At 36.3% G+C, this 144,179-nt stretch overlaps 1 pseudogene; it reads right to left on the reverse strand.

The window, feature by feature from the left end:
- Positions 1-23,696: 23,696 nt before the first annotated feature.
- LOC101426462 (small ribosomal subunit protein eS8-like) lies at positions 23,697-98,600 on the reverse strand (annotated as a pseudogene).
- Between the last annotated feature and the right edge of the window lie 45,579 nt (positions 98,601-144,179).

A 144,179-nucleotide genomic window follows, 5' to 3' on the forward strand; every position in this document is an offset into this window, starting at 1 on the left:
GCTTACATTATCATTTACACTCTGTCCTTACAATTTCATAAGTTATGACAAAATACATAATGGCCTGTTGAAATCCTCTTTTTTCTTGGTCTCTGTGATAGTGCATTCTTGTTTCCTCTTTTATATTGGCTAATATCCTCTTCAAATGTCTCCTCTACAAGTGCCTCCTGAGTCACCAGGTCCAAGACTGTTTCCCCTTGTATTCTAAGAACAGAATGATCAACCACCTACTGTATGGTGTCCACTAGATGTACTGCTGGCACTTCAAAATCAACATCTCAATAACTGCACTTAACATCTTTGTCTACAAACCAAATTTTCTTGACTGGTAAGCCTTTGAGCAGCATTTGTAGCACCTCAGACAGAATTGCATCATCTTTTATTTCTGTTTTTTGTTTTTTAATCCCTCCATCTTTTACACTCCTCTGTTATACCCCTTTGGCTGCATTTCAACAGCAGTTAGTACAAACAGAACTGAGCTAAAGACAGGTATTACACTCTGAAAAACATTCAAAATTTCCAATGGGTTCTTTTATTTTAGATGCAAATTTCTTATGACTAGGGTATTTCCTGTGAGCATGGGATTTGAGTTCCTTTGCTTAGACATATTTCAGTTTAGTTCATCTACATGTATGACAGATAATCTCATGGATTTCCATTCAGAGAATGTTTGGGGGGGGGTGGGGGGGTGTTTCTGTGTGTAAACCACATTATTCTATTGAAATTTTTGGATTCTAGAGATGTACAAATTTGTGTTATTTCCTAATTTTCTGGGAACTCTTTGATGTCTCAGGAAGAAAATACACCTAGCATCTTATTCTCAGGATTTCAGTGCATTCATTACTGCATCTCTAGAGGTCAGAACTCTTATCTTCAACCCCACAGTCACTATGTGAGCCACAAAGTAAAATGTTCTATTTTGTCTGGGAGTGTTGATCCTGAAGACCTGTAGTCCTAAAAGCAATTCCCATTCTGAGTAATCTCAAACGAGTTAGGCATTATCATTGTCTCAATTCCATTAACTTAAATAATTCTCACCGGGGTTAATAATAGGTACCTTATAAGCAAATGCTAAGGAAAATAAGGCACAAGATAGAAAGTTTCTAGTTTCTAGTTACTAGGACATATTAGGCATTGGATAAGCACTGTGGGTGGTGATTGTCACCACTGCTGGTGCTATCTTAAGTATATTTTAGGGAAAATAGATGCACTTTATAAAGGAAATGGATTGGGAAATACTACTAAATGGAGGAATATTGTTATCAGTAAGCAAAACCTATTGGAAAGCGGTAGAGCCAAAAATGTAGCAAAGGATTTTTGTTATTATAAAACAAAGGTTAAGGGCTCATAAGACACAAGCCCGTGACCACTTAACACAGGCAAAACTTATTTTTATATCCATTAATATCTACCAATGGGACTTATTTCATTATAGCATAATTATGGATATAATAAGGTCTGGATCATTTACCAAAAAAATGTAAATTTATCTTAATTTTACTTAGTTCAAGAAGACAACGAAGCATGCCATGTTATTTAGAAAGGTTTTTGCTTAAAACATTTTAAAAAGAAGAAATGCATTTAAATGTAGTACTTTAGAATAATGGTGTGAGGGGGGCACCCTAGATAAATATAAATGCCCTAAGGAAATGGTATATCCAAAAAGAGAAAAAAAATATATTTTTACTAAAATTTGGCAGCCTATATTTCTCCCTACTTTGCATGACTGCTTGATATGTTGGTACGAGGTCACAGGTGGGAGATGTTAAGGACCATTATACAACTTAAATGTTTATAATACATCATAATTACCAGCACACCTGTGGTAAATAACTTCATGAGAATCTGTTGCAAAGAGGTTGAAAATGCTCAAAAATGAGAGCAAGAAATGAAACTCTTTCTCCTTCTTTCTCATTTTTTAAATTACCATTGGATGGGAACCAATTTCATGTTTTTTAAGTTGGACTAACCACTTGCAAGATGTGAACACATGTTTGTCTTTAATGTATTCTATTTCCCCCAGCCACCTCTCCAGCTCCCTATACCAGGAACTCAGTAGCCTCAAAGATCATATCTTCTTTTATCACTTTGTCTTCTTTTCTTAGAAAGGCCTGCATTTAGGTTTCTTTTATAGAACAAGTCAATTAGCTATTGACTTGTCATGTCAAATCCTACAACCAATAGTAAAAACTACAATAAATTACTGTAAAATCTCAATCAATAATTTTGTAAAGTATCTCAATATTAAACTGACATATTACTACTGATTAATAATGAGTTAGTTCATTTGTATACTGTGGTGGTTTAGAACTGTATATACTCTATAAAACCATGTTCTTAAAGTTAATCCATTCCTTTTGGTATAAACCCATTGTCAGTAGGACCTTTCAATGAGGCTACTTCATTTAAGGTCTGACCCACTTCATTCAGAATGGCTCTTAATCCTCTTACTAGAGTCCTTTATAAACAGAATGAATACAGAGAGAGAGAGAGAGAAAGGCAAGAAGCTGAAAGCAAAGAGGTCCAGAAGAGAAGGAAGAGCCCAGCAGATGCTGCCATGTACCTTGCCATCTGGCAGATAAAGGATCACTGATAGCCGACGGTCTTCCAGAAGAAAGCATCACCTTGATGATTCTTTGGTTTGGACATTTTTCTTAGCTGTGAAACTGTAAGCAAATAAATTCCTATGTTAAGACAATCCATTTCAAGGTTTCTGTGTTCAGCAGCACAGGAAACTAAAACATTTACTTAGCTGAATGTTTTGCATCCAACTTACCTTGGTGGTACATCAGAAAGAAATTTGGCCCAAGACTAAAGGTTCCAACAGATATGGGGGTGGCCCTGGCCATGCACTTGGACGCTGGTCTGGAGGACATCATCTGAGTTTATGAACATCTGTTTTGAAACCTATTCTTGGATTATGCAAGATAAATAGAAAGCTACCAATTGAAAGTCTTCCTTTCTCTACTCGACCTCATAACATTTATGTAATTTAAAGATATTTTGAACTTGGCTAAAATTGAGAAACAGTCTCTGAAATGGTAGCCGTACTACAAGGATATAGTTGAAAAATTGTTTTGATTCTAATCCATAATGTCCCCTTAGGTACCCATTGCATATTGGAGAAATTGGAAAATAAATGTGCTTCTGAATACATGTTTTTGTTTTTTATTTTCCCCTATATTTCCTCAAATAGGCACTGAAAAGGCCCACATCCCTGGGTTGGTTTAAAGAGTGCAAGCATGGCAGCCATTTAAAAATGTACAGGTTCCCAGGACAAGCATTGTGGGTACAAGTATCACTCTATTTTTTATTATCTCACTCTTAATCTCCTTTTCCATTTGTTCTGATTTATCAATTTCCTTATTGTAGACATTATTCATTTTACTGACATGAGTTTACCTATAGCAGGAGGCATAAATACTTTATAAATATCATTAAATTCCTTAATAAAAGCAATTATCTCCATCTTTGTCTTGGTGTTTTTAATCTCTTCCCATCAAACAAGCATGATCAATTATAAAAGATGCCATATTGATATACTTTTCACCCTCCGAAGAACATAGATCAGCAACAAAACAAAGAAGCTGTGTCTCAGTTGCAGAAAGTCCTAGAAATAGATGTGCAGAACATCTCAGCTAGATCAGATGGTATTTAATTATTTTTCCCCTGGGTTTTAAGTTAAAGTTTGAAACTGAACTTCCTGATGGGTCAGAGGTATTCACAGAAGAATCAGCAAATGTTGCCTGGCCCAGGGAGGCTGGATGTTGATTTTACGATAGAGAGGAAAATCTTTACCCCATGAACCCAGTGAGGAAGAAAGGCAGCCTGAGTCTATATCAATAGGGAATTAATGAGCCACAGGACATAAAGTCTAATAGAGAGCAAAATATATTAATGAGCTCAAGGTTCATGTTCACATTAAAGCAATTAGTCTGAGAAGATCTACCTGGTATACATGTCTCTGATTCCTCCTCAACACATCATTCATGTAGTGGCCAAAGGAACACAGTCTTTCACAGTTCAGTTCCCCATCACCTAGGTAATGAAGCCCGAACTGTTTTGTCTAGCTTTCAAGGCCTTCCATAAGTACGCCCAAAGCTATTTTACCAGTCATCATATACTTTCTCACTTTGCTCTCCAGTCATACATTTTGTCACATTGTTGACTGAATGAATTACTCACTTTCTGTCCCTTTACATTTTTAATACACATCAGTCCTTTATCCTAAAGTATCTTTTCCATAATGCTATGCCAGTTCAAATCCCATTCATTCTTCAAGAAAGCTCAAATGGAGAATCCTCTCTGAAGCCAACCTACGTATTTTATCTGCAGCCTCACACGTGCGATTTGCACTTTAAGTGTGGATAATAATAACTAAAATTTTAAGTGTCGAGAACTTTGATAGACAAAGAAACTAAGCTAATGGGTTAAGTGGAGATATTAGTGTTTAGTTAAAAGGGTTGTTTGGAGAATTTAATGACAATATATGTTAAGTCCTTGGCACTTGGTAAATATGAATTATTGTTATTTATACTCGCTAGTGAGAATTCATGGACTCTAAAGTTGGGCTTTCTAACTCCAAGAGCAATCTTGCACAGGTGGGCACACCTGTGCTGAGGCAATATGTTGCTCCAATCCTTCAAGCTCATGTTTTCATTTTGCTTTGATTACTTTCTTATTCTTTTAGAGACTTATTCTTAACAAATGAACATAGTGGAGCTCTTTTAGTCTGTGTTTCAAAGACAATTGTGAGGCACATCCCTCTAAAGACTGAGATGCAAATGGCCGAGGAGCAAGGAAAAACTGAGTTTTGTGAAAACCTGCAGTGCTTTATCAAGCCATAGGGAATGGCTAGTACAACATGGAATTTATCAGATTCATTTGGAGTTTTGACTTTGCCATATGGGTTCAGACAAAACTGAAATGCAAAACAGAATTCTAAATAATTCAAAGCTGTGAGTTGAAATTGCCAAGTTTTACAGAGTCTCAACTATAAGGTGATGAGACAAGAGAGGTACCCTAAAAGGAAATAAAAAGAATCTGATTCCATTAATTCACATTTAACAAGCACCTCCTATGTGTATGATGTGCACAGATGATGGATAAAAGAAAGATGAAGAAAACACAGAAGAAAGCTTTATCTTCTTCACCCATGCCTAGAGTTATAGTATGGTGGAAGACCTCCTTCCTTAGCATAAAGACTTAACTATCACTCCCCTCATTCTTTCATTTAATAATTGTGATATCCTGGGCAAGTCAAATTTTTAGTTCAACAAACATTTGTATGTCTGCTTTGAGTCTGAGGCCCTGGTAGACTTAATGATCTTATGTTTAAGTATCATTAATGATAGCTGAGTTTGGGGATGTCTCTGGAGCCATCATGGGCCCCATGTGCCATCTTATAAAAGCATAGCCATATATGCACATATGTTCATATATATTTCCACTTGTAAAATAAAAATCGTATCAGGAGACACGAAGTTTTAGACATTGGTACACACCTGATTTCTTTCATTACCAATTTTGAACACTTAAAAAATGTTTTTCAGTTAGTACAGATTATATCTCATTTCTCTAAATGCATCTCTATATACTTAAATGTAAAATATGCTATATATATTACATACATTGATAAAGTTTCCGAAGAACATATATTTATTTCACAGATTTTGTTTTCCATTTTTACTATACTAAACCATGGTGAAGTAAACATTTTTTAAATGACACGGCAAGTAAATGTGGGTCAGCATAGTTTCCCATTTATTTAATTATATTTATTTAGTAAAACATTTAATATAATTTGTATTCTAAAAGAGGTTCAGATGTACAGAGATGTTGTAAGAACCTTACAGAAGGACCTGCACAACCTGCACTTGGCTCCCCCATCCTTAATATCGCACATCAATATGCTGCATCTGTTACAACAAATGAACTGAAATGGAAAAGTGATAATTCACTAAAGTTCATGCTCTCTTTGAAGTTCCTTAGTTTTTATTGTGTTTTTAAACTTTTTATTTTGAGATAACTGTAGATTCACATGCTGTTTTAAGGAACAATAGAGAGTTCTCTTCTATTCTTTACTCAGTTTCGTTCAATAGTAACATCTTACAAAACTATACAATCATATCACAACCAGGATATTAACATTGATAAAACCTAGATACAGAACATTTCCATCATCACAAGATCCCTCAGGCTGTCCTTTTATAGCCACAACCACTTCCTTCCTGCTTTCATCCCCTCCTCGTTCCACGGGAAACAACTAATCTGTTCTCCATTTCTATAATCCTGATATTTGAAGAATATAATATAAATGGTATCATATGGTAGATAACCTTTTGGAATTTTTTTTTCCCACTCAAAATAATTCTCTAGAGAATCATCCAGGTTGTTGTGTGTATCAGCAGTTTATTCTATTTCATTTCTGAGTAGTGTTCTGTGGGATGGATGTATCTCAATTTGTTTAACCATTCATCCTTTAAAGGATAGCTGGGTTGTCGCCAGTTCTGGTGATTAGGAGCAACGCTTCTATAAACATTAGTGTATTGTTTTGTGTGAACATAACTTTTCATCTCCCTGGGGCAAAGTCCAAGAGTACAATTGCTAGGTTATGTGGTACTTGCATGCTTAGTTTTTTAAGAAAATGTTTTCCATGATGGCTGTACAATTTCATATTCTTACCAGCAATGTATTAGTGATCCTGTTTCTCTGCATCCTTGCCAGTATTTGGTGTGGTCAGTATGTTGTTTTTTTTTTTTTTTATGCTTTATGATAGGTGTCTCATTGTGGTCTTAATTTGCATTTACCTAATGGCTAACGATGTTGAGCATTTTCTTCATGGGTTTATTTTCCATTTGAGTATCCTCTTCAGTGAAGTATCTCTTTGTTACTTTTGCCCATTTTCTAATTGAATTGTTTGTATTTTTTACTGCTGAGTTTTGAGAATTCTTTAAATATTATAGATTCTAGGTTTTAGTTATATATGTGATTTACAAATATTTTCTCCAATTTTGTGCTTATTTTTGCATATGCTTAACAGGGTCTTTTGCAGAGCAAAAGTTGTAAATTTCAATGAAGTCCAATTTGTAAAATTTTCTTCTTATGAACTATGTTTTGGTGTTCATCTGAAAACTCTGTCTAGCTCTGGATCCTGATATTTTCTCTTAATGTTTTATTTTTTACATTTTATTTTAAATAATTATAACTTTACAGGACAGTTGCAGAAATAATATAAACTCCATAGAGAGAATTCCAATATAAGTTCCCTATCCTGATACACAGATCCACCAATTTCACATTTTACCACCTTGTCATATCATTTAATCTTTATATCTAGCTAGCTATCCATCCATCTGATCTAATCTATCATCTATCATTCTATCTATCCAAATCTATTACCTATTTTCTGAACATATGAGAGCAGTTTGCACCCATCACACTCCTTGAACACATTTTACTTCCCCTATATATTCCACACTATACCTTTCCTATGAACAAAGATATTCCGTCTTGTAATCTCCTTAAGTACCATTATCAAGTTCAAGAAATTTAACATCGATAGAAAGCTTATGTGCTATATTACAATTTTTCTTATAAGCCCTTAATGTCTTTTGAACCTTTTCTCCTCCATTCTTAGATCTTATCCAATATCATGGATTGCATTCAATTGTATTTATCTCTAGTTTCTTTCTTTCTTTCTTTCTTCCTTTCTTCCTTTCTTCCTTTCTTTCTTTCTTTCTTCCTTCCTTTCTTTCTTTCTTCCTTTCTTTCTTTCTTCCTTTCTTCCTTTCTTTCTTTCTTCCTTTCTTTCTTCCTTTCTTTCTTCCTTTCTTTCCTTATATATATACAGCATAACTTATTCCACACCAACCCTTCCCCAGCATACCATTCAGTGGGATTATTCACATTCACAATATTGCAGTACCCTCACCAACATGAATTACTGTAATTTTTCCTTCACTCCAAATGAAACTCTACACTCATTTTCCACTAACCCCCCCTGGTATCCTGTATTCTCCTTTCTGTCTCTATGAGTTTGCATATTCTCTAATTCCTTTGTGGTTACCATTGAGTTTATATTTATCACCCTAAATCTATAACAATTTTATTTTCTTTGCTACTATTTTAACTTAAACAGCACACATAAATTATGTTCTTATAAACTTCCAACCCCCACTTTTCAGTAGTTCTTGTCCGGAATTACATATTTATACATTATGAATCCAAAACAATTGATTCATCATTTCATTTTATTTTCCTTTTAGATCCTGAAGGAAGCAAAAAGTAGAGTTATAAATAAAAATATGAGAGTTCTGGTATTTATATTTATATGTCATTATCTTTACTGGATATCTTTTTTTCATAACATTTTTATTGTCATATTAAAAAATATAAGAGGTTCCCATATACCCCACTCCCTACCTACCCCCATTCCTCCCACATCAACAACCTCTTTCATCAGTGTGGCACATTTATTGCATTTGATGAATACATTTTGGAGCATGGCTACACCACATGGATTATATAGTTTACATTACAGTTTACACTCTCTCCCAGTCCATTTAGTGGGTTATGGCAGGATATATAATGCCCGGCAACTGTCCCTGCAGATCATTTAGGACAACTCCAAGTCCCGAAAATGCCCCCATATCACACCTCTGTTTCCCTCTCCCTGCCTTCAGCAACTCCAGTGGCCACTGTCTCCACAACAGTAATATAATTTCTTCCATTGCTAAAGTCACAATAATTCTATAGTAGAATACCAGTAAGTCCACCCTAATACACATTTTATTCCTCCATCCTGCAGACCTGTGATGGTGATGTTCACTCCACCACTACAACTGCAAGCAGGAGAATCCCATCCATCAGCCATGTGGGATTTAAACCCCCTCTCGATTTACTGGATATCTTTATTTCTTCATGTCACTGCAGTCAGCTGTCCAGAGTCCCTTCTTTTCAACCTATAGAACTCCCTTTAGCATTTCTCTTAAAGCCAGTCTAGAGGTGACAAAATCCCTTAGCTTTTATCTGGGATTGTCTTAATCCTTCTCTCATTTTTTTAAAGAGATTTTCCTGATATAGAATTCTCAGTTGGCAATTTTTTTGTTTTCAGCACTCTAAACATATGTCTTCCCACTGCCTTCTTACCTCCATGGTTTCCAATGAGAATTTGGCACTTAATTTTATCAAGCTCCCTTGAACACATTTCTTCTCTTATGGCTTTCAGAATTCTATTTATTTTTGGCATTTGACAATTTGATTATGTTGATAATATGGTGCTATGTGAATCAATTTGGGTTGATAAGGTTTGGAGTTTGTTGAGCATCTTGGATGTATATATTCATGTTTTCTGGGAAATTCAGGAAGTTTTCAGCCATTAATTCTTTAAATATTCTCTCTGTCCCTTTCTCTCTTTCTTTTACTTTTGGGATTCCCACATGTGTACATTGGTACCTTGACAGTGCCCCACAGGTTCCTCAGGTTCTGGTCACTTTTCTTTCTTTGTTCTTCTTTCTGTTCCTTAGGCTCATTGACTTCAGTTGTCTTATCTTAACTGTCACTGGTTCTTTCTTCTATCAGCTCCAATCTGCTGTTGTATTTATGAGATTGGAATGGTAAATGATTTTACTAACAATCTTGATTTGCTTGAGCTTCCATTTTATCCAGGGAATTATAGAGAAGAAACAGAGGTTAACTGAAGTAAGCTGACATACCAACAATCCTTTGTGGGGATGATAAACCCTCCTGCCTCAGCCTTAGAGTAACAAAAGCCCTGGCTGACACCAGCATGGCCTGCTGCTGACGTTCACCAGCTGGCTGCAATCCTACCTCCCCATCCTGCTTGCTAATTAACGAACTGAGCCTCAAGGATTCCCAGCCCACCTCAAGGACTCCCTGCCCAAACAACCACACAACCCACACAACTCATGGAATACACATACTAACCATAAATCATGCCCCCTTACCTCTTCCCATCCTCCTGCAACCTCTACTTTGTCTGTCTCAAGCAGCCATATAAACTGCTCCTCCACCCCTACCCCTTTGAACAGAAACCTCTTTTTGGTGCTGCTCCTGGTTTAATGCAACTCTAGCTCGATAAACGCCCTCTGTACTCCGTTTAAAGTCTGCTTGTTTTATTTTAGCATCACAAACTTCTCCTTGGGAATTTTTAATTTCTGTTACTCTAATCTCCACCTCTCTTTGGTTCTTTTTCACAAGTCCCATTTCTTCATTGATATTCTCTTCCTGTTCCTCTATCATTTTCCAAATTTCCCTTAGTTCTTTGCCCATGTTTTCCTTGAGTTCTTTGAGGATATTTAGGACCATTTTTATAAAAGACTTTGTCTGGAATATCTCAGTCTAATTCTCCTCCTTGATGGTTTCTACTGCTTTAATCTTCTCCTTTGTGAGGCCCATCACTTCCTGTTTCTTTGTATGTTTTGTAATTGCTTATTTTAACCTGGACACTTTGATATTTTAATGTATTACCAGAATTTAGACTCTTTGGCACCTGTTCCTTAAGCTTGCATCCAGCTAGTGTTATGATAGTTTTCCCTGAATGACAGGAGCTAACAAAATAAAAGAAGGCAAACAGAAAGTCTTTGCACATTGACTTGTGAGAGTGCTCTCCTTTGGGGGTTATCCATTCAATGAGTTTACAAAATAGCTCCAGGCCAAAGCACAGAAGTCTTCCTAGTCTTTTCTGAGCATATATCTTCTTTGGGGCATGTATGGTTGATCCTAGGCATTACTCCACTTACACAGTTCCAAATGTCCTCTCTTCCCTAGGAAACAGTTTGCTCCTGTTCCTGGCACTGCATTGTATATCTCACAGCCAACACTCTCCTGCCCCAGGGCAGCCACTTAACTTCTCTCCCACAGTGTTCTGTAGTATAACTCTGAACTATTTTTACACACAGGACAAGTTCTGGGACAGCAAGTCCCTCTGGCTATCACCCCATAGACTGGGCTGGATAGTCATGCTTCCAGTACATGCACAAGGGTTAATCTGCACATACTGGAAGTGGGACCAGCAATCCACACTGGGAGCATGGGTTGGCTCTGTGTCAAACTGGTGAGGGTAGGAGAAGGGCTAGTCAGGGTGCCATGAGATACTACTGCTTTTAAGTAGTCTTTTTCTGGATTCAATGCTTGGTCTGTTGCTACAGTTTTTTAACTGTTTTCTAGGGCTTTGAGAAAGATGTTTCTGCCAGTTCTTGCTGGTTGTGCAAAGCTTCTGTGGGGGGATGAATCCCCAAAGTCTCTTACTCCAGCATCTTGATGGAGGCAAGACCAGTCTTATGTGTGTTTTCCTAAAAGCTATATATTTAAGCCTGTGATCCATTTTGAGTTAATTTTTGTGTAAATTGTGGGACTTAGTTTGAAGTTCATCTTTGTTTCCCTTTGGATATCCAAATGGAGGAAACTACTAACTTTCCTCCGTTGAATTGCTTTGCATCTTTGCAAAATATCATTTAGTCATACTTGTGTGGATCTATTTCTGAGTTTTCTACTGTATTCCATTGATCTATGTGTTTATCCTGACACAAATATCACACAGTCTTGATTACTGTAGCAATATAAGAAGTTGTGAAATTTGGTAGACTGATTCCTCCCACTTTATTCTTCTTTTTCAAAATTATATTAACTAGTATAGTTCCTTTGCCTTTATATAACAATTTTAGAATAATCTTGCCTACATCTACAAAATATCTTGCTAGGATAATGACAGGAATTATGTTAAAAGTGTATAACAATTTTGGAATAAGATCATTACTTACGGTGTTGAAATTTTCAATCCATAAATATGATATCTCTTAATTTATTTAGATCTCCTTTCATTTCTTTCATCGACATTTCGTATTTTTCTGCATACGAGTCCTATACATGCTGTTAGATTTATACATAAAGATTTCATTTCTTTGAGCAGTTGTAAACAGTATTATATTTTAATTTCATTGTTCATGTGTCCATTGATATTACATAGAAATATAATTGAGTTTTGTATGTTTATCATGTATCCTGCAGCCTTACTGAATACATTTATTAGTGTTAGGAGGTTTTTAGTATATTTCCTGGTGTTTTCTATGTAAAGAAGCATGTCATCTTCAAATAAAAGCAGTTTTATTCATTTCTTTCTGAGCTGTGTGCCTTTTATTTACTTTTCTTGTTTTATTGGCTAGAAATTTCAGCACAATGCTGAATAAGATTGGTGAGTGTATGTTCCTTGTCTTGTTTCTAATCTCATTGGGAAAGCATGCTGCCTTTCTCCATTAAGTATAAAGCTAAAGCTACTGTAGAATTTTGTAGATTCTTTTTATCAGATTGAAGAAAGAAAGCCCCTTCTATTCCTTTTGTTCTAGTAGTTTTTTATCATGACTATGTGTTTGTTGAATTTCCTCAAATCCTTTTATTGCATTGATTAATTTGATTATGTGATTTTCTTCATAGCCTGCTAATGTTGATTTCATTGATTGACTTTTAAAAATACTTGCATCCCTAGAATATAGCCCAATTAGTCAAAGTGTATTATCTTTTTCATATATTGCTATATTCTATCTGGAAATATTTGGTTAAGGATTTTTACATCTATATTCATAAAGGACGTTGGTGTATACTTTTCTTTTTTGTTCTTTTTCTAGTTTTGATATCAGCATAATTCTACCTTCATAAAATAAATTTGGATGTATTTATTCCTCTTCTGTTTTTCAGATGAGATTGTATAGAATTGCTATTTCTGTTGAAACATTTGATAGAATTATTGAGTGAAACAATCTTGATCTAGAGATTTATTTTGGGGGAGTTTTTAAATAACAAATCAAATTTCCATATTAGTTATAGGACTATTTAAATTATTTTATATTTGGTCAGTGTGGTAGTTTGAGTTTCTTGAGGAAGTGGTCCATTTTCTCTAAGTTGTCAAATGTATGTGTTTTGGTTTATTTGTAGTATTCTTTTATTACTGTTTTGATGTTTACAGCATCTGTAGTTGTATTCCATGTTCATTCCTGATATTGGTAATTTGTGTCTTCTTTGTTTCTTTTTTTTTTGTCTTCATTGATAAATATTTTTTTAAAAGATAAAAATAGTTTTATCTTTTCAAAGAAACAGCTCTTGGTTTCATTATTTTTGTCTATTGATTTTCTGTTTTCAAAGTCATTGATTTTGCTTCTTTATTTTTTTCTTTCCTTCTACTTGCTTTGGGGTCATTTTGCTTTTTATCTTCTAGGTTCTTTAGATGAGGACTTAGATTACTGATCTAAAAATTTTCTTCTTTGGAATGAATGCATTTAGTAGTAAAAAGTTTATGTAATACTATTTTAGTCTTATCCTACAAGTTTTGATATGTTATATTTTCATTTCCATTCAGTTCAATGTGTTTTGTTTTATTTTCCTTGAGACTTCCTCTTTGACTCATGGATTTTATTTAGAAACATGTTGTTTAGTGTCCAAGTATTTGAGACTTCCCTGCTATCTTTCTGTTCTTGATTTCTAGTTTAATTCCATTTTGGTCAGAGAACACACTGTATGTGATTTCATTTGATCTAAGTTTTAGGGGTTTTGTTTCATGACCTAGCATATCATCACAAGAATGTGTATTCTCCTTTTGTTGGGTGGAGAGTTCTTGTAAATGTAAATTAAATCATGTTGTTTGATGGAATTGTTGAGTTCTTCTATATGCTTGCTACCTTTATGTCTAGGTAGTCTATCAATTATTTATAGAGAAATAAAAGGATTTTGAAGTCTCCAACTAAAATTGTGGATTTCTCTATTTCTCATTTCAGTTTTTTCAGTTATTAGGTTTTCATACTTTACAACTTTATTGGACACATAAACAGTCATATGACTGTTTTCTCCATGATGGGTTGACCCTTATTCTGTAACATTCCTGTCTATATCTGGTATTTTTTGTGTTAGTTTACTTCTTTTGCTACTAATATAGTCACTCCTGCTTTTGTTTAATTGAAATTTGTGTCATATATCTTTTCCTAACCTTTTATTTACCTGACTGTATTGTTATATTTGAAGTGAATTTCTTGTAGACAGCTTATAGTTGGGTCATGTTTTATTTTTTTTTTTTAGGGTTCACATCTCTCTACTTACATTATCCATTTGTTCTTGCACATTGTCTGCTTTTTCCATTAGCAATGTTAGTTAGCATATCAATCATAGTTATTTTAAATTATTGGTTTGATAATTCCAAAATTTCTGCCATTTCTTATTCTGGTTCTTTGAATCTTTAGTTTGCTTTGTAAATTCAGATTGTGATTTTTTCCTTTTATCACGCCTTGTAATTTTGTGTTGAAAGCCAGACAAGACGTATCAAGCGCACCTGAGGTAAATCACTTTTTAGTGTGTGTTTTCATGTTTATTTGGCTATGAATTGGGATGGGTTCATTGTTTACTGTAGCTGCAGTGTCAGTGTCAGTGTCTAAAATTTCCTCTGCGGTCCTTATTTTATCTCCCTTGTTGTCTTTTGGTTTCCCTAGAAGTGCTATCTTAAACAGGGTCAAAGACTTGCAGTTCTTTTATCTGTAATCTCTTGTTATTATGCAGGAGCCTAATAGAGATGGTTGGGAGGTATAGGGGAACACTGGGAAACTTTCTCTAATCCTATGATTATGTCTCAGTCTTTTGGTGAGTCTTTTGATAAGTCACATGAGCTCTAACTTTCCAAAGTGCTTCTCAGAGGTGTTTTTTCCTCTTAGATCAGACAGACAGGAAGACTAGAGTAAGGTGGTGTTGGGTATTTTCCTTCCTCCAAAGTGGTTAAGTTCAGGTAAAATAGTTTCCACCAAAGGCAGACTTTGGTTAAGAAGAACAAAATCTGGGCATATTTCAAAATAGTTACTATGCCCCTCCTCTGCAGAAGCATGAGGGGATTTTTCTCTGATCTTCCCAATAGGAAGCTGATGAGGCTCCTGGAGGTTAAGTTTGGGTCCTTGGAGTTTTTAACAGATCTCCAGAAATTTATTAGATGCATATATTCCTACCAGTACTGGCTCCAGTGGCAGGCTTCTGCTCCTGGTAAGCTATAATTCTCAGGATCTGCCTCTCCATTTTTCAGGATGGTATTTTGCCCTGCAACCTCAATTCTTTAATGGATATAATAAGAATTGGTGAATTTCAATTTATTCAGCTTATTTTTTGTTGTGAGGGAGGAATTATGGCTTCCAAGCTATTTACATGCTGGACCAGTAATAGTGGTCATGGTTTTTTTTTTAATCTACTCTGCCAATTTGTCTTTTAGGTAGTGTATTTAGACCACTTACTTTTAATTTAAATATTGATATGCTTGGGCATACTTCTGTCATTTTATTTTTTTAATTATTTTTCCCAGTTGTTGGTAATACAAGTGCTTTTCTATTGAAACCTGGACATTTTGGGCAATTTGTTTTGAGATAAAGACTGATTTCGTTTGATACCATTCTGACATAGGAAAGGGTGGTGCCTCCTCATTCCTGCCACATAGGTAGCAGGCATCCAGGGTCTCCACTTGGTCTCTGCTAATACCTCAGAGGGGAGTTCTTCATTACTGTTAGACTAGGGTGCAGTTTAAATCCTAAGTCTCCACTGCCACCTCCCTAGTTGAATGCAGTATATATTATGTGTCCTCCCCTGCTTTTTTGGACCCTTTGTGCTGTGCAAGTAATAAAGTTGTCACTTGCTGAAAATCTCTGTTGTGCCTGAGCCTGTGTTCCCACAGTGTACTTTGTAGCTATTCACTCCACAATGGGGGTAGAAATCTAGTTTCTCCACGTGGTCCCACTACAAGGGAGGTAGGGATAGTCTTGTCATCATACTATGGGAATGAAAATCACAACTCCCAATTTAGCCTTCTCTAAAACCACCCCTGCATTGGGGCAGAGGTGCCTTATTAAAGCCAAGCAAACATTAAACCTAGGCTCCCCACTTGGCCTTTATTAATGAGGGTGAGTTGGATACCAGATTTTTCCATGGTGTTTGGCTGATGTAGGGTTATTATTGTCTAAAAATTTTCTGTCTTACTAGGCTGCCGCTTTCCTTGTTTTTCAGTTTGGGTGAGCAGACCTCTGTGGAGGTTTTTATCTGTGCCCATTGGCCTTTCTGGGTGCCAGCTTCTCCAACACGGGGTCTGGGATATACAGGCAAAAAGAAAACCCAGAGACCTCTCCTATATACCATGCCTTGGGTCCTAAGGACCAGGCTAGTCTGCCTTCTTTCCAGCTTTTAGGGTGTTGTTATATTTGCTTTATATATAATGTGCAGAGAATTTTAGATGTACTTAGGGAGTAGAATAGGGAAAAGTATATCTAATCCATTTTCCCAGAAACAATTCTCTTATTTTATTTTAAATGGTTCTGCTCTGAATTGCCTTTCTAATTTTTCCAATTGTACTTGGGTATACCAGAATGTCCCCCATTCAGAATATGGTTTTATGGTTTCCTTACCTATAAAATGAGGCTAAAAGCTTCCATCTAGCAGAATTCTAGTGAAAATTATTTAAAATTATATATGATGCCCTTGGTAGAGTACATCACATGTAGTCACTCAAAAATGATAGCTCCTGTTACTACTGTTATTGCCTATTAGCAAAATCATATCAATTGTTTTTTCAGTTAAAATCATCTGATCTTAAACTTCATTAAAAAAAAAAATATATATATATATATAGCAAAAAGCTACCATCTAGACCACAGACAGTCATTGGGTTTATGATAGAAATTCATGGAATTTATATTAGTCTCTGGAAGTCAGAATTGGAAAGGAGGCTCAACATCAGTTCACCAAAAGTTAATCTGAGCCATCAGAGCAAAGCAAGACCGTGCATGCATTTGGCCTTGTAATAAATGATTTTACCCTGAGAGAATTCTTCTGATATTGAAAGTGCATTACATTATAGCAAAAAGGAAAATATCAAAACTGCTTTCCAGATTTGAGGAGAAAATGTGCCATATCATCTATCTTGATCAGCTTATCATTTTATTGAAGCTCTGAGTACTGACTAGGTCTGAACTACTGTAAATGTATTTATTCCCTAGACTTAGAGAATCTTTTAAGGATATAATACTATTTCTGAAATCTTAAGTTTTCCTCTTTTTTGCTAAAAGAACCCTGATCCTGTTCAATCCATCCAGCTGAAAAGCCAATACTGAAAAGCATAGACCTTAGGAAGAACCTCAGAACCAGCTGTAGGCTCCATGTGCTGCTGCCCTAATCCCAAGCAGAAACCAAGACTAAAGAACATGACTCTCTTTTCCCCTCAGAGGTAAAGAAAATTTTACAGTTGTTACTCATAGTTATGCATAGACAGTATAATTGTAAAACCTCAAATAACTTGAGTACAAGTGAACATATTTGATTTTGGGGGAGGGGGGCATCTAGAAGTAAACAGAAAACCCCTTTATTTACTATAGCAATCTTTGGCTGACTTTGTGATGGACTTATGGGACAGGGAATTCAACATTTTTCTGAGGAAAAAAGCTTAAAGTAAAATTCACAGAGCTCTGCAAAAATGATGAACTTTTCAAAATCATCTATTTCCAGGACACATTTATTGTGATTTTTATATCTACTATCTCTTTGAGCCTCATAACTTCACACTGAGGTAGGGATTGTCACCTCCATTTTATGGATGAAGATTGTTTAGGTTTTGAGATGAGAGCTGGGATTTTCCATTCAGGTCTCTGTCTGTAAGTCTCAGTGCTTTCTATTATAATCCACTGTCTTCCAGGACTGTTCTTCAGCATTTAAGTTCTGGACCAAATGTCCCATCAGCCAACTTACTAATGCTCTCAAAGAGATTTTAAAGGGAACGCTGCATCCCTGTGGTCAGCATGGTAAAGAGCAAGAATCAAAGGCAAGGGAAGGAAAAGGTAGCAGCATATAATAGTGGTTGCCTCACGAGCACTTTAAATATATAGCTCCCGCGCTTAGATCTTGGAGATCTAGTTACCGAAGTGACAAAGAATGATCTTGCATTGTTGTCCGAGATGTTTCTGCTGCAAGTTGTAACAGTAGTATAAGCAATAACTTTACAGACTATAGGACTCTTCTCCAAAAACACTGCAGTTTCTGAGCAGCGATGTTCAAAGATGCTACTTAACTAGTGGGTTTTTCATTATAAATTTTGCATGTAAACACTTTTCACATTCGGATTTAATGAGGTCATTCAATGTTTTTTTTTAAGAGCATTGAAACTTTCTCCCCTAGGACTCATTTGATTGCTCAAGAAAGATCTTTGATTCATTTGCATTTACTAATTCAAGGAACCATGAAGATATTTTCTGAGCTCTGACCAAATTCCAGCCCTGAGGTTACAGCAGCAAACAAGACAAATGTGACCCTTGCCTTCACTGAGCAAGTAACTTCACTGGTTAAAACAGAGTTTTGTGGAAGTATGTTCAAGAGCAGTGAATTTAACTAAGAAGTTCAAGGTAAAATGAAAAGACAATTATTTTAGAAAATGTAAAATAAATGTAAGGCAGACTAATAAAATAGGGAATCAATAGACAGATATGGAACCTGGCAGGAAAGGCCACGTGGACCTCAGTACCCCCAAGATGGCTGCTGGAAGAACTTGCGATATTTCCTCCAGAAGCCAGGAGAAGCCCCAGTTTTTCTCCAGGGGCCTTATCATTGGGCCCTCCTGGGGGATTGATGAGTGGGTAATCAATCAAAACAGCAAACAGCTGGGACTCTTCCTATGCCATTAGCAAAGGGGCAGAATACTTAATAGTTCAGAAAGCAAGCCCAAAGGCTGAACCGACCCTCTCTTGCCTTTTGACCCCTGTTCTTGCTTTCTACCCCCTGTTGCCTTCTGCCCCCCATTCTGGCCTTGGCCCCCTACCTGGATCAATATGTAAGGAAACCTGGGGATTTATATTCTGTAATGGGGAACTGTAGTTTGTAAATTGGTCCTTTTTATCACTCTACAGCCCCTTCCTCTCTACTTAAAAGCAAGATACTATTAGGTTGGTGAAAAAGGAATTTCAGACCGTGAATTTTAAATCATTATAACTAGGCTCAAACACATCTTTAATAATCAAAATAGGATCCATTACAATCAACACATTTTTGCCCATGAAAAATAAGTTTATTCCTGTAGTGTAAAAATCCGTGCTTTGTGATTCAATGAACTCTTGGAAAGCATTTTCTGCATCCTGCTGGTTGTGGAAGCATTTTCCCTGCAAAAAGTTGTTGAGATGCCTGAAGAAGTGGTAGTCGGTTGGTGAGAGGTCAGGTGAATATGGCAGATGAGGCAAAACTTCATAGCTCAATTTGTTCAACTCATAAAATGTTGGTTGTGTGATATCAGTAGAGTCTTGTCATGGAGAATTGGGTCCTTTCTGTTGACCAATGCCGGGTGCAGGCATTGCATCTTTTCAGTGCATCTCATTGATTTGCTGAGCATTCTTCTCACATGTAATGGTTTCGCCAGGATTCAGAAAGTTGTAGTGGATCAGCTTGGCAGCAGACCACCAAACAGTGACATGACTTTTTTTTGGTGCAAGTTTGGCTCTGGGAAGTGCTTTGAGTTTCTTCTTAGTCCAAACACTGAGCCTCATCATTGCCAGTTGTCATATAAAATCCACTTTTCATCACACATCATAATCTGATGGAGAAACGGTTCATTGTTGTTGCATAGAATAAGAGAAGACAACACTTCAAAATGACGATTTTTAAAAAATTTTCAGTCAGTTCATAAGGGACCCACTTATTGAGCTTTTTCATCTTTCCAATTTGCTTCAAATGCTGAATAACTGGAGAATGGTCAATGTTAAGTTCTTCAGCAACTTCTCCTGTAGTTGTAAGAGGATCAGCTTCACTGATTGCTCTCTATTGGTCATTGTCAACTTCCGATGGCCAGCCACTATGCTCTTCATCTTCAAGGCTCTTGTCTCCTTTGGGAAACTCCTTGAACCACTGCTACACTGTAAGTTCATTAACAGTTCCTTGTCAAATGCATTGTTGATATTATGAGTTGTCTCTGCTGCTTTATGACCCATTTTGAACTCAAATAGGAAGATCACTCGAATTTGCTTTCTGTCTAACATTATTACAATAGTCTAAATATAAAATAAACAGCAAGTAATGTCATTAGCAAAAAAACATAAAGCAAGAAATGCACATTAAAATGATGTATAACAGAACCACATTTATTTAAGACTGTTCCAATATCAAATGGCAAATTTCAACAATGCAAAACCGCAATTACTTTTGCACCAACATAATAAATCATCTATCTTTAGAAAACAATTTTTAAAAGTATTGTGAGGGAGTGAAACAAATCAATATTTGGAATTTGTACACATGAGTGGTTTTTTTGGAGGCATTGACATAGGTAATGTTTTTTAATCACTTACTATGTAGAATCCCATAATTATAGGCATCTAGTAATTTACATGCTCTATTATGCTATAAATTAAAATAATGGACTCTATGAATGTACATTTTCCAGATGGTTAAAGTTGATACTTAATTTTTAATTTGTCTCATGACAATAATTTTATCTTTTTTTAAAATCCTTTCTTGGTCATGTGGACTCACTAAGTTGGACCATAACATCACAATTCATTTTGTTGGACCCTGATTAATATCTCATTTTCCAATTGTATTAAAAATGATTTGACATGATTTATAATATTACAAATTATGACTTCGGCTAGATGAGGAAGGTATAATTTTCTAGGGGTGAGGACTATAGTATTCATGACATGAATTATTAAATATTATAAAATATAGTTCTGTACTTCATAGAAAACAAAATCAAAGGAGAATTATTTGAAAACTTCATTTCTAACAAAAGGCTCCTAAGAGAAGGAAACTCATACTTGGTGTTCTAAAGCTTGGCAAAAATGAGTATAAAAGGATATACCTGTTTGAAGTAATTTTTTTTTTCCTTTTTTTTTTTTCCCTCAAGTTATTTGGGAAATTTTAAGATCTTTCAAATCCAAAACTCACTTGAACATGGAAATAGAGATACCTCAGAGCAAGATATGAAAAGGAGGAAGAGTAGGAACTACAAATCAAAGTTTGTCTAAGACATCATAGGAACATTTTAATTTTCATATATATTAAATGCTCTGTGGTAGCAAGAGAATGAGATGGAAAAACAAGGTAGCCAGGGAAAAATAAGAGCTATAAAAAAAGGAAAAATATAGAAAAGAGAAAGAAATCCTTTTTTTTTTTTTTTTAGCTATATTCTTTTGGATATGTTGGCTTGTTTGTGTTTATGTTTTAGTATTTCATGCTCCAAATATGAAGAACAACCTTCATTCAGTTTCCTGAAAATGTTCAGCTCTCCTGAAGCCTTTGAGATGAGGCCTTTAGCAGCCATCTCTGAGAATACTTAGGCAGATGTTCTCAGCAAATGAAACAGTATTTTTAGACACCCCAATAAAAGAATGTCAGCACTGTTAAGTAATATGATGCCCAAGATACTTCAAGATAACTGTGTCACATTTGAATCTACCTCTAATTGACCAGGGAATTTCTATACCCTTTTTTTAAAAATAAAGAATGCCTGTTTTAGTTTCCCAGGGCTGCTATGTCAGATACCACCAATGGGTTGACTTAAGCAACAGGAATTTATTGTCTCACAGATTTGAAAGCTTGAAGTCCAAAATCAAGGTCTTGACAGGCCATACTTTCTGACAGTGTCTGTAGCATTCTGGTGCTGGCAATCCTTGGGGTGGGTTCCTTGGCTTGTAATTCTTTCTCTGTCACATGATGATCTTCTCCTTGGTCTCTATAGCAGTTTGGTATTGATTATGATTTCCAAAAACAGATATTGGATTGTGTTTGTAAACTGGTCTGTTCCTCCGGATGTGTTAGACTGTATTCAATCCAGAGGTTTCACTTTTACTTGATTAGCTTACTATTAAGGCTTTGATTTGGCCACATCAGTAGGACACCAAGTCTCTGTTCCCTTGGTGGGTGGGGAAAACAGTACAGCAGAGGAGAGAGAGTTTTGTTTTTTTTGTTGGAACCCTGGGAAGTAAATGCATGGAGAAGAACACAGAAGAATAGAGATGGCTCCATAAGCATGGCAGAGGCGCAGGGAAGAGAGATGAGCTGGATAGTCTATAGCTGACCTTGTGAAGAGAACAGAGCAGCTGAACCCAGAAAGAAATGAGCCCCAGGGAGAGAGAAAAGACTTATGCTAACCTACAGCTGAGAACAGAAGGAGTTCGGACCATGGAACCTTACAAGGAAGAGGAAGGCTGAACCCTTGCAGAAACCGACAGCCATCCTGCTCCAATATGTGGCAACAGACATTGGTGAAGGAAGTAACTTATGCGTTATGACTTTGTGACTCTACCCCAAATAAATACTCTTTATAAATGTCAACAGATTTCTAGTACTTTGCATCAGCACTCCTTCGGCTGACTAATAGTTTCCTCCGGTGGCTTTCTCTGATTGACTGTGTCTGAATTTCCTTTACCTCTAAGGACTCCAGTCATATGAATTAATACCCACCCTGATTCAATTTTGCATCATCTAAATAGGATCTGCAATAATCCTACTCACAAGCTCGACTATGCTTAACCAATGATAACATCTTCAAAGGTCCTATTTACAAATGGGTTGACACCATGAGACCAGGGTTACAACCTGAATATGTCTTTTGTAGGGTACATGACTCAATCCTCAACAATGCCCTTTGGATATTTGATATGATGTAAATGTATAATGTTTTAATGAATGGAATTATCTATATTTCATCATATAATAAAGATATTGCCTGAAATGGATAAACATTCACAAACCTTCCATTCATCTGCTCCTTAGCAAATTTAACAATCTGTTCTATACCACTCACTGCATTAAGCAATGGTGAACACAACTTAGGAAGATACAGATCTTGCACAAAATGTTAAAGAAATAAGAAATGACTGTATGCTTCTATTAGACCACACATTATCCCATTTTTAAATTATGTGTTTATTTGCCTATTTCAAACCAGCATGTGAAGTCATAAAGGCTTGCTTTCTGGCTTTGTTCATCCCTAGCTAAATGAGCACAGAAATGTTCTTGAGCCTCACTGAGTTTTGGAGTCCTCATTTGTAAAACGTATGATTTTTCAGACTTCATAGACATTGTGGAGATTTCATGATGTATGCTAATACCATGGAACATGGCAAAGAATGGGGGAAAATATTAGTCCCTACATGCTTTCCTTTCATTGTTGTAGGAAAAGTGGTGAAATAGTTTCTGCTCTGTGGTGCATTTTGAGCACTGCATTATAGTCAGGAATATAAGCAAACATATTAATTGAATTGAATTGAATTCGGTTGCCCTGAATTGGGAGGAATCAAGATTCTTAGGTACTGACAGCTTCTCATCGGCACAGACATCTAAATTTCATCTTCAGAAAAATGTGTGTAGATACCCTTTTCCATTGATGCTGGAAGAGCCTTTCTCGAAGTCTTAGGTATAGTAGACAATAAAAGAATTGGCAACGACTAATCAAAGCTCCAAATTCTGCTTGATAGCATTATGCTGAACAATGAGTATGTTGTTTTTGTTTGCTGTGTTTTAAAATCATGTATGACCAATCCTTCCTTCCTTCCTTCCTTCCTTCCTTCCTTCCTTCCTTCCTTCCTTCCTTCCTTCCATCTTTCCTTTCTTTCTCCCTCCCTTCTTTCTATTTTTTTAAGACACAGAACAACGAACACCTTTATTACATGGGCTAGGATGGGAGGGAGAACTTATTCGACTTTCCAGGTCTTGATTTTCCTCATATAGAACTCCACCTCCTTGCCCTTTAGCATATAGCCATCTGCTCAGTTACACTGGACTGGCCTCAAAGCAATGCATGCAAGAAGCTTGACCTGCTAGAACTGCTCCTCCAAAAGTCTGCTGATCTCGGCATTCTTATTCCTTTCATCATTTTTCTTCTGAATTTTCTTTGATCATTTTTTGTTTAAAATCTCTTCTTCCTTAGGAGTCAGCTTGGCCCCATTCTTGTGGCCCAGGGGCAGAGCATAGTAGGACTCGTACCACTTCTGATATAGTGTGCTGTCGATGAGCACAATACAGTTCTTCACCAGGATCTTGTTGCCCACCAGGTCATTACTGGCCAGCGCATTACTGAATGCATTATAGACAACATTGATGAGCCTTGTTTTTTGAGTACAATGCTCAGAGCCACAGGAGAAGTTCCCCACATCCAGACTCAAGCTAGAGTACTTATTGTGACCTCCTCACTCCCCAACTGTTTGTATGCAGTGGGGGCCATTCTTAGGATTGGCAGCATGGCATCCTACTTCCGTTTCATGTGGTAGGGTTTTCTCCCTCCCCTCCCCTCCTTTCCTCCCTTTTCTTTCTTTTCCTTTCCTCCCTTCCTTCCTCTCACTTTCTTTCTTTCATCTTTTTTATCTTTTTTTTGTGGCAGTTATTTTTAATTAACTTTATTTTGTCATAAATGAAATGAACAATAAAATGTACCCATTTTAAATGTCAGTTTGGTGAACCAACAAATGTACATACCAGTGTAATCAAAACACTGTCTCTTCTTCCATTCTTAGTATTGATAGTTTCTTTCTTTTATTTTCTTGATCAACTTTATGGATTTACTTAAAGAACAAAGTTTTTAAGATAAATTTTTAAAGAAAAATAATCTTCCAAATACCATGTAATCACCATCTTTGATACTTTGTATTCATTTATGTACATACAAGTTTAATATGGTATCATTTTCCTTCTAGCTTAAAGAAAACAAATGTTCTCTAATAGTTCATGTCTTTTGTCAAAATACATGTCCTTTGTCAATAAATTCTGTCAGCTTTTATTTGTCTAGAAAAGCATTTAATTTACCTTCACTTTTGAAGGTTATTTTTGCTGAATATAAAATTCTTGTGAGGGAACAGAGGTGGATTCAAGGGGTTGGGTGTCTCAGACCCATGTCAGAGGTCATGGGTTCAGTTCCCGATGCCTCATAAAAGGAGACCAGCCAAAACAAACAGACACAGCAAATGCAAGCAAGGGGGTGGGGAGAAGTAAATAAATAAAATTACTTAGAATTCTCATGTTTTGTTTAGTTTTAATTATTCAATCACTTTAAAATATCAGTATTTTTTTCCTGCTTGCAAGTTTTCTGATGATAAATTTGTGGTAATTCTTATTTTTTATATTCTGGCTGCTTTTAAGATATTTTCTTTATCACTGGTTTCTGCAACACATTATGATATGTTCTTTTGACCTTTGTATTTATTTTGCTGGGTTTCCTTGAGTTTCTTGGATCTGTGGATTTGTAATTTTTATCAAAAAATTTTCAAATAATTATTTCCATTTCAAATAAATTTTCTTCATACCTCACCCCTTTTTTGGGATTCCAATCAAACATATTTTAAACCATTTGACATTGCTCCAACATACATTTTTCTCTGTGCTTCACCTTAGCTAGGTACTATTATTATGTTCTCATGCTCACTGATATGTTTTTTCTACAGAGTCACATCTGCTGTTAAGCACATCAAGTGACTTTAATTTCAAATCTTATAATTTTCACCTCTGGAATTTTCATTTGATTCCTTTATTTTCTTTCATTTTTCTCCTAGTTCATTTTTTTCCTTAAAAGTCCTGAGCATATTTATATAGCTCTTTTTCTGGTTATAGGTCATCTTTTACTCTTTTATCACATTCAGAAATTTTTTTAATTAATTTATTTTTTAATTTATTGAAGTATATCATTCATACATGAACATACATAAACAATAAGTGCATAATAATAGTTGTGAACTTACAAAACAAACATATATAACATCATACAGGACTCTCATAACTCACCCTACCACCAATAACTTGCATTGTGGTTAAATCTTTTTAACTAAGGACTAAAGAGCCTTGTCAAAATATTACCATTAAACAAAGGATTTTTCCCCAACCAATCCTATTATTATTATCTGTATATCATTTGTATATGAACATACATAAACAATTAAAACTATAGTAAAAGTTGTGAACTTACAAAGCAAACATGCATAACATCATACTGGGGTCCCATACATCAACCCTTCACCAACACCTTGCATGGTCATGAGATGTTTGTTACAAATCATGAAACAATATTATCAGAATCTTACTACTAATCATAGTCCTAATCTTACATTTGTTGTGTTTTTTACCCAAACCCACCCTATTATTATTTTTTAAATATATTTTTTATGACTGAAGTTGTAAATTTATAAAACAATCATGCACATGTGCAGAATTCCCAAACAACACCCCTCCATCAACACACCACAATGTGGTGTGTCATTTACTACAGATAAAATAATATCATCTGATTGTTACCATGCCCATAGTGAACATTTGACTCACATTTTCCATTCTGCCTCAGTATTAACACAGTACATCTTTGGCATAGATGCAAGAATATTATATCATTACTACTAACCACAGTCCATAGATCAATCCAGCTGTATTTTTCCCATGCTTCTCCACATTCCCAACACCCTGCAGTACTGATATACATTTACTCTAGCTAACAATGGATGCTCTTGCATCTATACTATGAACCACAATACTCATCCACCTCTTGGTTTACTGTGCCATCCAGTTCCTAGATTATCCTCTAGCATTCTGTCAATTGGCATTTACCTAAGTAGACTTCCATTTTCAGACACATCCCCATTTATAAACTAGCTTTTCCTCACTGTGTGTTACCATCCACTCTATACATTTCCCCACTTTTACAGTAAAGCTAATTAAAATGTCTACATACATTAAACATCAGTAGTTCTCTCAGTCCTTCTCTTATCCCCTTTAAGAATCCACCACCTACCACCAGGTCTTGAAGATATTTTCCAATAATTTCTTCTAGAAGTTTTATGGTTCTTGCTTTTATTTTTAGTGTTTTCTTTTTTTTTCCATTTTGAGTAAGTTTTTGGAGAAGGTGTGAGATAGGGGTCCTCTTTCCTTTTTCAGCTATGGATATCCAATTCTTTCAGCACCATTTGTTGAACAAATTGCTCTGCCCAAGCTGTGTGAGTTTGATAGGCTAGTCAAAAATCACTTGACCCTACCTGTGAGGGTCTGTGTCTGAACCATAAATTTGGTTCCATTGGTCTATTGTGTCTGTCTTTAGGTCAGTACCATGCTGTTTTTACCACTATAGGTGGGTATTATGATTTAAAGTCTGGAGATGAGGGTCCACTTTTCCTTTTTATGGTGTTTCTGGCTATTCAGGACTCCTTACCCTTCCAAATAAATTTAATGATCATGTTTTCAACTTTTTCTTTAATGCTGGTGGAATTTTTATCAGGATTGCATTAAATCTGTATATCAATTTGAGTAGAATTAACATCCTAATGATATTTGGTCTTCCAATCCATGAGCATGGAATGTTCTTCCAGTTATTTAGGGATTTTTTGATTTCTTTTAACATGGAGTTGCAGCTTTCTGAATACAAGTGCTTTACATCTTTGGTTAAGTTTATTCCTATTTGAGTTTTATCTGTCATATTTTATTTTCACCACTCTTTTGACATTTTAGTTACTTTTATTGCTATAATCTTCATTTCTAGACTCTCTTCCAGGACCCTCTCTCCTGTCTTGTCTTTTCAGGCTCTACCACACCCTTTAATATTTCCTGAAAATCTGTTCTCTTGCTTAGAAATTCTCTCAGTTTCTGTTTATCTGTGAATATTCTAATTTTCCTCATTTTGAAAGAGGGTCTTGCTGGATATAAGATTCTTGGCTGGAAGTTTTTCTTTTGTAGTGTCTTAAATACATCAGAACACTGTTTTTTTGCCTCCATGGTTTCTGATGAGAAATCAGCACTTAATTTTATTGCATATCCCTTTTATGTTATGCATTGCTTTTCTCTTGCTGCTCTCAGAATTCTCTCTTTGTCTTTGGCATTTGACATTCTTATGAGTATGTGTCTTGGAGTTGGTCTATTTGGATTTTTTCTAATGGGAGTACATTGTGCTTCTTGGACAGGGATATCTATGTCCTTCAATAGGGTTGGGAAATTTTCTACCATTATTTCTTCAAATATTCCTTCTTCCCCTTCTCCCTTCTCTTCTCCTTCTGGGACACCCATGACTCATATGTTTGCACATCTTTTGCTGTCATTTTGTTCCCTGAGACCTTGTTCAATTTTTTTCCATTCTTTTCTTCATCAGTTCTTTTGTATGTTCACTTTCTGAGGCCATTTCTTCAAGCTCACCAATCCTTTCTTCTGCCTCTTCAAATCTGCTATTGTATGATTCCAATGTTTTTTTTTTAATTTCATTTATTGTACCTTTCATTCCCATAAGATCTGCTATTTTTCTATTTATGCGTTCATCTTTGTGCTCATCCAATGTCTTCTTAATATCCTTAATCTCTTTAGCCATCTCACTGATTTTATTAAGCAGATTTGTTTGGCCAGCTATAATTAGTTATCTCAACTCCTTTATGTCATCTGGAGACTCATCTTTTTCCTTTAACTGGGCCATAGCTTCCTGTTTCTTGGTGTGGATTCTAATTTTTGTTGGTGTCTTCATATCTGGCTTACTAGAGTATTTTTTCTGGGTGCAGTTTTTCTCTTTAATTTAGGGCTTCCTATCCTTTCTGCCTTGCTGGTTGTGCAGTAGGAGCCAAGCATGTAGTTGGTGCTGTAAGCTGTGGAGGCTCAAGCTGCCCTCATTGCACCAGGAACCAATGAAGCTTCTTCCAACTTTCTCCTTTGCCAGGGATAGGGCAGAGTCACAGCTGTATGTAATAATCCAAGTGCAGGCCTAAACTGTATTTACCCAGAGAGACTGATGAAGCTTCATACCCCTTCCTTCCCTGCCTGTGGTGAGGGTGGACCTGCAAGTGTGGACAGCAGTCTATGTAGTGCTGGTCCAAGATGACTGCAGTTGCCCTGGTAGACTTCTGATTTTCAGTCTATACCAGACAAAGTTCCCTGCAGTTACCTGTATAGGCTGGTGCAGGGCTCCTCAGTCTCCTCTGTGCCAGAGGTGGGGCTGAAGCCTAGGCTAGGGCTGCAGGCTGATCTGCGAGAAAGAAACTGGTTCCTGCCAACACTGAGAGTTTCAGTCAGCCCAGCTTCCCCTCAGGCTGGGGACGGAGTCAGAATGGTGGCTACTGGCACCTTCTGACTTGGGCTGGTTATACCCCAGCTGTTCCCAGGGTTATATCTTAGCCAGCCAAGTCTACCAATCAGTAGCCGAAATCAGCAGCCAACCATTTCCTCCTCCCCTGTTTCTGGGAAATGGAGCTTCCAATTCCTGCCACAGAATAGCTCCTGGGGCGGTTTGTGCCGCCAGAGTAGGACAATCACCGGCCTCTGCGGCTTGGCTGATAATTTCTCAGAAAGGCTGGTGTAGGTCCCCAGTTTCCTCCCTACTAGAGATGGCACTGGGGCCTAAGCTAGAACTGCAATATGACCTGAATGGAAAGAAGCCAGTCTCCACCTGCACTGTGATTTTCAGTCCACCCTGCTTCCCCTGTGCCAGGAGCGGAATTAAGATGGCAGCTCATAGCCTCTTTCTGACTTGGAAAGGCTCAAATTTTAGCTGTTCTCAGGATTATCCTGTAGCCCACTGAATTTCCTCATCGTGGCTGAAATTGGTGCCCAACCATATCTTCCTCCCCCATTTTGGGCAAGTGGATCTTTCCATTTCAGCCACGGAACAGCTCCTTCAGCTTATGCCTCCAGTGAAGGATGGGCACCAGCTTCCCGGACATGGAGCACTCTACTTACGAGTCTTCTCTGTAGATGGGCATCTCCTCCTTCCATTCCTTCAAGGATGTTACAGGATGCTCTTGGTCTCCTGGAGCCCCCGAGCAGGTGCATCAGCTAGCTCCAGAGAGCTGTGGGTATTAACTAACTGCCCTGTAGCAGGAGCTGACTCTAGGAGCTCCTTATTCCTTCAGCATCTTGCTGGTTCTCCATATTCAGAAAATTTTGATTGAATATTAAATACAATTTTAGGTTGTTGGGTACTAGAGTTTGTTGTTTGCTTTTAAAGTATGTTGGGTATGGATCTGGTAGGCAGTTAAGTTACTTTGGGTCAGCTTTATTCAATTGAGGCATTTTATAAGCTTTATGAGGGCAGATCTAAAATATCCTTTGCTGAGCTTCAGTTTTCTTCAACTATTAGGTGGAATTAATAATAGTACCTAACTCATATAATTTTGTGCAGAATAAATGAATTAATCAGCATAGTAGATGCTTGATAAATATTGTTTAATAAAGGATCATGTGTGAAAATCTTACTAACAGTCAATACTTACCTAATGGCTGATTTGTTTTTTGAAATTCGTAGTATTTTAAATGTAATTTTACAAAATTGATTTTTTTTAAAGGTAGCATTTTACCTTCAAAATAGAAGGTGAGAAAAGCATACCAGTGTGACAACAGGCAATTCACATTTAATATCAGCTTAGTGTAAATGGATATTCTAGAACCAGAGGCACAATCTTGTGCAAGCCCTGAAGTTGACGTGTTTCAAGGAGTCATCCAAGCAATGGTATTTAGGTGTTGTTTGGGCTTATTAAAGGTACTAGAACCTGACAAGTTGTGTCCTTGGATCAAAGTGCAATTGCCAAAGAACATGTTTTGAATGGCATAGTTCACCTTTGCTTTCCTCCTCCCTCCAGGAATTATTTTCTCTGACTCAAGCTGATTAGTCTCTCTTCTGGTTAATACTACTTTTTTTTCTCTAAATATATTCGTGTAGACCACAGTCCAGTTTTACTAATCTTTAGTCAACCTGATTGTATCAGGTGACTGCAGAGAGAAATTGTCATAGCATATTCTGTGATAAGAAGGGAGAAAAAGCAAGATGTTTAGGATAAAGCAGATCTGAATTTAAATCCCAATTTATATATTTTAAATTTGTAGGCTCAAAATGCATATAACATGTTTTAAATATGTAGCTGTGAAAACTCATTAAAATTATATATATATTTATGTGTGCATTTATATGTATATATGTGTATGTATATTTATCATTTTACAGATCAGCAGAGTAAATTTCAGATTAAAATTACAGCAACCCATCAGCATGATTGATAAGGGGCTTGGCACATTCCCCCCCTCCCTAAACAGTAACCACAAATTAAGTTATTATCCTATATCTAAAGTGTCAGAGGGTATTATGGATCATCTCTACAACAGGACAATTGTTATGTATTTATATATTCATTATTGGCTTTGGGGGGACACTGGAATCTTATATTCTCATGTATCATCTCCAAGGTTTAATATTTAAGTTAAGCTAATGACTCTAAACACAATTATAGCATAACTCCCTATTTTGGTTCCCTAGCTGTTAAAACAAATACCGTACAATGTATTGGCTTAACAAGAATTTATTGGTTAAAGGTTTCAGAGTCTAGAAGATTTGTTTCTCTTAGAATTGGTATATTCTGGCTGACTGGCAAGCTTTGGAGTTCTTTGACTTTTCTATCATGTGGCAATGCACCTGATTGTGTCTTCTCCTTTCCCTTCTGGGCTCCATAGACTTCCATCTTATGGCTGCTCCCCATGGCCTGTTCTGCTCACAAAGGACTCTAAGTAATCTGGATTAAAACCTAGAATGCCCAGTCTAATTCATTTGGGCCATATCTTAACCAAAGTGACTTCATCAAAAGGTCCTATAAACAATGGGTTCACATCCACAGGAATGGGTTTTCTGGTGTACATAACTCCAAGCCATCATACTTCCTATCATTTCTATGTTACCCAGGTCATGATGCACCTCTTGGGCAGGAAAAAGAGGAAATAAGAAAATTAAGTTATCAAGGTATACAAATATGACTTTACAAAAGTCCCTTGGAAAGACAACTCCACTGACTGCCAGTCCAGAAATTATTGTGGCAAGACAGGGGTAGAGAGTAATTTGGATCGTGGAACACTGGTTTATTTACTTTCATCTCAGCACCTGCCAGTATGGAATCTAAGATGCTCTTGAATTCACAGGCTTACATTTCTGTTTCCACAACTCAAGCTCTTTCCCATGTAACATTGCATATTTTCTGTTTGCCACTTTAGCCCATTCTACCTTTTAAGCCCCAGGAGGATGAGCTTATGGAAGTATCAAGGCATCCTTGTTCACTGGCTTCCTTTCTATATGACCAATGGGAGACATTGTCAGGAGATGGCAGGGTGGAAGGCAGAGGGGAGAGAAATTGAGGTATTTTCCAGATTCCTTCCTTAATGGGTATGGTTTATGGTGGCTGCCTTCCTCTGTTCAGAGAAGCTTCTCCTAAAACTATAGGTCTCACAGGATTCCAGTAATGACTTATTTTTCCCACTTACATCACCTTTACACTTCAGGCCCAGATTTTGGTGGTTTCTTGCTGTTGCTAGTGTGAGGGTATGTGATCATCCCTCTCTGGTCTCCTTAAACCTGCCCACCACTGTATATACTATCTTCACTAACTCTCTTCAACCACCCCCTCTCAGTGTGCTTTTAGCTTTTTAAAATGTAACACTGACTGATACATATAGACTCTCAATTTTTATCCTGTTTATAAACTATAGACTTCATCCAGTTCCTTTTCCTGTCCTATGGTCAGAAGAATATCCTAACTGTATATCATCCATTTTTCATGCCTTGTCTCGAAATATATTGATGATCAAGATTTGTTCTTGTCAACTGAGACAAACTCATCTATTTTATGCTTTTAAAATGTTCCTATTTTCACCAGAAAGACGACCTTTCTAAATACACATTAACATATACAAGTCTTTTTTACAAAATACATTTCCCAGATATATTTATGAATTTTTAAAAACTCTATTTTAAAATAATGTCTTTATCTTGAGCAGAATCTTAAGACAAATTCAAGCTCTTTTCTTGTTGTGCTTATTCTGTAAATTGAACTTTCTCCATATGCCCAAGCAACCACGTAGGGAGAGCCTTTGGTTTCATAGTTTCAGTGTACAAGTATTTTTATAGAGTTCACATAAAAACAACTGTTGTATTAGTCCATACAACAGAGCTTTTCTTGGACAACTGAAGGTTATTTATTTGATTCAGAAGTGTGAGACTATTATAACTCCTGATTACAATTGGGAATGATGTGAAAAATACCAGTAATGATTCATTCTAAGAAAAATAGTATTGCATTGGCTGCTACAAGTTCAGAGGTAAAACTGGCATTTTACACATGTTGATGATGTATTTAGAATTCATGCATATTGAATGCTCTGCTGACATTCAGCACCCAAGCTGTCATCCACTCACCACTGAACTGCAACATGTGGGAAACTAAGAGTCAAGGAGAAATTCAAGTTCAAACAGAGTGGGCCATGCTTGATGGCCACACAGATTTTCTCTCCCTTAGGAAATATTCATTGTTGCCTATGAGGCAAAAACAGCTATAAAATGTATTTCTTATTCTGGAACATCTAGAGCTTAAACTCTCAAGTTGTTTTTGATCAAAATGCCACACATGTGCCTCTCAACAATTATGAAATAATATAAAAAGTTTCTCTTCATTGGCTTAATTGAATACATTGTTTGAAATATTTCAAAAATTTTAATTCCTAAGATAATGATACTTTACAATTGGCTCATACCTTAACAGTGAAAATCGTTTCAATCCCAAATTATTAAAGCACATAATAAGTGTCATACATTGCTTTTGGTGTGTGTGTGTTTTTGTTCGCCATCATAAGCCTGATCCTTGCACAGTGAATGACACAGAAATCACTCACTAAATATTTGCAGAATGAATAAATTAATGAACAAATTTCGAAAACTCATAAAAGTTCTTCTCTCTACTATTCCATATTTTTCTGAACTTCTTTACTTTCTCAGATGTTGTTAATGATTTGGGGTGGGGAGAGGGGAGCTGGAGCAGAAAAAAGAAAACAAAAATATCATACTCTTTTCAGTGCTTGTTATTTGGAAAACATTTCTATTCCTTTTATTTTGAGGTAGGGGTTATTAGGGTTTAACCTGTCTTTAGTATATGAACTTGTCCCCCTGATGGATTCAATTTAGGTAGGTATTAAATATATTTGATCAGACAAGTATAAATGATTGCTTGAAGCAAAGGAAACAGAAACATCATGTCAAACCAGCCTAACCAATAAGAGGACAAAGGAGGGAGATCAAGAGATAAGGCCTTTATAGAGAATAAGATGAGATGAAAACAGACACACATATAAGCACTGATACATATTAATTCAAGATTATTTGATAAATCAGAAGATGTAAGTCTGAAGATATATTTAGATAAAACCTAATTTACTTTTTCTACTTGAACTCTCACAAAAATCAATTGCTAATTCAGAAAATAAAGAAAAAATCTCTGTAAGCACATATTTTTTCTAAATCAGGTAGAGAAGAAGATATGGTCATGTAAAAAAATAATTTTGACACTTGGATCCAGACACTCTGTTTAAATCTTGACTTTATCACTTACTAACTACATGTGACATTGCTCAGTCACATGAAGGATTGCTCTGAAAATTTAAGTTAATATAGAATAGATACCAAATTCAGTTTTTTCCATATTGGAACTACTCTGTGAATGGCAACTTTTCTTCAAGAAAATACAATTCTATTTTAAACTCCTCTGTGTGTGTGTGTCTGTGTGTGATCATGCCATAATTTGTTTTCATTTCCTCAGAGTTTCCCATGTAGAGAGATAGATCATATTTGGATTACATTTCCTAGATGAAATCCAACTGAAGCATTAAGTGTTTATCTACCTTTAAAAGAAGAATTTTGTTACTTTATGACCTAGATACATGGGAATTTCACTTTGCATTCCAGCTGAATTATGATGGGAAGCAAGGGGGAAAAAAGAAAAAGAGAACTTCCAACAACCATTGGGATCCCTGAGGCGGAGTACAAGTTTTAAGCATACAGATGGAGAGCCTACTGACAAATGTGGCCTTTGCAATATTTATTTTGAAACTAAAATAAAATTGCAACTCATAAAAATCTTGAAAAATTCATTTTTTGAAAACATAAGCATTTAAAACAAATACATCTCCTGCTTCAGTGAAGACTCAAAAGCCTAAATGTTATAATTGCTTTCAAGTGCCAAGGAAGTTGGAGAAATAAAAGATAAAATTACAGTGACTACTTCCCTCATGAAAAGTTATTCTTTTAGTAATCCAGTAAACAAAGAGGCTTACATAATCCTGTTCATCTGTGAAACATACTTTATGACAAAGATGTCTCTGGTATAAGAATTAATTAAGATCGACCATCTGGTTTGAAGAATTTTTCTCTAAAAGAAAGAGGAAAAGAGTATTTTTGAATAGTTTTTAAAAAGGCAACATTCATTACAGAGAAAAGATAGAAAAGGAAATAATATTATTTTGATTAATTTAGATTGAAAGATGTGTCCCTGCTTAGAGATAAAAGGAATTAACCTGAGATAGAAACTAAAAAAAAAGTGTGTATGTATACATATACATTTGTGTATATGTATATATATATTTATATGTATATATATTCATGTGTATATGTATGTGTGTGTGTTCTAAGTCACATGTGGCTTATATCATTGTTTCAATTTTAACTTACATTTTCTAATGGAGTATGTGGGACTTTGAAAACTTTTGCACTTAATCTTTTATCCCTTTCCACACCCACTCCCACATAAAAATGAACGTATGGTCCCTCTGCCTATCTTATCTTTTGGTTCACATCTTTCTTGAATTATTTCACAGAAGAATCATTGAACATCCACCATTGTCTTGAAATTCTTCTAGCTCTGTGATTTCAATTCTTCCTGATACAATTATATAATTTTTCTCATGAGTAGAGGTAAATTTATCTTGTAGAATGAAGGCAATGTTGGCCTGGTGTTGGGTATATGACATCCCTAATTGTATTTCTGGAGAGTATTTGTCAATCTGATCAGTAAGAATGGGCAGTTGGCTCTCAAAGCTCATGTTCTTGTCAATGTACCAAATGGACCTGGATTCAAATCTTTCTCTGTCATTTACTAGCCATGGGGTCTTGAACAATTTTCCCATTTCATAATTAAAAAGTAAATCCCTATATTATTTTGCACATTAACCTTGTTAAGTATTAAAATGCTTACCCCAGAGCCCACCAACGACCAGGTGCTCAATCAATGGTAACAATATAACAATAATAGGTTCTTACAGGGGTTTTTTGAATGATAAGCACAGCCATGTTTTAGAGTAGCAATAAAGAAGACTTCATGAAATCAGCTTATTTGGGGCCCCTGTAGAGGGGCATACACACATTCATGTAAATGTACTCATGTTCTCTAATTTCAGTATAAGATATCCATAACTTCATTAGCACTATTCCTTTACATTATAAAGGGTTTTAATACTTATGATGCTATTAAGGAAAGCACATTTAATACCTACTTCCACAGAGTCTAACCTATGTTTGAAGATAAAGAAGTTGACATTTCTGGATATGTTTTATTTTATTGCAGGTAATGCTTACACAACTTTTTAACAATTCTCAAAGTCATTAATAGAGCATATGATTTCCTGGGCAAATGTATTCTGTGAGTGTAGGGATTTTCTTTTCTAATATTCTAGAGAATTTTTTATATTAATAAGGTTGATCTGGTGAATGTTCTAATATATAAGAGAAATTTGAGATTTCTTACATTGTACCCAACACAAGTATTCCAGGACGCATAGAAAAGTAAGGCATGAATGACTGAGAATTTACAGTATAGATGGCATAATGCAAACTGAAACTGCATTGGGATCAATTTTTATTATTGAATCAGGCAGAAACCCATCAGGGAACAGGGACTATATTTCTTACTAAAGGAAAGAAGGCTTAATATAACTTTTTGTATAAATTTTTGTTTTGAAAAATGAAACGGAGGAAGAAAGCACTAAGGTATCACTGAGGATGCAACATCAGGAAGCAGCCACCATCCCTAGGATTGGGAGAAACATAGGAAGAGCCTGGAATTATTAAAATTTAAAAGCTTAAATGTGGAGGACTGTAGAGTTGAGACTCAGGCCTCTGAGAATGAATTTCTAGCCTGAAGCTCTGATGTCTCTGAGCTCAGAGGAAAGGTCCAGGAGCTTGGGAGGGTGCCAATCGGCTGTTTCCACTGCCTCTGAATGGGTATGATGAGGCAGGTTCCCCACCTGTTGGAAAATCTACATACTGAAACCTTCCTAGGCTGATACTGATAGGAACAGGAAGTCACAGATGAAGAAACAGACCCACTCTCTCCTCTTCCTTTAGCTTTCTAGATTCCCTCTAGGGAAGCCACGTAACAAAGGTGCAGTGTAATTTGGAGCTCAGTGACTAGAGTTCAATGACTAACAGAGTCATCATTATCAATACAATTTTATTTTTTAGGACAATTATGGTGTCGCTCTACTAGATATTTAGAGATGAAGTAGCAAATAGAAACAGGGAGAGAAGAAATGAAGTGAAATAAAATCAAAACACTGCACTAGGGTTGGTATATGCCCAGGAGACTTGAATCTCTGGGCAGTCCAAGTGCCAGCTGAGACCTGAGCCTCAGCAGTGTTGCAACACCTGCTCTCCAGTTCGTTGGACTTACCCAGGTCAGCTGACAGGGAGGTAAGGATGGACAACCACCACACCAGAGAACTGGGAGAATCTACAGCTGTGGACACAAGAGTCCCATCCACCAGCTGTGTGGGATCAAAGCTCCATGTCATTTGAGAGGTTGAGTGGCATCACCATCCTAGGGTCTTCAGGATCGAGGAATAAAATATAGACTAGAGTGGACTTACTGGTATTCTACTATAGAATTATTGTGACTCTAGCAATGGAAGAAATAATATCACTGATGTAGAGAGAGTTTGCAGGGAGAGGGTAAAGGAGTTGTGATATGGGGGCATTTTTGGAATTTGGAGTCATTCTGAATGATACTGCAGGGACAGATGCATGGCATTATATATCCTGCTATAATCCGCTGAAAGGACTGGAAGAGGATATAAACTGCAATGTAAACTATAATCCATGCTGTGTAGCAATGCTCCAAAGTGTGTATTCATCAAATGCAATGAATGTACCACACTAATGAAGGAAGTTGTTGATGTGGTAAAAGTGTGGGGTGTGGGGAGTGGGGTATATGGGAACCTCCTTTATTTTTTAATGTATTATTTTGTGTGATCTATGTATCCTTTAAAAATAAATAAAAAACATATTTTAAAAATGGATGATTTAAGAATGCAGTGCATAAGTAAATGGAGAAATAATATAATTGAGACCAACTTGTGGATATTACTAATGTGTCTACCACGAGCAGTGTCCTGCTTTTCTCAAATGGGTCTCCTTGTTCTTCACTAGATTCGTTGGTTTGGGAGTCCAGGCTGGGAGTGGTGCTGCCATTTTCATGGTGATTATAAAAAGGCTATGTATGGAAATCTGAATCTAGCTCTGCCAATCAGAGTAATTTATAGCCTAGTTATCAAAATGTCTGTGCTCTTTTGTTGATGTCATTATGATCATGATTATTTAAATTTAGGATTTATTTTAAAAAAACATTGAACTCCAGGTCTCTCTGCTGGTGAAGGAGATGTGCATATGGGTGTTACCAATAGCCATGTTTCCACCCATGCAGAAAAAGCTAATAAAGAATGAATCCACTCCAGAAGAAGGCTTAGCCAGAAGAGGGAGCAACTAGGTGGCTTAACTCCCTTCTTTCAGAACATTGACCTCTAGTCCCTATGATATGGTGACTTTAACAAATTCCACTTTATCCAGAATCTAGTCCTATTTTGGTTTGTCTCTTGCAGTCCAGAGCCCTCACAGTACAGGATAGCTTTCCTGACCTAAGCCTGAAAACTTCCATTACATGTTCTATTGAACACCCCACCCCCATTCCCCTCCATCAACACTCTTTGCACTAAGACAAACCATGACATACTCTTTTGGTGGAGGGATTGAACTATTTCAGGAATAACCTTAGGTTTGTTGTAATTTATAGTAAATTTTTAAAATTCTCACACAAATTTCAGTATTTTAACCAATATTTTTAAAAGTTATTTCTAGTGAAACTCATAGCATATTAATGTCATGTTTCAGAGTCACACTCATACTATTAGCAAATTTACCTTTATTTCTCTATACCTGGAATATTCTTTTCTTTTTTTCCCCTCTGACCTGCACCTTAAAACTCTGAACTGACTTTGAAGCATACATAAAATATAGATACACGAATGCTACCACCTCTGTGCAGACTTCCTGGAATTCTTCCTTTCAATTTATCAGTATTCTAAGCTTTCATGCTATTTCATAATATAAGGCAAAAAGTATAGTTAGCTCCTTATATACATGGCTTCTCCTTCCTATGAGACTGTAAACTTCTAGTGTTGTGGAAATGAGTTTTTAGCTCTTAACACCCCTAATTATTGTAATGGTGGTCGGGAAATATATCCATGTAGGATAGTATTGTATCTTATAAATTATCTATTTTTAATATGCCTTAGTTTTTTCTAAGCTTTTAAGATTAATTTTTGTTATTTTTGAGTTTTGCTATTATGTGGTAATGGTGGTGGTGGTTGTTGCTATTGTCCAAGAATCTGGATTGCATAAAGTTTATTTTTATAATTTGAAGTTAGAGACTCTGCTCCTTTCATTTAAAGGGTGAATCTACTATTCTATGTCTCTCCTTTCCCCCCTTCTCTATTATACCCCTCCTGTCTCAACTGTCCCCAAACTCCCCCCAGCAATCTGTATACTGCTTAGTTTTCCCATTTCCATGTTGTTTGAAAGGCATTTTAAGACCTTTGAATCATTTACAGGGGCTATTTTTGATCCTGGACACATTAAACAGCTTTATTGTCAAAGTTTTTGTTTTATTATTAACCATTTAAATAACATCATCCTGAAAATCTTGGCATTTTTCGCCTTTATTTCTTACAATATTTTGCAGTTTTGAAATTTTTCCTCAGCAATTCAGGAGGCCTGCGACGGTTTGCTCGGTCAGTAGAGGTGGGGTCTGGCTGCGGACAAGGGGTTGGTCCAGCTCAGGACGAGGGGTCGGTCCCGCTTGGGACGAGGGGTCGGTCCGGCAGCAGACGAGGGGTCGGTCTCACAGGGGTTGCGCGGTTTGGCTGACGGGGTCGCCCGGCAAAGCCGGCGACGAAGGGGTCGCCCAGAGAAGCCGGCGACGAACTGGGGACAAGGGAGGCCAGGCCCTTGTCAGGGGCTCTCAGGACTGGAGGGCGCACAGCAGAAGAACTACCGTGGAGACAAGGTAAACATGCAAGTCCACTTTATTGAGGGAGAGGCAACAGTTTTATAGGGGCTGGGGAAGGCTGATTGGTCGAAGCCATGCCCTGTTCTGATTGGTTGCCGGAGAAAGGTCAGTGGGCGGTACTGGACGGGGGAGGGGTGGTGATTAGGGATTGGCTGTTGCTGTTGCTGGGGGAAGGGGCAGGGTTTAGTGATTGGTGGCTGCTGTTGCTGGGGTAGAGGGCAGACTGGAGTTTCCCGCGCACGCCTGGCTGTTGCTGCTGTGGGGGGGGGGGAAGGGCAGACTGGATTTTTCCGCCCTGCGCCTGCACAGGGAGAAAGAAGAAGAAGGGTGCCGCCCCACAAGGCATCGTGTGGCGCCATCCGGGAGGACGGGCGGCCGCGGAAGCATGGCTGCCGAGAAGGGGAGACCCGAGGGCACTCTGCGCCCATGCCGAGCTTCCTTCAGGGGTGGCGGTGGGCCCGACCAACCACCCTGTTCTGGGGGCAGCGGTTTGGAATAGGCCTACCGCGGCTGCCGCCCCTCGCCAGGCCAGCAAACCACACTTCAGCCCGAGGGGTGACCGCAGAGGCCCTTGGCTTTCACTAATTGAACAGTGTGGTTTTGACTATTTGGGAACATCCCTGATGATACCTGGCATGTGGTACTTGAATTTGAAATGTTGATGTTGAGAGAGTCCCTTAGATGGTGAGTAAACCTGGTGAGCTTGTGGACTCCACATCTCCACTCAGTTTTGCTGCAGTGGTATTTAATGCACATGCGCAAACTTGCTGAAAATACTAACATTTATTTTTCAGGAAATGTTCATTTTAAAGCAAGGATTTTCATGTTCTGCTCATCTCTGAAAAGAGCAATTATATTGCTCTTTTGCAATTAGTATACAAGAAAAGCTTCTTATACACTAAAAGAGACAAAAACTTTTAAGGCAAGAAGAGCCAGGTTCACATGTCAGTTCTTGTAATCTTGTGTCATAGTCAGAAGAGTACTTAATTTTTGTCCCAACTTGTAAAATTCATCAGAGGTTAACAAGAAGAATTAAAAGAGTCAATAAATATGTATTAACATTCTGGCTTATAGCTGGACCTTAATAACTCCTGAGAATTATTACTAAATTTTATTTTAGTTGTTTGACAAAATACCATTGTATTTTTCTTTATTTTTTCAGATCTGGTCTTTGATTCTCAATCCTTAACATAGTTATTAGTGGACCTTCTATACCACAACAAAAGATTAACAGCCATTACGGGCGGCGGACTTGTCCCAGTGGTTAGGGTGTCTGTCTACCACATGGGAGGTCCGTGGTTCAACCCCCGGGCCTCCTTGACCCATGTGGAGCTGGCCCATGTGCAGTGCTGATGTGTGCAAGGAGTGCCCTGCCACGCAGGGATGTCCCCCTCGTAGGGGAGTCCCACGCACAAGGAGTGCACCCGTAAGGAGAGCCGCCCAGTGTGAAAGAAAGTGCAGCAGCCTGCCTAGGAATGGTGCCGCACACACAGAGAGCTGACACGACAAGATGATGCAACAAGAAGAAACACAGATTCCCGTGCCACTGACAACAACAGAAGCGGACAAAGAAGACGCAGCAAATAGACACAGAGAACAGACAACGGGGTGGGGGATTAAAAAAAAAAAAAAGACTGTAAACCTCTGTTTAAAAAAAAAAAAACAAAAAACAGTTATTATGTAAGATGTCTAACTTGAAGGATTCTTCTTTCCTGAAATGGCTACTCTCTCTTCTGGGGCCTTTATTTGGATTTCAAGTGATTAGTACCCTCTTTAGTTCTAACACTTCCTGAAATTTGGGGTATAAATTAAAACTCAGTTCAAAAGCCAAAAATGAATTTATCACTGTTAAACTTAAATCTTACTTTTCAAATATATTTTCATGAAAACATTTTAATGTTTAAGATCCCCCTCCCCCAAAAAAACACTTTTTCCTTAATCTGCTTTTCATTGACTTTGTAGGGATGAAGAAACCTGCTCTTCAAAAAGCAAAGCAGGCCCTCTAGTTGTCTAAGGAAATTTTGCTGCGCTGAGTTTATTTTTCATTCCAACCTTTTGTTTCCAAATAAATTATCTTCTATAACATTGAAATTTGTAGTCTGTGCATAAACACTCATATGGGAAGGAAGAATCAACTCCAAAGGAGAGGAAAATTATCCTGGAGCATAGAGAATCATGTTTTGGAGTTTTATTTATATTTTAAGTCATATGGTAGCTAACCCAGATTTTAAATTGGAGCTGATTCTTTGGTTTATATCATTGCTAATGTCATTTTGTACTTCTTCTGAGCAGTTCTATTACTGAGGCACATTAGGATAACTAAAGCAAAATGAGGACACTACATAAATATTGTTTATGAGGTTGACAATCACACATCATAATATTCGAGCATAGAATTTGGGATGATACCTTGAAATGGAATGTTCATGTGGCCTCATCATTTTTTCTTCTTCTCCTGGTCTACAAAAAAAAATGCCTGCAGGGAAATCTCTTTGCCTGTAGCTTTGACCTAGTTACATGAACATCTCCTATAGGTCTTCTAACATATACTCTCTGAAAGCAATTCTGACCATGTCATTCTTTTGTGTTTTTTTTTCTAATTCTGTTCAGTGTTTTGTGATTTCCTATTGGAGACAGGCTATTCCTCTACATGTTCTACAGGATTTCTCCATTACCTGGCCCCTGCTTACATATCTAGCAATATGGTTTCACCTCCTGCCACACTTCATTCATTTAAAAGAGTTCAAGTTTCATACTGCTTTTGCTGCTCATGTGACCTAGAAATTCTGTCCACTGTCTTTCTCTTATGTTACTATTCCTCCATTTGAATCTTAACTCCTGCTTGTGGATTAAAAAATCATTTCAGGCCTCACTTCTTCCAGAGAGCTTTCTCTGAATCCCCCAAGATGGACTGAGTATCATCAGTGCCTGACAAAACTTAGAAACTTCCAAGACCGTGCTAAATATTGTGTATTTTTAAATCGGGACTATATACTTCTTGAAAAAAGTGTTTGTTTCACATTCGTTTCCCCACACCCAGTACAATGTTTAACACATCAAAGTCATTTTATAAATGTGTGCTTGGGGATTGTGTATTGTAGGAAAAAGATTGGAATATAAAAATCTGCTTTCAAGTCCTGTTAATTCTGCCTGATAAATCGTCTGCTACAGTGTTACTGCCACCTTTTGACTGGATCACTAACATAGCTTCTTAACAGGTCTTCCTATGTTTACTTGCCACTTGTCTTCAGGCCATCTAGGAATCTTCTTAAATCACAGGCAAAAAGCAAGTGTGATCGAAGTTCTGTAGGTGGGACATGGATTTGACTCAACTGATAGAGCATCCACCTACCATATGGGAGGTCCAGTGTTCAAACCCAGGGCCTCCTAACCCGTATGATGAGCAGGCCAACGTGTAGTACTGATGCACGCAAGGAGTGCTATACCACGCTCCCCCGTGTAGGGGAGCCCCACATGCAAGGAGTGCACCCTGTAAGGAAAACTGCCCAGTGCAAAAAATTACAGCCTGCCCAGGAGTGATGCAGCACACATGGAGAACTGACAAGCAAGATGATACAGCAAAAAGAGACACAGATTCCCCATGCTGCTGACAAGAATACAAGCAGACACAGAAGAACACACAGCAAATGGACAGAGGGAGCAGACAACTTGGGGGAGAGGAGAGGGGAGAGAAATAAACAAAAAAATAAATCTTAAAAAAAAAAAAGTTCTGTAGGTAAGGACAGAGGAGCAGAAGCCAAAGTTCAGATATTCAAATTAAATAAAAGGATAAAACACCAATCTTTACTTGATTTTCAATATATTCCATGATATTATCCCAACTTTCATGAGTCCAGTCTCTACAGTCAATGCTTTCATTTGGATTTCCCCTTGATCTGCAATCTCTACATTTTTGTTTCTGTACCTATCCTTGTTTGTGTCCCAGTCATACCCTATCTCCTAATCCTCAATGAATAGCTCAGTCTCTCATCATCACTGAAACCTTTCTGTTTATTTTCTCAGCTTCAATTTTGAAGACTCTTTCCTCTTAGAATCCAACCATGCTCTATAAATATCTGATAGTACATTTTTTAAATCCCCGCCCTGTGGCTTTTGCATGCTGTCCGTTTCTGTTCCCAATCACTGTACGCTCTTCTGTGTCTGTATTTATTTATTTCCCCTTCCCCCTTGCAGCTTGCTTGCTGTCTACTCTCTGTATCCATTCACTTCACACTCTTCTGTGTTTTTGCTTGTCTCCCTTTTTTGTTGTTGTTGCATCACCTTGCTGAGTTGGCTCTCTGCATTGCTTGCCAGCCTGGCAGTGCTCCGTGGCATCTTTGGGCTGGCCAGCTCTTCACAGCATGTGGACAAGCCTGCCTTCACAAGGAGACCCCAGGACGCAAACCCAGGGCCTCCCATATGATAGACGGGAGCCCAACTGATTGAACCACATTTTAACATAACTAATGATACACATTTTGTTTCTTATGTTCTAGGTTGTAAAATATCTATAGTAAGAGAATCTATCTCCAGTTACATGATGTAGTACTAAGAACACAGCCTTTGGAAATACATTTAAATTGCAAAATTGACTCAACAATTGTGTTTCATTTGTCTACTCTATATTTTATTTGAGTGTCAGTTTCCTCTGTTGTTAATGGTCATGATGGGACTAACTTGGAAAGGGAATTCTAAGTGAAGACATCAGTATTTGTGTAGGTAGAAAAATAAGATTCCATTTTGTACCATGGAGAAGCCTATGCTAAGAATATACCTGGGGCAAGCTAGTGTAACTATTGCAGTTTGCCCAGGACTTTCCCAGTTTTCCCACAGAAAGTCCCACTTTCCAAGTACCTTCTCAGGAATACTTGGTCACCCTGCAACTATGTGGCATAGGCATTCTTACTGAACCCTTAATGACATGAAAATAAGATTTTAAGGATTGTCAGACAGTGAGGAACAGACTGAAATAACTGAAGAAATGTTGAGGTCAGTACGATCAAGTAGGAAAACATGAAATATAGCCCTAAATAGTGAAGCTATTCCACAGGTGGAAAAATAAATAGGAGGTACTTCAAAGGAATAATCTGCAGGGCTTAGTGACTCACTAAAAGAGAGTGAAGGAGAGGAATTTGATTCTTGCTGAAATTGATCAGCCAGATATCTGCAGAACATTGAAGCAATGCATAATTTTCAGTATAAAATAACATTTAAATTAGTAATCAAAATCAAAGTATCAGACTATATTCTCAGGTAAAGTAAGATTGTATAGAGTTGTGACAGAGTAGTCTATGAATGTGTCTGGAGAATGTGTCTCCATGATGTATAGGGAGCCAGAAGGAATGCAGGCCTGTAAAGAGAAAGTATGCTATTTCCTGCAGCTACATTTCAGCCCTTGCAAGTTTTAACAACAATAATAAGGTAATATTAATATTTACTATTAAATAAAATACAGTGGTTAAATGCATCAGGCTATATGATAAGCACTAATAAGTTATCTTAAACTCCAAAAAAGTCCTAGAAGGTGTTTGTTTCCTAGCTGCTAAAAAAATACTATAAAATGGGTTGGCATAACAAAGGAATTTATTGACTCATGATTGCAGAGGCTGAGGTAGTTTGATATTGTTTATGAATTCCAAAAATAGATATTAGGTTATGTTTGTAACTGGTCTATTCTTCTGAGCTTATTAGATTGGATCAGATTCAGAGATTTCACATTTACTTGATTAAATAATGATTAAAGCATTGATTGGGCCCCATCAGTAGGACACCAAGGGAGTGGGGACTCACAGAGAAAAAGACATGGCAGAGGAGAAAGTTAGAGGCTGGGAAGTAAGCACACTGTAGCAGTTTGATATAGTTATGGATTCCAAAAAAATAGATTTTGGATTATGTTTGTAATCTGTTCTGTACCTGGGCATGACTGAATTATGATTGGGGCTTTGATTGGGCCATGTCATAAGGGCGTTGAGTCCCCATCCCTTGGTGGGAGGGGACTCACAGATAAAAGGCATGGCAAAGGACAGGGTTGAGGTTTTTTTTATGTTGGAGTTTGATGATGAAGTCTTAAGCTGGAGCCAGGAGAAGAACATAGAGGAATAGAGACAGCTCCTTAGACATGGAAGAAACCCCAGGGAGAGAGAGACAGAGCCATTTGCCTAATAGTCTACAGCTGACCTTGTAGAGAAAACAGAAGCTGAGACCAGAGGAACCCAGAAAGCCTGAATCCTTGCAGATGTTGGCAGACATCTTGCTCCAACATGTGAAAATAGACTCTGGTGAGGGAAGTAACTTAGGCTTTATGGCCTGGTATCTGTAAGCTCCTACCTCAAATGAATACCCTTTCTGAAAACCAACCAATATCTGGTATTTTGCATCAGCACCCCTTTGGCTGACTAATACACACATAGCCCAAATACATGAGAAAACATAGAAGGCACCATTAGACACGGCAGAAGCCCTGAGAAGAAAGACAAGTCATTCACCTGACAGTTTACAGCTGACCTTGTGGAGGAAGCAGAGCAGCTGAGCATGGAGAGGAATGAGCTCTGGGAGAGAGATAAGACTTATCCCAGCCTACAACTGATATTGGAAGAAGCTGGGACCAAGGAGCCTTAAGAGGAAGAGGAACCCACTGTAAGAACCAGGAAGGAATGAGGGTCCAACAGTGGGCTCCTGATACTAATGGCTATGCTTGTGAGCCTATACACCTGCAATAAGAACAAGGCCTAGAGCAGCATTGTGCCTGGGAGTTTCCTCCTGACAGCCTTCATGTTACTCAAATGTGGCCACTCTCGAAGCCAAACTCAGCATGTAGATGCAGTGCATTCCCCCCAGCGTGGGACATGACACCTGGGGATGAGCCTCCCTGGCACCGAGGGATCACTACCAAATACCAGCTGAAGATGCAACTAGAAAATGACCTTGAATTAAAGGTTCAATGTGGATCAGCAGAATATCCCTGTCTACATATAATAACATGACTTCAAAATGCTGTTTGACCTAATGTAAGGGGGAAATGGAAAGGAGAAATGAGTTTATATGGCTAAGAGTCTCTAAAAAAGAGTCTGGAGATTGTCAGAAGGATTGCCCTTATGCACAACTGAGCAGAGTCTAAGAGACAGATAAAGTAGATACAACCCCAGGTATTGGTTCTTTTGAGGGATAAAGAGACACACAGGTTCTATGGTCATGGCAGATGAGGCTCACTGCCATATCAGATGGCCCTTCTTTGGAGCTGGTGTTTCTGCATGATGGAACTGGACTCAGATGGAATCTCTTTTCACAAGACTTTCATGCTATTTTACTGGAATTGTAGTTGGTGCTGGGGTTTAAGATATATTTAGGGGATTTGAATCTCTGAACTGACAATATGATAGCCAGGCCCTGAGCCTCAACAGACTTCAGCTCCTACACTCTGATTTATTGGACTTACCCCACTCAGCTAACATGGATTTGAAGAAGGTCAACCACCACACCATGAAGCCTAGAGTGCCTACAACTGAAAGCAGGAGAATTGCATTCAGTATCCATGTGGAATCTAAGCCCCCACTTGACATAGATGTGCAATGGACACAACCAATCCAATGTCCACAGAGAAAATGTGGCATTGGTGTGGGAAGGGTGGCCATGGTGGCTGCTGGGTGTGGGGAATGGGAGGAAGAGATGAGATGGGGAGGCGTTTTCGGGACGTGGAGTTGTCCTCGGTGGTGCTTCACAGACAACTACGGGACATTGTAGATCCCCCCAAGGCCCACTGGATGGAACGTGGGAGAGTGTGGACTATGATGTGGACCGTTGACTATGGGGTGCAGTGATGCCCAGAGATGTACTTACCAGGTGCAATGGATGTGTCATGATGATGGGAGAGAGTGTTGCTGTGGGGGGAGTGGGGGGTGGGGGCGGTTGGGTTGAATGGGACCTCATATTTTTTGAATATAATATTTTTTAAAAAAATGAATTAAAAAATAAAAATAAAAAAAAAAGAGGAAGAGGAAGACTGGACCCTCATTAATTTCTTCTGCCTTCTTGCATCAACATGTGGAAACAAACTCTGGGTGAGAAAGTACCTTTTATGGTACCTTGAGTTGGACTCTTTAGGGTCTTGTGACTGTAAGCTTCTACCTCAAATAAATACCCTTTATAGAAACCAACTGAATTCTGGTATTTTGCATCAGGACACCTTTGGCTGACTAACACAGAGGCTAAAAGGCTTATTTCCTCCTGGGGTCAGTATCTCAAGGTGGCTGGCATTCTTCTTTGGAATTTCTTTGCTTTTCTGTCACATGGCAACACCCATGGGAAAGTCTTGTCCTTTCTTCTCTGGGTTCTGTTGACTTCTGGCTCTGACTGCTCCCTTTGAGTTCTCTTTCCATATGACTTTCACTCATCTTATGAAAGACTCCAGTATTCCAAATTAAAGTTCAACCTAATTTAGTTGGGCCACACCTTAACTGAATTAACATCTTGAAGAGACTGTATTTACAATGTGTCCACACACACACCCATAAGAATGTGGACCAAGATGATGACCCTGTCTAAACTCACATACACAATTCAATTCACAACGGTAAGTGTCTATTTCAGAAAATATTTGGAGTATTTCAATTTGGGGAAGGTAGGAAAGGTACAAAAGGAACAGCTGACCTGGGGAAGAATGAGATGGTCATGACTTCCATGCTGCAAAGTAGTCAGTCTCCCCTTAACCACAAGACAGCTAGGAAAAGGAATTGGCATTATGATGGTTCAGCCAAGTCACAGATGGAATTGATCCTATGCCCTATTTTAAGCTTAAATTATGAAAAGTGACTTTGAAGATCAAATTTACCAGCACTGTTTTTCAGGTGGTCTTTGAATAACTACAATTGATAATAAGAATCTTTTTTTATATTGAATTTGATTTCAAAATACTGTACAACAGACAATATTTTAAAGAATTATGTTTCTGTACATTAATTATGAAGGTGCATTTGAATGCTCCTGCCCCGATTTTCACATTAAATTCCAGAACAGTAAAGAGTTATAATCAAATCAGTAACTCATTTATAGTTAAAATGCATCTTGATTTTCCATCAAAATGCTATAACCTTTTTGAGAAAAACTGATATAGCATTGGGCTGAAATACAATATGGAGACAAAGTCCCTTCTCTAAATACAGACATGGTCAGCGTGTAAAGCGAGCTAAGACAAAAGAAAATATTGCAAATTTAGGAAATAAGCTTTGAAAAGGCTAGCATGATATAGACCTTTTATACAACTTTTTAAAAAAAAGTATAGGAAATCACTTGTCAAGAATTCACTCCTAATATCTGGCACCAGCGTTAATTCAATAAATCCTTTCATCTTATAGTTGCAACTCTTTCATCTTACACAATACAACTGAGGCTGGGATGCAGTTTTCACAGACAACCTACAAATAATCAGACAATTTAACTCTTAGAATAATCAAAACTTCAAATGCTAATTCTATCAATGAGGAGACTAAAGCTAAAACTATCATAGTTCGATGAAAAACAAATCATTCTAACCAATATAAAGAGACCGCTTAATACGTGTCATAAATGTGATGTACAGCAATGAACAATGTAGATGTGGAAGTGGCCCTCATGATATTCACAGTCCATATCACTTAACTATGGTCACAGTAATGCAACAAAACCAAACAATCACCAAATCTCAGAAGCACACAGTAGTAAACATGCATTAAGTGTGTGCATGTGGGGGGATTGGCTGGGAATTAGCTTATCTTAGTGAGGCTCTGGTGCTTGACCCTGCTGACCTTAGCTGGCTTTCTCACATATATCAATTGAATTATCTTCAGATTCACTGATTCTCTCCTCTGCCTGCTCAAATCAGCTATTGATCCCTCTAGTGAAATATTTATTTGTTATATAATTTTCAGCTCTAGAATTTCTATTTGGTTCTGTTTTATAATTTCCAGCTTTGTATTGATAGTCTCTAGTTGATGAAACATTGTCCTTATACGTTTAGTTCTTTAAACATATTTAAAACAGCTGATTTAAAGTCTTTGGTTAGTAAAGCCAATGTGTGGACTACCTCAAGGACTGTGTATAGGGCACACTTTCTGGTTTCTTTTCATGCCTCATAGCTTTTATTGAAAACTGAGCATTTTAAGTAACATAATGTGGCAAATCTGGAAATCATATTCTGCCTTTTTCCTGGGGTTTGTTATTGTTATTGCTTTTTGTTGCTGTTGTTTGTTTCATGACTAATTCTATAAAGTCTATATTCTTTGTCATGTGTGGCCAGTGAATTCTGTCATTTAGTTTTATGGGCAGCTAATAAGTGAACACGGATTTCCTTAAATGTTTAGAACTAAAAAGTCTCCTGGTCTTTTCTGAGATGATCTGTGTGTGTTGGGACACCTTCAACATTCAGACAGGCAACTTACAATTCCACCTTAACCTTCACTTCCTGCCTGTGCAAAGTCTTCAGGTAGCCAATGATGAGAGCTTTAGGGTCTCCTCAGATCTTTGCTGAGCATGCACACAGTCGACATATGCACTTGGGCTTCTAGATTCTCAGAAATATGTCAGAGCTTTTCAAAGTCTCCTATTTATATCCCATTCATTAGTTTTTCCTTTTAAACACTTAGGGTTAGCCTATTATTAGCCCCAGCTATTATCTACCATTTCAGGTAGCAATGATGCTAAACAATTATCTCCAAGATCTACAAATATTCCAAGGAAAAAGATGTTCACAGTGGGCAAGCTCTGTGTGAAGTCAAATAAAGACAGCATTGCGAGTGGGATTGTCCAGGGAACCAACAACAGGTGAAATAATGACAACTGTCTGAGAAACGGGCTTTGAAGGAGCTCTAAAATCATTCTGCCCCTACCAATAGCTGCCAGACTGCTGGTTTTTCACCATGCTAGCAGGGTTTTTTTGGTGTGTTTTGTTTACTTGTTTGTTTGTTTGTTTGTTTTTATGGCACAGCAGAACTGGGGAGGGTAGATAGGAATAAAGCAAGCTAAAATGCACGAAGTTTTTTTTTTTTTACCAAGGTTCAGGCATTTTTTTTTTCTTGGCTAAATTCTGCAAATTGCTTCAAGCCTTTGGTTAATTTCTCCAGAGCTGAATAAGTTCATTCTCACCATTTCTGCCAGTGTTCTCAATGCTTTTGTGCAAGAAAGAAGAGGATTTTCAGAAGCCCTTGCTCTGTCATTTTTGCTGACATCACATTTCCCATATCCAGGGGTCTGCTGGGGGTCAGCTGATTTAGGTTCTGTTCATCGTTTTTTAACCTCTTTCTGTGACTAGTAGCCTTCTCTGGGCATGCTCATCCCACGATGATGGCAGAAATTTGTGAGGACAAGAAGATAGCAACCTCTTATAGTGTAGATTCACAACTGGCATACCATCATGTTGCCGCCTTTCTCCACCCCTCCTCCCCTTCCAGCTCCCGCCGTCCTTCCCGCCAGTCCCGCCCATATTGCCAACCCACAATCTGCCCTCTTCCCCAGTAACTGCTTACCTCAGGTCTATCCATCAGCTTCAGCCTGCCCACAGCCGCCCCTTAGCCAACCCTCCCTTCATCACGCCCCTCTCTCTACCCAACCCTATATAGCTAAGTGTACTTCCGTAATAAAATAGACCTGTTCCTGCGCTCAGGCGGTCTCCGTGGTTCTTTCCTAACCGCGCATCCCCCACGCCTGGAGAGCCCCGGTGCTCTATCCCTGGAGCACCCCCTGCCGGCGGTTCGGTAGGAGCTGACCCCCCCCCCGACTCTTGGGCCTGAGCGAGACTGAGACCTCCCCGCTCAGCTACACCATCACTTCCATTCCATGGTCAAATCCAAAGTCAAGGGGCAGGGAAATATGCTCCCGCTCTTTAGTAGAAAGAACTAAAAAATTCATATAGCAAAGAAAGTAAATACAGAGACATGTGATGAATTGGGGCACCCACTGCCACAAAATATGAGTGACACAGATGTTGAACAAGCAGTTCACTTGGGATGAATGGTGTGAAAGAGGAAGGGTATAGTACTACGGCTTAACATGATAGATGATCACCTGTATTGGGTTTTAGAGTGAGAATACAAGGATACCTGAGAACACACTCCAATTTGATTAAATGGATTCAATTTGGGTTGAGAAGAAAATATTTTACTACAATGTTTTGTAGGGAAAACATAAACAACATCACTTTACGTTCTACAAACCAATTATCTCAAAAATTTCTTTTGGCATCTATAATTCATTTGTTCTCTAACAGTGGATTCTCTGAATTTTCTGTCAAGATACCCCTAGTGATATTTTGCCATCTAGGAGGCATAGTATAATGTGAAAAAGGACTGAGTTGTAGGAATCAAACCCCAAATCAAACATTTCATTGCTGCTTCAGCTTGGACAAATTCTTTCAGTTCCAGGTTAATTTTATTTCCTCAGTCATAAAGTGGAGGTAATTATACAGGTTGTTGTGAAGCTCAAACTTCCTGTATATGCAAGAGCTTTATAAACGGTTAAAGCAATATGCAAATATGAAAAGCTCTTACTATGCTATAAACCTGAGTATGATATTGTCCTGCTGCCTTTATTGGCCAATAAATGCTATGACTTGACTATGTGTAAAGAGAAGTAGGGAAATGTTTTACTAACAGCTTTATCAGCTTTATCACCACTGAGTTCAGAGTCATAGCTTGGACAGATTGCTACAATTTCATAAAGGGTTATGGGATTACAGAGATATGAGGGTGGTTCTTTCAGATGCAGTAATTTTTAAGGGTATGATGATGATGCCTACAGTACAAAAGGATGTACCACTGTATGTCTGGATTAGGGACTACTTAAATTATTATCATTTACTATCTTTTAAAAAATCATGATTATATTAAAGCACTGTTTGTAATTGCTATTATGCTATTTATGCTTATTGTTTATAATACTATTTATAGTTTATAGTTTATAAATACCAAATTTATAGCTTATAAATACCATCAATACTATTTATTATTCATATAATTCCATTTATAATTTTATATATTAAATTAATATATACTATAATTCATTTATAAAATATTTTATAATTACTATAATTATAAAAATGAATTATTTAAGTATTACATATGTGTCAGAATTTTCTATTAAACATAAATGATCCTTTTGATGACTCAGGTAGGTGTGAATTATTATCTACAATTTCAAGGTAAAAAATTAAGACCTAATAAGTTAAAGAAGCAGATAGAGCAAGTGACTGAGCTCAAACTTGAACCCCAAGTTGACTGACTCCTAAGTCAATGCTCTGGAAACACCAAGACAGATCTTTTTCGTCTCTGGTTAAAGTACTTAAATCCAATCTCCCTGATGTGAGATAACACTTATTTTAACAGAATATTATTTCCAATGTTTAATATTTGAAGCTCATTCCTATAATATAGGGGACACTGATGTACAGCTCTGGAGATATACTGATGTGATGAAATAAAATCAAGTGGATATAGATTCAAATACCCCAGACGAGGTTTCTACTAATTTTCTCTATTAGTTGGTAAAGAATTTCTCAAGGGGTCCCTGACCCAACTCATGTTCTTCAGATAGAACAGGAAAGAAAGCCCCTCTCTTCCTTGAGACATATAGCCACATTATGTCGACACATTTCCCTTTGGGTTTAGGTCAGATCTTCAGCAATATTTTTAAATGGTCATAGGCATTTAGAAAGAGTCACAGTAAATGATTAGTCAGAGTTTGCCTGAGGTAGGAAATGTGAAAGAAAATCATGAAATTCATATACTAGGTTCTTGGTTTCATAGAGATCAGTTTAACACATAGCATATTTTTCTCTCTTCCTTTTTCACTGTACACACACACACACACACACACACACACACACACCTGTTACCATAACATATTTGGAGCCAAACTTTGGGTAAGAGTTTGGGTCTTATTTCTCTTCCCTCACCATTTTTAATTACAAATGTCCCATTAAAAATATCCACTGATAACAATTAGTTTCATTTATAATCTCTCTGTCTAGATATTTTGGTACAACCAATATGTGAAGTGCCTTCTTTTGTATTAATTTTCTTAGTAACTGGCAATACCACTAGCCAATGAAGCCACAGACCTGAGAGCCATTCTAAATAATTCCCCTTTCTCATTCCTTACAACTCATTTTTCAATAGTTTTGTTGATATTGACCTCTAAATGTTTCCCACATTTACTCACTTTCATCACCAGGGTCTCTAACCTTAGTTCAGTAATTCATTATCCATCGCCTGAATGATAAACATTGCCAGTAGTAGGAACATTTAAGACCAACATCTCCATGGTCTAGTGTTGGAGTCTATTTTAAAATATTGCCTGGGGATCCATCAAGAACAAGATAAAATACAAACTCTTGAAATACAAGATCTTTAATGATTTCACCCTTTCCTATTCTCAAAGTCCTCTCTCCATTCTCCCCCTGACTCACTCATGCTGTTATTACATAGATTTATTTACAATTTCTTGATATTTCAAGTTTTCTCCCATCTCACTACCTTTGCATCCATACCTTTATTATTGAATGCTCATCTTCTTTACATTTTCCTGGCAATCTTCTGATTACTATTGAGTCTCAGAATAATAACTATCCAAAGTTAGGCTTGGTACTTCCACAGCATCTTTTCCACATGCTCTTCTAGAAGTTATCACCATACATGGTTATTGTTTCTTTAGACAGTTCCCTGACCTCTGGATTTATTAAGGTCAAGGAATATACCAAGCATACCTTTATATACATCAATGTCTATAAGGGCAGGAGCTAGAAGAAGGAGAAACACATATAAACACAGCTTTAAGTCTTGCTGTGCCCTACCTAGGGGTTACAATGAGAAGAGCACATACTTCATATTTAGAAAAAGGCATGAAACATCAACCCAAACCAAATGAATGTCTCACTTTTAAGCTAAGCTAAGATTGTCAGTAAATATTGCCCAATGTTTCACCAACTTAAAATTATTTAAGTTGCTGTCAATTTCCAGAACCAAGACTATACTTGTTATAATTTTATACATAGAAAAAAACTATCTGGTAATTATTCTTTTTTAGGATCCTAATAATGGGAAATGTTAACCATGTATAATGTACCATGTATAATATACCATGTATAATGTACATATAAAACATTTTATATCACTAGCAAGGTATCTATAAGTGCTTATTAAGTTTATTTGAATGAGCTCCTCAAAGCCTGATAAATTTCCAGTGGTCTGATAAAGCCCTTTGAATATGGAGAGCAAAGAGCCTGGATTACAGAATGCCACACAAGTGAGGTTCTTCTCTGGGATGGAACTACCTGTGTGCTCAACTAGCATCTTTAGATGACATTTCTGAGCCATGAGGCAGAATTCTTGCTGTTTAATATCAAATCAATTGTTGGGGCCTATCATAAAAATGGAATGGTAACTTTAGGACTTTAAACTTTTTCAATTAATTCTTTTATTGCCTTTATAGGATAAAATCCTAGGATAGACAAACTATTTATTTGCATATATACTCACATATACACACCTATAAGTAATATGTGTGTGTGTGTGTGTATATATATATTTACAGATAAATGACTGGGGGTGCATATGTATATTACATATATATACACATACATTATATATCACATTATAAATATGATTTAGTACCATTCTGATATTCACTTCCAAGCTCTCCTCACTAAAGAAAAACTTAGCAAGGTGAGACTAAGGCAATGGTCTTTATCAATATGTTCTCTTTGACCAATAGTTTCCAGAACTGTTTCTGACTCCTTTCTGTTTCACATTTTGTTCTGTATCTCAAGCCTTTTTTTTTTTAACATGCAGTATACCACTTGAATACTTAATGTAGGGACATTTCCATCTTTTCAACTACAATCATTCAAGGCTTAAGAATTTAAATAGAAGGTTCTCATTTGTACTTTTTCACTTTGACTCAGGCTGTAGCAAACTGGTTAACATAAATATCCATGTCAAGCTGACTTCCCAGTGACTGGTCTAGAAAATACCTGCTGCAATTTGCCTTCCACCTGTTTGGGTTCACACTGTTTTGAGAAGCCTCTGATCTTGAAGTGGCTGCTATAGATTCCAACTGGAACAAGAATGTCTTCCAAGTTGTATGTGACCTGAAAAATGCTCCCCCACTGAACAGAAGATTGACTTTCATGTTTCCTCCTGTATTGCAGTATCAAACATACCACTTGGCCATAGCAACCTGCAGCTTTGTTGTACAACCATTTCATGTTCTTCTCTTTGTAGCACACCCATTTTAGAGTGCTGTTGAACTTTTCCTTTTGTTAATAAATGTACCACCAAATGGATGGATGGATTATTTCACATATGAGCTGATGACATTTGCTAATACTTTTGGGTTTTTTTTTTTGTTTAAATATGATGGAATTTGTAATCTTTCACATTTAAAATAATGCCTTTTTGTTTTTAAATTACATGTTATAGAAAAGGGTTTAATCATCTTGAAATAAGATATATCAATCACAAGACAAGATAATTCTAAGAAGAAATACATACAAAATGATAAATATTTGTATGTAATGAATAAGAATCAGAATCCCAGAGAAACTGCATCAAAGGCATCAAAGATTAATCTCTAGTAATTTGGTATCGAAGTAACTGAAGAATAACATCATATTGACAGAACTATATACTATTCTTAGCGAAAAGCTTGTCAGGACTAATATAATCAAATACAAAATTGATACAGGGAATCATGACCCTATGTCTCAAACACCACACTGGGCCTCTCCCACCCAAAGCAAAGTAATTAATTATTTTCATCTGGAGAATGTCTGACAGTCTGTAATTAATAACATGGACACCTAGAAGACTCTAATCTTCCACTGCAGTGTAGATGTTTACGGTGATTTGTGAAGGCAAATTGTAAACATGCTTCTGGGTTGTTCCTTTTCCCACCTCAAATTTAGTCACCTTCCCACCCCTCCCCACATTCCCCAATTTTAACTGGGCTTTGGTTTTCATCAAATACAATATAAAATACCTACTTTCTCCATTTTCTTAAAAAAAGAATTTCTAATCAGGGATCATATATTACATTGTAAAATACATCCTACACTAAAATTGGTTTACCTTTATCAATACAAGGTATGATAAAATGCTCCTAAAATGCATACATACTCCATGTACTCTGTTACCTTTCTTCATTTTTAAAAACGCCAAAAGTATTTGAGAAGTAAATATTTACACACACATGGAGAAGATGCAACATGGCTACTTTCTTCAGGATTTTGAACTAGCATGTCTATAATAGAGCCAACTCAATAAAATAATCAAGTAAGTAGAAAATGAGCAGATTGTGGCATACATGAAAAAACATGAGTTTGTTGTTAACCAGAACTTTTAACTTGGCTGTGCCACTTCTTAGTCGTGTAACTTTGAGTACATTACTAAGCTTCCCTGAAATTTTCTTATCTCATCTATTAAAGGAGATGTGAAATGTTAATGATGTTGCATGTACATAGTTATAGATATACTTAAATATGTCTATTAAATATAGCTATTTGTGAATAGACATCACCAGAAGATATACAGATGGCAAATCAGTACCTGAAAATATATCCAATATTATTATCTACTAGTAGAATGGTAATTAAAACCCTAATGAGATACTATCTATTAGAACCTGTAGAATAGCTAAAATTTAAAAACTAGTGAAAGTACTAAACGCTGGCAAGGAGGCAGACACTGGGTCTCTCACACAATGTTAGTAGAAATGTAAAATGATTCAGACACTCAAAAAACCAAAAAGTTCAGCTGTTTCTTAAAAAAAAAAACCTAAATATACATTTACTATATGACCCAGCATTACACTCCTGACTATTTGTCCCAGATAAATGAAAACTTCTGTAAACACAAAAACATTTATTCTTAGTAAGTTCATAGCAGTTTTTCCATAAATGGCAGAAACTGGAAACAAGTATCCTTTAATGGGTAACTGGTTAAAAAACTGAGGTACATCCATACCATGGAATACTGCTCTACAATAATGGAGCAAACTGTTGGCACACACAACAACATGAATGGATCTCAAAGCAAGTCTGCTGAGTTAACATAGCCCATCTCAAAAGATTATATACAATATGATTTCATGTAACATTTTAGAAATGATAAAATTATATAGACAGATCTCATCTCTCTTCCAGGGTTTTAACTGTGTAAGCCTTCTCCTTTCATATATCTTCTTCTGTGTGTCTTTTGGAATGAGTGTCCTTTTATATAGCCCACCAACGGGACGGGGACTCAATCCTGAGTTACACCCTACTGACGTGGTAAAAATCAAAGCCCTAATCTTAACATAATTCAATCAAAGGCATCTTGGCTTAATCTAATACACTCAAAAGGGATCATACCCAGAGGAACAGACCAGTTTATAAGCATAATCTCTTTTTTTGGAATTCATAAATAATCTCAAACTGCCACAGCAAGTGTACATATATAGAGAGAGGAAACTTGATTATTTTATTTGTTCTCTTTTTCAAAGGTTCGTTCTTCTAATTCTGGAGTTGCAAAATACCAATATAAACAACCCTAATAGTGAGATTAGAATCAAAGAACAAGGTGAATTTTGTTCTTATAAGTCCCCCAAGGAAATCACTCCATATATCTATATCTCGATACTATCTATATATAGATAAAAAATAAAAACATATACACATATATACATTTATTCATATATGGACATATTTAATTGATATTAAAATTACATAAATTGATAATTGATAATAAAATTACATACAATTACATAAATTGATAATAAAATTACATAAAAATAGAATTTCTTGCTATTTATGGAGAAATGGTTGTGTAACCAGTTACATGCTTTTACCCATTAATTAATATCTCATCTTTAAAGAATACGCCTTTTCCTAATTGTCCACTGTATCTGAGTTACTTTGATCAGTTTGGTGACTCATTAAATGGTACATTTATTCACTCAGAAATATTTGTGAAATGTCCTACATTCTAGGAAATGACTGAATTGTGTATTCAATATAGAACAAGAAATTTTTTTAGAAATATCTATTTTACTAATAAGTGGGGAGAATGAGTGATATACATCATTAGAGGATTAAGAACAGGGACTAACGGAACATGTGGAAGGAGCATTTGGCTCTGTCCTCATGATTCAGGAAAACTTCTTAGAGAAAGTGACATCTAAGTTTCAAACTGAAATACTGGTAGGAGTCAATAAATAGAGGCATGACAAAATAATTAAAATCTATTAGTAATTCCTATAGACGTGATTCATGGAATGTGGGTGTCTGTACCTAAATGTTGTGTTGTCTAGAGGCACAGAGAAATAAAGAAAATGAAGGATCTAGTTTACCTTGCTTTTTCAACTGCATTTCCCAAAGGTAAATAAAGGACAATTAGAAACTACAGTACTGAGACAAAAGCAAGGAAGTCCTGAAACCAGATAAAAGAAGACACGAATTAACAGGAATAGACAACCAAAATCATTTTTATGAATTTTAAAATAGCACTGCCGAGTTTACAACAAGGTCATTTACTAAATCTTGATATCCTTTAATAGGGCTCGGACTGGACCAAGAAGTATTTTTTTTTCATTTTTGTTTGTATTTTCTTTGCTTGTTTTTCTTTCTCTTCCAAAAATGAAGTAGAATTGGCATTATTGTTAAGAGGTACTCACATTTCAAAAGAAACAGAGTATTGACATATTTGACAACACAATACCCTAATGTCAATCTTATAAAATCAGTAAAGTACTGAGGCATTCAGAGAGCCTCATTGCAGTCTCAATATTTCTAGAATTATTAAGCTACTTAGTGTTGAAGTAGTATTCACTTTGGAGGAACTTGGTGAGAAGTATTGGATGAAGAAAAATGCTTAGCTTTGTAAATGAGCATAATTATACAAAAATGAGCATAATTATAAAAAAATTGTGCTAAATTATTAGCACATGATCACTTTTTTAGTTGCAGATGTGCATAAGAAAAATTGGGTTTGTCAGCTGAAGATTATGTATGGAGAAAAAAAACAAATGAGAAACATTTTGCCATACTGAAGCATGAAACTAGGTAATGGGAACTAATTTTATTATCTAGTTTCTGACTATGATATTAATGTAGAGAGCAACTTGGCAAAATATTTTTCTATAATAATATTCATTTATAGATTATAAAGTGAAGTTAGAAGAATTAGTTTCAAACATACCATTATTTAATTTCATAGAACTGTTCAAACTATTTCTACTTTGTATTGATATTTTCTTTTAAGTTGTTCATACCACTCCAAGATTCAGATCTTCCAAAATCTACAGATCTTTATATTTTTGTTCACTTCCCTGAAACAAACAAACAAAAATACCTGATTTTAAGGAAATTTCTCTGACTTTCTTTTCATTTTTTCATTAGATAATAAAGATAGGATGTCTCATGCAGCAACATGGCAAACTAAGAAATAGTTAATACACTTTCACTACAAGTATGCTAAAATGCTTGATAATATTTTAAATAAGTAGCTAAGCTTACATAAAAGCGAGGGGGCATACAAGTTGCTAGATACAAAATGATAACCAAAACCCAAAGCTGAAGTACTTGAGTAGATCGGTCTTACAAGTGTGTGTGTGTGTGTGTGTGTGCACATATATGCATGTGTGTCTAATGCAGAGGGTATGTGGAAGACAGATGCTATGCTCAGGTATCCCAGAGGCTTGAGGTTTAAGGTTAAGTTAGGCTTAAAACATGTCTTAAGTAATGAGAAAAGGATAAGGCATTATGAAAAACATAAAACAAATTTGAAAAAGGACAAACTTGAACTCTGGAAATAAATATCTATATCATCTCTATATAATTATCTCTTTTTTAAAACTGAATATGTAAATTTATCAGCAGATTAGACAAAGCTGAAAAAAGATTATTGGACAGTAAGATCATTAGGAGGACTTCACCTGGAATTCAGCAGCATAAGATAAAGAGAGAAAATATTTGAATGAGGTTAAGTGACATTGAGGATTGAATACTGAATTTATATATATAATAAAAATTCCAGAAGACAAAAAAAGAGGCAATATAAAAAAAAATTGTGGCAGATTAAAAATGGCCACAAATTCTTTAATACTCTTTCCATGAAAAGGCAGAGTCTATATCTCCTCCTATTGTAACTAGACTAGCCTGTGACTACTTTGCCCAATAAAGTACCATAAAAGGAACCCTAAGTAAGTTTTGAAACTAGCCTTTAAGAGATCTTCCATTTACCTCTGATCACTGGAAGCTCTAAGCTGCCATGCAAGAAGTCCAAGTACTGTGCTGAGGAGAACATATGGAGAACTCTTGAGACTATTTGGAGAGGGTGAGGGGCCAGGCTGTGCCCAGCCTTCAAGGTACTTCTGCCTAGACACTAGTCTGCTTGGATTCTGCAGACTAGGGCAGTTACCAGGCCAATACCAAGGAGGTACCCATGGTTTAAAACTGTTAAAATTTAGGTAATTTGTTTGGCAGTAATAGATATCTGGAACAGAAATAATGACTGAACATTTTCTAAAATGAACAAGACATATGAATCCACAGATAAAAGAATCATGTAAAGTTCTAAGCAAGAGAAATAAAACTAATATCTACTTGGACATACTGTTGTGAAATTACAGAACACAAAAGCAATGTGAAGGCTTGAATGAAGCGAAAGATAGACTAAGTACAAATAAACAATTCTGAGACTGAAAGTAGATTTCTTATTAAAAAAAAAGAGAGACTAGAAAGCAATGGACTAATATCTTCTGAGTGGTCTGGGAAATTGAAAACCAAGAATTCTATATCTTACTAAATCTTCACTCAAGACTGAGAGCAAAATCAAGATGGTCTTTATCCTAAAAAAAACTGAAAAACTAGAAAAAAATCTCTGAATGAACCTAAAGTATATTTTCAAGTACAAATGAAACTAAATTTAGAAAGAAATAGGGATGCATGAAATAATGAGAGAAAACATGAAAAAATCCAAACAAGGAAAGTGACTTAAGTAAAAATAAATATTGTTTTACCTAAGTTTCCAGAGGTCATTGTAAGCAGATGAATGTTTAGGCATTATAAATATTAGTATTCCCATTGTTTCCTATTTCTGTGTAACAGAAATCATACCTTATCTCATTTAAACCTATCAGTAACTAATGAAGTATGTATTAGTAGCTCTATATAATGCAAAAAAAAATAGACCAAATAACTTAGAATTTGAACAACTAGTAGAGATGGAGTTTGGATGGAAACAGTGATTCTACATATGGTGACCAGATCTATATAATCTCTTGTGTATTCTTTCAGACTTTCTTTCAGATGTATTTTTTCTGTTATTTTTTTTAATTAAAGTTAATAGAGCACAAGGAACATTACATTAAGAAACATTAAAAAAAAAAAGCATAAGAGGTTCCCATATAACCCACTCCCCACCTCCACCTCATCATTTTTGTAAATTGTATCTTTTGAAGATACATACAAAAAAAAGTTATATTAAAAAATATAAGAGGTTCCCCTATAGCTCCCACCCCCCCATTCCACTCTTCCCACATCAACAACCTCCCCCATTACTGTGGCACACTCATTGCACTTGGTAAACACATTTTGGGGCACTGCCGCAGTACATAGATAATAGTTTACCCTGTAGTTCACACTCTCCCCAAGTACATTTAGTGGGTTTTTAAGCAACTTACATACCTTGTCTATGCTGTTTTTCTTTCCCTCCAATCACCATCGATGTCACCAAAGATGGTTCACTACAAAGAAAAACAGAAAATCATTGGTCAGTAAAGGAAGGAATAAAAAAATAATTACAAATAACAATTGCTAAATTATAAATTACCCTACACAAGAATCCTTTAAGTGATGATAATTATCCCTCTCTGAAGAACAGAAGTATTCAGCAGGAGAGGTATTGCCACTATTCTTTATGTAGAGAAAAATGAAGGTCTGACAGGGTAATGACTAGACTAAGATCAAAAGCAATTAAAAAAGAAACAAGAGAGAGAAAATAGCTGAGGACATTTGGAGACTGTTTGGAGGGCTACTCTGGGGCTCAGGACACCAGGGGAAGTCAAGACAACACCAAAAAGAAAGAGAGGCAAAGGAAAGGAGTCTCAGCTGGCTGAAAGCTCCTCTGAATAGAACTGCAAGAGAAGCAGTGAGTGCCCATTCCCCCATCCTCAGAGCAAAAGCATACTGAAGACTGCAGTGGCTATGGACTGAGTGGGTTGCAGGGGTCTTCTTCCCCAAGAAAGGGGAGAGGGAGAGATATAGCCTACAGAAAATTCAGATTTTGTCCAGAGAATTTGGTCTGCTGCAGTGGAGGGGTCACACACTTCCAGGCTGGGTGAAGCTGTGACATTGTTTGCACTAAGAGCTGGCAGGGAGCTAAAGATAATTTCTAAAAACCAACCGTCCTACTGCCCCAGGCTGGTTGCTAAAGGGGCAGAGGGAGGGAGGGTGTGGCTGGCCAAGGGTGGAGAACAGTCCATGAGAAAATTTGTTTGCAAGGCTTGGCCAGTCCAGAAGACATTGCTTCTGTACCATCCACCTGCCTGTGTAATTACTCAGAGTGCACTGCCCCCCTAACACCTGAGCTCAGAGCTTAGAAGTCTGCTAAAGACCTCCATCTGCTGGCCAGACCAGAAAAGTGCACCAAAAAGGAAAAATAATAAATAAGGCAAACAGGTGGCTTTACTGCCACCCTCTCCAAGGCCTTTAGAAACTGGCCTGGACCCCTTTACTGGGTCCTTAGCCCTGACTTGAGCAGTTTAACAGGGCCAGTCTTAAATATCTAGAACAAGTTGAAACAACGGTGAAATAAGAATGGTAATACATAGCTACTTAACAGTAAATCCTTTTGCAAGAGAGAGAAACTGAGCAACAGAGTAAACTGAGCATTGGAATCAGATACCTAAACATCAGCAACAAATTACAAGCCATGCAAAGGAAAACAAAGATATGACTCAGGCAAAGGAACAAATCAAAGCTCTGGATGGGACACAGGACTTCAAACAGCTAATCAAGGAGGTTCATACAAATCTCCTAAATCAAATAATGGAGTTGAAGGATAACATGGCTAAAGAAACAAAAGACATTATGAAAAATACTGAGTGAACACAAGGAAAATTTTGAAATCTTAGATAGGAAAAATAACAGAGCTTATGGGAATGAAAGACACAATAAGTGAGATTAAAAGTACAATAGAGGCACACAACAGCAGGTTTGAAATCATGGAAGAAAGAATCAGTGATGTAGAGGAAAGAACAGTTGAAATGGAAGAGAGAGAAAAGAATGGAAAAAATTGAGTAGGGGCCCAGGGAACTGAATGACATGAAGTGCACCAATATACATGTTATGGGAGTTGGAGAAGAAGATGAGAAGGGAAAAGGGACAGAAAGAGTATTTGAGGAAATAATCGCCAAAAATGTCCCACCTCACATGAAAGACATGAATATATGTGTCTGAGAAGCACAGCATACTTGAATTAGTATATATCCAAATAGACCCACTCCATAATAGTCAGAATTCCAAATGCCAATGAAAATTCTGAAAGCTGCAAGGCAATAGCAAAACATCATATAAAAGGATATCCAATAAGACGTAGTTTGGTTTTCTATTCAGAAACCATGGAGGTGAGAAGGCAGTGTTATGATATAATCAAGGAACTTAAAAAGAAAATCTGCCAGACAAGAATGCTTTATCTGGCAAAACTGACCTTCAAATATGATGGCAAGCTTAAAATATTCTCAGATAAACAGAAAATAAAAGAGTCTGTAAACAATCTGTTTCTGCTGGAAACACTGAAGGGAGTTCTGCAGCCAGAAATGAAAAGAAAGGGAGGCTTGGAGGAGAGTGGAGAAGTAAAGGCTGTCAGAAAGGTCACCAAAATGGTAAATAGTTGGACAAAAATAAGATATAACATATGAAAGCAAAAGGATAAAATGGCTGAAGAAAGTATGCCTTTACAGTAATAATATTAAATGTTAATGGATTAAACTCCCCAGTCAAAAGACATAGGCTGACAGAATAGATAAGAAAACATAAGCTATCCATGTGCTGTCTGAAGGAGATTCACCTTAGACCCAAGGATGCAAATGGGAAAGCGAAAGGTTGGAGAAATATATTTCACACAAATAGTAACCAAAAAAAAAAAAGAGAGCAGAGGTAGCTATGCTGGTGTCAGAAAAAAACAGACTGTATTAGTCAGCCAAAGGGATGCTGACGCAAAATATGAGAAATTGGTTGATTTTTATAAAGAGTATTTATTTGGAGTAGGAGCTTACAGATACCAGACCATAAAGCATAAGTTACTTCCCTCACCAAAGTCTATTTTCATGTGTTGAAGCAAGATGGCTACCAAGGTCTGCAAAGGATTCAGGCTTCTTGGATTCCTCTGGTCTCAGCTCCATTTTCTCCATAAGGTCTGCTGTAGACAATCAGGCAAATGGCACTCTCTCTCTCTCCCTGGGCCTCCAGCTTAAGACTTCAGCATCAAACTCCAACATCAAAACTCCAACATCAGAAAACCCTTGCATCAAAAGTTCTAACTCTCTCCTTTGCCATACCTTTTATCTGTGAGTCCCCACCCACCAAGGGGTGGGAACTCGATGCCCTAATGACTTCACCCAATCAAAGCCCTAATCATAATTCAATGACACCCAGTAATAGACCAGATTACAAACATAATCCAACATCTATTTTTGGAATTCATAACCATATCAAACCGCTACACAGACTTTAAATGTAAGAAAGTGATGAGATGCAGAAGGCCATTATATATTAATAAAGGGGACATTCCAACAAGAAGGAATAATAGTCATAGGTATCTATGCACCTAACCAGGGTGCCCAAAAATGCATGAGGTAAACCCTGGCAAAACTGAAAGAATAAATAGACATCTTTGCAATAATAGTTGTAAACTTCAACATGCCACTCACATCAAATAGATAGAACTTGATAGAAGACCAACAAGGAAACAGAGAATTTGAACAATAGGATAAAAAAGCTGGAACTGACAGACATATACAGAACATTGCACCCCAGATCAGCAGGTTATTCATTCTTCTCAAGGGCTCATGGATCTTTCCCCATGATAGACCACATGTTGGGCCACAACACAGTTCTCAGTAAATGTAAGAAGATTGAAATTGTACAAAGCACCTTCTCTATTAATAAATAATGGAATGAAACTGACAATTAATAATAGGTTGGAAAGGGGAAATTTTCAAGTATATGGAGGCTAAACAACACACTTCTAAACAATCAGTGGGTCGAAGAAGAAATTGCAAGAGAAATTAGTAGATATCGAGAGAGGAATGAAAATGAGAACACAAGTTATCAAAACTTATGGGATATAGTGAAGGCAGTCCTGAGAGGGAAATGTATAGCCATAAATGCCTACATTGAAATAGAAGAGTTAAAATCAAAGATATTTCTGATCAACTAGTGAAACTAGAAAAAGAATAGCAAGTCAATTCCAAAGCAAGTAGAAAGAAAGAAATAACAAAAAATTAGAGCAGAAATAGAAGATTGAGAACAAAAAAATATGAAAAATCAGTAATACCAAAAACTAGTTCTTTGAGAATAAAACGATAAAATCAACAAACTCTTAGCTAGACTAGCAAAGAAAAAAAGAGAAGATCCAAATAAACAAAACCAGGAATAAAAGGAGAACATTACAACTCACCCCACTGAAATAAAAAGGATCATAAAAGGTTATTATGAGAAAATGTATGCCAACAAATTAGACAACCTAAATGAAATGGACAAATTCCTAGAAATGTGCACACAACCTACATTTACTCTACAGGAAATATAGGAACTCATCAAACCAATCACAAGCAGAGTCCTGAATCAGTCATCAAATATCTTCCAACAAAGGGAAGTCTAGAACCAGATGGCTTCACAGGTGAATTCTACCAAACATTTCCAGAAGAATTAATAACAAATCTCATTTAAACTCTTCCAAAAAACTGAAAATGAACAAAAAACATCCAATGCATTTATGAAGCAAATATCACCCTAATACCAAAGTCAGATAAAGATAATACAATATAAGAAAATTACAGACCAATCTCTAAAATGAACATAGATGCAAAAATTCTCAACAAAATACTTGAAAATCAAATCGAACCAGCACTTAAAATAATTATACATCATGATTAAGCGGGCTTTATTCTGGTGTGCAAGGTGGTTCAATGTAAGAAAATCAATTAATGTAATATACCACATTAAAAAATTGAAGGGGAGAAACCACATGAACATCTTGATTGATGAAGAAAAAGCATTTGACAAAATCCAGAATCCTTTCTTGATAAAAACACCTTGAAACATAGGTATAGAAGGAAAGTTACTCAACATAATAAAGGGAATATACGAACATCCCACAGCTAATATCATACTCAATGGGAAGAGGTTAAAATCTTTCCCTTTAAGTTCAGGAATGAGACAAGGATGGCCACTGTCACCACTGCTATTCAACATTGTTCTAGAAGTTCTAGTTAGGCCAATTAAGGCAAGAAAAAACATAAAAGGCATAAAAATTGGGAAAGAGGAAGTAAAACTCTCACTATTCATAGATGACATGATCCTATATATAGAAAATCCCAAAATAGCTACAAGAAAGCTATTAGAATAAATGAGTCCAGCAAAGTGGCAAGACACAAGATCAACACACAAAAATCAGTATCATTTCTATACACTAGTTAGGGGCTACTGAGAAAAATTCAAGAAAAATTTCATTTACAATAGCAGAAAAAAGACTCAAATATCTAGGAATTAATTTAACCAGGAATATAAGGGATCTGTATTTAGAAAACTACAAAGTATTGCTAAAAGAAATCAAAGAAGACCTAATCAAATGGAGGATATTCCATGTTTATGGATTGAAAGACTAAACACCATGAAAATGTCAGATCTATCCAAATTGATTTATAGATTCAACGCAATACCAATAAAAATTCCAAAGTCTACTTTACAGAAATAGAGAGGTCAATTACCAAATTTATTTGGAAAAGAAAGGGGTCCCAAATAGTGAAAAGCATTCTAAAAAAGAAGAGCGAAGACAGAGGACTAACACTTCCTGACCTTGAATTGTATTATAAAGCTACAGTAGGCAAAACAGAATGGTATTGTCATAAAGATAGACACATTGATTAGTGGAATTAAATGGAGAGTTCAGAAATAGACCCACACTTCTCTGGTCATCTGATTTTTAATAACCTTACTTTTCTGGGCTAGAACACTCTCTTCAACAAATGGTACTGGGAGAACAAGATATCCATAACCAAAACAATGAATGAAGACCCCTACTTTACTCCCTATACATGGGTCAACTCAAAATGGATCAAAAACCTAAACATGAAAGCCAGGACAATAAAACTCCAGAAGATAACATAAGGAAACATTTACAGGACCTTGTGGTAGGTGGGATTTCTTAAACCTTACATCCAAATCATGAGCAACAAAAGGTAAAATGGATAAATGGGACCTCCTCAAAATTAAATACCTCTGAACCTCAAAGTACTTTGTGAAGAGGGTAAAAAGGCAGCCTACTCAATGGGAGAAAATATTTGGAAATCACATATCCAACAAAGGTCTTATATCCATGATAAAGAGATACTACAACCCAACAACAAAAAGTCAAATGACCCAATTAAAAAATGTGAGCAAAAGACCTGAATAGACAAGTGTCCAAAGAAGAAATACAAATGGTGAAAAAACACATTAAAAAAAAAAAGTTCAACATCACTGGCTATTAGGGAAATGCAAATCAAAGCTACAATGAGATGTCAATTCATGCTTACTAGCATGACTGCTATTAACAAAAGAGAAAACTACAAGCATTGGAGAAGATGGAGAGACAGGAATGTTTATTCACTATTGATGGGGATGTAGAATGGCACAGCCACTGTGGAAGTCTGTTTGGCAGTTCCTAAGGAAGTTAGATATAGATCTACTATGTGACCTGGCAATACCACTAATATGTATACACACAGAAGAACTGAGAGCAGGGATGTGAACAGACACTGGCACACGATATTCACAGCAACTATTCACAGTTGCCAAAAGTCCATCAACTGGGGAATGAGTAAACAAACTGTGGTATAGACACAGGATGGAATATTATTTAGCTCTAAGAAGAAATGAAGTCATGAAGCTGATGACAACAGGGATGACCCTGGAGGAAAATATGTTGAGTGAAGCAAGCCAGGCCAAAAGAACAAATAATGTGCAACTTTACTATTATGAACTGAATATAATGCTCAAACTCATGGAGCTAATAGCTAGAATATTAATTCACCAGAGAAAAGAGTTGTGCTTTATGGAAAACATAAGTTTAATTTGTACAGGACTGTTAAAAATTTGTTTGAAAATGTTTGGAAATGAATAGAAATGGTGAAAGCCTATCGTAAGTAGTAATTAGTAGCCCTAACATATGAGTATGATAGTGATTTGTTTTTAGTTGTTTTTCTTTTCTTGGAGTAGTAAAAATGCTCTAGCATTGACTGAAGTGATGAATGTGCAACTTGGTGATTATACCAAATGCCATTCATTTTACACTTTAGAAAAATTTCATGGTGTATGAACAAAAAAAAATCTAGTGTGGGCTGAGGGGAAAAATACATGAAATGTAAGATACAGACTATCATTAGTAGTAATACTGTGAAGATGCTCTTACAATTTATTACAGATGTTTCACAACAATGCAAAGTATTTGTGGTGGGGTGAGGTATGGGATATTATGCATGTTTGTTTTGTAAATTCACAATTTTCACTATACATTTATTGTTTATAAATACATGAAATGTAAGATACAGACTATCATTAGTAGTAATACTGTGAAGATGCTCTTACAATTTATTACAGATGTTTCACAACAATGCAAAGTATTTGTGGTGGGGTGAGGTATGGGATGTTATGCATGTTTGTTCTGTAAATTCACAATTTTCACTATACATTTATTGTTTATAAATGATCCTGTATGAATGATATACTATAATAAGTTTCTAAATGGAAAAAAAAGGAGATTAAAATAACATCCAGTATCTCTAAAGATAATACATTTTTCTATCATCTGCATTGACTCTCATAGGTTGGAAGAATCTATATTATGTGTCTGATGCTAAATTCATTACTAATATAGATTTGTAAAGTCTTGTTGGAAAGACATGAATTACTCAAGTGAAAACAATTCATAATGTCACTAACCAATATTTATTTATTGGTCACTTACAACATATTATTCTTTGAATTGTTACTTTGAATCGGTGCTAAAATTGGGTACACTACTAGAATGTGGAGAAGAAGTGACTTGTATAAAAGTCAGAATCAATACATGAGGGAAGGGAATAAAGTTTAGGTTTTCAGGCTATGAAAATCCCTCAACTAGTTTTTTCTAACTAGAACTATGGAGAATCTGGCTAATCTAATAAGAGTTAATTGTTGTAATGATAGTGTTAAGGAAGGCAACATGGGGTAGGTGGAGAAACCTCAAACCTGGAGGTAGAAAAAAAGGCATTTAAATCGATTTAGACTCTTCTACTTGTTACTTAATTGGACATTCTGAGACATAAATCATTTGCCTGTATTTTAGGCAAAATGACACCAACATCAAGTATTTGCATGTGTGTGCTAGGGAGTAAATGAGACCATGAAGGTAAAAGCACATAGTATAATTCCTACTACAAAGTTGCTATTTAAAATATTACAGGATTTGTTTATTTACTGAAAACCCCCATATTGTTCAACAAAGGAAGCTGGTGAAGAAAACAAAAGTGGGCATAATGAATATGGGCATTAAAACAATCTATTTTAAGAATTGGGAAAGTCTGCCCATAAAGGAAGATAAAAAATGTACTTAGTAAATATTATCATACTGTTTTCTTTATTAAATTTAATTCAGTCCTATTAAAAATTTAAGGATTCCTTGTAATGGTAACCAGACTTACTATTTAGATGTATTATTAATTGTATATGAAACAGCCCTCCTCTTAGATGTGTTGTCTTTTGAGAAATTTTGTTTCATTTAAGTGCTGTGCTAGGATGAGATTCCTTGGCATATACCCAAAGAAGACACCACACTGCTGTTCATATTGGGTACAGATTACAGGTATTGCTTTCAAAAAGGGCTTTGCTCTAGACACTGTAATTCTGGTAAGAACAAAGAATCAGGATGAGCAATACATCTAGCACCATTTTGTGGTGAGCATCATAAGCTGGGAACTTAACACTGGCCATCAAAACAATAATCATCTCCCCAGAGAGCTAAATTAAGGAAAATTTTACCCAACTGATATTTTGTGTATTTCTTCTTTCTGAATCCTTAAAAATAATCCTCTCTATTAGGAAAATATCTCATGAAAGAGAACATGTTTAAATGTGAAAATGATTAATGGATCTGAGTTCCCATCCCCTAAGTGATGGCAACAACTGTTCACTAAGACTATAATAAATAGTATAGGGTTAAGAAAAGTTCTGCTTATTGAATTTTTTATTCACTTTTTTTTCCTTTCATATATGCATTTTCCACATTGGATTGGAGTGTCAGGGAAGGATTCCTAAAGGAAGTGACAAGCATGTTTTAGCAAAAAATCAAACAAAAAAAACAAAAAATACTATAAGAGTAATTTAGAGTTGAAGGAAAGAATGTCTATAGCAAATGGTTGAAATCAAGGTCAGAGAACTGCTGTGATGCATCATGGAAGGACTTCAGTGTTAAGTTAAGAAGTTGGAAATTTATTTTGAAAATTATAGACTAATTAAACAATGATGCATTGGTTTCCTGTTGCTGCTATAAGAAATTACCACAAAATTAGTGGCTTAAAATGACATAAATTTATTGTCTTACGATTCTGGAGGTTAAAAGCCCAAGACCAGTCTCACTGTGTCTGCAGTCAAAGTGCTGGTATGGCTTGTTCCTTCTGGAAGCTCTGAGAACCCATTTTCTTACCTCTTTCAGCTTCTAGGGGTTGCCTGCTTTCCTTGACTTGAGGCCCCTTCCTTGTATTACTCCAAACTCTTGCTTTTATCACTGCATCTCCTACTACTGACCCTGACTCTCCTGTCTCCCTCTTATAAGGACCCTTATAATTACATTGGGCCAACTCAAATAAACCAGGATATTCTCCCCATCTCACAATGCAGAACTTAAGTACAACTGCAAAATCCATTTTACCAGTAAAGTAACATATTCACAGGTTCTGGGGGTTGGGACATGGACATCTCTGGAGGACCATTATCTATCCTACCTGAAGTGATAGAGATATGACGTCATGTCTTGTATTTTAGAAGGTGCTCTCTGATACAGTGGAAGTTAGTTTGAAGACATATCAGCCTGCAGGAAGCAGAACACTTAAGAATAGTCAGATGCTTAATTCTTGATGAGTGATGGTTTATTCAACATATTAATGTGCATCTTCAAACTCAAAGAATACTCCTTCCAATTCCCCCCTCAGAATCTGGAGACGCCCATTGATTAAAAAGTCAAGATTCACTTTTCAATGTTTACCCACTTGATCTATTTGCAAGACCATATTACCACCACAACATTGACACTACTGACTTCTTACTACCAAATCACTGAATTTAGAAAACACCCAAAGTGTTTTCTAACTTCCAAAAAGATCCTGGGATGAATAGAAACATTTGTGAGATATCTTTTGACAGAATTTAGAAATTAATTGGATAAGAAGAAAAGTGAGGAATGGAGGCAAATAGGTGACTTTAGTTACCAAATTTGAGTGACCTTAAACACTGATAGGAAGTTTAGGGAAAAAAGAAAGTATGGGGGAAAAAATAGAGTTCAGCCAGGGGTCTTGCTAGTCTGTAAAGAAACTTTGTGCAAATTAGAAAAATGCACCTCCCCTGGATAGATGCATTCCCACAGACACATGGTTTAGGTGCCAGCCTATCCTTTTATGTAGAGAAAAAAATGCCCTTCCTCCCAGCTGATGTAGCTCCTAGGTAAGGCACAGTGAAAACCTGCCACAAGCTCCATAATCATAGCAGAGATTCTGAACTCATTTTTGTATGTACTGAAGTTGAAGCACTAGTGAAAAACCAGGGAGAATTGTCTAAAGGACATTTACTTCTTAGAAGAAAAGTAAAAAATACAGATGCCAGTTTTGGAACAATCAGAAGAAAAATAATAGTCAAAAGACTAAAATGGTTAAGATTGAATGGGAAGAGAGTTACATAAGTTCAAAAGATGATCAAATTTAAGGTAGACTGTCCAAAAATCACAATATCTTCAGTAGCATCAGAATAAGCCAATCTCTGTTGTTGCAGAGAAATCTTGGTGGATACTTAGTGCATTCAATCAGTGCTTATGACAAAGCTTTGCCTTTACCCATTTTAGTTATTTGTATTTCTATAAATGTTTTATTTGATGTATTGGATAATAAATATAAATCATTTTGGAGCAATAATAGAAAATGGAGCAAATCTATATTATCTGCAATTGGTAAAAGGGAAATTTAGTATAAGTACAGAGGAGGTATATCAACCATGTATGAAAACAGCTTCAAAGTCCTTTAATGCACACTTAAGTAAAATTCTGTTAGAAACCTCTAGGATGGGAAATAGAGACTAAGATCTGTAAAAGAGAAAAAATAAACAACTTGAATTAAAACACTGTCTTTGATTCTTTAATCAGCTTATTTGACAGTGAATTAATTCCACAAAATGATGCTTGATCCTAATTATTTGAACACATGTGAAATGTTTAGAAAAGGGCGAATGCATTTCCTTAAATTCTGTTTGTAGAATATAGTTATCTATTCAATATATGTATTTCATTTAACTTTAGCTGATTTGAGACACCCAACTCTCCATTGGGAAGCACTTGGCTTTTCTCATAAATGTGTAATTTTCAGCTCGAAGAAACACTTCCACCTTCAGGGAGCAATATATCCTCTTTTCCCAGTAGTTTCTTATTTTATTTACCCTGTCAAGTATCCAACAAGAATATTTTCCTATACCAGGCACAAGCAAAGTTCACACATTCAGTTTTCCCAACTTTTTCAGAAGAAAATTAGCAAATACTCTCTAGTAAAGTAATTAATAGCCATAAGCCACCTGCCTGGAATTATCAATCAAATTAACCACAAGAATAGTGACCTAATTATTTTCTTAAATATTTTTTGAAAGTGTTTGCATTTTGTGTTTGGCATCTCTGCAAAACGTTAAAAGAGCCAGAATCTTGCAGGATATATTTGTTAATTGTTCCATTTTGGAGTAACCTAAGTATGAAAAAGCAGAAGTGCTTTCTTTCTTATTGTTCATTTAGTAGGCTGCATAAAACTGAATATGGCATGTTCTGATTCTTTGGATTGTTATTTGTTGAAAATGTAAGGGAATGAAGCTATCAGAAATGTTCCTTTTAAATGAATATTGAATAGAAGTTAGTGGCATCTTTCCAATAAAGTAATTTCTTCCTTAGTTAGAATGCCCTGTATTGTAGCATCAGTAGAGAGGAAATCCTATTTCAGTGCCATTCTTTCCTCCCTTCATTTATGCCCAAGGCATATTCTACGTAGAGATATCACACCATGAACCCCGAAAGAGTTCTGCTGTAGACAATTTCCACCTGACTGCATTTCTATTACTGTGGAACAGCATTCACAATTTATAAAGATGTAGGAAAAAAGAGGTCTTCCATATAAATCCAAACTTCTGTGAAGTACGGCTGAATTACATAACTTCGAAAATGAATGTAAAATCCTTTAGAGTGTGATGCTTGTGGGAGGATTGGTAGATTACCTCTCATCCTCAAATTTTTCCTGGATGTGCTATAATTTTTTTCTCAAGTGTCCTATGTTTGTAAAATATGTCCCTGATATTTCCTTGGGGGTATGGGAAATCAGACTTACTTTGACTAGAAAATGTTGAGGATTAGAAATCTAGTGTAGCAATAGGCAATGGCAAAGACTAACAGCTGGACAGTTGTGTTTACCTGGGTCAGTCAGACCAAATTGATTCACAGAACCAGGTTCAATGAGAAAGAATTTAACAAGGTTTACCATGTTTAAGCAGACAGCATTAGGTATCCAGGAGATGGCCTTGGCAGATCTGGCTTTTATCACTGTCTCTATTAATAATATGCTATCTACACTTCAGCAAGTGAATTGAGCCATCTGTGCCTCCTTTTCCTCACCTTTTTTTAAAAAATTGATTTGAATTGCATGTTTCTTAAAAAAAAAATGATTTGAATTGCATGATCCATAAAATTCCTCTCAACTCCAAGCTTCTCAGTGTGAAGGTGGGACAGAATTAGTATGCACATGATGTTAAAATTTGTTTTAATATTGATCCAAATATATATATATATTACTTGACTTCTTTCCTATCCTGCTGTGCATGGGCAAGACAGCACTTAGCAGATCTGTTCTTCCAACATAAGGGAAAGACAGGAAAAAGCTACTAGGTCCTTTTCATTCTTTATTTTAGGAAAGTGAAGGTTTATAAAATTTCTCAGGGGATGATAGAATTACATAGTATCCTATAATTATATTGGCTCAAATTTGGCTATAAATTCCATCCATCAGTCCATCCATCCATCCTCCAGCTATATATCTACCCACTATTTACACATCTGTCTAGCCAATAAGTACTAAGTAGTTAATATGTGCCAAGCTCTGTGTAGGTATGTACTTGCTTCATGGAACTGAGTATAAGTCAGAAAGCATGCATTAAATTAATTAATTATACTTGTGAATTACTATTTAATAAAACAGAGTAATAACAATGTGTAACAAGCTGTTTCTTACATATACAGAGGATATACTAACTATTCCCACACAAAATAACCTCTTTTTTGAAAGGAATCTGGAGACGCACATTGATTAAAAAGTCAAGATTTACTTTCCAATGTTTACCCATTTTATCTATTTGCAAAACCATATTACTACAATAACATTGACCCTACTAACTTCTGAATACCAAATTACTGAGTTGAGAAAACTCCCCAAATCTGTTTTAACTTCCAAAGAGATACTGGGAGGATTTTGTATTTGTGAAATCAAACAGCAGTACAGTAACCTTTAATTTTAAATTGGTATTCCAAGCACACCAAGGCAATAAAGAAGAACAATAACAACTAAGTCCTGCAGGAACTAACAGATTCAGTCTTTATTTGGCAAAGAAAGGCACACAATTATAAACCTATCAAGACTCTAAACCCATAAATTTAATTAAGAATAAAGATGAGTAAGTATTGAAATACTAATGAGAAAACTTTGCTTTCCTACAAATAAAATTACACAATTACACCCAAACAGCCCATTCTGGATTAGATTGACCAATCATTCTCATTTCTCTGGGAGTGAGGGTGTTCCAGGATGCAGTTTAGTGATATAACTGGGAAAGTCATGGGTAAACCAGGCAAGTTGGTCCCCTATGTATCCTTTGTAAAGTAGCAATAATGGAAGTCTCCTCTTATGTAAAGTTGTAAACTACTTCAATTAATGCTCTCTAACCATTTGATAAGTCATAGATTATAGCCACCACTAAAAAGCATCTTTTGAATCCATTAATAGATCAATAAAGTTATATTCTAAGCAGGGGCTTTTGGTCCAAAGTCATACCAAGAAATAAACATGCATAAGTCTGAGTTAGTCATTGTAGCTATTTGTTTCCACTTTATGAAAATCATTAATACATAGCAAAATGTACCGGCTGGCTATCTCACTGTTTGCTTTTAGTGGCACTGTCATAAGGTGCCATTTGATTTCTTAGTCTACTCCATCTATCCAAAGTCAGTCAGCTAGAAAATATCAACATTATTTAACCTCTCTGAGCCTCAGTTTCCTTACCCTGAAATATATTCTGATTAAAATATCCTAATTAAGTGAGCCAATGTCTCCTATGCCTAGGATTGTGTTTGGCAGATAAAGATAAAAGTGACGAGTCGGCATTCAATTATTTCCAGCTAAGTGCTTGTATGGATACAAGGTGTGATGGTAAAGTTCGTGTGTCATCTTGGCTAGGTTATGGTCTCCAGTTTCTTGCATGTGCAAACACTGGCCTGATTGTTTCTGTGAGGATATTTTGTGGATTTAAATCATTAGTCAGTTGATTATATCTACGGATGATCACATCTACAATCAGCAAAGGAGACTGCCTTCAGCAATGAGATAAGTCTCATCTGACCAATTAATTCAAGGCCTTAAAGATAGGACTGATGATTTCAGCAGTCATAAAGAAGACTTTCTATCTCTACTTTAACTAGCCAGTTTTTCTTAGGGAACTCACCAAACCTTCATTGGAGCTCCCAGTTTGAGGCCCGCCCTATGGAATTTGGAATCGCTAAGCCCCACAATCATGAGAACTGACTCCTATGATAAATCACATAATATTTACATATATATCCTGGCAGTCTGTTTCTCTGGAGAATATTGACTAATACAGATTTTGGTACTAAGAGTGGTTTTTGAGAAACAGATTTTAGGGATGAGTTTTCTTAGTTGGTTCTGGGATTTTGGGATTTGGTTCTCTAATTTGATTAGATTCAAAGGCACTAATGACTCTATTTCCAATGATCAAGATGGCACCGATAGTCCATGATGAAAATTGGCAATACATACACAAAATATCACCATTTGATACTGCTATTCAAATAAGAGGCAAAGCTTTGGCTGATAGTTTATTTGATATCATAACAGCTTTCTGGAGTTAAAAAGTAGAATTATATTGGATGGTTGTTCCTAAATATACTAGAAAGAGTTGTTAAAGAAGGCGAGTAAAGCTTCAAATTCCCCAGCTCAAATGCCACATGAAAGACATGAAAGTTTCTAACTGTTCCCTAAAAGAAACTCTTATTTTTCATAGCCATAGACTTGAAATTTGTGAAAACCAAACACAGTGTCTCATTGTGCAAGTGACTGAATTACATCATAAAATGAATTCCCAACCTTTCAGTGTGTATTCTTCTAGAGTAAGGGCACTGATTGGGAAGGAAAATGATCCTGAAAATTGGAATGGGGGCATGTGAGATAATATGATAATGGTTGATACATTGGAACCCTAGATTCTGCTGAGTCTTTTTTGCCAGATAAACCTGCAATGATCTGCCCTAAAAAATCAGCCACCTGACCTCCAGTCTTTCCTGAGGAATTTGTCATCCTGCCTCCACCTGAAGAGATACCTTAATGTGCCTGATAAAATTATAACAGCCTCTCTAAAGAAACAGCGCTCATACTTCCACCTGAGGAGATTAACCCTGTTCACCACATGAAATTAATGGGATGTAGATGGCTTGTAAGACACTGCTAGTTCCTGTCATAACCCACACCCACCACCCCTCTTTTCTTCCAAACCTATAAGTAGATTGAAGTCTCCACAGACCCAAAAACAATGATGTACAAAGTGTTAGCAATGAGGACTGAACTACATGCCAAAAAAGCTGCATGATTTTTCCAATTTAAATAGACAGAAATAAGGGAAATATGTGCAGAAATGGATATTAAGATAGTGGGATAATGGTGACAGGAACAAAAGTTGGATAACTGCTTGAGTTAACCCCTCTAGAATAGGGTACTTAACCTTTTATGTTCCGCAGACCCCTTTGCCAGTCAGGTGAAAACCACGGACTCCTTACTAGGTGCATACTATACTGTGTATTGTTTAATAAATACATCACACCTGTACCAACATGGCCCCACAAGAATAATGTTTTTCGAATTTCAATTTAAGCTTATGGGCCCATTTTTAAGAACCCTGCTCTAGAACCTGGTTTGCAGTTATAGATCTAGCAAATATATTTTTTTCAATACATGTTAATAAAGACCCCCAGGAACACCCAGTCCCTGATATGCCATCATTCTCCAAGGTGACCAACATGCTACCTGGTGGCAGATCGATTACATTGGACCACTTTCATCATGGAAGGGGCAGTGGTTGATTCTTACTGGAATAGAAACAAATCGCAAATACAGATTTGTCTTCCCTGAACATAATACTTCTGCCAAAACTACCATCCATGGACTTACTGAATGCCTTAAAGATCTCTCTTCAGAGCAAATGAAGTGTAGGGATGAGTACATGCACATGGGATTGTTCTACCATGTTCCCCACCATTCTGAAGCAGCTAGGTTGACAGAATGGTGAAATGGCCTTTTGAAGACTCAATTATGGTGCCAACTCAAATACCTTGCAGGTCTGAGGCAATGTTCTCCAGGAGGCTATAGATGTTCTAAATTATTATTCACTCGATGGTGCTGTTTCTTTCATTGCCAGGATTCACTAATTATGGGTTAGGAATGGGAGTACACATTCACTATTATCTCTAGTGCCTGCTAGAAAATATTTTCTTCCTATACCAGAGACCTTAAGCTCTGCTGGTTTACTGGTCTTCAATCTAAGAGGAAGAGCGCTTCCACCAGGAGACATAGCAATGATTCCATTGAACCGGAAGTTAAGACTGTCACCTGGCCACTTTGGGCTCCACGTGCCTTTGAATCAACAGACAAGAGAGGAATTACTCTTCTGGCAGAGGTTATTGATTAGATCCTGTAGGGTTTTCCTTAGTCCTCCAGGTCCTATGATTAAATTCAATGGAAAACTGAAACAACAATTTAGGCCTGGAAACTTCAGGAATGAAGTCAAAGAACTATGCAGAGAAACAGGTAAAGAACCATGACCAACTGAGGTGTTGCTGAGAGTTTAGGAATATTGAATGTGTAGTGGAAGTAAGTAGTTCTAAATATGAGCTACAACCATGTGACCAGTTGCAGAAATGAGGACTGTAATTGTTATATTTTTTCCTTCATTTGCTGTAAATGTGTTTCTATATGTACATAAAGCAAATGTCTTTGTTTTCTTCCCTCTTTTCATATGATATAAGTTGTATTAACTTTATATAATAGTATTTAAGTTACAGGATATCAAGTTTAAGAATATCTGTTAGAGGCCTTGCCTCCTCTTTTGGGAAAAGGGTTAGTACATTTGTAGTTGTCCTCTGTTGTACAGAGGACTGTTGGATTATCTTAAGTGAAAGTATGATTGTTATTGTTTTTATTTAGAGATTCTCTATGATTCAAGGATATGTGTATGGTTGTCAAGGTGGCAAGGGGTAGAGTTCAGGCTGAGTTCTGGTGTTAACTTGACTAGGTTATGATATCCAGTTGTTTAGTTAAATGGCCTGATAGTTACTGTGAGGAGATTTTGTAGATTTAAATCATTAGTTAGATGATTACATCTACGGCTGATTACATCCACAATCAACAAATTAGATTGCCTTCAGCAAAGAGAAAAATCACATCCAATCAGTTGAAGGCCTTAAAGGGAGAACTGATTATTTCAGTATTTAGAAAAAAGAAATTCTTACTTGCGTGAGCTAGCCAGGGAATTCATCAAAACCTTCATTGGATTTCTCAGATTACAGCCTACCCTGTGAAATTTGAAATTGCCAAGCTCCATAGTCATGTAAGCCAATTCCTATAATAAATCTCATAATATTTACATATATGCAATATATATGATCTCCTATCTGTCTATTTCTCTGGTGAACATGGATTACCTCATTTACTTTTTCACAAAACCCTATAAGATATACATTTTATATTTATGTGCACATAAACTCACATATAAACTTACAAAGATGAGTAATTTGCTAATTTTCTTATAATCACCCATCTTTAAAAAGTAATGGTAAACTCTGTACTGTGACTTTCAGAATGTACTGAAAACAACATATGTAATATTTTCAAGCAGGAGTGAGACATAATAAAAGTTTATATTTATAGCCATCATATATTGGGTATCCAAAACAGCACTGAGTTCTGCATGTCCATTCAGTTTTGGAATTTTCCTATTTTCTTCCTTTTTTCAAATTTTAAAATTTGTGGTTTTTGCATGAGGCTCTGAGTGTAGTCTGGTTGCTAGGACCAATCTAACCTATGAAACATGTCATCATTTGTGACACAGGTGAGGACACAAGGAGAATATGTAAAGAAGTAATGATTTTCAAATTTTTAGCCTCCTCAACAGAGCCAAGACCCATAATACCTCCTCAAGAGGAAGAGTGGCTCACTATGGCAGTTTTCCTCAAATAATGGGAAATTTCAGAACCTCTTAACAGTTGGGGAGTTAGAGAAACCTGTGGAACCCCTGTTCTAATGCCCATTCTTGGAAGACGCAAATCTCCTGGAAAATAGTTAAATAATATAAGCATCAAATTCAAAATTCATGGATTTTACCCATCCCTGAAAATTTGCATGGAATAGGAAACATGGGGTCTTTCACCTCAAGAAGACAAAATCAGTGATGGAAAGATAAAAGAAAGTGTTTAATTGAAAACATTTTCAAAGGTGATCAAAAGTGGAACAGAGTATCTATGCGAGAGGGTGTTTCCATCTTGGAAGCACTTCAAGCAAAAGAGTATCAAGTAAAAGATGATGCTTAAAGATATTTTATTTTATTTTATTTTTTTTAAGATTTATTTTTATTTATTTAATTCCCCTCCCCCAGTTGTCTGTTCTCTGTGTCTATTTGCTGCGTCTTGTTTCTTTGTCTGCTTCTGTTTTCTTTAGCGGCACGGGAAGTGTGGCGGCGCCATTCCTCGGCAGGGTGCTTCCTCCCTCGAGCTGGGCGGCTCTCCTTACGGGGCGCACTCCTTGAGCGTGGGGCTCCCCTACGCGGGGGACACCCCTGCGTGGCAGGGCACTCCTTGCGCACATCAGCACTGCGCATGGGCCAGCTCCACACGGTCAAGGAGGCCCAGGGCTTGAACCGCGGACCTCTCATGCGGTACACGGACACCCTAACCACTGGGCCAAAGTCCGTTTCCCTTAAAGATATTTTATACTTAGGTTTACAAGGTGTGTACTATGGAAAAGTACCTTCGGATTAGGTTGGATTAATGGTGCTTCTGAAAAATAATGCTATTTTTATTGAAGATTATTGGGAAATAGTGGGTTAAATGAAGTCAGACTATTTAATTACAGGATTTATTTAAGTATTTCAAATATTGTGCATTTGTCAATGATGAATAGGTGGAGGGGACATGGATAAGCAGGCTCTCAAAATTAATGGATTGGAGATGACAAGATATTATTTTCATCTCTTTATTAACCTTGCTCAAAACTTGTAAAAAATGCATTGCTCTATAAGGTTAGCATGGTTAAAGTATAAAAATAAATACAAATAATCATCATATTGGTGTTTATGACAATAGGAGTGCCCAATTCCAGCACCAGAGAAAAATGATGAACAAAAGAACAACAAATATGGTGGCATAACCTAAAGGTATCTACCCAGCTGACTATGCATAAGTGACTACACATGAGGTGATCATGTGGGAGCAGATTTGGGAGACTTTGTGATAATCCATTCATTTGACTGAGAGCTATAAAAAGAATTCCTTTCTAACTTCAGCAGATGAGATGGCCAGGGCCAGCCCATGACCTGTTTGCCCTCAGATCTACTCCTCCTTCTTTCCTCTGTTCTGAGTAAGCTCATTCCCACAGGCTTCCAGGTTATCTGACTTCTGGCTGGATCCAGTCAACAGGAGATTACTGGTCAAAGATTTGAGAGCAAGAGAAAGAGTGGGTCAAGGAATTTTTCCTCCTTTTCTGTCTCATGCTGTACCTACACAGTAAAAAAATTATTTAGTGGTTCCAGTTCCCTTCAGATAGTGGCTCCAACCCTTGGATATGGTAATCCTGCTTCTTGCCCTCCTACCTAGGATAGTAGAGACTTTTTATTTTTGCTTTTCTCTGGGTTGGCCAGATGCTTCTTTTGGTTTCTCAGCTCTTTTGTCACCCATAAAACAAATTTCCAGCTTTTATCTCCTCGATTTATGAATGTCTCATGATTCTGGTTTCCTGGTTCGACTTTGGTTAATACAAATGTTTTCATTTACATTAGAGAAGCATGGTTGCATGAATGCAATGTGTTATTATTTTCTCATAGAAATTCAAAGAAGAACAGATCTTGGAATTTGCTTAGCCAAACAGCCAGACTCCAGTGTGTGTGTGTGGAGGGGGGGAGGGGGGGTGAAGGAGGGGATGTGGACAGGGATATGAAACTCTTTCCCTTGCTTCAACAAGATTATCTTAGACTTTTATCTGTTTACATGTAGTGAGTTCCCTGTCAGAAAAAGTAGTGTTCCATAGATGTATTTGCCTCCTATAATATTACGATAAGGCCAAGATAAGGACTGGCTTTTAGTCCAATTCACTTTCCATATTCCTTTCAAAATCAGCAACTTCTATTGAACAGGTCTTTTTGTTTTTTTTTTCTTTTCCAAGCATTATGAGACTTTGCTCACATTGTTTCACTTTATCTTCACATCAACCCTCTGAAGGTGGAAGAATCATTCAGAAATTGAGGTTTAGAAAGGTGAGGTAGCTTGCCTATATCTACACAGTAAATAAGTGTCCAAAATCAGACCCACATTACACTCTTTCCACAACACAATCCTGCTTTCCTTGTTGATTAAATATTTATCTGATCTAAAAGTTACAAAAAGAGGTTTAGGATGTAAAATGATGAGTTTAATTGTGGAGATGTCAAATAAAAAGCAAGTAAATGTGCCTTTTAGCAAGAATTTAATTAATCTAATGTCTGATCTAACTGTGATAAAGTAACTTTCGCCAACTCTGTTGTTTTTGTTTAAACAGTATCTTATAAAATATTCCATTCCTCAGGTACAGGATGAACAGTTGTCTCTATACACTTACCTTTTACCTATCATTTAGAATATGCCTTCCACACAAATTATCCCATCTGTGGCCTCTCAATTGATATTAATATTATAGCCCTCAGCGTCCTCCTCTCTAAAATAATTCAATGCACAAGCTTTGTTTGATGAAGGAAAGAAGAGACAAAAATCTTTAACAGACTCACATATGGGAGATAAAAAACAATTAAAGATTATCTCTGAACCAGGACTGCCAATATGAGATGTGGTGCATAACTAATCAGCCCAAGACATACAACAGGTGAAATGATGAAAATGTGATTGTGGAAATGTAACAACAGTCTGACGTGCATAATTCATTTCTCCCATGGAGCCCCTGCCCATCTGCTGTGGCTCAATTGAATACCAGAAGATGGAAGGAGGCCACCATTCATTAACTTGCCAAACTCCTTCAGGGCCCAGCTTTTCCTTCATTTTGTTTTTGTTCTTGCACCAAAGACTTGGAAACCACTATTACCCCACGGGTTTCAAAGCTTTCCAGGCTAGCATCTAATCAGTTTATCCTCCAAAGGAAGCAGAAGTGTGGACTGCTTTATGCTCAAAGCAAAGAGAGTCAACATTTGTTAAAGCTCCAAAGACCTGCCTTCTCCTTGGCAATGGTGGATTAAAACCACAAAAAGAAAAGCTTAATCCCAATGTCTTGGAAACAATACTCTTGGGCTTAAATTTCCTTCCCCTGCCTAGGCCTATGCATGTTTTCCACACTCAGCATTTCCAGTTGGCCTTTCCAGTCACTGCTGAAAAGAATTTCTCAACTTTAAGGGTGAGAACACAGATTTAACCAAGTTCTATGTTACACATGGATTATTTATTTAAAAGAAATGTATCAGAGGATGCTTTGTATTGAGATGTCCTAAATTAATTGTCCATTTGTAGTTTAGCAGTAGTGTCCTATCTCTTATTCAATTACACATTCATTCGACAACTATAAAATGAATGCTTTCTGCTCAAAGCCCTGGTTCAGGGTACAGGGGTATCAGGTTCAGTAAACATTGGGACCTAGGCCTTTTCTCTAATGAGCTCAGGTCCTAGTAGATGCTGGTTATTTACACTGCTGCTTCAGAGAGAATGTGTATTATTTTCCCTCCTCAGGCTGCCTTTTTCTCCCACTCCTTGAATTCCATTCCCGTTCATCAAACTGTCTATCTAGAATGTAAACCCCATGAAAACAGCAACTGTGTCCGAGCACAGTGCCTGTCACAGAGTAGGCACTCAGAAAATATTTGAATTAATTTACTCATTTATTGAATAACTTATTAAGTTTTATGGAGACAAGTGATTTCTTATTTATCTGAATCATGCTTCATTCAGATAAGCCATTAATACTAGGTATTTCTCAGAGTGCATGCTTAATTTTTAAAAACTAGCTGGGATTAGAAAATATAAATAAATATAAATTGTTTGAGGACAGACATATCTAGCCATGTTGCTGACCCCTTCCGTCTTATGGTTGTGCTCCCTTTTTGTTGTTTGACAGATTTTCACTTTGACCAGTGGAAAAACAAAGAGCATTGTCTAAAACTATTATGAATAAAATGCCCTTATTAGTAAATTTTTCTTTGGCTAAAAATCAAAGGAAGAGAATAGAAGGCTATGGATTATTTAAATATAAGGATTATTCTTCTATGAGTTTTATATAACTTGGTATAGAAAAGGCTTGATTTGACCATTACACTTTTAATGTTTAATTTTATACAGTTGAGAGCTTTTGTATCCATTTGGTTAATCAGTGGACCAAATTTGCTGAGGTTTTCTGTTAGATATGCAAGATTTTTATTTTTTGTCACTATGATTAATCTATTTTATTTTTTAAAAAACTCAAATCAATGTTAGATTTGAAATGAAAAAATAATTTTTTAGAGTGAGTGAATGGATGGGTGTGTGAGTACCTCTAATTATCTTTTGATTTAAAATGATGTAACGTTGCATGGAGAATGAAAATCTTGAAACATAAAACCTAATTGTTTTCATTAGGGAGACTCCCTTGAAAAGGGATACCTGGCAGAGGATATTTCCTTTGTTCCAAAAGGACAGTGACCAAGCGGTATAGTTAAGTTATAATTTCCAAAAGCAGATGAGAACTATAAGGAATTTAGGAAATGAGAGAGGAATGCAAAAATTCTGAAATGTTGAGGATTATACTTAAATATATCTACTAAGATTCTTAAGAATTTAAGTTTATCCAGAGTTGGAAGATTGCAAGATCTGCTTTCCTGCCAGCAATCCTAACAAACAAACTGTTTGAATGATCCACAAACAATAAACAGGATTAGTGGAAGTTACACATCCTCCTCATTATTGCTTTGTTGAAGAGTCACTCAGTTGAGAGAACAATATTATAGGAGTTATTTGTACTGATGTGAATCATTTGGTCCATAAACAAATGAGTAATGACCTGTTAGTCCAGGAGATTAAAAGCTAAGCAGATGTTTCACAAGAATAAAATTAGTCAGGAGGAGGAGACGAAAAAAAAATCATGTTTGACATTGGCTTTCAGAGCTGAACAGTATTAGATGGCTTATGTTTGTTGAGTGAGATGCAGGAGAACTTTTGCTGTATTTGCTCAGGACCATTTTACAAAGAAGCTTCAAAGCTCCCTTAAAAATGTTTGTTGTTTTTTAAACAAGAAACTAACTGCTGAGAAAATGGATCTTCAAGCAGCTCACCCCTGCTCCCACTTTTGTAAATAGCTGCCAAACATCTCCTGAGAATTGGAATTTAGGGACTTGAGGTTTATTTCATTAGACCCACTGCAGTAAGTAATGCTATATCCTACAACTTCTTATACCACCAGTCAATAAAGGGAGAGAGGAACTTTTCCTGGGATATTGGAAAAGGATCATCAATAGGAAAGTGAATTTCAGAGAGGGGAAGGTCAGTCTGGTGATAATGTGTTTAGAGTAGATGATAGTAAGAGCCCTAAAGCTAATTTTGTGCTTCAATAAAAAACAGATAGATTGTCACATTATGTTTGTGGCACTAAAATATTCTGGTCATGTTGAGATTCACTCCCTGCCACCAAGGAGCTTACTGTCTCGTTGAAAGGAGTTTACAGCTTTGTAATAAAATAGTCTGATTCTGGATCAATGACTCTTTTACTTAGGACCATGTTAAGTGTCAGACAGTGACTCACTCCAAAAATATTACTGGTGCCGGGAGTAGGTAGGGACATGGATTTGCATTCATTAAAGTAGGTGATGCTGAGGCTTGGGATCTTAAATGCTTACATTTTTACAGAAAGATAATTACTCTTTCATTGAGCAAAACTAAGTCCTAAGGATATAACATTCTTTACTCAATTTGCAAAATCAACATGTATATTAGTTAAATATTATAATCCCGATTTTTCAGTTAAGATGCAGAGAAGCTACCATCAGGGTAAGTAACAATGTCAGGATTAAAAATCATGGAGATTTGAGCCTATCCAGTGCTTTTTCCACACATTAGTATTAAAGGATTTGGAGGTAATCAAGGTATGAATCAAATGGAGAGGTTTTTCAAACCATACATATCAAAACTCCTTCCCTGTGACTCTAATGAAAAAAGGATGTCTCATTTTTAAAAGTAGGTGTTTTGAAATATTTTACTCTTCATTAAAGATGTGCTTACTTAGAGTTCAGCATGTTTCAGATTGTTTAATCGAGGCAAACTATTTGAAAATCATCTAACTATGCAAACTAATACATCATCAGAATGTCCCAATTAAGAATATACTATTCTTCTCAATGTAGTTTAACTACGTCTTCAGAGAAGCTTAATAGCTGCATGAATATTTGGAAATTTTGAATGCATTTGCTAATATGCTGATTACATAATCAATGATACTGATTATGTAGTAGAATAAATTGCCATTGACTTTGAACTGGCTTCAAATTCCCCAAACATAAATTACCATGAGTTTTTAATTTGAACTTTGTTTCTAGAAAAAGCAACAGAGACTAACATTTTTGTCTCTGTAGTTATTTGTAATTCATTGACTACAATTAATGCTCTTACTATATTAGATGGAATTTTTCAGCTGAAAATTTTCTTGCAAAACATATCTAGGGAAGACTTCCTATCTTCCTTTGTGCTTTCATCACATGCTCTACCATTTATTTCTCCCATTCCTGTTATAACCCAACCCCTCACCTTTTCTGTCCTTATAATACATCCTACCTGGCTTGTAATACTCTATTCTATCATCATTTCCTACAAAATGCCTTTCCTGTATCTACAGGTTCTGGTACATAATCTAGAATATATTCAGAGATAGTATTAATGATACTAATACTATTATAAACAAATAACGGCACTAACATTTATTGATCCTTCCTCTGCTAAACACTTTACATACAATTACATTGTCAATGATCTCCAGCCAAAGGTCATCAGGAACACACCTGTGGTTGAGCAAGTTGAGTTTATTAACTGACAGCAAGGGAATACATACACCATAGGAAACTGTACTACATTGCAGTAAAAGGGTATTAGAAAGGACTTTTAGGATTCCTGCTTTGGTTGGGTTTTGCAATGGACCTAAGGAAGAGAGATGCCAGAAACCAGGGATAATTGTATGATTGGGTATCTCAATAAATCTTCTCTATACTAGGGGTGACTAGAGGGTGACTAATGTATAACTGGTAAAGAAACAGAAGTCACTCATACTAGCTGTGGCAGGGGATTGTTTGATATTTTGTGGCTTGGACAATGCTCATGCTTTGTCACTATTTAAACTTGATTATGGATTAGTTTTGTCTTATCCATCAAGGTCACAGAGTGGTTTTGTCTGATACAGATGTATCATAAAATTATGTTTAGTATTCTTAATTGTTATGAGAATACCAAAGTCTAGCAATGAGGGTGAGGCCAGCTTATAAAAAACACTAAGGCCTAGTTGAAAGTTTCAAGAGCTGGATACCAGGAGCTGCTTTTCTTTCTCAATACATGTATCATTTGGTTAACCAATTTGGTTTTATACTCTTGTCATCCTCATTCTATTGGTAATATAAATAAAGGTCAGATGGGTTGAATAACTTGCCTGAAGACAGAGAAAATAACTAAATCCAGTACTTAAACCTAAGACTGTCTGCCTACCTGATTCCAGAGCCCAAATATATCCTATTCTAAGTTCTCCATGAATATGAGAGAATTTCATTTTTCCCCTTTGAGTCAGATAATGATCTTAAGGGCTTTAAACATTATTGAAAAGTTTTCTAGACTAGATTCATTAACACTGACCAACATTTAAAATTTAACCCTTCCCTGCCCCCTCCACAATATTTTGATTCATAAAGTGGTCATTTTGCTCTTTACTACCCTTAGGTCTATTGATTCATATTAGGTTACTCTCATGCCTTCAACCTGAAACACAGAAACATAAATGGGATTCCCCCCAAACCCTGCCAAGGATATGAGCAGGGAATCTTTCTTAAATGGTCCCTCCCTCTCCTGAAATTACTTAGGGACTTGTTTGGCTCACAGTTTCAGTCAATGCAGTCCCAGACAAATGGACAAGAGGATCTATCTTTTCATGAATTAATTTTATTTATGCTGGCTCTATCTCTCTACTTCATATCCAGATATTAAAGGAAGAATCCAGAGCCATGTAACTCTAAGTTCCACAGTTTTGAAATAAAAGACAGCTGATAGCTTGATCCAAAATTTGGCTATCTTCATTCAAGAAAATAAAATTTTAATTTATTTTTATGGATATGTCATGACTGATATGATTATATAATATGATAGTCATATTGCAGGTCTATATAGCACTAGAGGTAAGCAAGTAGTTTTACAACTACCATGAATTCTTTAACACTTCTCCCACACATTAATAAGTGAGACATTTGCCCTTCCTTTGAGCCTAAGCAGGCTTATGATGGCTTTGACCAATAAAATATGGCAGAAGTGACGCAATCTGACTTCTGAGGTTAGGTTAAAGTCTGTGCACCTTGTTGTGTTTTTTTTTTTAACTCTACTGAACCCCTGATACACCACATGAGAATTCTAGTGACTTCAAGATGACTCTGATAGAGCTGGACCCTGCCAGTCCAGGCACCAGACATGTGAATTAAACTATCTTGAGCCCTCCAGACCATTTGCCATCTGAACACATCTGCAAGACCTCTGAAGATACCATGTGGGATAGAAGAACTACCCACTGAACACTGCCTGAATTTCTGATTCTCCAAATCATGACTGATAATAAAATTGATATTGTTGTGCCATAGTTTCCTATATAAAGGGGGTTAACAAGAAGAAAAGCATTTACCTTTAAACAACTACAGGATGCAAGGGGTTTCACAGGGCTAGAGAAATATTTTCCTTTTAGCTAATTAAAATAGATTTGAGTATTTTTGTAAACTTGATTCACTATGAATATATTGTAGTATATGTTTTTTTTCCCTAAAGTAATTCAAATGTGGATACAGTCGGGAAAAACAGACAATGCTAAATTTTGTAAAATATAGATATTTTATTTTAATGTTAAACACACCAACTACTATCTAAATATTTAGTCATTCATTCGTTCCTTCAATAATTATCTCTACTACAAAGAATAAATGTTTATTTTGGCCTAAGCATTGTGTGAAGCATTAGGGATATAGTAACAAGATGCACACATTATTTTCCCTCATGACTTTGCAGTTTAAATAAAGAATATTAATACTTTAAAAATCTATTCATGATATATATACATATTTTTTTTCTTTACATGCAGCTCTTCATTTGTTTTTTCAATCTGTTAAATCATTATTTCAATTTCTGGTTTCAAATATCACCACAGAAAGACATTTTCATGTCATGAGTACTCAGTCCATTGAATAATAAACATACATACACAATTTACATATACAATTTGCTTAGTTGAAGGGAAAAAGTTACTGGATAAAAATTGAATTACCTAATATATAGTATAACTAATTAATATTTGTATCAATAGATTTCCCACTGGGAGTTCATATTTTGTTTCACACTTTTATGTGGTTAGAATTATTGTATTTAAAAACTACCTAGAAACACTTTCAGTCAATTGTCACCAAATCAATTGTCTTTGGGACAGTAAATATGAAAACTTCAAAATTGGGGCCAATCATGATTTCACTCTTAACCAGCAAAATATGTAGTAAGAAATAGGTCCTAAAAATCATAACTATAAATTTGGCCATTGGTTACCAAAAATGTGCAACGTTTTATAAAATCATTATATCATATAAGAAAAATTCAGTTTTTTTTCTTGAGTACAAAGAATTTCTTTTTTTCATTTCTCATTATAAATTATTAAAATTGGGGTCATAAATAATGTGAAATATTTAGAGACCCACGAGGTGTCAGGGCATAGAGGAGGACTAATGCAGAGGCAAAGGACATCTAGACTGAAAGGATGACCAGGGGAAAAATTGAAGGGAATCCTAACACAAATAATTTACAAAAAGGACACATGGAGAACTCTGGCTAGATACACTTACATATTGATGTTGCGGGGGAACATGAGATGTATGAAATGATTTTAAGTGGCAGAATAGCAAAGTAAAATTGAATTCCACATTGTGAAAGCTGTTTACCATTTACTTCTTTTAAACCATCTTTTACTTCTTCTGAATATAGTAAAAGATTCAGTCTGGTGTTGGCATATCTTGATATCATTCTAAAACTTGCTTATTCTCAAAAAGAACAGGTTTCTAGTACAGAGCTTTCATAAAGAACACCATCTTGGTAGAATATAATTACATGGCTTTTATTTTCTTTTATCTTCATCTTTACCTTAAATTTTTGATTTTTGGTCAAATGACACTTATTTTCTCATTTATAATAATGGACAAAATAGGCTTTCCTGAATGCCAGAAAGCTGGACTTGAAAATTCAATGAGGCCCATGTTGTCACTGCCTCACCTGTCTCCTCCTGAATGAAGATGTCTCTTTACAGGGTCTGAATTGATTACATAACTAAATCCCAAACCTATCTGCAAATCCTGTCCATATCTTACAAATATATCCAGATTCTGACCTTGCCACTTAAACCATAACCTTGCTAGTCCAAGTCACTGTCCCTTACTTGAAATACAGCAACAGCTTCCAACTGATTTGCCAACACCTACCCCTTCCCTACACTCCATTCCCAAAGAAAAGCCAAATTTTCTCACTAAAAATGTTAATCAGATTGTGCAGTTGTTCTGCTCAGAATCTTCCAATGTTTCCCCGTTTTCCCATTTCACCCATCTATTTGCAAGAGTTACAATGTTCTGTCAGGAGGTAACTACTGGTTACCTCTGATCTCATCTATTTTTACCCTCACCGGCCTCCATGATATTCCTTGAATTTCCTTGGAAGACTCTATTCTCAGATCCATTGCATTTGTTGTTCCTTCTGCCTGGAACACTTTCTTCCTAGATACCTACATAGCTTACTCCCTCATCTCCTCGCTCAATTTCATCTTCTCTTTGAGTTCTTCCTGAACCACCTTGTTTAAAATTACATTACCTAATGCACCAGATGGACACACAAAACGGACAATTCCGGTGGGGGGGGGGGGGAAGGGGAGAGAAATAAATAAAAATAAATAAATCTTAAAAAAAAAAATTATGTTACCTATTCATCCTGTTGTCACCACCTTGGCACCTGAGTCTCCCTTCCCTACTTGGTTTCTCCATATCAGTCATATCCCTACAGATTAATACATACTTTACTTATGCTGCTTATTGTCTGTCTCTCAACAAAAGAGAATATTTTTTGTCTGTTTTGTTAATTGCTGAGTCCATACTGCCTATTTTAGTGCCTAGTACAACAAATGTAAATATTTGTCAAATGAATGAATCAATGAATGAATGAAACATGTAAACAGTCCCTGTAAAGTAAGTTCATAAATTGTCAGTGTAAGTTTTTCTGGATCAGTGATATAAACTGCATGTATAAAATAATAGTTGAATAATAAGTATTGAGATCTGCCAAGTCTGGTGAAAATATTCCTCCAGAAGACAGTTGCAGCAGCAACAGAAGCTGCCCCTGGGAATCCCAGGACAAAGGGATGCTGTGCTATGTTACATCTATTCCCACCATTTGGGGACATTTCCATCCTGAAGAGTCGTTGTACTCTTAGCTAGTTAAATTGGTGCTAGCAATTTAACCTTACCCAGGTTGAACATATGTGGGCTCACTCACGAATGCTTTATCACCAGCATGCTTCAGTGGTAATGGATTATTAATTTAAATGAATTTATTTTAGAAGGACTATTTTTAAATGAGTCAACATTAGATAGGTTAAAATCCATGAAGAACTGTTCAAAAGACTGAAATATAGGAAATTCTTTTCTCGTGAGGTAGATTATTTGGAAAGAACTGGGCTAGGGAATAGGCTGTAGATAAAAACCAAGATCTTGTTCGGTAGAGCATGGGTCACTTGGGATACTCAGAACTTATAGTATTTTAGGTTAACAGTATTTCACAAGTCGGAATTTGTATACCCTTACTTCAAAAGATGATTCAATGATTAAAAACACAACAAAAATACAATTTAGCAAGCAAAGTGGCAGATAAAATTAACCACTTACAATTTTTACTCTTTCAGTCTCCATATAACTTGTGTTCCTAAGGACATTATTCTTTCAAGAAGGTTGAATACTAATACAAATATTTTCAGTTAAATTAAATTCTGTCAATAATTTTACTAGATGTTGACTTTTATTTCAACAAAATTTTCAAAAATGTTAGCTCGTCACAAGTTCCATTCATCAGTTTTCAAAGTCAAGGCTTTGTTATTCCTCATAAATACCCAAAATGCTGTGGTTCAGTGGTGGATTTACACAGCCTACACGACAGGATGCTGAAACAAGCAGGAGAGACAAGCCAATCTCTTACCCTCTCCATTATCAACATGCTCTCTAAGCTCGGTTTTTCATTTCACATCATGTATCAGTAAAAATGTGGCAATGACAAGGTAATAGAAGGATGATTAGCTTTAATGTACTCCCTTTCATGTTTGTAGTTAGAGCAAATATGAACTAATTTATACCCTTAGCTATTTTTCTTTTTGGTGTGTTATTATAACAAATGTGAAAATTGCTGGTTTAAGTGCAATCGATCAATAGAGATAAATGCAAGTCAAGTTCGATGAATCTTTAACAAATTCCCATAAAGAAGCCCTTCTTCATAAGGACTGTTAGTAATTTCTATGTCAGCATAAAGAACTGGGAACTCTGGGTTTTGGTAGGTGACATGGATTTTTTGATTAAGCAAGTGAGTCAAATAGCAACAAATCAAAATAGCAAACAATTGGGTGCTATGGAACAAAGAAATCACAAGAGCTTGTATTTGATTTTAAAGATGTATTTTATGTTTTCGACAATGTAGCTAATCAATATTTTGAAAGGATTTGGACAACTATAAGACCCTGTAGGTAGTCAGTTCTGAATAACTCTAAATGAAATGTACTCACAAATTATTTACTTTTATTATTAGAGATTCTATTCCTGGGTAACTTTTAAATAGTGAAATGCAACCAGAATGATTAGAATCTTTATCAAATTTAATAATATACATAATATTTCAACAGTGAAAGCCTTCAGTCAATTTGCAAGGTTTATAAAAATATAAATTGGCTCAAGGCTTTTGCTAATGGAAATATATATGTGTGTGTATGTATATGTATATATCCCATTTAAGGCTAAGTTGATTATACAGCTTTGTTGTAAATCCACCTTTTGTTTAAGCAATAAATATGAAGCAAACTATTTATGCTGACTCAAATATTAACCTTGCATGGTAGATTGATGAGAACAAGAGTGAAGTATAGTTCTATTTTGAAAAATCTCTTATTTTTTTATGTAATACTTTACTTTGCAATAAGATGTGTTAAAATACAAAAATTGAAACAAAATATATTTATAATCCTTCCTAAGACTATCATACACTTATATTCAGGAAAGAAATGAGAGATTTTTCAAAATTCACCCAAAGGATCAGCAAATAATTTTTATAGACTATATCTGAAAGAATTATGAAGAGTTAAGTTATTAAATGGCAGATAAATTGACATGTGTATCAAAAAAACACCATTTTATTCAGAACAATTTCATAATACAAAATTCTGGGAAATGATTACAAAGATGAGGTTATATCTCATCTGCGAAATTCCAGCATGAAATGTGGAGAAATAGGTACGTCCAGAAAGATACAGCTAATATTTGTTTACATGAAGCAGAAGCTGTTGGGAGTCATAAAACAGATAGGAATACTTACACGGTAATTTTGACAAGTTGCAGAGGTTGAACGTGGACTAACATGAAAGTGAGAAAATCCTGAGGGTTGCAGAATTCTGGGGAGTTGGGGAACACTTTCCAAGACTTTATCTCAAGTTCTCACAGTGAAGATTTGAGAAAGCTAACCTCAGGGTTCTGACCAGAGGAGGGAAAGAGTATTTCCTGTAAAATATACTCAGAGTTATCTCCATAACAAAGACCTACTCTACAAGGGGAAAATACTTTCCCAGAGCCTATTTCCAGTTAGGGGGAGCTCATTTCTCCCACTTGTTTTCTTCCCCTTCTGGCTTCCTGTCTCATTCTTTTTATTTTCATAAAAATAGGAACATAATGAACAGGAGTCAAGACTTCAGGGAAATAGATTGTGAGTGCTGCAGCCAGGAAAGGGAGTAGAAAGCAGAAGAAAAGGTTTTACCACTAAAGAAACACTGATAAAGTTCATGGATTGAAACACAGCCCAAATAAAACACTGAGACTTAACTGGAAGATTACAGAACGTTCCCCTGTCCCCATACCTAACTACTATGCCAGCAGAGCTCCAGTGTAACAGTGGACTACAGCTAGAACAGTGCAAGACAGAATACGTTAGAGGAATTTGAAGCTTGTGGCACTTATGGCTACAGCAGATGTTAAATATAGACCAACTCTTAGCCAGATTAACATTAATTCTCACACTGAAGGCCTTTTTAGCTCAGTTCTTATTGACTGATACAACATATCCATCTTTTCACAAAAAATTTCAAGGCATACCAAAAGACAAGAACAATCATCAGAGAGACCCAGGTGTAATAGAGTTGGAATTACCAGACAAAAAATTAAAATAACCGTGTTTAAAATGTAAGGGATCTAAGAGAAAAGGGAAACAAAATGCAAAAGAAGAGTAATGTGAGCAGAGAGCTAGGGATTCTAGAAAGAATCAAAATGACATGCTGGAAACTGAGAACATTGTAACAGAAATGAAGAATGCCTTGAGTGGGTTCAACATTAAAATTGAAATGGCCAGGAAGAATCAATGAGTGAGAGAATGAAAAAACAAAAACAAAACAAAACAGGGCATCCAAAAACTGCAGGACAAATTTACAGGTGTAACATATGTGTAATTATAATAACAGAAGGAAAGGAAAGAGAGAATAGAGTAGAAGAAATATTTAAACTAATAGTAGCTGAGAACTTTCCAAAATTAAAGACAGATACAAAACCAGAGATTCAGGAAACACAGAGAACACTAAGCAGGATAAAAGTACAATTACAAAACATACACAAATACACAAGCAGCTGGATTTATCAGATTCAAATTGGAGAAGAGCAAAAACAAACAGAAAGTAGTGAAAGAAGCTGGTGGGAGGGTGGTGGGAGGAATAAAGTACCTTACCCATAGAAGAAAAGGTGTAAGAATTACAGTGGCTTTCCCATTCAAAACCACATGAGTAAAAAGATATGGGAAAGAGAGAGCAGATGTGGCTCAAGAAATTGAGTGCTCCTGGGTTTGGTTCCATGTGCTTCCTAAAGAAAAAACAGACAAGGAGCAGACAAGGAGCAAAAAAAACCCAAGCAGACAATGAGGAAAAAACAACAAGCAAAATGCAAAGACAAACAAATCAGGGTGTCATCTAGGGTGGGGGGTGGGGGCAGAGATGGGAAAGAAATCTTTAAATGGGTTGAAATAGAGTATCCACCAACCAAAAATTCTATAGCCAGTTAAATTCCACTTCAAAAGTGAAGGAAAAATACTTTCTCAGACAAACACTGAGGGAAATCATCGCAAGACACCTGCTCTGCACAAAATGTCAAAACTTCCTTAGGCAGAAGGAAAATGATATTATATAGGTCATTAACTAGGATCTACATAGAGAAAGGACGAAGATCAGAGAAACTATAATTAAAGGCAAAGTAAAATCTTTTATTTTTATAATTATTAACCAATTGGAAAGATACATTTGTTTAAAGCAATAATAATAAGTGCTTTGGGTGATGATAGCATATGGGTACATGAAATGAATAATAAAAATGTCACAGGGGACAAGGGGGAAGAATTGATAATACTCTTTTATAAGGTGCCTAGACAACATATGAAGCAATATCATGTTATTTGAAGTTGCTTTTGATTAGTTAAAATGCATATTGTAAAATCTAGGACAATCAAGAAAAAAGGTTTCCTAAGATAGAATAAAAGAGAAGATAATTTCACTGGAATCATATAAAATGCTCAATTCAAGCCAGAGAAGGAAGAAAAAGGGTGTGGATGGGTTTGAAGGACAAATGCAATGACTAGAGTATACCTACAAACATGGTTGCTATAAATCCAAATGTATCAATAAATGTGATTTTAAATGTGAATGGTCTAAATAAAAGATAAGGATTGTCAGAGTGAATAATAAAACAAGATCCAAATATATGTTGTCTATAAGAAATGCACTTTAAATATAATTTTTAAAACCCATTTAAAATAAAGAGAAGGCAAAAGATACAGAATGCTAACACTAAGCAAAAGAAAGATTACCAGGAACAAAAAGGATCATTACATAACAATAAAGGGGCCAATTCTCCAAGAAGACATAGCAATCCTAAACATGTATACATCTAACAACAACACATCAAAATACATGAGGTAAAAACTGATAGATCCAAAAGGAGAGCTAGACAAATTCACTATTAAAACTGAAAATTTCAACAATGCTCTGTCATAAATTGATAAATCAGAGAATCATTCATAAGGATATAGATGAACTGAACAGCATTATCAATCAACTTACTCTTACTGGCTTTTTTTTTGCTTAACCTTAGCAATCATTGAGATGTAGAGTGAATTTTATGGTATGTGAATTATATCTGAATAATTCTCTTTAAGAGTGTACAGTTCAGTGGTTTTTAGTATATTCACAGAGCAATGAAACAATCTCCCCTATCCAATTTCAGAAAACTTCCAACACCCCCCAAAAAACCCCAGACCCATTTGCAGTAATGCCCCATTCCCCATTCATCCCAGCTCCTGGTAACAACAAATTTAATTTCAGTATCTATGAATTTTTCTTTTCTTGACATTTCATATAAAAGTAATAACATAATATGTGGCTTTTTGTGTCTAGGTTCTTTCACTTAGCATGTTTTCAAGGCTCATACACGTTGTATCATGCGTCGATACTTCATTCATTTTTATGACTGAATATTCTGTAGTATATATATCATATTTTGTTTATCCATTCATGAATTGATGAATATTTAGACGGTTTTTTTGAATTTGAATTTGTGAATTTGAAGCTATTGTGAATATTTTGTTATGAACATTCATATATAAATTTTATTGTGGCCATATGTGGAATTGCTGGGTTATATGGTAACACTTTAATCATTGAGGAACTTCCAGATTATTTTACAATGTGTCTACACCATTACAAATTTCTGCCAGCTGTGTATGATCATACCAATTTCTCTATATCTTCACCAACACGTGTTCTTGACTCTCTTTGATCACAGCCATCGCAGAAGATATGCAGTGGTCTCTCATCTTCGTTTGTATTTATCTTTCCCATTTTACTAATTGTGTTTAGCATCTTTTCATATTAGGCCAATTGTGTACCTTCTTTGAAGAAATGTTTATTAGTGTCCTTGTTTTAAACTGTTTTAAATTTTTTATTGTTCAATTGAAAGTATCCTTTTTATATTCTGGATACTGGTTTCTTATCAAGTATATGATCTGCAAATATTTTCTCCCATTCTATGAATCATCTTTTCACTTGCTTAATAATGTTCTTTTAAGTACAAAAGTTTTAAATTTTGGTGAAATCCAATTATTTTTTGCTGCTTATACCTTTGTTGTCATAACTAATATAACAAGCATTGCCTAATGAAAGAGGAGGAAGATGCGCATTCATATTATGAATTTTAAAATTTTAGTTTAACATTTCTGTCCTTGATCTACTTGAGTCAGTTTTTATGTTCAGTGTGATGTATGGGTTCAACTTCACTCTTTTCCTTGTAGATATCCTATTTTCACTACACTGTGTGTCAAAAATACTATTTGTCCCCATTGAATTTTCTTGGTATCTCTGTAAAAACTCAATTGACCATAAATGTACAGGTGTACTTCTAGACTCTCAAATCTATTCTATTGATCTATGTCTAGTCTTGTTACAATATCACACCATGTTGATTAACGTACCTTTATAGTAAGTTTTGAAATCAGTGTGAGTTCTCCAATTTTGCTCTTTTTCAAGAATATTTTGACTATTCTGGGTCTCTGCATTTCCATATTAATTTTACAATCAGCTTGTCAATTTTTACAAAAAGCTAGCTGGGATTTTGATAGGGACTTTATTGATTCTTCACATCAGTTTGGGGAGTATTGTCATTTTTAAGATATTGAGTCTTAATATTGATGAGCTTGGGTGCTTTTCTGTTTACATAGAACTTCAGTTTCTTCCAATGATGTTTTAGAGTTTTTCATGTACAAGTCTTGCACTTCCTGTGTTTATTTCTGAATACTTTGTTTTTTGAATGCTATTACATATAGTATTGCTTTCATAATTTCATTTTTTATTATTCTTTGCTAGTATATAGAATTGCAATTGACTTGTATATATTGGACATTTTAAATAATTTAATGTGGTTACTCTGGAAATCAGATTGCTTCCTTTCTTTAGGGTTTGTTGTTGTTATTTGTGATTGCTGTTTGTTTAGGGACTACCCTTAAATAATTCATTAACTGTATTGTTTGTAATGTGTAGCCACAGATATCTCTTTTCAGCTACCTAGTGGTCAGTTAGTGATTGGACAAATATTTTCTTAAATGCCTGGTCTTAGATAAGGAATCTATGTGTGTTTGTTGGCATGCCTTCAATTCTCCAGCAGTAAATTTGCATTTTAACTTCCAATTCCTGCTTTCCAGAAGCTTTTGGTTAGCAAGGGCTAAGAATTTAGGGCATTCATAGAACTTCCTGTGTATTTTCATAGCCCTGAACGTATGCATAGTCCTAGCGTGCACATGAAGTTCTAGATTCCCAGTAGCAAGTTACATAGTTTCAAAGTCTCTAAGAAAACTCATCACCCAAGCTTTTCCTTTTAACATATTTGGTTAGCCTATTTTTTGCTCAAACTCTTATTGCTGCCTCAAAGAGGTACAATGCTGAACAAATGACATTGATTGTTTTTTATGAGCAACCTTTGAAAAAAGCCTGCATGAACTGAGTAAGGTCTAAGTTAGGTCAAATAAAGACAGGCCTTATTGATGAGTGTTTCCAAGGAACTGCCATACAGGTAAAATAAATTTAAAAATTAAAAAATAAATAGGTAATTTTCTGAGATTAACTCATTTGGAGAGCTCCAAACCCCATGTTGCCCCTCCATTGGCAGCTAAACTTCTGGCTCTCAGTTTTCCTGGGGACTAATTTTCAAGTTGACCATAGACCTAGCAAAAGGAGTATAGGAATAGGGCAAAATAAAACTTCACAAGGCTAATTATCTATTCTTCATAATATTTAGCCATTTTTCTTGAATGTATGCTCCTCGTATTTTATGTGACTTTAAAAATTCTGAAAAAGTTAATTTTGAAATTTTTTCCCATGTTCTCATTGCTTTTATAGAAGAATAGCTTTTCGGAAGTCCTTACTCTGTTTTCTGCTGATGTAAGACTAATGACATGTATAGGATATACTCAATCCAGTAACATCAGAGTGCACAATCTTTTTGAACTCACATGGAACATTTTCCAAGGTAGACCACATTATGGACAATAACAACCCAAAAACTTGAAAAAAGTACAAATCATAGAATGAAAGTTCTCATGCCACAATAGAATAAAACTAGAAATCAATATGAGAGAGATATTTAGAAAATGCCTATATATTTGGAAAAAAACAACACACTTCTAAACTTTGTATAAGTCACATAGGAAGCATAAAGTGATAGTAATTAAAATATTTTGAACCAATAAAAATGAAATATCAGCTAATTAAGAGTTATGGGATATAGGGAAAGCGGTATGTACTCGAAATTTATAGCATTAAATTTAAATGAAGATTTCAAAATAAAAAGGTTTAAAGTCAATCACATAGGATTTCACCTTAGGAAACTAAAGAAAGAAGAGCAATTTTAGTCCAAAGCAAGTAGAAGAAAATAATAAAAAACAGAGCAAATATCAATGAATTTATAATAGGAAATCAATAGAGAAAATTGATAAGCCCAAAAGCTTGTTCTTGGAAAAGAGCAATAAAATTGATAAACCTTTAGCCAGGCTAACAAAGAAAATAAGAAAGACACAAGTTATCTATAACAGAAATGAAGGAGGGCTACAGATCCCACAGGCATTAAAAGGATAATAAAGAAATATTATAATAAAACTCTATACCCATACATTCAATGCTTAAATGAAATGAACCAAATCCTTAAAAGAAATACAACTATCAAAATCATTCAAGGAGACTTCTGGTCAATCAAGATGGTGGCATAAGATGTATCAGGGTGTTAGTACCCCACAAGAATGTTTGAACACCTAGCAAAAACTAGCAAAGTCATCTTCCTCAAAATGTCAGAAAACAGTAACTAGGTCACAGTAACTGAGTGAGTTCTAAATGAAGAAAATGCCCCTTCAAAAATGGTAGGAGAAGCTTTTGATGCCCTGTTGGCCCCTTACACACACCCTTCCAGTAAAGTGTGGAGCCAAGCTTTACTTCCCTTGTGGGTCTCCGGTCCTGTACTGAAGGGAACAGAGTAACCCTGATGTACATATTGGGGTGGCTGTATGTCAGGGCCAGTTTATTGAGTAGCAAAATAAAAAAGTCTGACCCAGGAAATTTGGTTCTGGCTTATGCTTCCAGAAATTGTTCTGCAGGTAGCAGTAGCTTGTGGATAGCTAAAGCACTGTAAGAAACAATAACCTCTAAGTGACCAACGTAGGCAAAGTATTACCTGCTTTAAGACATAAAATAGAGCATCTGAGAAAGTGGGGAATTATATTTTATAAGTAGAGGGGGCATTTGAATTCCTCAAAATGGACAAATTGCTAAGCCACAAGTGAGCATAATTCAGGACAAGACACAGGCTCAAAAACAATGGAGAGGACCTTGAATTTAATTTTCACCTTGACCTAACATTCTTGATATGAGGGCTACAATCTGAAGGAAAGCACCAGCCAACTTAAAGCCAATTTACAAAGACTGTGAAAGGTATCTTTTGCATTAGTTTGTTTTTATTAGCTACCGGCACTCAAGGGAATCTCTTACCTATAACTAACTGGGTACAAACATAAGGGACAGAGACCTCAGGGACTCAGTCCCAGAGCTGACATATTAAAAGAAAACAGAAAATTATGGTCCATCCAAAGGAACAAGATAAAAGTCCAGAAAAATGAAGAACATCAGATTTTTAATATACTAGACAAAACCATAAAAAATGTTCTTCAATATGTTCAAGAAGATAAAGAGAATATGGAGAAAGAAATAAATGGCATTAGGAAAATGATGAAAGAAGAATATGAATATCAATAATGAGGTAGAAATTTTTAAAAAGTAACAAAATATAAATACTGGAGTTGAGACCAGAAAAACTGAAATGAAGTGTTAGAGAGGATGTAGAGAAATAGGAACACTTATTTATTGCTGATGGGAATGTAAAATGGTGCAGCCACTGTTGAAGACATTTTGGCAGTTCCTCAAGAAGCTAAATATGGATTAAGTTATGACCCAGAAATCCTGCTACTAGGTATATACCCAAAACAATAGAATGGAGGGACTCGAACAGATACTTGTACACTGATATTCATAGCAGCATTATTCACAATTGCCAAAAGATGAAAGCAACCCAAGTGTCCATCAACTGACAAATGGATAAACAAAATGTGGTATATAAATAAGATGGAATTTTATTCAGCTGTAAAAAGGAATGAAGTCCTGATGAACATGACAACATGAATAAACCTGGAGGAAATTATGCTGAATAAAATATGCCAGGCTCAAAAGGACAAATATGTATGATCTCACTGATATGAACTAATTATAATAAGAAAATTCATAGTTTAGAACCAAGAATATAGGCTATCAGGGGATTGATTGAGGTAAAGAATGGGCATATGATGCTTAATTTGTACAGAATTTCAATTTAGTTTGATTGTAATGGTTTGGAAATGGATGGTGGTAGGATTAGCACACTATTATGAGTGTAATTAGCAGTAATAAGTTATTTTTGTGAATGTGGTTAAAAGGGAAAGTTTTGGGCTGTGTATGTTACTAGAATAAAAGTTAAAAGATAAAAATACAGGACTGTATAGCACAATGAGCCTTACTGTGTACAGTGAACTGGGGTTAATACTACAAGTATAAGAATGTTCCTTCATGAAGTACAGCAAATGCACAACACTAATACAAGGCATTAGTAATAGAGTGGTATGGGGGAAAATACACCTAATGTAGACTATGAAACAAAAGTCATACAAGGAGAAATAGCACTATATCTATTTGAGAAATTGATTCGATAATTAGTAATCTCTAAAAAAGAAAGCACAAGGGCTCAGGTTGCTCATTGGTGAATTCAAGCAAAACTTTGAGGAAGAAATAACATTCTTCACAATCATTTCCATAAAATGGAAGCAGACAGAATAGTTCCTCTCTAATTATCTGACACTAACATCACTCTAATACAAAAGCTAAGTAAAGATTTTACAAGTGAGAAAGACTATAATCCAATATATGTTATGAACACTGGCACAGAAATCCTCAACACAATATTAGTAAATCAAATCCAAATCCAACAATACATGAAAAAAGTTATATACCTTGACCAAATGTGATTTAATTCACAAATACAATTGAAAGTAAATATAATCCACCATATTAACAAGATAAAAGAAAATAATAATTTGATTTTATTAATGAATGCAGAAAAAACATGATAAAATTCAATACCCAATCATGATGAAAACTCTCAGCAAACTAGCAATATAGGGGAACTTCATCAACTTGATCAGCAATACCTACCAAAAACCTGTTGCTACCATCATACTTATTGATAAGAAACTTAATGCTTTCTTCCTAACATGAACAAGGGAAGGATAATTTCTTTCATCCTTTTATTCAACCTTATGCTGGAACTCCTTTCTAGTGCAATAAGCAAGAAAAACAATGGTAAGAAAGGAAGAAGTAAATTCTCTGTTTGCCTATGAGATGATACTGTATATATATAATTCTTCATATTCTACAAAGTCCTGTGGTGAATAGTAGTATAAAAAGTTTATAGAGGTGGCAGACTTGGCCCAGTGGTTAGGGCATCCATCTACCACATGGGAGGTCCACAGTTCAAACCCCAGGGCCCCCTTGAGCAATGTGGAGCTGGCCCATGGGCAGTGCTGATGCGCATAAGGAGTGCCATGCCATGCAGGGGTATCCCCCACGTAGGGGAGCCCCACGCACAAGGAGTGCGCCCCATAAGGAGAGCCGCCCAGCGCGAAAGAAAGTGCAGCCTGCACAGGAATGGTGCCACACACACAGGGAGTTGACACAACAAGATGACGCAACAAAAAGAAACACAGATTCCCATGTCGCTGACAACAACAGAAGCGGACAAAGAAGACACAGCAAATAGACACAAAAAATAGACAACTGGGGTGGGCGGGGGGAGAGGAGAGAAATAAATAAATAAATAAATCTTTTTAAAAAAAGTTTATAGAAAATAACATTACTGTACCAAAGTCATTTGCTTTCCTATATACAAGAAATGAAAAATTGGAACTTGAAAAATAAAAGTAATTTTTACTATACCACCAAAAAAATAAAGCAGTTACATATAATTTTAACTAATTCTAATAAAATATGTACAGGAAATATATGTAGGAACCTACAAAACAGTAATGAAAATAATCAGTGAAGGGGAGCAGATGTGGCTCAAGTGGTTGAGTATCTGCTTCCCACATGGGAGGTGCTGGGTTCAGTTCTGGATTCAGCCTCCTAAAAAATAAACAAACAAACAACAAGCCAAACAAATGGAAAAACCAATTCAGCTCTGCCAATGTGACTCAGGGGTTGAGCACCGGCTTCCACATATGAGGTCCTGGGTTCAGTCCCCCTCCCCTCAAAAAAAAAAAAAATCAATTAAGATCTAAATAAATGGAAAAATATTACCTGCTCATTCATTGCAAAATTCATTATCAAGGTGTCAATTTTTACCTACTTGATATATAGATTCAATTCAATGTTATTCAAAATCTCAGAATGCTATTTTGTATATTATTGGGGAATGACTCATGCCCCTCCAAACTCCTGTTCCTATGTGTATATCTGTTAGTAAGTAGGATCTTTGAAGATGTTATTAACATGTGCCTAAACTGAATGAGGGTGGGCTGAAATATGGCTGAAATCCTTATACGCACAGGAAATTAAACACAGAAAGAGAAGCCACAGGGAATAGCCACAAGCTGGAAATCAATAGAATCAAGAAATGCAAGAAGATGCAGCCATGTGAAGCCCTGTAATGGAAAAGCCAAGTACCCCAAGGGTTGCCAGCCAACCAGAAGAAACGAACCCTGCAGAAAGTAATGGTTAGTAGGGTGGAGCAAGATTTCAGCCTATGAAAACTTGAACCAATAAACTCCTGTGTTACACCAACCCACTGTATAGCATTTATTTTAGCAGCTAGGAAATTAAAACATAGATGTTGGCAACTTTATTCCAAAGTTTAAATGGAAAATTAAAAACCTACATACCACACTACTAAAGGAAAGCGATGATGTAGAATTAATTCACACTATCCAATTTCAAAATTTTCTTTGAAGGTACCGTAATCAAGATAGCACAGTGTTGGCAAAATAATAGGCACATAGACCAATGGAACAGAATAGAAAGTCTAGAAATTGCTCCATAAAATATAGTTGCCTGAATTTTCTCAAAATTTCCAAAAAAATTCAGTGGAGAAAGAATACATTTTTCTTCACAGTCATTCTTCACAATTTTTATGAAATGATGGTACAATTCCAGGTTCACATGCAAAAAAAAAATTTTTTAACCTAGACACAGGCCTTATAACTTTCAGAAAAATGAACTCAAAATGGATCATAAATTTAAAGAGCAAACCATGACATTTATAGAAGAAAACCCAGAAGAAATTCAACATAAGCTTAGATTTGTTAATGAATTTTAGATACAACAGCAAAAACACAATAAATGAAAGAAAAAATGGGTAAGTTGGACTTTATTAAAACTGAACTTTTCTTTCTTTTAAAGATACTTATGAGAATGAAAAGTAAGGCCACTTACTGGGGAAAATATTTGTGAAACATAACTGAAAAAGATATTATATTCAAAATATTCTAAGAACTCGTAAATCTTCTGTGGAAGAAATTGCTACACGGTGCGTTATGAACACAGCAAAGATTTTCAGCAGGTGAAGGCACAACAAAGAATTTTAACACATGACTACTTTACTTCTTACCCAGCACAAAGGATCAAAAGAGCAGGGAAAGAGAGCGTGGGCAATATCCTAGGGAGACAAGCTGCTTGGGTCGGAGTCAGTGGATGGTAGCTCCACATGCCCAGCTGCACAGTGGAGATGACTGACAAATTTGTGCTGTCCAAAGGTGAAGCAATTATACAACCAAGTGTGTGTGGGGGGGAGGGGGGGACCCCTGCCACTGAGAGTCCCTGCCCTCATAAGAAACTAGAACTTCTTGTTCCCAGTTTCAGGTTTAAGGTATGATCAGGTCATTCCATTAGATATTATATCTCCCCTGGGACTGTGGAATAAGAACATATTGTAGCATCGGCACACAGTAAAAAAAAAGGGCTGGGGGGGAGTTTAGGAGAAGGCTGGGAGATGGCCATTGGTGTCTTTAACTTTCTTAGCATCTCAACAATAAGAAAACAAACACCCAATTAAAAAGAGAGCAAAACTTATTTCATATATACCTTTATCCACTTCACTGCCTTCTGTATTGTTGTGAAGTAAATCACATCATTTTGTCCATGATTAGCAATAAGTTGATAATTGTTAAGCTGGGTGATGATTATATGGGAGTTCATTGCAGTACTTTGTCTACTCCTGTATATGTTTGATATACTCTAATTTTTTAAAGTAAAGGAAAAAACACTTGTTAAAAGTGAGTGAAAGATCTGAATGGACACCTCACGAATGAAAACAAGACAATGTAAGGCTAGTAAATAAACATATGAAAAGATGTCCATATCTTTTGTCACTAAGGAAATGCAAATTATATCAATTATGAGAAACAGCTACACACCTATTATTAGGTTGATGAAAAGTAATTGCAGTTTTATATTGTTGAAATTTGCTATTTATATTGGCATATGTTTTGTTTTTTAAAGATTTATTTATTTATTCTCTCGCCATTCCTCTGCCTCACCCTCCTGCCACACAGTTGTCTGCTCTCTGTGTCCATTCACTGTGTGTTCTTCTGTGTCCCTTGTACTCTTGTCAGCGGCACCCAGAATCTGTGTCTCGTTTTTTGTTCTGTCATCTTGCTGCGTCAGGTCTCCGTTTGTGCAGTGCCAATTCCTGGGCAGGCTGCACTTTTTTCAAGCTGGGCAGCTCTCCTTACGGGGAGCATTCCTTGCACATGGGGCTCCTTTACATGGGGGACACCCCTGCGGGGCAGGGCACTCCTTGCGCGCATCAGCACTGCGTGTGGGCCAGCTTACCACATGGGTCAGGAGGCCCTGGGTTTGAACCTTGGACCTCCCATGTGGTAGGCAGATGCCCTATCTGTTGGGCCAAATCCGCTTCCCTGATATTGGCATATGTTTTTAAATAAATGTGGTTATGTTATACATCTTTTTAATGTGCATTTCTTCATTTATTTAATTTTTTGCTAGTGACATGTTTATTTTATATTTATTTTAGACTATGGAAATGATGTTGGACAAAAAGCAAATTTGAGAATTTTCTTATCTCAGTACAAAATGAGTTGTAAAGCAGCAGAGACAACTCACAACATCAAAAGTGCATTTGGCCCAGGAACTGCTAACGAATGTGCAGTGGTGGTTCAAGAAGTTTTGCAAACGAGATGAGAGCCTTGAAGATGAGGAGTGTAGTGGCCAGCCATTGGAAGTTGACAACAACCAACTGGGAGCAGTCATTGAAGCTGATCCTTTTACAACTACACCAGAAGCTGCTGAAGAACTCAACGTTGACCATTTTATGGTCGTTAGGCATTTGAAGCAAATTGGAAAGGTGAAAAAACTTCATAAGTGGATGCCTCATGAGCTGACCAAAAATAAATATATCAGTTTGAAGTGCCTTCTCTCATTACATGCAACAACAATGAATCATTTCTCAATAAGATTGTGATGTGTGATGGAAAGTGGACTTTATATAACAACTGAAGTTAACCAGCTCAGTGAATGGACTGGGAAGAAGCTCCAAAGCACTTCCCAAAGCCAAACTTGCACCAAAAAAAGGTCATGGCTCCTGTTTGGTGGTCTGCTGCCACTACAACTTTCTGAATCCTGGCAAAACCATTACATTTGAGAAGTATGCTCAATATATTGATGAGATGCACAGAAAACTGCAATGCCTGCAGCAGCCATTGGTCAACAGAAAGGGCCCAATTCTTTTCCATGACAACTCCTGACTGCATGATGCACAACCAATGCTTCAAAAGTTGAACAAATTGGGCTATGAAGCTTTGTTTCATCTGCCATATTCACCTGATCTCTCACCAACTGACTACCACTTCTTCAAGCATCTCAACAACTTTTGAGGGAAAACACTTCCACAATCAACAGGATGCAGAAAATGCTTTCCAAGAGTTCATCAAGTCCCGAAGTAAGGATTTTTATGCTACAGGAATAAGCAAACTTATTTCTTGTTGGCAACAATGTGTTGATTGTAATGGCTCCATTTTGATTAATAAAGATGTGCTTGAATCTAGTTATAAAGACTTAAAATTCATGGTCCAAAACCACAATTCCTTTTGCACCATCCTAAATAAAATTGCAAAAATCCAACGAATGACAATACCAATTTTAGGTGAGGAAGTAGAACAACAGTAACTTTCATTCATTGAGGATGGGAATGAAAATTTGTACAGCCACTTTAGAAGACAGTGTGACAAAACTGACATTTCTTTAAATCTAAATATATTCTTACCATACAATCTAGCAATCATGCTCACAAGTATTTGCTCTTCTGAATTTAAAACTTATATCCACACAAAATCAATATGGGAACATTTATAGCAGTTTTTTAAAATAATTGCCAAAAACTAGAACCAGCCAAGATTCTCTTTGTGATGGTTAAGTTCATGTATCATCTTAGCTGGGTCATGGTGTTCAGCTGTTCAGACTAGTCTTCTAGTATCAATTGTAAGGAATTACTTTAAAAAAAGACCACCACCACTTGTAATGACAGGACTAATGTCAAAGGGACATGGTAGCCAACTGAAAGAGCTCACAGTGGTCAAAGCTTGAACAATTTGAACAACAAAATAAATTAGAATTGGATTAAAGTACAAAATGAATATCCACGAGTCCTTACAAAAATAAATAACTGAAAAACAAAGAAAGCAATGGGGGAGAAGAGACAAGTCTCCCATACAGAAGAATTCCAAATAATTTACAGATACTTTACCCTCGAGGAGGGGAACATAACTTCCTACAGCTTAGGGGAAAATTGCATATAGTAACTTCCTTCCAAAAAGTACTATATGGAAAGGCAGAAGAAAAAAGTAATTATAAAGTGAAGAAACCTGACAAACATTATCTTAGCCAGATGGTCAAGGTGATACCATGTTGATATTATGCATCCTGGTTGATAATCTGATTTGATGTGATTTGATGCTAATGCTACTTAACCTCTGTGATCTTCTTCCCCATAATATGTAACTTTAGTTTGTTTGTGCATTTTTCCACTCTAATCTATATTTTATTTCTCCATCATGGGGACCCTGGGATGGTGATGTCCCCTCCACCTCTATATCCATGGATGATGGATGCAATCTCCTACTTGCAGTTGTGGGCACACTCAGTTCCCTAGTATGGTGGTTGACCATCTTCACAACTTGAATCTCTGGACTGTCCATGTGCCGGTTGGGCCCTGAGCCTCAGCAGACTTATAACTCCTACCCTCTGGTTCATTGGACTTACCCAGGCTAGCTAACGGGAAGGTAACTCTAGTTTACCATGAGGAAAAACATCAATCAAATCCTATTTTGGAAACATTCTACAAGATACTTGAAAAATACCACTCAAAACAATCAAGGTCATCGAAAACAAAGAAAATCTGAAAAATTTTGAGAGCCTAGAGGAGCCTCTGGAGACATGATAACTAAATGTAATGTGGATGGGCTCTTGGAACAGAACGGTGAAAGGACCTTCGGTAAAACCTAAGGAAAACTTAATAAATTATGGACTTTACTTAATAATAATAACATATTGATATTGGTTCATTAATTGTGACAAATATACCATACTAATATAAAATAGAGGAATCTAGGTAAGGAGAGTATTGGAACTCTCAGTATCATCTTCCAAGTATTTTTGTTAGTCTAAAACCTATTCTAAAATTAAAAGTTTATTTAAAAATTAATGCAATTCAAGGCTTAAAATATACAGGGTTCTTATTTGGAATCTCCCATATGTAAGAATTACATGATATGAACATTTATTAAAATGGAAAGGGGACTGTTGTCTGCACAAAATAGGCTATAGAGCTGTATGTACCAGACAAATCCAAATTGAAAGGCATACTGCAAAATAACTGACTAGGTCATAAAAGACAAATATTGTATGATCTCACTTGTTGAAATAATAAGAATAAGAAAACTCATAGAGTCAGAATCTAGAATATAGGTTACCAGGGGTTGGATTGGGGGTAGGAAATGGGAAGTTAAGGCTTAAAATGTTCAGGGTTCCTACTTGGAATGATGGAAATGTTTTGGCAATGGATGGTGGTGGTGGTAGCACAATATTGTGACTGCAACCAACAGCACTGAACTATATATATGAATGTGATTCAAAGGGGCAAATGTTAGATTGTATACATGGTAGCAGATTATTTTATTAAAATCCATGGAACTACAATACCCAGGGAACCCTAAGTCAAACCATGGACTACAATTAACAGTACAATTATAAACATGTACTTTCATCAACTACAACAAAAATTTCACACCAATGCAAGATGTTAGTAGAGGGGTGGTGTATAGGAATCCTGTATTTTATGCATGATTGTTCTGTAAACCCACAACTTCTCTAATAAAGAAAAAAATATTTTAAAAATAATAGGTGGTAAAAATGAATGTGAAACTATATCTAGGTTTTAACTGCAACCTTAAAAAACAAAAACAGGAATATTAAAGTGGAAGTACTAGAAAAAACACTGTTGTGGTCCTGATTGCTTAAAATCAACTGCAATTCCTAGATAAATCAATTCTCCTTTTCTCTGAATTCTCATATCAATTTATTGGTTGATTTTCTCTCAGTAAAGATTAATTTTCCTTCATAGTTATAGTTATAAAATCTGGTAAGGCAATATGCAACTAATTTGCAGTTAGTTTTGGGGCCATCCAGTGTAGGTGCAAATGTTCACATAAATAAATGTGGTTCCAAGATACTTCAAAGGATAAAATATGACCTATGGTATTGTTTAAATTCAATTCAGGAGATGAGTAAATATTTTATTTTAGAAATATATATTTAAAACACATTTTAAATAGGGAATATCAGTACCTAACTTAATTTTGTAAGCATCTGAAATGATGGAAAATTGCTCAACATCTTCAGATAAATTTCATTCCTTAGTGTGGTAGTCTTTAGCATGGTTCTCCAAATATTTCTCTTTCTCCTCTTAGTCAAATGGTAAGAGTGCATTTCTCCCTGACTTGAAGTTAATTTAGCCATATGACTAGCATGGGCCAATGAAATGTTTAAGGAAAATAATGTGCATCACTACTAGGTGGAAGAATTAGGAGTTGTGTGAAATTCCACATATTTAATTTTTCTACCCTAACAAACATGCCAGTATAGCAAGACATTTAATCTCCCTGATCTGGTTCTCTGAATAAGGATGACATACTGTCTAGCCTATCAGCTACCCTGTGCTGCTCAGGTACCGCAAACAAGGAGTAAAATGTTGTTTTAATCCAATGTGACTTTTAGGTTTGCTTGTTACCGCACTATAATTTAACCTATCCTGACTGATACATTTATCTTTATTTCTTAAAAAAGAACTATATATCTCATATATTCATGAGCAATATCCTAGTAAATAAAATCAGAGTCGAGGCATATAATGTAACGTGGACTGATGTAACATGCACTTTTTCTTCAAAAAACTTACTTCACAAGACTGTAGGCATGTAGCAGTCATCTGTCAACAAGTTGTCACTTTTGATCATGTAAAAAAGAAAGTTAATTCTTGAAATCCTTTAATTTAAAATGTTTAATTATTAATTTTACCCAGAAACCCCATCTTCCATGCTCAGTTATGACACTGATCAAAAATCAAGAAATTATACTGATCAAAAATAGAGATTATGATAACTTGACAGCTGAAGGCACCTAACTTTTAAGACTGATAAAAGTTCAAAAAGTTGATAAGTATGTTTTTAAAATGCACAGTTTCTGCAATAAGTCCCACCTGGATGGAGGGGAATTCACATAGCCCCTTACAAACTGGGTATACAAATGTAAGTAACATTTAAAAGAAAAACACCATGTCTTAATTTGCCAGGGATGCTGTTATAAATACCATACAAGGACTGGCTTAAACAACAAAAATTTATTAGGTCAGCATTTGGGAGACAAGATGTCCAAAATCAAGGCATCAGCAAGACCATGCTTTCTCCATGAAGCATGCTGGTGCTGGCTTGACACAATCCTTGGTATTCCCTGGTGGGTTAGATTGAATAATGTATCCAAGGGAAAAAAAATGTGTCCATAATCTTAATCCATTCCTGTGGGTATGAACCCATTATAAATAGGACCTTTGAAGATGTTTTGAATGAAAGTGGGCCTTAAACCACTATGGCTGAAGTGCTTATAAGGAAAGGAAACTGGACACCAAAACAAGAACATAGGAGAAACTGGAAGTCAAGGGAACCTCAAAAAAATAGGAGCAGACATCATCAAGTGCATTGTCATGTGATGGAAAAGCCAATGATCCTAGGATCACTGGAAGCCAGAACCAGAACACCATAGAATTCAGACAGAATGGATAACCTTGCTGACCACCTCGATTTTGGACTTCTGTTGGCCTCAAAACCATGAACCCAAAAATTTCCTGTTATTTTAGCCAACCCATTGTATGGTATTTGTGACTACAACTAGGACACTAAGAAACTTGGCTATTGTCTCTGCATCTGCCCCATGGTCTCCTTTTTTGGTTTCTCCAACTCTACCTGAATTCCTATGTTTAGAAGGCCTCCTATAGAATGGATTAGGACCCACCATGATTCAGTTTGGTCAATACCTTCATAGGATTTTCAGATGAGCCCACATCCTGACTCATTTGAAGTATTTACAAAGAAAGTATTTAAAAATGGGTTCACACTCACAGGATAGCAGATTACGATTAACAACATGTCCTTTGTAGGGTACAGTGACAGTTGGAATTTGGTGAATCCGCAAAATAAAAAGATCCTGTTCTTGAACTAATCCATTTCTATGAGTGTGATGCTCTTTTGATTGGACTATGTCAGTAAGGTGTGACACAGGTTGGATTTCTACCCTCTTGCTGGGCTTTATGTAAATGGAGACACAGAGGAAGTGACACACAGGAAAAGGAAGCTCTGCCATTTTGACCCATTTATATGACAGGACTCTAGGTTAGCCTACAGCTGCAGAAAGGCTGAGAAGCCCTAAAGAGGCTGAGAGAGGTCCTGGAGTCTGGAATCAGCAGAGCACACAGGCATGGAAGGAGGCCTCCAAGGGGCTGGGCCCAAGGAGCAGCTCAAGGTTGAGGAAAGGGAAGCAGATGAGACTGAGAGAGGAAGCCCATAAAGAGACAAACCATATGCCTGGTTGCCTACAGCTGAGCTCTAGGAGACACTAGATTCTTAAGGGGAATGCAGGGACCTCAGCAGAGATCAGAAACCACTTTCATCACATGGCAGGATACCAGGATCACCATTAGCAAACTTCAGTGAGAAAGCATTGCTGACTGTGCTTTGATGTGAACATTTCACAGCCTCAGAACTATATGTTTTGATCATTTTATAAAATTCCCATTATAAAAGCCAACCCATTTTCAGTACTTTGCATTGGCAGCCCTATAGCAAACTAAGACAATCCCGAACAGACCATATTGTTTAGAAATATCTGTTCCCAGTTCCTTCCCAGTTAGGTGGGTCTGCATAAAAAATTCTAATAAAATGTGAGCAAAATCGGTGTACATTTTCCCCCAATACCTGATATTCATTTTTCTCTACCTCTTCTTTATCTCAAGAAGACAAAAAATATAGACTTTATTATTACATTTCCTTGCTCTTGGGTTCACCCAGTGGGAAGTAAAGGTAGGAGCCTAGAGGGAGGAAGATAAGGAGGGGATGGTTCTTTATCTAGCTTTATCTTCATAAATTTTCTAAGGTAATGCCTCTCTCATTTTTTAAATTTTTAATTATCTTTTTAAAAAAGTTAATAGATCACATGAAATGTTACATTAAAAAACATAAGAGGCTCCCATGTGCCCCACTCCCCGACCCCCTACCCCATCATTTTTTATTGTATTTTTTGATGATACATAAATCACAAAAAATGTTACATTAAAAAAATGTAAGAGGTTCCCATATACCCCACACACACCCCCTACCATACTTCTCCCATATCAACAACGTCTTTCATCATTGTGGCACATTCATTGTATTTGGTGAATACATTTTGGAGCACTGCTGCACCACATGGATAATAATTTACATTGTAGTTCACACTCTCCCCCAGTACATTCAGTGGGTTACAGCAAGATATATAACATCCAGCATCTGTCCCTGCAATATCATTTAAGACAACTCAAAGTCCCAAAAATGGCCTCACATCACATCTCTTCTTCCCTCTCCCTGCCCTCAGCAACTACCGTGGCCACTTTCTCCACATCGATGCTACAATTGCTTCCATTACTAGTCACAATATTTCTATAGTAGAATATCAGTAAGTCCACTCTAGTCCATATTTCATTCCCCCATCCTGTGGACCCTGGGATGGTGATGTCCACCATCTATATTGAGAGGGGACTTAGATCACACATGGATGATGGATGCAATTCTCCTGCTTCCAGTTGTAGTACTCTCGGTTCTTTGGTGTGATGGTTGACCATCTTCACCTCCCTGTTAGCTGACCTGGGTAAGTCCAATGAACCAGAGGGTAGGAGTTACAACTCTGCTGAGACTTAGGGCCCCGCTGGCACATGGACATTGCAGAAATTCAAGTTTTCTGAGTATATACCAACCCTAGTGCCAACCACAGGCTCAGTAAAAATGACAAGAGGCATGTGTAGAAAGGTCACATCTGAGTCCAACTCCATCACACTCAGGAACACAAATTCCAAAGTAGGGCCCACTGACTTGGCACTGAACTCCAGAACCATCTGCCATGACCATAGAAACTGTGTGTCTCCATAGCCCTCAGGAGCACTAGTATCTCAGCCTACATGTAGGATCATGTGTTAAAAACTGCTTTTGACATTAAATAAAAGGGAGAAATGGTGATGATAAATAAGTTTATATGGCTAAGAGTCTTAAAAAAAGAGTTGGGAGGTCATCATAAGTGTTGTGATTATGCACACCTCAGCAGGATTCCAGAGACAGCCAAACTAGATATAATCTCTCAAATTTTTAAAAATCCATTCACTGACTAATGGTGATTTGGTTGTTTCTGGTTTTGGGCTATTACAAATAAAACTGCTATGAACATTCATGTAAACTTTTTTAATATGGAACATGTACAAATGATTTTCAAATATTGATCTTTTAACCTGCAACATGTCTCAACTACTTATTACATTTCTTAGTAGTTTAAAGAGTTAATTTTTTGTATATAATCCTCTTCATAATTAGAATTAGACTAATTTTAAATTCTCTACTTATGACTTTTCTGCCCCTTTTATTTGAAGCTATAATAGCACTACATTTGAGAAATATATGTCCCAGAGACTTAAATCTTTTATCTGTTCATGTGCTAGTTGAGCCCTGAATCTCAACAGAAATGCAATACCCACCCTCCAGTTCATTGGACTCACCCAGGACAACTAACAAGGAGATGATGATGGACAATGCCCATCCCAAGGAACAGAGAGTGTCTACAACTGCAAGCAAGGTAGTTTCATCCATCTGCCCCATGGGATCTAAGCTCCTTCTCAATTAGAAACAGAGTAGGCATCACCATTCCAAAATCCTCAAGATTGGGGAATGAACAATGGACTAAAGTAGACTTATTATTATTCTATTATAGACTTATTAATAGTCTAGCAATGGAAGAATGTTTATCATTGATATAAAGGAAGTGGTCACCAGAGGTTCTGAGAGGAGGGAGAGGGAAGAATAGGTGTAACATGGGGGGCCATTTTTTGGACATTGAAATTGTCCTTCATGACACTGCAATGATGGATACAGGCCATTATTCATTTTGTCATAAACTATAAAATTGTACAGGGATGAATGTAAACTATAATGTTAACTGTAGTCCATGGTTAGTAGCAATGCTTCAATATGTGTTCACCAATAGTAACAAATGTACCATACTAATGAAAGATGTTGTTGATGTGGGAAATTGTGGGAGGGTGAGGGAGTGTGGCATGTGGGAATTCCCTATATTTTTTATGTAATATTTATATAATCAGCTAAATCTTCCTTAAAAATAGAAAAATAAGAGATGGAATGCAATAAGCAAATAGAAGTTTTATTTTCACAAGCGCAACAAAATCACCACCAACCTCCACAATGACAACAACAAAACCAAGGATTGTTCACCTATTGATAGGAAAAGAGATAAATCTTGAATGTCATTGCTTCTAATTGAGCCAGAAAGTGTGTTTGAGGGAAAATTTTCATTTGAGAAATCCCTCAGCTTCCCTCAACTACTGTCATTGCTCTCCCCTTATGGATGCCTGCCTCTGGCCCCAGAAAAAGATAAGTTTTCAGAAAAAGGTATGGCAACATAAAAATGCTATGCAAAGTTTCAAGTGAAAAAAGGAAGCATGTTTATTTAAATATCCCAAGAATAGAGGGAATAGGGACACATATACTGACACAAAACCTAAGACTTATAGAGTTTAGCAAAGCGAATGTGCATCAGTTCTCTGATTTAATAATTCAGGAAGAATAAATTTCAATAATGTGAGGTACAAAAATAAATAAATATAAAAAAGATAAACCTTGCAAATTAAGGTAAGGGTGAGTTGCTAGATTTATTAGTGTAAATATAAGGGGTCCTTTTCTAATTATTTAAATTTTCTTAGTGAAATAAGGGACAAGATTACTAGCTAAGGGTGAAAAAGCAGAAGTCTGTGCGAGGTATGAGAAGCATGTTGGTAGTATGAAATATCCATCCAAAACAGTGTTAAGTATTGTAGGACATAAACATATAGTAATATCTAAAGCACGACAAGTCAAAACACTTTTCATCATGATTCTTGAATTTCAAATATGAGAGATGTTCAGTAATCTTAACCATGACTGCATATGCTGAGAAAAATAGTATTTGATGGTTAGTCACATCATGACTGATGTATTTATTTTTCTTTAAACATAGAAAATAAAAAGCTCACTAAGACTCCAATTTCCTGAATACTTTGACTTTTGTCTATCTTCCTGTACTTTGCTTTACTCTCATCCTCATTCACTATGTCCCTTGGCTTCTTCCTTTTTTGTGAGCATGCCAAACTCAATTCTACTCTAGGTTTTTGTTCCTGCTATTCATTCTGCCTGTAATGTTCTTTCCCAAGGACTTGGATGACCTCTTAAATTCAGAGGCTTGCTAAAATATCATTATCTCATAAGAATAATTGCCATGTGGGCAGTAGGTATGCATGGGGAGAAGAATAATATTAGATTGAAAGATCTTTCTTACTATTAAACCACACTGAAATTGTATTTGCTTTTAAAAACATTTCACTATGTTAAATTATTAACTTGGATATTTTTTCTCCCTCCTCTAAAGAGAAAACTATTGAAGGTAGGGAATGGATCTTTCTTATTCACTTCTATAGCCCTTCCCATAGAACAGTGCCCATCATACAGACAGTGCTAAATAGTTCCGTGCTTGAAGGGAAGTGATAACGAGCAAGAGCACTTTCAAAACTACATTTTAAAAATGCCTGAAGAAATTTTTTTCTCATTGTTTGGCCTTGAGTCATTTACATTTTGTTTTGAATCTGCATAAATTAGTTCCCTTACTGGGAGTTAAAATGCTATCTAGTTTGCTCTTTGGGATATAATAAAGTGAGATGAAATTGAGATGGCATTTGGCCAGTATTCCCTCTCTTGAGTTCTCCCAGAGAAATGTGTACACAAAGGATAAAGCAAGGCAAAGTAAAACTTTATTACTGACTGATATTTTGTCCACACAGCCCTATGAAGAACTCTAGCAATATAGGCTGGAATGATTGGGGAACTCACTTTTAAATCTATTTTGAACGCTCATGTAAGCCATAATATAGAAGACTAAAAGTGTGGGTTTTGTCAATTTCCACCCCAAAGAATAGACATAACTCTGAAGTCTGCACTGTCTTCTCTCTTACATGGCAGGATCAAACTGGCAGAGCTCTCTTTTCTGTGTCTCTCTTCCTCTGCATCTTTGTTTATATAAGGCCCAGTAAGAGGGTAGAGTCCAATCAAAATCGATATAATCAAGGTCCCTGAATAGAATCTAATGCAATCAAAGGTTCTTACACCCACAGGAATGGATTAGTACAAAAACAAAATATTTTCTGGGATTCACCACATTCAAAGAGGAACAGTGACTCTCTCCCTTGCTATATAGCAAGCCTTGACTAAATAGCCTGTGTCTTCTCACCTGAGTGATCTTTATTTCCACCAAAGACAGATCAAAACGAGACAGATGACTATTCCCCCTATGCAAAACGAAAGGTGGCAAATTCCTATAACATCTTTCTGCTTTCTAAAACAAGGTATTCCTTACCTTACTGGTAATGATTTGTACCTTAAACATCCTTTAGATTTCCTTTAAACTCCTTGAATAATCATATGCCTAAAATCAAACTAATGCAGAAAGAGAATTTTTATATTATTACTAATAAATAGCAAGAAAATGATTCTATTACTTTGGTGGGTTTCATGATTTTTTTGGAGGGGGTAGGGTTTTGGGTTTTGTGGGGTTTTTTTTACCACCCAAATATGAAGCAAGAGGAAGTTGTAGAGGGTGATAAGGGAATTTTCCCATACCCTTTTTGTTTCTCAATGAGCAAGTTTTCTATAAAGGGTTCAAAAGAAAAGATATTTTCCATCCTTGGATCTTCTTTTTCTTATCTCCTACACCAACAGTTCCATGATCACTAATCATTTTGTAATCTCCTTCTCCTGTCATTTTGGGAATAAATTTAAAGGCATTCAGTTATATTCCAGGCCATGTAGGGAACAGAGTTGCAACTTCAAATCCAGCAAGAGAGCAATTTCAAGACAATCAAACCTTCTATATAGGAAAAATGGGCCTCTTAGCATAGAGCTAGAAACTGTTTTATTCACAATTGTTTTATTCACATCATCTGATAAATTTGTATAAAGAAAACCCTGGAAACCTCTCAAAACTAGAAAAAAAAAATCCATGCCCCGCTTTCTCTTTGAATTCTCTCTTGAGTTTCCTCTTGACATCTTTTGAAATTTGAAATCCCTACTAAGCTAGCTGACCCACATAGCCAATTATGTCCCTAGTTCATAACAGTTGACCCGTATAAAGTAAAGCCATCCTGTCCTAACCCTTCCCTATAAAATGGACCTTTGTCCAATCAATAGGAATCAAGTCAACCTCTGTATGTCTATAAAATCATTTTTCATCCTTAGATCTCCTAAGCTACTTCCATTCTTGCAAGTAATCTGGCTTCTTTTGTTGCAGAAAAACTTTGGTGTCCCGAATAAAATACTATAGTCCACACACTCAACTCCAACTTGTCTTTTGACACATCTAATTTAATCCTCACAATAATCAAGCTAACCAGTTATGCCACCTTCATTAAAATGAGTGAATTTTAGCGACTTCCTATCAGAGGAGAAGAGCTGATATTTTGGAGCAGAAGAGCCAATTTTTGATATTATACCTACGTCTATTTAACCTCAAAGTCTGTGCTTTAATCAGTACACTTAATCAATACTAAATGTATTGAGAATGTTCTAGGAGGGAAACATGTTTCAGAGACATATGCACAACAATAACACATCCTTTTTTCCAAATGTAGGGACTATCTCAGTTTATTATTCTTTTAATGTCTCTTCTGGGTATCTTCCAGGTACCCAGACAAAAGAACCTGGTAACTGGCCTTCAACTTTAGCTTACCATAGTCTGATCACTTCTGATTCAGTGGAAAAGTAATTCAATCTGGTCAATCCAACATGGATTGGAAGGAAAATATTCCAAATACTTTGAGACATCAAGGACCAACTACTTAGCCCCAGTTTCATTGAAAGCGGAACCTGAGGCAAAGTTTCAGGTAAAATAGAGCTCAAGTTATAATTCCAGGGCAGCAAAGGGGGGAAAGCAATGAGGTGGGGAAGGAAACAAATATAAGGTGATACATTACTGAGCAGATACTATCAGGACACCTTCTGAGCAGTACTTCAGGACAGACTGTTATGGGAAGTAAGAAAGACAAATATATCTTTCAGCTCTTTCATAGCTCCTGAATCTCAATGGTCCATGTTTGCCCCTTGAGGAATTAACTTCCCCAAATTCCCAGGGTCCCATGACCTGACACCTCCAGTGTTGCCACTGGGAGCTCACTTCCTAAGTGCCATGATTTGGTGCCTTACCTGAGTCTGCAGTGGAGGGAGGTTCCATTGCTTTCATAGATCCACTTGGGGCAGATCTGGAAGTTAGAGCTATTTTAACTACCACTCTAGAAAGCTATAATTGTGATCATACCAACACCTGACCCTCCTACTAGCAGTGCTTTCACAGCTGGAGGTTTTAATAGGCAAGTTGATTAGTTGGACAGGGGCTGAAGTCCAGGTATTGTGTGTGTATGTGCATGCAGGTATGTGAGTTGGATGGGAGTGTGGTGAGCAGAAGGAGCTGAGAGAACTTGAGAAGATATATAAAGTGAGTCTCACGAAATCTTCCTTCACTATTCCTGTTGATTCTCCATTTCCTAATGAACAATGTATATGGATGAATTTTGCAATGTGTGAAACAATACACAAATGGTAGAAAATATTTTCAAGAAATATCCCAAAGTAGTCCACTCATGTATTTAATAAATCACATTTACTTGATCAACATCTGTTTGTTACTAGGAACTGGTTCTAAATTCTAGATTACAGCAGGGAACAAAATAGACAAAATCCTCTCTCAAGAAAGAGCTTAAACTATTGATATAGAGTAAAACAGTGATAAACCCTACGAAGAAAATAAGACAGTACAATGGGTGGAAAGGGGATGGCAGAGCTAGAATAGACTGCATCTACTGAGTCACTAATGATAAGGAGACATTTAAGCTAAATTGGAGGAGCTGGGGGTACAGGAGTTTTGGAAGGACAGTGAACTACAGAGAAAGCAGTGGGGATGAACTCAGTGTGTTTGAAGAAAAAAAATAGAAAGCCCTTTTGGGATTTACTGTTTCTAGTCCTTCTTCACTAGTTGAAATACTGAGTTAAAGATTATATAGAAAATGACATCTGCAGACACAATCTTAGGAATGTTATTGGGTTTGAAGGAACTAGGTGGTGTTGTGGAGATTATTCCTTTATTTGCTCTAAAAGGATAACTGTGATATAAATGAAGGAGAAACCTCTGAGAAAGCCATGGTCCCTAGAAGATAAATTACACTAGGGTGAATCTTGATCAACCATGAGGTGAGGCTAATTTTTACCTCAGGAGTTGCAGAGCATAAAAATTAATACTTTCATTTTAAAAAGAAGTGAATTTTGCACTTAGTCATATGAATTGATTCCTGATACAAAACTGTCCTTCTTTACCTAAAGGGTAAAACTTTAAAGTATGTAAGACTCATTCTATAGTTAAGCCAAAGGACAACTTGACTGCATTTATTTAACATAAATTTTAAAATCAAAAGATAAATAACAAATCCAATTTACTTACAGATAAACACATTTGAATTCTTTTATTTTCTCCTAGTGAACTTTGTTTCTTGTTTTGTGAGGTGTTTATTGATCCTCAAACAACAGCTAAAAGAAAAGATGGAAGTGGGAGAAGGGAAGAAGAGAACTACATCTGTCTTGACTAAACCCTCAATACTTTTACAGATATGTAATTATGTTTTTTGTTACATTTGTTTGTTTTTTTGAAGTACCTAGGAATAGGGATAGAACCAGGACCTCATATGTGGAAAGTTAGCACTCAACCACTGAGCCACATCAGCTTCCCTGAGCTAGTTTTTCCATTTTGTTTCCTTTTGTTTTTTTCAGGGGGCACTGGAACAAAACCCAAGACCTCCCATATGGGAGGTGGGCACTTAACCGATTGAGCCATATCCACTCCCTGTAATTATGTTTTACATATCAAACTAGCATTTCTTTATAGTGATTGTACCAAGTGTTGGCAAAGGTGAGACATTATCATTCATTGATAAAATCAGAATAATCTTTCTAGAAATCAATGTATAGCAAGAGCCTTCAAAAAGTAGTATTTAATCTAGTAATACCATCTTCTTTAGCCTTGATTTTGAAGGGAAAATTCCAAGAGGGTAGGTACTCAACTGGGTCAGAATCTCTTCTAGGGAGTTTGGTATTGGGGTTAAGAGATTATGTGGTCACTGAGTGTGATGAGTGTGCCACAAAGATGGAGGAGGTTGTTGGTGTGGGAGGAGTGGGGTGGGGGCTGTTATATTTTTTAATGTAATATTTTTGTGTGTGATGTATATATCTTCAAAAAATACAAGTTACAAAAATGATGGAATGTGGGGGTGGGGAGTAGAGTATAATGGGAACCTCATGTCTTTTTTGTGTTTTTTAATGTAACGTTCTTTGTGATCTATTAACTTTAATTTAAAAAGTGCAAACAAACAAACAAAAAAAGAGATTCCAGCCTTGGTTCTCTGATCTCTTAAAGAGAGAGTATGTAAAACTGGGAAATGTAAAATCATATACGTAAACTGAGAAACAGCAAATGCGAATTCCTGGGAAAAAATAAAAATAAAGCCAATATGAAGAAAGGGGAGATAAATTTTCTGATGATGTTCAAGTCTCTGATTTCAGTTCATTCTTGAGGCCACACTTTTAGCTTTGCCTTGAGCTCCAAGCTAAACTATTGTACTCTTATAAAAAAGTCTGTTTTCTTACCTATAATACTACAAGCAGGTAATTTTACCACTAAGAACCTAAGGTAAAACTTGTTTTTACAACTTTATTCATGAATTCACTGAATATTTATATTATGTTTAAATTATATGTTAATTTAAACTATAACTAAAATTTGAGATTTATTGCCTGGGACTTGTTACTAATGATAGTGAAAAAACTATTTTATCTTAGTATTTGACTTGCTTAGATGCCTCTTGGGTCACTCATACTCACTATGATTCACATAGTGTATATTTCGATGTAAAATACTACATTAAGACTGTTTATAAATAAGTGTACTTATAGAGCACTAACTCTTATTGCCCTTAGCATAATTGAAAGTGGATTCCCAGTCATTTCTATATGAAGGCTAACATAAGGGTATAGATTTTCAATACAATCTTTGTTAAGAAGAAAATGTTTCTTTTGTCCCAAAGAAAATGTTTTTTACATTAAAGTCATTAAATGATTCCAAAAGATCATGCAACCTGGTAAATCTTGACTTTATTAACCCAACGTTTAAAAATGGCACTTTCCAATCCATGCCTACTTCCATGTAAATGATATCTTAAGGTTTAGTAAGTTCTTAGCTAAGAGTATAATTATTTTTTATTTGACTCTGCTAGAAACTTCTTTTAAAACTGATTTAGATCCTACACCAACGTAAGAAATACACATTATTTTCTTTTCATAAAGGATGTAATGCTACTGGAAACATCTAATCCAGATTTCAAGGTTTTATTTTATATACTGCAAAGAAAAATGTCTATCACATTAGGCTGATATTCCATTTCTGTAAAATTTTTCTAAAATATTGCAATATTTTTGCAGAGCAAAACTGAGCAAAGCCAAGTGTGATATTGAGAAGCATCATATATTTCCTCTCTTTTATTGCTTTTGCTCAATGTCCACTCATTGTCATTCAAAGTTGCACCACCTATGTAGCTTGAAAGAATGAAGCCAAATTAATTATTTAGAATTTTATATAGAACAAGGTGCTACTTTTAACATTTTCAAGTATCTATAGACTTTATCTACACTATTTCTTTTTTTTAAAGATTTATTTTTATTTATTCCCCCTGCCACCCCCTCCCCCCCCATTGTCTGCTCTCTTGTGTCCATTCGCCATGTGTTCTTCTGTGTCCGCTTGCATTCTTGGCAGCACCAGGAATCTGTGTCTCTTTTTGTTGTGTCATCTTGCTGTGTCAGCATTCCATATGTGTGGCACCATTCCTGGGAGGGCTGTGCTTTTTTTTCATGGGGCAGCTTTCCTTGCAGGGCACACTCCTTGCACATGGGGCTCCCCTACACATGGGATACCCATGGGTGGCATGGCACTTCTTGCGCACAGCACTACTGTGCATGGGCCAGCTGACCACACAGGCCATGAGGCCCTGGGTTTGTACCCTGGACCTCCTATATGGTAGGCAGATGTTCTATCAGTTGAGCCACATCCGCTTCCCATCTATACTATTTCTGCCCATTCCCCACTCCTATAATTGCCAACACTGACTCCCTTTTTGCTAAATGCAATGGAAAAATCTTAGTTCTCATCTTATTCATCAGCATTTGACATAGTTTCTCTCTCCTCCTAGATGAACTCATCACTTGGCTTTCAGACCACCAGATACTTTTGGTTGTTCTCACATTTCATTACTGTTCCTTCTTTGTCTTTTTTCATGGTTCCTATTTCTGTTTCCAATCTTACAGTGTTGAAGTGTTTGAGGAACAGCCTTTGTTTTTTTCTCTTCTTAATCTACACTCACTTTCTGGATGAGCTTGCCTAATTATATCCAACAACACCCACATTTTCTTCAGCAAAGGCCTCTTTCCTAAACTCCAGATTCATATATCTAACACCAACTGCCTATACAAAATGACAACTTGAATGCCCAACAGCCATTGAGAATTCAAAATACCCTAAACTGAACTTCTGAAATTCCCACCTAGCCTATTTCAGTTGATAGCAACATCCTTCTTAGTTGCCCCAGACAAAATAGTGAAATTATTTTTGACCCACCACTTTCTCTCATATCCCATATTCAATATGCCAGTAAATCATGCTGACACTTTCTTCAAAATATGCTCAGAATCTGACCACATCTTAGCATACCCACTGCTACCATACTTGCCCAAGCCATCATTGTTGCTTGCCTAGATCACTGCAATAGATTCTTAATAGGTCTACATGTTATATTTTTGTCTCTCTGCAGTGTCTTCCCCATGATCCTTTTAAAGTGAAAGTTACCTCATGTTCTTATTCTGGCTTTTTTTCCAAGAGAAATGGGGAAACTCTAGAGCCTTCTGAGTCCCTGAAGTGCCCTATATTCTACTCCCACTCCCTTCATTAACTGTTCTACTTCATTTCCTACCTCATTTCCCTTTGACCACTTCACTAAGTAACACTGCTTGTTCCACCCCACTCAGAATACACGCAGAGCTAGGCATGCTTCCATCATGAGGCCTTTGCACTGACTGTGCCCATTGTATGGGATGCTCTTCCTAGAGCTGCATGGATAACTCCCTTACCTTTTCCAAGTCTCTGCTAATATTTCACCTTCTGAATGAGACCCACCTTGACTAATCAATTTGAAATTACAACCCCTGGCTCTCCCAAGACCTCTTACTCTGATTTATTTTCTCTGGCTCTTATTTTTATACAGGACTTATTTCTATCATACTATACAATTCATTTTTACAATCTTAATTGTCACTCCATCTCTGCCTAAATTTATTTTTCTTGAGGGTGGAAATCTGTTTTATTCCCTGACATACCCAATGGATCTAGAATATTACCTAGTAAGTAGTAGGTAATCCAATAATACCCACTGAATAAATGAATGAGGGAAATTTCCCTTTTAACCAGCTATATTAGTCATATACTTAGTAATTAGACACATTCAAAATTGACTATTTCTTAATTCATTTGAAAATAAAATAAATATTAATGAAGAATAATAAAATTGTAAATTCTCAGTACAGGTGTTGAATCTGAAAAGAAGAGAGAAATGGAAGGATAAAGAGACTACCTGGGAATTTATACTAATCTGATTCACTTTTAACCCTTGAATACAAATGATAGACAAATGATTGTTCTTATTTAATAGAAATATTTTACAATAATTAGTCATATTTCTAGAAAACTTCTGATTGGTCATTGTCTTAGTTTACCAAATGCTGCCAATGCAAAGTACTAGAAATGAGTTGGCTTTTAATAATGGAAAGTTTATTAGGGATAAATCTTACAGATCCAAGTCTGTGAAAATGTCCAAATCAAGACACCATCAGAGATGCTTTATCACCAAAGTCAGCTACTAGTAATCCTGGCATCCTGCCATATGGTGAGGAAAGATGGCAGCCAACTTCTGATGAGGTCCTTGCCTTCCTTCAAGGCTCACTGTCTCCAGGAGCTTAGCTATGGGTTATCAAGCTTATGGCTTGTCTCTTCCCTGGCCTCTGCTCGCAGCCTCGGCTGCTCTGCTTTCTCCCTGGGCCCACCTGTAGGTGATCAGGCACTTGGCTCATCTCTTCAGCCTTGAGCTGTCCTGTGGGTCAAGCCTCTTGGGGGCTTCATGCCTGAGCTTTGGCTGCTAGTGATCCTTGAGTCCTGTCTTTCACATGGCTGGGTCAAAATGGCAGAATTCCATTTCTGTGTATCTTTCTTTCTATGTCTCCATTTATATAAGGCTCCGGTAAAAGGGCAGAGACCCAACCCAAGTCATACCTCATTGATGTAGTCTAACCAAAAGTGATCTAATCAAGTGATATAATCAAGGCCCCTTTACCATCTAATGAAATCAAAGGATCTCACACCCACAGGAAAGGATTAGTTCAAAATCATAATCTTTTTTGAGATTCAGCAAATTCATGCTGTTACAGTCATATTCAGTCATTAAGGAGAATTATAAAATGTTTATATCTCATCTCTAAGAGACTGTGCCATTTTAGTAAATTTAATAGTGTCAGGCCAGTTCACTTATATGAAAAAAGGGGCCAAAAGGTCACCTACCTGAAAGAATCTCCAAAAGAATGAAATCAGATCATATCTCTAAGATACTGAGGAGGAAACTTGGAATCTATAAATGTCCAAAAAACCTTTTCTGTGACAACTTAACTCAAGGCTAAACTTTTGTGTTGCTTGCAGAATCTACTCAGCATGATGAGCCTAAGTCTTCTCCCTGTACCCCTATCAAAGCCAACTCTGCACTGAGAGATGGTTTCAAAGTTTCAAGTCTGAATATAAGGAAAGCAGAGGAAGAGCTGGTTTGGAGAGAAGACAATAAGTTGGATGTAAGATCGTGAATATGAGATGCTAATGGAGAAAGCAAATTGAGCTCCCTCGAACATTTATAAATATTGTCCGGAGCTTAGCAGAGAGTCAGAGACTACAGTACAAAGTTGAAATCATGGAAGATGATGACATCTCTAAGAAAGAGAGCAGAAATAAGAAGATCTAAGAAGACAAGGAGGTTCAGACAAAATATTTCCTAGCTTTTGACCCTCAGCTTTTGTGGTTCTGGTTTCAGCCAGCATAGCAATATTATCATTTTATATTTTAACTCTGGCTCAAGAAAACATATTATGTTTTAAAAGCATTTCCTGACAAGTAAAAAGGGCTTCTGTTCATTGTTTTAATGTACCTTAAAAAATAAACCTGCACTTGACTAAAGTATTGTGTTCAATATTCAGGACATCAGAGAGCCTTCCTTGGGTAGCACATCTTCATAAAATCACTTAAATAATTCAATGGCCTAGCCTACTTGGCTAACTTCTGACACAGACTTAGCTTATTCAAAATTCCCCTCCATGGCATGCAGAGAAAAAGCTGAGTACTGAGTGACATCTGCCTGAAGTACATTTGCAACATGGCTTCAAGAAGAATACAGAAGCTGTGAAGTCAGTGGCCTGGATTTGAATCCTAAAACTTTCACAGTTTTGTGCCTCTACTATCTTAGTTTCCATGTTTGTGTAATATGTCCCTTCCTTGCATCAAATGCCATGAAAACAAAACAGCTGGCAGTTGCATAGTAGATACTTGAGTGCTGTTTTCTCCATTTAAAAGCATTAAAACTTGCATCAGGGACACAAGGTAAGTCCCTGGACTCGGTGTAAACAGGCACAGGATCACAGTTTAATTATTGTTCAGAATACATAGAATGCCCTCCCTGGACAGCCCAAAGTGATTTTTGGCACTGATAGGCTCCACTGAAAACTTTTCTCAAATATTTCTCCTTCTCTTTATGTAAATGCAAGAATAACCCAGAAAGACAGCTTGATTCCAGCTGATAAAAAACATGAAACCTTTTTTCAAGAATATAAAAGTATTCTTGTTATGGTCTCTGACGATCTAATAGTCTTACTTGATGATCTTGAAATGAAAGCAAACTTATTATTGGTTGATAGCATTAACTTTTCACATAACATGATGTTGAGAATATAGATTGGACTGGCAAACTTATTTTAAAGGTACTTTAATCTAAAGATGTAACTGCCTTAAATTTTATTATGCACACATTTGCCATAGCAACATATGTTGGATTTTTTGTGCATTTGGCTTTTGTGTTAAATATAAGAAACAAATTAAAAAAAAGATGCCCAAATAGAATGTTGCTGTAAAAACCACAAGATTATAGAAATATTTCAACTTTTGAGAGCTCCTAACTTCAATAAAGAGACACGATATGACCAATATGGAAACACTTGTTAAAGAAGGTAAAATCTATTAAACAGCAGTGCTCTGATCCTAACAATTCAGACTTAATGAAACATTTAGAATATGCTATTACTGATACTGTTCATTTAAATATGCTATTACTGATATTGTTTCATTAGGTATACAATTTCTTGCTCAGTGTTTTCACGCCTAAGTGACCTCTAAATTGGTCTGCTGCAAATGACTGCTAATGGACTTTCAACAATCTATGCCACTGAACCATTTACAGAGACCAAATGGCACAGGGAAGAGGTTCAAATTTCTCAGGAGATACATGAATGCTCAGAAACAAAATATCTGCCCTTTCCCCTCCCTTTCTTTCTCTTCTCCTCACCTTTAAATTTTCTCCTCTCTTTTCTTTCCCATCTTCCTTCCCATGTCCCTCTTCACTCTCCTTTCTTTTCTCTGTCAATATCCCTGCCTTCACCTTTACTGTACATACCCCAACTAGAAGTATGATTCAGCTGCGTCCTCAAGTGGATACTTTGCTTTTTAAAATGACAGCTCCATTGCTCAGAATTGTGATTTATAGAAATATGAGAAATGGAATTTTTATGAGTGCAGTATCCCAGAAATATTCATATGTCTCCATAGAGTATTATCCTCCATATGGGTAATACTACATTGCATAGTTGAAAAGTGAAAGAGGGCATGGCTTCTGAAGTCATATAGATGGTGAGAGTTCAAACCCAAATCTATCTCACAGGGCTTTTTGATTAATATCTGGAAAATGGGAATAATTACAGGGTCTATTTCATAGAGGTTCTGGACAGAGTAAAATTACTTATTTAACAAATATTTATTGTTACAAATAACAAGGCATTGCTCAGTGGGATGGTGATAAAGCAATGAGCAAAACAGGGAGAGCATTGCCCCATTGGAGACTATGGTCTGTTGAGAGGAAATAGATGACAAGCAAATATAGCAAATAGCTCTAGATGATGGTAAATGCAATGAAGATAGACATGAAGATATACATGAAGCGCTTAGCACCATGCTTAGAATTTAGTACCTGCTTGGTAAATATTCACGAATTCAGAGTAATTTCCAGAGAAGCCTCCCTGGCAGGAAGGTAGTACTCATCAGGAGATAAACAGAGAACTTACTAATCTTAGCCCTGGACTGAAAGCACAGATGCAGTGATGGCCTGAGCAGGGGAAACTCATCCAGCTGGACATAGGGGGCACAGGGAAATATAGCACATTTAATCTACTTTTATGCTGGGCAAACATGCAGTCATGTACCCTCTAGTCCCTGAAAAATAAAAATAAAGGCATTTTACTATGCCCATAAAATAGTGAGTTTAGTGGCAGAGACAAAGAAAGTTGTTATTTTGCCTTGACAAGGTCCCTAATAAAAGTAACATATTAGGATGTGTGGGTTTACAGAAAAATGATGCATAAAATATAGGGATTCCCATATACCACCCTACGATTAACAGCTAGCATTGGTGTGATACATCTGGTACAATATGAAAGCATTTTTATCATTGGGTTATTAATTACAGTTCATGGTTTAACTTAGGGACTGTGTTGTGCAAGTCCATGGATTTTATTTGAAAATTTATTCTAGTAACATATGTAAAACCTAAAATTTCCCCCTTTTAACTAAATTCAAATATATACTTGTGTGCTATTAATTACATTCACAATGTTGTGCTACCATCACCACCATCCATTACCAAAACTTTTCTGTCATCTCAAATAAGAAGCTGTACATTTTAAACCTCAACACCCTATTCCCTACTCCTACCCTGTCCCTTGGTAACCTAAGTTGTGGATTCTGACTCTATGATTTGCTCATTGTAATAATTTCACAGAAGTGAAATCACACCGTATTGGTCCTTTCATGTCTGGCTTATTTCACTCAACATGGTGTCTTCAAGGTTCATCCATGATGTATCAGAAAAAAAACATTCCTTTTTAGAGCTGAATAATATTCCATTGTGTGTATATACAACATTTTGCTTATCCATTCATCAGCTGATAAATTGCTTCCATCTTTTAGCAATTGGGAATAATGCTGCAATGAACATCAGTTTATAAATAACTAATGTTGCTGTACCAGGGACCAACTGCACTGCTATGTACCACAAGAATGGGGGATGGGAAACCATAACTTCTGTGTGGAGAGAACAATTTACTGGTCTTTACTGTAATTTACCAGCCTTTTCCTTCTGCTCTTTCCTGGATGCTGTATAGTGTTCTACTGGATTCCAGAACTTTGGAATAGTTGACTTGGATAGTTCCTGTTTGTTTCATAGTTGTTCTATGGAGGCTGTTTCATACTGGATTGGCAATGCCACTGAGCTACTCCATTAGAGAAGGCAAATTCACTCTTCCAATTTATGCCTTTTAAAACTCTGGGCTTGCCAGAATCAACCTAATCGGCCATTTATGACACAATTATCCCCATCCATTTGTACTGTGTCTGCCAGATTTATCAAATCATTTACAGGGGTTAGTATTGTATAATTTTGGTCCTCCAGAGTAAAGCATGGGATGCCACTGCTGACTGCAGATTGCTGGAGGATAAATAGAGTATACATTATTTTATAAATCATATATAAGGGTATGTGTGTGTATATGTTTAAGTACTCATCACATATTGCCTTGGGATAGAAATAGGAACTAGTTGCAGTAATTTGCTACAGGCTGGAGATATTTGTAAACCATGATTATAATTTTAACACATGCTGCAGGAGTCAAAGCTTATTTGTGCTGATGGCTAAAGGGGGCCTTGGGGCACTATTGCTTAAGAGTTATAGGATTTCAAATAACCATGTCTGCCCCCAATTTCATTTTGCAGAGTCTGCAGACATAATTCCCCTCCTTTGCCACCACCACGTTTGCTTGGATAGTCCCTCGAAATGTCAAGAATCCTTGCTGTTCCGAATACTATCAATGCTATATTAAGAGGATAAAATTATTTAAACCTCTTAGGGTTATTTGGAGGATGAAATAAGATTGATTGTAAAGTGTCTAGAAAATAGAAAAGTATTCAGCAATAGATGGATGTATTTGAGGAACAGTAACACAGCCAGTGCATCTGGAATAGAGAGTCCAGCTGAGCATGGGGCAGGAAGTCAGAGAAATACCACATTTTTTAGCAGAGTGGCTGGCATATAATGGGTACTGACTGGATACTTTGTGGAAGGAATGGAGAAAGAATGGAGGCAGGGCAAAAGGAAAGTCAAGTGGTTCTTCTTCCCATGGCCTAAAAATAAAATGTCTTGGAGCTTCTACATCTCACTTCTAGGTATGCTCCCTTCATTTTGTTTCATCTCACTGCCCACATGCTTTTTTCCTGTATTTTAGTGGCATAAAGAAGGCAAAAGGATTTGATATTTAGTTTGTTTCCTTGCTTGTTTTTGCTTCTAAGATAAAGAAAACATTTGCATTACACAAACAAGTGTCCGCATTCCACTTATTCCATTTTCTTGTGGGGTGACATTAGGTAGATTCATTTCTAAGTTCTCAGTTTCCTACTTTAAAATGGGGTTCAATAATTCCTGCACCAAAGGATCATTGTGGGAATTAAATGAGAGCCCTGGGTAGTATGAATATGTTCCATATGAAGGCAGACACTAGAGAAGAAAAATAGTTGCCTAATGTATTAGATACCCATGCCCTACTGAAGTTTTCCCTTTATTCCACATCTCATTCCTTCCCCAGAGGCTCCAAGCCTCCTGTATTCCTTAAATATGGTCAGGAGCAGTGAGCTTTGATCTTGAGCTTTCTTTTCCCATACATTCTTCAATATCCCAGTTGTGCCTCACTTACCACTACGGGTTGTTTTCTTATTTTGGCAGAGCTTCGTATCCACTAGGGTTACACAATCAAGTTATACTTTGTACTATTTCTTGCCTTATATTCCCTATGTGTGTGGACATCTAATCTGATGCTCCATCCTTAATGGGCCAGGCCAGTCCATCTGGAAGCCTTTAGGGAGCACTACTGCCCCACAGAAGAATCCTGGCGAGGCGCTGAGAAAAATTCTCTGAAATCCCCAAACAGGATTTCCAATCCTTGTGTCTCTGAAGAAACCTTTCATTAAGTTTTCCCTCTAGTCAATCCATCTCAATAATGAAAGTCTACCTTACATCTTGGTTGTCTGTCTTTAAAGTCTGAAGTAGAAATATTTGTCAAGCTCCACTTTTTTGCTTCTTAGTCTATTATGGTCTAGTCTCATTTTTAAATGATTCACATAGTCATCAATCCTGATTGTGTGAAGGAGGCTGTTGGGAGGCCATCTGTCTGTTTATTTGGGATGGAAGCTTCTGTGTGTCCCTAAGTGTATGTAATAATGACTTGAGGTATTTTGGTTAAAAGGCGGATTGATGGACCCAATTATCCATATGCCAATTCACAATCCAAGAACTTTGGGTCAAGAAAACTGCATATCAATATGTTTTCCAGATGACTCTTCTACAGACTTTAGTTAGAATTCCACTAGTAGGCAATCATTCTGAATAACTCATTTGGATACCATTTGGATAACACACAATTTGCCTGCTTTACTAAGAGTATTCAAACCATCGCGAGTATAGCAATGAGAACACAAATTCATTGAACACTTGGATACCCAGTGATCTGCCAGGCACTGACCATAACGACTCTCATTTACTCCTCACAGCAAAGCTATTAGAAAAGTTTTATTATTATTCCCATTTTCCAGATGAAGCAACTGAGTCTCACCTGTAAATTAAGCCAGTACGGGGTCAGTCCCACAGCTATCAGGTGATAAAATGTAGCTCTGTCTGCTTGAAAGTCAGTGCTATGGCCCCTGAGTGTCTAACAAATACCATTTCTAACAAATACCTTTTGGTCATTCATTCAATTTACGTTTCTCTAACTGAGTTGTTTTTTTTTTTCCAAATTCTACTCAATTTATTCATTTTTTAAAAAAATATTACATTCAAAAAATATGAGGTCCCCATAGTTACAAAGTTTTATGTCTTGTGTTTCTAATTATTACCAACCATGTGCTTTTCCTACAGTGCCTTGGTAGTTAAATCCATGTTACTATCTATCTGGCCTTTTAATAGAATGTACTTATTTGCACCATCAGTTCACTGTACAGTTGTTTATTTCTTGGCTTGGCTTTACATTAATTATAATGCCTGTATTTATGTTCTTATGAGTGCTGTTCTACAACCATTTTTTAAATCAGTTATTAAAAATGCTAGATGACATAAAAATGGTTGTTTTCTTTTTCCTTTTTATGAAAAATCTGCTAGTTTAAAATGCCCAAGTTCTAATTCAAGGACAGAAATTAATCTTGTGGTGTGAAATTAGGGGCAATTTATCGAAGCCAACAGAGAGATATAAAATGCAATATTTTTTTTCTAGATGCATGAGACATTTTCAGAAGACAACAAATACATTTAAAAACAAAACAAAAAACAAACACTGCCACACAATTCCTGGAATAAATAGGTTGCTATATTTAGGGAATTGTTCGAGTTTGAACTTCCATGTGTGACCTATTTGAGTTCAACGCCTTTGGAGCTGAATTGTAATTTAACTCTTATCCATGCTTTTTTTTCCTTCACTTTTCATTATCAATAACTTCTATGACTCCAGCTAGGATCTTCTTAGTAAAAGTCAATTGGTAAGAGGAGATTCTCTAAGTCAGACTTGCTTGGCTAAGATCTGGTATGGTGAGAAGCCCCTTCACTCAGATAATAGCAGAGAAAGTCCAGAGTACACTAGGCATGGGCAACTTTAAGAGAAATCTTATACCATTCTGGACATTCTGCTGATATTGCTCGCAAAGAATCATTTCCTCCAAAGTTACTCTTTGACTGCCGCCTACAGGGAAAACATGCTAAGTTTCATATTACTGGAGAATTTATGCAAAATAGCCCATTGACATAGTTTAAGAAAACAATGTGCCGGAAAATGTACTCGAAATTACTGAAAAATTTTTAAAAGAAAATAAAATTCACCTATAATCTTACCATTTAAAATTTATATTAAAAGCAAACTCAGGCATAACAAAATTCTTCTCCCCTGAGTTACAATTGGACTTCTCTGTAGATAATTTATGCTCTTAATGAGTGGGTTATGACCATACATGTGTCCTGTTTCTTTCAAAGAATTAACACTTTCAAAGTATTCAGCTAACTTCCTAAACATCTTATTTCAAATTAGAGGGAAAAAAAATTGCATTGCATTGGAATGAATTGTAACACTTAATTATATCTGAATAGATTATGAGGAAACTATCATTTACATAGAAATACTCCTGGTCTAGAATTGTAGAGTTTCCAATTTTAGCCATAAATTTCCACTGTTTTGCTGTCACAGTCTCCTTTCTCTGGGTCTCAGTTTCCTCAGTAAGCAGGATTTATTTATCCCCAAGCTTAATTATAATTCCATTATTTTGGAGGTATGATTAGTGAACAGAGTTTTGGGCAACACACTTGGGACATAGGGAATATCATCAATGATCATTCTACCTATTTCTTTCAAACTGTATCCTTGATAGGCTAAAATCTATGCATCCTAGCGTGATACACTAACACTTCTAAGACCCAGTTCCTATTTTGTTTTTAATTTTTATTGTAGCAACATGTGTACAACTCAGAATTTCTCATTTTAACTACTTTCAAGTGTACAATTCAATGGTATTGATTATATACACAATATTTTGCTACCATCACCAGTATTCATTACCCAAATATTTCATCATCTTAAACAGAAATTCTGCATCCAATGTTCATAGCAGCATTTTTCAAATAACCAAGAGGTGGAAGCAACTCAAGCATCATTTAACAGATGAATAGATAAGTGAAAAACATATGAATAATGGAATATTATTCAGCCATAGAAAGGAATGAAGTTCTGATACATGTTAACGGATCGCTCAGCCTAGTCGAGTGTTCTTTTTTTGTGCTCTAACAGAATGCTCTGCATGATTCTCATAGGCCTTTTTCTCTTGGTAGGTAGGGGTTATCTATTTGAATGTTCCCTCCAAAGTCTAAAGCCAGCAGCAAGCACATATTAGTATTTTCATCTACATCATTTTGTATTAAAAATTAGTTCAACACTTAAAAATTCTTTACTTCATACTCCTATAAGGAAGCTATGTAGACCATTATTCATATTTAGGTATGCTCTGAAAGCCTGTGTTAATGTTTGAGGAGGTGTTATCCAACATGGGTGTCAAAATATTCATTTGAAAGGGATTCAGCATCCTTGACCAAAACTCTGCATTTGTGGATCTAGGTGTTAATAGCACTATAATATCAAAAGTGTCACACACTTCTGGTCTGGAAATGCTTCACTTCAACCACAAATGAATATTGTCAGAGGCAATTAACTGTGTCACCTTAATAGATAAGCCTGGTCTCTCTGCCTGCCCTTATAGGGATGCTCACCTAGAAGAAATGTTGCTTTATAAAGAATAGAAAGCTAAAGGGGCAATCTGGCAGAGAAGAGAGTGAAGCGAACCATTAGCCTATTCAGTGTTCAGGGCATGGTTTTTAAGTTGAGTTGAAGTTCAGCAGCTTGGCATTTCTGAAATTGCTTACCTATCTGGAAACTGAATTAGACACAAGTGCTTTTTTCCTTAGTGACCCAGGAATTTCTTGGGTCAGATAAGAAAAAAAATGAACAGAAACAGAAGGATAGCCCCAAACCTTCCCATGCTGAATAAAATTTAGATGGCCGTTCCATAAACTATTGGTATTAATCAAATACACTAAAGTTTATAAACTTTATGGTTCATAAAATATAATTAGATAAAATATATACCTCTTAGCTATATCCCCCCAATACACACACACTTTTGAAAAAAACAAATTTTATGTTTCACCTTTCAGAATCCTAGTTTAATGATTCTATAATATCCATTCCTTCCCCATAATCTAGGAAATAAAATTGGATTTTTTTAGTTAGAATTTAAGAAGAAATTTTGTTTTATATCAGAACTCAAAGTGATCTGTTGTATGCTTTTTTTCTTTTTTCTAGTTAAATTTTAATGTTAAAGAAGCTTTAGATTATATACATGTTATATAAAAAATATAAGGGACTCCCTCATGCCCCACTCCCTTCCCTTCTCACACTTTCCCACATTAACAACATTCTTCATTAGTGTGGTATATTTGTTGCAATTGATGAACACATATTGAAGCATGGCTACTAACCATAGACTATGTTTACATTATAGTTTACACTCTGTCCCACACAACTTTGAAGGCTATGACGAAATATAAAGTGGCCTGTATCTGTCATTGCAATGTCTTACAGAACAATTCCAATGTCCTGAAAATGCCCCATATTACACCTATCCTTCCCTCTCCCTCCCCTCAGAACATCTGGTGGTCACTGCCTTTATATCAATGATAAAATTTCTTCCATTATTAGAATAATAATAAGCCTAAAATAGAATAATAATAAGTCTACTTTAGTCTTTTTTTTATATTAAGGAAAGTTGAGAATATATTCAGAGTCTCTATAATGTAAATTGCTTTGTTTGACCATAGGCTTGGACTAAGAATAGGTACAAGTGTTCCTGTAAACAAAATGGTAGTGGGGTAAAAATCACAAGTATAATGGAAATTTGATAATTTATCCTTACTATTTCTTCATCTTTTGTACAGTATAAATTTAAATAAAAGTGAGAGAACTTCAGACTAGATTTTGTGTTGTCCTCCAAAAGGAGGCATTATAAGAGTTATTCAACAGCTAAATACAAAAAGGCATAATGTTCTTATTTCTGAGAAAAAAAAAAACTTGAAGATTTTCTCTGCTTTTGAAATGGAGGCCACTAACTATGGCAAAGGTTGAAAGCAAGATACTATCTGACTTAAAAGTATATCTGAAATTCCTTTGGTCATAGTAAACTTTTGTGGTTATAGAACTAAGTGGTCAACCCAATGACACCATTGACCCTCTACAAGAGTCATCTTGTAGAAGAGAGCCCATATTATGCTATCTGAGAATAAGAGTTAGACTCTATGTACATATATAATTGGGAGAAGATTATTGCATTGCCATCCCATGCTGCTCATTTGTTATAATAACAAATGATAACAATAGCAGAATACCTTTTTTCCCCCAAGTTCATATGGAACTTTTGCCTAGATTGATCATATTTTGAGCCATTAAACAAGACTCAATAAATTGACTAGGATTTGAGTCAAACAAATTCTATTCTCTGACAGCATGTTCTTAAACTTAATCTATTCCTGCAGGTGTGAACCCACTGTAAGTAGAACCTTTTCATGAGGTTTTTCTCAGTTAAGAAAGTGTGGCCACCCTCAACCAGGATAGGTCTTAATCCTATTACTGGAGTCTTTTAGAAGCAGAGGGAAATTCAGACAGACAGAGAGAAAGCCACAGAAAGCAAGAGGCTATACACTGGTTGGACACGGAAGAGAAGGGAAAGACTAGATTATGCTGCCATGTGTCTTGCCATGTGACAAAGGAGTCAAGGATCACTGGCAAACAGCCCCAGGACACTGATCTTTGGGAAGAAAGTATTGCCCTGATGACACTTTGATTTGGACATTCTTTTGGTCTCAAAACTGTGAGCAAGTAATTTCTCATTGCTTAACCCAGCTCATTCTATGATATTTGTTTGAGCAGCCTAGGAAACTAAAACACGGCCTATGTATTTTTGACAAATACCGAGTTGTGTACCCACTAACTAGCAAAATCATAATAGAGAACATTTCAGACACTGTCCAACAGTGCTTAATATTTTTTAGTGTTTTCCCTTTCCCAATTCATATTAACCCTAGAAAAGGGTTTGTAGATTACTTTGTGGAAAGATGAAGATCATTAATACATATATTTGCTATAGTCCTGCACATTCAACCTCTCTCTCATTCAATGGATTCCAAGTCTGCACATTCACTCAGGATCAGAAATTGAGTAAGGGATAACATTTTTTTTTTTATTTGTTCAAATGTCCTTTGCCTATTAACCATCCATCCTTGATTTATTTTTATTTTATTTTTCAAGCTTTAGCTTTTAGCAGTCCATCTATTTTGCCCTGAAGAATGCCATTTTCTATTAATCTACTCCACAGAGTCTGCCCCTCCTTGCTGCCACTTCAACCTTGTCACTTATTATAATATTTGTGCCTACTTTGCTTCTGACAGTTAAGAACTGGCAGCCGGTCTCTATTATGTTGGGATATCTAAAAATATTTCCTGTCATGAGCCTAGGCCTAAAAATTTACAGTCACCTCTGAATTTCTCAACAGTGCTGATACCTTCTCACCAGCACATTGCATATTGTTATGTTCCCATATAACACAAAGTGCTTGTGGATTACATCCTTTCATAGGCTATCTAGTCCAGTACACCCACCTCCCTGAGCATTTTGGTCCATTCCTCCACTGTCTGCCATGGAAATTCTGGCAGTTCTACTTCATTTAGGATAGACTCTTCCTTTCTCTAATTTTCCAAAAACCACTGGTTAGCACTCACCCCTAGGGTCCTTGTTAAAATGTGTATCATGGGAGAGTGTTCCCATATCACTATACCCTCCCTTATACAACTTCATTACCCCTCCACTCCTCCACCCTCAAGAGCCTCAGACTCTCTCCTGGTTTCTACTTGCATGTGCTGACTAGACCCTGCTTCTCCTTTTGGTTATGTTTATTTTCTTCCCTTAACAGATCCAGCATTTGGTCAGCCAGATTATGCTGTAACTTGACTTATTGGTCTGGTGGCCAAAAGCTGGTTGGGGGACGACTCTGAGATATGTTCTTCTTATCATCTAGCAGGCAGAATCTGATCATTTTTTCAAGCAAGAAAGGAGTGCTTTCTTTAAAGGGGCAGATTGAACCACTTCTTTAGTATAAGATATTCATGATTAAAGATTTTGTGTGCATTAACCAAGATGTCTCTATCCCGTATTTAGGATCTTACTCCTTCCTGATTTGGCATAAGAGATTTTCTGAAATTGATAATGCAACCTCCCCTGATATTATTCTATACTTTAAGTTCCAATCCTGATCTAAACCGTTTTTTGATATTTGATTGCAAGAGATGAGATTTTCTTCTTATCATGCTAATAATGCAGTCTGGCTTCACTCAGTCTTTATCCATCTAATTCTACTGTCCTTATAATTACTACTTTCCCCAAATTCCTCAAATTCTTGAAACTAGTGAACTTCCTTTCACTGATACCTTATCCACTTTTATCACCAATGAAAATTTTTATAATTGTACAACTATAGAATGCCATAGGTGCCATCCATACTACAAGTACGACCAGTGATGGGATGTTTACTTTCATCCGTTTCAGAGTCAGTCCACCTCCAAAATCCTTTGTCAGAGCCCGATTCTTCTTAGAACCACTTGCCTTAGGTCAGCTTCCCCAGGAAAGAGATTCTAAGATGATGATTTGCAATTAGGACATTTACTGGAAAGTGATGAAAGTATGATCAGACCAAGGGTTGGTGCAATTTAACTGCAATGTAATCACAGCAAAGGTATTAGCTGATGCCATGGGGAGGTTTGAGATTGGGATGGTCTCTCAAGGCTGTCCTGCTTTGAGATAAAGAAAAGAAGCTAGGCATTTCACCTCACTTTGACCATCAGTAGATATGGGGTATTTCTGTGGAGTGGGTGTGATCATGGAAGCGGGAAGTCTTTTTTGTAAGAACAACCCCCACAGAGATATTCATCTGTCAGATGCCAGTGCTCCAGGTAGCTGGGGAAATGAGTGCCTCAATCCTGAAGAGGAATCTGTGCAGTGATCACTGTAACTAACCACTATACTCTCATGTCAGATTCTTGATCCATGTCTTGCCTAGTTTTACTAAGGGTTGTATAGAGATATGAAACCTGGATTCCATTTGCAATTCCAGTATTTGTCTTCTTAGATAAAAACTTGATGACTCCAGGCATTAGCATTTCCATATGCAATATAGAAATATTAATATCTTCTCTAACCTATTTCTCAGGGTCTTGGTAAGGGGAAAATGAAGTCACAAATGAGGAGAATATTTGATAACCGTAGAATTGCCTAAAGATGACTCATATAATTTCCCTTTTGTCTAAGCCTGAATTCATGCCTATTTTTCTTGCTCCAATATTATGTATTGTCAAAAGCTTCCATCTGGATAAAATTTGGTATAAGAAATTATCCTTGAAAATGAAGAACTTAGGTATCAGATGAGAAATCATATTTTTTCATGTTGGTGAATAACAAAACAATTTCCTTTAATACAGTAGGGACAGAGAAAATAGAAGAGGTATATAATACATGGACATAATCAGCCAAAAGATTTATGTTGGCAAACAACCAATAGATGACAACTATCTTGCCCTGAGAGGGCCCCTAAAACCACTCTCCTAGGAAATTGCCAACTCTGAAACTTTGACCAATATATAAAAAGGAAGTGTTTTCCCTTGAATAAGAGGTGAAACAAACCAAAATAAATAAATAAATGCCTTCTTCCTGTCCACTTCAGGCCAAGGGGGGCAGGAGGGGAGAGACAGAGAGACAGAGAGACAGAGAGACAGAGAAGGAGGGAGGGAGGGAGAGAGAGAGTCTCCACATCATGCCAAGTTATGCAAGTGTTGGATAGAGATGCCTGGGAACTCAGAACCGCCCACACTGCTTGGGTAGAATGCCAGCAAAAGCAGATGAAACAGGTTGTTAAGTATCTTCAAATGGCCCCAACTATTACTGCATCTTTATTTATGATATGAATAAATTTTAAACAAAAAATGAAAAAGGTCTTTGGCTTCTTGGATTTTTATTGGTTTCAGATCATTTAAAAATCTGCCTGCAGAAGCAATTTCACCTAATTAAAGCCTTACAATAATGACTGGATTTTAACTTAGTGTTGACTGGATTATACTGCTGCAATTTACAATAATTTCTCTGAGTGATTTTCTTTCAGGATCATCTATCTGTGCCTTCTAATGAAGCAGCTCATTGCCTACACTGCTAGCCATCTTTTGAACATGATGGGGAGTAACTTGAGAAACAAAGTCATTTGCAGAGCATGGGAGGGCAGAAAGAAAGAAAGCTAGATACTCAATGAAAATATTGAACCTCTGATTAACTAGGGATAGCATATACGTAAGTTAGGACTTCTTGATTAAAATAAGTTGGGTTTTTTCTTTAATGTTTAGTCATTTTGAATTGGTTCTGCTGTTATATCTGAACAAAAACACAAAGGTAAAGTAATACACTTTAGAAGGTATCATTTGTAATGGAAAATTAGGTAGAAGTAGCATTGAACATAATATTTCAAAAAGCTAAGGTGTTATAAATTGTATTCTATTCTTTATTAAATCTGTGAATTTGAACCAATCACAATCTCCCAAATAAAAATTCCCTCCATTGGTTAAATGAGGCGATTAAGTGCCTCATTTTTCTTGTAAGATTTTTGGAAAAGAAAAAAATATGGAAAATATATGTGAAAAAACATCTTATTAAAGGTGATATATATGCTATTTAAAATATAACATTCCAAGATTTTATACTAAAACTTTAACATAAAGTTTTGCCAACATATGGGAGTTAAATGATATATGTTAAATGATATATTTTTTTCATGAATAAATTAACTGAAACTCTTATGCCATATCAACAGCCATGGCCCCTTCAAACATACATATTTGATCAGGGGTGATGGTTTTGATTGGAAACATTTAAAACAACAGACAAGTAAACAAAGATTCCAGAACAATGCTCATATTTTAAAAATCACCTTCAGAAGATTAGAAAATTAAAATCCCTTCATTTACAAAATCATGTTTTTCTGGTAAATTTGATGGGATGCATTTTGATTTCTCATTAAGAAAAATGACAGCCAATGCTTAACTCTTCAAATGGGTTGGCATAAACGGAATGAATTTGTCTCAAGGGAGTGATTGTCAAAATTTTAAAGATAAATTACCAAGCTTATCTAAAGGATCATATTTGAGAAAAATGATAAAATACAGCAAAAGGTAATCAATATCAGAATTCCATTAAATCCATTCAAATTTTTCACCATATTACTGAAAAATTGACCTAGACATTGGAGTAAATAAAAATAAAGCTAGCATAATACATTCTTTTAGAAAAACAATTTTAATATATATTTTTTTCATTGACTTTTAGAATGTCAGTGATTAAAAAAAGTTTATTCAGGGAGCAGATGTGGCTCAAGCAGCAATCATCTACATGGGTGGTCCCAGGTTCAGTTCCTAACACCTCCTGAAAAAACAAAAACAAACAATAAATGGAAAAGCCAACTCAGGGAAGCCAATGTGGCTTAGTGGTTGAGCACTGGATTCCTACATACAAGGTCTTGGGTTCAATCCTTGGCTCCCAGTACCCTCTCCCCCAAAAAAAAGAAAGAAAGAAAAAGAAATGTATTCACTCCCAATTGCATGTATGACCTTAATATAACCAAGGCTAGGAAAGGATAAAAACCACCAATTACTGAGAACCTATTATCTGGAAAGTATTTGACGCTCTTGATTGAACTTAATACTTGCAACAGCCCTGTTATGTTGGTACCAGTACCCAAGGATAAAGGCTATTAGGTTAAATAAGTAATTCAAGATCACACAACCAGTAAACAGGAAAGGAAAGGATCAAACCCACATTTACAAGACTCCAATGTTCATGGCCATATCCATTATATTATGCAGACATAGAAGTCAGGAGACCTAGATTTTCAATAAAATACAACAAAAAGTTTCAGATGTTTGAATCAGCCCATACTCTCAACTACATTATTTTGTGTATGATTCTATTTTTGAAATTAAATTTTATTTCAAAATCTCAAATGTGGATTCACCAAACAACAATCCTCCTTCCCCCATCCCCTGGTAAATTCAAATCTGCTATCTGTCTTTATTAATTTATTGTTTCTAGACATGTCATATGAGTGAAATCATGTGGTATTTGCCCTTAGTGTCTTGCCTATATAACAGCATAATGTTTTCAAGGTCCAATTGTGTTGTAGCATGTATCAGAACACCATTCTTTAGTATAGCAGAATAATATTCCTGTTCTAGTTTGCTAAAGCAGA

Source organism: Dasypus novemcinctus, chromosome 18 (genome assembly GCF_030445035.2).
Source record: "Dasypus novemcinctus isolate mDasNov1 chromosome 18, mDasNov1.1.hap2, whole genome shotgun sequence".
NCBI lineage: Eukaryota > Metazoa > Chordata > Mammalia > Cingulata > Dasypodidae > Dasypus > Dasypus novemcinctus.